At 37.9% G+C, this 144,179-nt stretch overlaps 6 protein-coding genes and 1 pseudogene across 12 annotated transcripts; 5 read left to right on the top strand and 2 right to left on the bottom strand.

The window, feature by feature from the left end:
* Positions 1 to 5,030: 5,030 nt before the first annotated feature.
* On the top strand, positions 5,031 to 32,845 carry AAE13 (AMP-dependent synthetase and ligase family protein). Of its 2 annotated transcripts, XM_077354805.1 has the most exons (17): positions 5,032 to 5,398; positions 7,473 to 7,642; positions 8,733 to 8,945; positions 9,513 to 9,693; positions 9,777 to 9,865; positions 10,604 to 10,675; positions 10,831 to 10,881; positions 11,043 to 11,150; positions 19,165 to 19,263; positions 20,783 to 20,875; positions 20,993 to 21,070; positions 22,893 to 22,997; positions 28,143 to 28,233; positions 29,963 to 30,036; positions 31,071 to 31,250; positions 32,441 to 32,494; positions 32,576 to 32,845. In XM_077354805.1, exons 1-17 carry the CDS (start codon positions 5,233 to 5,235, stop codon positions 32,609 to 32,611), a joined length of 1,860 nt encoding a protein of 619 aa, XP_077210920.1. In that variant the 5' UTR covers positions 5,032 to 5,232; the 3' UTR covers positions 32,612 to 32,845. The 2 variants fall into 2 exon arrangements, with proteins under 2 accessions (XP_077210921.1, XP_077210920.1); XM_077354806.1 differs by lacking the exons at positions 10,604 to 10,675; positions 10,831 to 10,881 and having other exon boundaries at positions 5,031 to 5,398.
* Positions 32,846 to 36,474: 3,629 nt separating this feature from the next.
* On the top strand, positions 36,475 to 37,503 carry LOC143891929 (uncharacterized). The gene has a single exon (XM_077396424.1). The coding sequence runs from the start codon at positions 36,475 to 36,477 to the stop codon at positions 37,501 to 37,503; it is 1,029 nt and encodes a 342-aa protein (XP_077252539.1).
* Positions 37,504 to 41,646: 4,143 nt separating this feature from the next.
* LOC143846370 (putative E3 ubiquitin-protein ligase LIN-1) lies at positions 41,647 to 55,883 on the top strand. 2 transcript variants are annotated; one of them, XM_077354800.1, is made up of 15 exons: positions 41,647 to 42,026; positions 44,014 to 44,247; positions 44,351 to 44,436; positions 45,596 to 46,750; positions 47,712 to 47,856; positions 48,721 to 48,978; positions 49,420 to 49,726; positions 50,143 to 50,267; positions 50,381 to 50,497; positions 51,562 to 51,693; positions 51,770 to 51,892; positions 52,675 to 52,785; positions 53,157 to 53,303; positions 54,629 to 54,874; positions 55,546 to 55,883. In XM_077354800.1, the coding sequence occupies exons 1-15, from the start codon at positions 41,781 to 41,783 to the stop codon at positions 55,561 to 55,563; spliced, it is 3,450 nt and encodes a 1,149-aa protein (XP_077210915.1). In that variant the 5' UTR covers positions 41,647 to 41,780; the 3' UTR covers positions 55,564 to 55,883. The 2 variants fall into 2 exon arrangements, with proteins under 2 accessions (XP_077210915.1, XP_077210916.1); XM_077354801.1 differs by lacking the exons at positions 41,647 to 42,026; positions 44,014 to 44,247; positions 44,351 to 44,436 and adding an exon at positions 44,486 to 44,604.
* A 4,460-nt stretch (positions 55,884 to 60,343) lies between these two features.
* LOC143846367 (bark storage protein A-like) lies at positions 60,344 to 67,113 on the top strand (annotated as a pseudogene). Its single transcript, XR_013234752.1, has 5 exons — positions 60,344 to 60,658; positions 61,715 to 61,782; positions 61,890 to 62,045; positions 64,933 to 65,184; positions 66,626 to 67,113. The product of XR_013234752.1 is annotated as a bark storage protein A-like (transcript).
* A 6,065-nt stretch (positions 67,114 to 73,178) lies between these two features.
* On the top strand, positions 73,179 to 78,747 carry LOC143846365 (bark storage protein A-like). Of its 3 annotated transcripts, none has more exons than XM_077354796.1 (5): positions 73,179 to 73,871; positions 74,924 to 74,991; positions 75,141 to 75,296; positions 76,646 to 76,897; positions 78,331 to 78,747. In XM_077354796.1, the coding sequence occupies exons 1-5, from the start codon at positions 73,649 to 73,651 to the stop codon at positions 78,670 to 78,672; spliced, it is 1,041 nt and encodes a 346-aa protein (XP_077210911.1). In that variant the 5' UTR covers positions 73,179 to 73,648; the 3' UTR covers positions 78,673 to 78,747. The 3 variants fall into 3 exon arrangements, with proteins under 3 accessions (XP_077210911.1, XP_077210913.1, XP_077210912.1); XM_077354798.1 differs by having other exon boundaries at positions 73,180 to 73,468; XM_077354797.1 differs by having other exon boundaries at positions 73,180 to 73,520.
* VTE1 (tocopherol cyclase, chloroplast / vitamin E deficient 1 (VTE1) / sucrose export defective 1 (SXD1)) lies at positions 78,290 to 115,607 on the bottom strand. Of its 2 annotated transcripts, XM_077354795.1 has the most exons (11): positions 115,241 to 115,607; positions 114,121 to 114,365; positions 106,951 to 107,030; positions 105,128 to 105,204; positions 96,734 to 96,903; positions 93,343 to 93,440; positions 91,081 to 91,188; positions 90,021 to 90,137; positions 85,114 to 85,263; positions 82,075 to 82,258; positions 78,290 to 78,760 (listed from the first exon to the last, which is right to left on the bottom strand). In XM_077354795.1, exons 1-10 carry the CDS (start codon positions 115,477 to 115,479, stop codon positions 82,082 to 82,084), a joined length of 1,461 nt encoding a protein of 486 aa, XP_077210910.1. In that variant the 5' UTR covers positions 115,480 to 115,607; the 3' UTR covers positions 78,290 to 78,760; positions 82,075 to 82,081. The 2 variants fall into 2 exon arrangements, with proteins under 2 accessions (XP_077210910.1, XP_077210909.1); XM_077354794.1 differs by lacking the exon at positions 78,290 to 78,760 and having other exon boundaries at positions 81,897 to 82,258.
* Positions 115,608 to 122,737: 7,130 nt separating this feature from the next.
* LOC143846355 (transcription factor bHLH68-like) lies at positions 122,738 to 127,425 on the bottom strand. Its single transcript, XM_077354786.1, has 9 exons — positions 127,017 to 127,425; positions 126,135 to 126,438; positions 125,681 to 125,755; positions 125,427 to 125,492; positions 125,185 to 125,250; positions 124,982 to 125,035; positions 123,676 to 123,720; positions 123,390 to 123,434; positions 122,738 to 123,279 (listed from the first exon to the last, which is right to left on the bottom strand). The coding sequence occupies exons 1-9, from the start codon at positions 127,226 to 127,228 to the stop codon at positions 123,148 to 123,150; spliced, it is 999 nt and encodes a 332-aa protein (XP_077210901.1). The 5' UTR covers positions 127,229 to 127,425; the 3' UTR covers positions 122,738 to 123,147.
* Between the last annotated feature and the right edge of the window lie 16,754 nt (positions 127,426 to 144,179).

Below are 144,179 nucleotides of genomic sequence, written 5' to 3'. Positions count from 1 at the left end.
AGTGAAGAAAAAGGAGAAAAGATTAGAAAAAACCTAATCTTGTTTCCAATTTCACAAGAAAGAAAACAAAGATAGATGAAAAGAGAGAACTCTCCCAAACCTCTCAAAAAAAAAAAAAAGAATCTCTACTCAATTTCAAACTCAACAACCATTTACAAATGAGAGGGAATGGCTATTTATAGCCAATTACAAAGTAAAATGACCATAATGCCCCTAACTAATATCAAATGACCAAAATACCATGAGTGATGCTAAAATAACCAAACTACCCCTACTTGAACCAAAAGACACAAAAGACATGTAAAATGATCAAATTCACCAACCTACCACTAGGCTAATGCATCAAATGCTAAAACTACTGTACTACGAGCATGGAAGGGCCAATGTAGAGATTCCAGGGGATGCTCCTGCATCAAAGAAGATCCAAGATAAGGCAACATAAATAAAGATACAATAACGACGGATTTGTGAATGATTTCCAACATAGCCGACGCCGTCAATGGTAGAATATGATTTACCTTTGAATTTTTAAATGATGTTGAGTTTGCGTATGTTGCTAGCATTTGGTAATAGATACTAATAAATGTGCTCTTCAAACGAATACACGAACGAACGTCGAAGGAAAAGTTAAAAAAAGGATAAAAACATGCAACAGCCCATAAGCGAAATGCCTTCTGCAATGGACCCTAGCAAATCCCTACATAAAACAAGGAGTTTAAAAACATGGAAAGAAATGTGTTGGAAAAAGTGGCAATATGGGTTTTGGTTTTGTTAATGACTTAGGCTGTCGCTACTTGAGAACATGTTACAACTGATCACTTCCAAACCCCGGAAAAGGCTATACAAGAAACGACGAACCTCTATGCCAGGCCAGCTAATCTACACTGTTTGGTTAGTGGCACACCGAGTTTTAAAAAATTTTGGAGTGATATATTCTCCCCCCGCCACCCCCCTTTTTTTTTTAATACTTTGGACAGCCCTTCTAGTGTATTTATGAATACTCTTTTACAGTAGAGGGAGCTGTTGCAAGTAAAAACAGAGGGGCGAATATATCATTTCTTACGAAAAGAAAAGCGATATGGGTTTGGCTTTTGTCGTGGACTGGGTTGTCGCCACTCCAAAACACGTTACAATTGGCTGCCAAAACGAGCTATAGGAAAAGGCCATATAAGAAATGACAAACCTCAATCCTAACATAGGCCACCAGCCACCGTTCGTACAATGGGGGTAAAACAAAATTGTACCCCTATACGTAGAAAGAGGCAGGGTCGAAGGGTATGTTCAAGTAGAGTAAAGTCTACCTATGATTTGGTTGAATTCTAGAGATAACTGTTGCCTAAATCCCTCGAGTTATGAGACTTTTACTATAGTAAAAGGCTTGTTAGAATCTGTGGGATCCATCGGTTAGATTGGGTTAAGATCTCACCGTTGAATCACCTTGGAGGTAGATTAGGTAAGTTAGATAAATGAGGCAACCAGATAAATTAGGCAAGTGGATTAGAAGAGGCAAACAGTAGAGATTAGGAAAGTAGATTTGATTAGGATTATCTCCTTCTAGAATTATCTTGATTCCATTCCATGTTTATCATGTAAGTGCTCTAATAAGCACACATTGATCCTCTTGTAAATGCATCCAAGTTTAGTTAAATCTTCTCTAAATTCTACAGAGGGTTTAGCTTGATGGTATTTGGTTGACTCACGTTTGACACTCACCTACGTTTGTGCACCTACATCATGGCAAAAAGATGGCATCATCCAACTTCCAACGCTCTTGCATTTGTTCAAAGTTGGCCCACCACCATAATGCTGTTGGACCCACGAAAACAGAAGTTATATCAATGGTCCGATCATCATACAATATATTAAGGGCAGTGATAAATCGACCCCCTTATATCTTAAATCAACCCCCATATGGGGCAGTGCTTAGAGAGAGAGAGAGAGATGGGGGTCGATTTAAGATATTAGGGGGTCGATTTATCACTACCCTATATTAATAAGAAAATTTTACAAGATGGACGGCTGTGCATGCACTTGCAGCCTAAATATACAATTGGACCCACATTGTTTGGGTGATCTTTAGCATTCATTTGCTGGACTAAGATAGGGCGTGCCTAGAAAATCTTCTCCATAGGAGATTTGTGGATGTTAAATCAGAGGGTTAGGATCATCCTATGGTGAAGATTTTCTAGGCACATGCTATTTAAGTCCAAAACAAATGAATGGTTTAGATCACCCAAACCATGTAGGCCCCATTGTATCTTGAGCTGCAAGCGCATACACGACCGTCAACAATATAAACTATCATATTACTAGTGCATGATGCTAGGGGGGCTTTTTAGTATTTTCATCATGAGAGATAGGTTACTTATGTTCGAACCACCAAGTTTTGATTATGGCACGAACTCAGCTTGTCTTTTATAATGTAATCCACTGTCAAAAGCTATTACAATATGGGATTAAGCCTCAAACTCAGCGGTCAAGGCTTTGTTCTTAATCTAGAGGTTGGAGGTTCAATCTCAACATACCAAAAAAAAAACTATTACAATTCCCAAAAATTCTCTGCTACCAATTAAAAAGGAAAAGACAACGTGAGTTTGTGTCATTATCAAAACATGGTGATACAAATATCAATAGCCAAGAGATATTAGGAAAACTTATGATTGGGTCCTCTAAGTACGTGTGCAATGTAAAGAAGGCAGAGTGTCAAGCTAAACCAACTTTTAATAAAATTGACTAGTTAGCTTAATTCAATCTTAAGGCGAAAAAATGAATCCTACCTTTGGGCATGATGAAGATGGAGCTGCTATGCGATGCATGTGCGATCTGACAGTTGAAACATTCTCGGTGTTCACCGTCTTTGGATTGCTATAGAGATCTTGCAATCTACCCAAGTCCAGATGCTCAAATCAATTAAATCTAGGGCTTGCCCTAGTAGATTAGGGACCACCCAGAGAAAACCCCAATATGCTCTCAAAGCCTGCTCCGTTTGGTTGCCAGTAAAAATATTGTCCTAGGAAGTTTTAGTAAAATTTTGGTCCCATCCCATGTTTGGTTGCCTTTTAGCACTAGAATTTTTTTAATCCCACTCTTTTAATGATTGCTTGTGTGATGAATTTTTTTAATCCCACTCTTGTAATGATTGCCTTTTCATCCCATCCCAAAATAATCCGCGGAACCAAAAATAAGCTTCAGAAGAATTTTCTTTCTTCCCAACAATTCAAGCAACCAAACAAAGTTATTTTTTTTCCCACCATAGTCTGGTCTACCAAACATGGGATTTTTATTTTACCAGGATACATCTAGGACTTTTTTTTCCCACCAATCTCCTTGGATTTTTTTTCTCCCACATAAATCCCGGCAACCACTCTTTATATAATAGGAGATTAGGATAGGTCTACCTATACACTACAACTTTTTATTGAAATTTACTTTAAAAAAAAAAAACTTTTTATTGAAACTTTTCTAACAAGTTTTGGGAAATGTGGGAGTTGAGCCTCTAGCTCAATTGGTTAAGGCTTTGTTCTTCAAACTTAAGGCCGGAGGTTCACTCCTAGCTTACCTACCAAAAAAGTTTTTTGGAAATGTTACATTCACCCCTTTTCTTCCTTGGGCCACCACTGAGTTATAAATACGCTAATGGAGGGTAGCCCACGGCAGAAAAGGGTGAATATATCACTTCACAAAGTTTTCATACTAATGGACAATGACTAAAATGCCCACTTACCCAGTTAGTCTCTCCAAACTGCTGGTGGCTTTTTTGTGGTGCAGCATGATAAAACATTCATCTAAAGTTAAACTTATTTCTAAGACTTAAGGTTATTATTGTGACTTAAAAGAGACCCCATTTGAATCAAAATAAAATGTCAAAGAGGGCTTCTAGCAAAACCGGATTTCGTTTAGAAATTAAAGAGGAAACCATATTTTGTGACACAGGAGAAGACCACTTTGTCTTTTATTTCCCAAACGAAATCCCATTTTGGAAGTACTTTCCAATTTCAAAGAAAGGGTGCTAGAAAAATTTGAATTTTCTTTGGAAAGTAGAGAGACACCAACATACCCAAGAAGATAAGGATGTGAGCTCGATTTCCCCAAAATGTGAGCTTTTTTCCTATCTAATTGCCCTCTATGGTGCAACTGATCATACTAGGCATCTATTGTTGAGATATTGTGAAGAATTTTACTTAACAATTGACGTTCCTTGGCAACTGTTTTCACCATGGTTGAAAGTTGATTACCTTGTCATAAGTCATAACCATGGTTTTAAATTTCGACCGAAACTGAAATTTCTCGAAATTTGATATTTCGCGAAATACCAAATTTCGGTCGAAATTCGGAATTTTGGAAATTTCGAGAAAATGGCATTTAAAAAAAAGAAAAAAAAATGTTACAAAATTTTGGAATTTTGGTCCCAAATTTTGAAACTTAGTACCGAATTTCGGATTTTGGTGGGGTCCGAAATAGGTACTGAGACCGAAATTTAAAACCTTGGTCATAACTCGTAAGGTTGTCCTTTTAAGTTATGTCACCACCTCATGCAACTTAGCCTACCGTCCACCATAAAAGGAGACAAGTATATCCTCCAACATTAGGCTCTGTTTGGTTGCAAAAAGCAAGGAAGACGGCTGAACATTTTTAGGAATATGAAATACCAAATGTTGTTTGGTTGTCAATTTTTAGCTCAAATTTCATTGGACTACTAGACATGGAAGAGACATAATTATTAGCTTTTTGCTTCGGTGACGCCTATGTGGTGGGATTGTCCCCTCTCTTACTTTTCCAATGCAAAACCTTGTTTTTGGTGGATTTTAGAGGGGAGAAGAGTAGAATATGTCTTGTCATGTGTAATCACTACTTTTTTCCCTCTTTCTCTCTCTTCTACTATTTATTCTGTTAATGACACCCCTTCATTCTCCACATCCTTTGACATCTAACCAAACACACTACCAAAATTCCCCTAATCTTCTCTAGACAAGTCTACACATATCCCACCCTTGTCACCTCCTTGTTGACTACAACAGCTAACCAAGCTAACCAAACAGAGCTACGGAGCTGCCCCTAACATATATTCCAAATAGCTCCTTTCTCCTAAACCAGAAAATCCACCCAGCTTCTTAACATACGGCAATTGCTGCCCAATTTCGCATTCCTCTGCGAAATCGAGAAATTTCAAATCTCAATGAAAGTCACATGGTAACTGGTAACGCCTTCCGCGGCAGCCATTAATAACATCTAATGATCTCATTAAAATCTTTCACCAACTCCCCACTCCTTTTCCGTTGTTTTCATCGATGCCGAGAAACTTATATCTCATCTCCAGGTTCAGAAAAATTAGGGTTTGAAACAATTCTCCATCAGAGAAACCCTAGGTTTTCCTTCTCTCAAGCTCGTTTCTTTTCTAGTACGTTCCCTCTATCTCCTCTTACTGCATTTTCTTCGATTTCGGATTCTATATATTTATTTGAACTGTCTTTTGATGATAATTCAGGGAGGAAATTGTTAGATTTGGTTCTATTTAGAGAATATTGTTTTGTCTTGAATTTTCATGCTCAAATATTTTTCCTTTTAAGCCCTCTTTTATATTGCTTGATTTCATATGAAAAATAATGAATTGAACCAGTCACAATTCAAGTATTATTTAGAGGAACCATAATTTACAAGAGAAAACGGTTCCTACACATATGTGTAGATAAGTTATCTACACACTAGCTTAAAATACAGTGGGGGCCAGATTATTTGGGTGATCTAAACCATTCATTTTTAAGGCCCTCACATAGATAGTGTGTCCACAAAAAATCAGATCCATAGGATCATCCTAACCATTCGAACTGTGGAGACAAAAAATGAACTAATTTGTGAAGGTTTAAAGACATCCATTTTACCTCCACAAATCGTAGGGTTGGGATGATCCTAAGGATCTGATTTTTTGTAGACACCCTATCTATGTGAGGGCCTTTAAAATAGATGGCTTGGATCAACCAAACAATGTGGGCCCCCACTATATTTTAAGCTAGTGTGTAGAGAACTCTCTACACATATGTGTAGGAACCGTTTTCTCAATTTACAATCATATCACTAAAATTCATCATTTGCCACTAAATTGTGGAAATAAAAAAAATCCTAAGAAAAACTTTTTCTCAAGAAATGATTTTCCTGCAATCCAAACAGGGCCCTTGATGTAGTTATTTTATGGTTTTAAAGGTATTTAGTGTTAATTCATTTGTTTTCCCAATTTCTTGTCGAATTATAGATGGCAATTTTCCTTTGAATTTGTTATTTCTATATAATTTTTGGCAATTTTTTTTTATGAGAATCGCTTTCTCTGTATTGAAATTCTCTATTGAACTAATGTTTTCCTATTATTATTATTTTTGGTTGAGAACAGACAGTTTTTAGATAATAATTTGCAAGCAAGGAATCATTAGAAAGCCAGCAGTTAATACAGAAACTTTTAATTCTTTATTGTTCTTTTCTGGGTGAATTATGTTGCTGCATGACAAATGCTTGGTGTTTTTATTGATAACAGTTTTTAAATAATAATTTGTTAGCAAGGAATCATTAGGAATGCCAGCAGTAATTGGAGAAACTTTTCTATTCTATATTGTTTTTTTTTATTGTGGAGGGAGTATAAAATCTTCATGAGTCCTAGCGAATTTTGTACAGGGCCCATCAAATGAATGCTTTGGATCCCATAAAAAATGTGGCCCCACCCTATTTCTTTAATGGAGTTGGTTGAATTTGGTGATTTGAAAAATGGTATTTTGTCATTTGTGGTGGGAATTCATTTGTTTTTTGTGCTTAATCGACATAGCGAATTGCTATTAACCGCAATGGGTGGAGACATTTCATTTTCTATTTGATGTTTTCTGTTAGACTCAAACAGAAAATTTTGAATTTTTTCTATCTTCAATTTTCATCAAAGGTGAATAAATGGGATTACAGCCGAGGCTGATAAGATGGATGTACAATTATATGACAGTAGTGATGTAACCTGTACCCAGCCAACAACGAAGGGCTTGAGGATTAACAGACACCACATTGTACTTTATCAGATAAATCTTTGAGGGTTTGATAAATGGATTGTTTCATTTCATTGGTCTCTCTAATGAAAACATAAGCTTCACTTTTCTTAGTTGCTTTGATTACCAAAGAAACCTTTTTTCCTTTGTAATTGTACTGGGATTGCGGTATTGAAGAGCTGTTGTTTGTATAATTTACTCTTTAAGGAGGTGCCACGGATACCGAACTCCCGAAATTTCGGCCGAGATTCGGGAAAAAGAATTGAATTACAATTTTAATCTGAAATCTCGGCCAAAATTTGGACAAAATCCTAAATTTCAGGTTTTATGGATTTCGGTTTCGGTCCCAACCGAAATCCGAAATTTTGCTATTTTGGCCGAAATTCAAAACATTGCATACATCAATTGCATTTTCTGTATAATTATGCATTTTCTTCTTTATATCAACTTCTACAGGGTCATCATCTCTTACATTCATGGAGGAAGTCAAAGCAGCCTTTCGGTGCAGTTCTGCAGCACATGAAAGTATTGCCATAAGGGTCGAGCAGCAGAGTTACAGCTATATTCAACTCATTTCATCTGCTTTGAATATATCCAACTTATTATGCAATAGCAACTTAAAAAACGTAAGTTGAATACTGCTATTTATTGTTTTTGCAAATGAACTGAACAACGCATTCCATTTTTATATTATGTAACTATAGATTCTCTTCTGTCTAAGCAATATCTCACACATTGTTTCTGTAGTGTAGCCCATAGTAGCAGGAAACTTCTTGGGCGGGTGGGAAACTCGTTTCCCCTAAACGTGTTTCGGACACGTTTTCGAAATATGATAGAAAAAATTGGGGAAACATTTCTGAAATGTTTTCAAAACGCATGGGAAACGCATGAGAAACATATCTGAAACTTTGAGAAACGTATGGAAAACTCGTAGAAAACGTATGTGAAACGTGTTTTAACTATGTGTGAAACTTACGAAAATCGTTTTGTAAAAAACATAATTTTTTTGTAATCAATATTAAAAATGAAAACAGTAGCATATATTGTAATTAAAAAATAGGAAATATTCAAATAGAAATTTGAAATTAACAAATTTGAAATTTACAAAATCATGAATTTCGTGTTTTCTTTGTATTTCACGTGTTTTCATTTTCAGTTCTATATTTTTTCTGAAATGTTTCTAATGCGTTTCCTAAGACATTTTTCAATGCGTTTCTTATGCAATTTTCTATCGTTTTCTTGTTTCTCATTTCCCCTCTATTTTTTCTCTTCATTTCCCGTTTCCGTTTCACGTTTTGCTTTCCGAATTCGTTTCCCACCCTAGTAACTATGGTGCAGCCAATATGTTTTAAAAAATGTAAGTTGAATACTTCTATTATTATTTTTGCTAATGAACAAAACAATGTATCCCATTAATATATTATGTAACTATAATTTCTCCTTTTCTGTCTAAGCAATTTCTTACACATTGTTTCTGCAGTGCATCCAATATGTTTCTATAAATATATGTTAATGATACACCACAGTGATTACTGCACCTCCTAGTTTATTTATTAAGTCTTTACTGGCTATATTGTTTCATCTATATGCATCCCATGATACATGGTACATGTGATGTGGATTTTCTAACTACTTCTCATATTAATTCTCTCTAATATTTGCACTAATCTTCCAACTAAGAAGTTTATTTTATTATTATTATTATTTTTTCTTCAGAAGCATGAACTGAACCAAAATGAAAGTTCTTCTCCCTTAGTGAAAGGCGTCAGAGGAGCAGGACACCTTGATGGGGCCCGGATTGGGATTGTAGCTAAACCTTCCGCAGAATTTGTTGCCGGGATATTGGGTACTTGGCTTGGTGGAGGAGTTGCAGTTCCACTCGCCCTCAGCTACCCTGAAGCTGAGCTCTTCCATGTGATGAATGATTCGGTTTGTCCTGCATCATTTTTTTTCTTTCTTTCTTATTTTTGACTGCTTGGAAAACCATGCACGGTGGAAATCACGGACATAATGGAACATATTTAGGTTTTAATTGCCCTAGTACTGTATTATTGATCTATTTTTATCATTTTATTTTGGGTTGCAATTATTTGATTAAAGCTTCATTTTTATGGGATCTGGAACTATCAATATTCTGAGTTGTAGTCTTGGGACTCTTAATGGCCATGATATATATCCAATGGTCCTCTTTTCTGAAACACTGAGTCACAATGGTACTTTCTTTAAATGATTAATAATCTTTTGTGCTCATTCCCTTAAACCTTCCTCTCCGTATCATGATAATAGCTGTTAATATGTTTTCATGAAGCCTAACATTATTAGTCTTTATTTGTCTTAATAAATTGAATTTATCCAATCAAAGGAGTTGATCTGAAAAATGCATGCACATGAAATAATTCCACGGCTTCTTATAATATCTCTCTTCTGTAATTGGTCTAAATTTTGCTATGACCATGAAATAATGTAAATGAAGTTCTGCAACTATTTGATTTCTAGGATGTTTCCATGCTTCTAAGCACCGAAGAACATCAAGAGCTCATGGAGAATGTTGCTGCAAAATGTGCTGCTGAATTTTCTCTTATCCCCCCTGTTCCCAATACTACATCAAAGGATGGTATTGGTAAACAATTTGACTCGAAGACTAATTTGTTCGAGGAAATTGGAAACTCAGTAGAAGGTAATATGCATTTTGATGTACTATGCTTTATTTGGTAGAAGCCATAAATGAAACTATGATGAAAAAGATTTTTTGCTCTCTAGGAGATGACCCTGCATTGATAGTGTACACAAGTGGTACGACAGGGAAACCCAAAGGAGTTGTCCATACGCACAAAAGCATCACAGCACAGGTATTTGGATCTATGCCAATTACAGTTCTCAGCTTTGACTTCAGAGTTTTGAGGCTTTATCTTTCCATTACCATTTCATTATTGTGTCCACCATCACTAGGCACGTGTGTCGGATATCACCATTGTGTTGTCTCTTAGTGTCTTTTTATTATAGGTAAGGATGAAGTTTTAATCCCTAACCTCAGTGCTACATACTAGAGGACGTCACCCTCAGGGCCAAAGGCTCAACTTCATAAAGTGATTTTTACTTCATGACAATTCGAATCAGGGAAAGCCCCAATTTTTTTGACTTCCAGTATGTTTTGGGTTACATTTTGTATTCCTATGCATTTTAACTTGTTTGAAAAAAAGAAAAATAAATAAACAAGGTATTCATTTCTATAGTTTCCTGAAAAAAATTCGATTGGAAAGACTAAATTCCAGAAGCATCACTGTTTTTTGACACAAAAGTATATTATATCTTTTACAGGAATAAACAAGATGCTGGTTAATTTTACAGGAATAAACAAGATGCTAGATAATCTGTATCTTATATCATCTAAATTGAGAACTGGTTTTGTTATTAGAAAATAGTTCGGTGTTGTCAATTATTCATTTTTCTCCCGCTACATATTAATTAGTGCTTAAATAATGTGCCAACATTTTATAAAATATGGATTTACCACTCAAGTGTGTCTTAGTTTCTTATTTGGCTTTTCTTTTAGCTGTAAATTTACTGCTATGATGGTTCAATTGCAGGTTCAAATTCTAACAGAGGCTTGGGAATATACACCTGCTGACCAGTTTCTGCATTGTCTACCCTTACACCATATCCACCAAACAATACATTTTTTTTTAGTAAACTGAGTTCTTCATCATAGATTTTGTAGGTTGAGAAGTACATCTCTCATGTTGGTTTCTTACTTTCTTGAGGATTTAATTAGAAGATTTGGTGTCTTATGGGATCCTTAACTTTTACTTTACATGTGCATGGTCTTTTTAATGCTTTACTCGCACCACTTTTTGCGGGTTCTGTGGTAAGGTTTTCTTACTTTTGAAGTTTTCAACTATTTATTTCACTAAAATTTACTTGGTTAAATTTAGAATCATGTTTTGTGCGGCAATGTTCTTCATTACAACATCAGTTTGGCTGCTCCATATCCTTTTGGCTATAATATAGTGATTGGTGACTTTGAAGGTTGAGTTCATGCCAAAATTCAGTGTGAGGGGAATCTGGCAGAGATGGCGTGAATCATATCCAAAAGACGGAAATAAGGTTGATGACGCGATTACTGTCTTCACAGGGGTGAGTGGAATGTCTTATGCTACAACTTATATATTTTGATTCTCACCTTTAGAATGTGAACAATGATCCTTTTGGCATCCTAATGGATGTGTTTATCTTATTGATTCGAACTTGAGTCCTCGTTTAATTTTCTGTTTATAGTTTTGTGCATGATAAATTTCTCAAGATGTTTTTACTCAACTTATGGTTCTTTTTAAGTAGTCTAGGTATATATTGTATTCGATTGTACCCTAATCTTGTGCAAATCTACGGTTTGCGGTTTAGTTTATGGGAATTTAACTGCATATAATGGGGTTTAAATCATTAACAACAACAACATACGTTCTCAAAACAGGTTAAACAAAACTAGGGTATTCATAGAAATTCTGAACTTTAGAGTTCATTCATCAAATAGAAATTAATTTAGCCCAATGTAAGTTTCAATGTTTCATACATCAAGTCCATAAACAAAACAGCCCGCTAATGGAAAAATAAGTAAGTCTCAAATAAGGTATTACAGAGTCATATCTATGATATAAACCGAACTATGACCCAATTAACATTAAATAGAGGGAAGGGAATGATGGTGGATGATGCGATCATGGTAGGGTGATAAGGATATCAAAGTTTACAGGGGAAGGTATCAAGGGGAAAGGTTTATGGAGGAGGCTGCAAAAAATAGAGATGGTAGGATCCATATCAGGCAGCGTCGTGCCGGGCTTCGTGCTTAAGTCACCTTGATGTAATAGGCCTCCTAGAGATGGAAGATTGAGAGCTAAAGAGTTGAAAAGAGGGGGTAGCTCTTAGCAAGCGGAGAGAGAAAGAAATATGGAAATATGAGGTGGAGAGAAAGTGTAGAAACCTGAGAAATACCTTCTCAACAAGGATCAACCATGATGTGTAGCAAAATGTCAAGAAACAATGCAATGAATCACAACCACACAAGAAGACACAAGATTTATGTGGTTCGGCAACGTGCCTACGTCCACGGGAGAAGAGTTTTCATCATTTCGAACTTAGGATTACAAACTCTTCTTTACCGAGAAAACACAAAGGAAATCTCTCAATCCCGTAACCCGTGGCTTATTCATCAATGCCACTACATGAGGAAATTTATCGAAATACCCCTTTAGCTCAACCCGCATGTGCGTCACACACATTAGTCCGTCAGGTGCTGAATGATTCTAGAATACAAGACATCTGCACAGCAGATTGTAATATGGAAAGAGAGAGAAGGGAGAAAGAAGTGAAAGATGAGGAAAATAACAGTGAGGAAATAGAGGGGCTGCGATCTACTGTAGCTAAGGAGAAAAGGAAATGAAGTGCTGCTGTAACACAGCTATAATAAAGGAAAAGAAGAAGAATGGAGGTGCAAAGCATTCAGAAGAAGAAGAAGAAGAATGAAAGTGCTCTCCAGCTGTTGAAATCAGTGGGAAAAGGTGGAGAAAATACGGTGGAAAACAGGAAAAGGTGCCTGGGGTGGTGGCTATTATGCACCAGCCTTGGAGGAAAACATGGTGATTGAAGGAGGGATGCAAGAGAGGGAGAAAGAGAGGATAAAGAAAGGGACTGCAGTTCTCTCGGGTTCAGGGTGGCCTAGAGGGGGAGATAGGGAGAAAGAGAAGAAATAGAGAGAAAAAAAATAAAGAAAAAAAAGGCAAAGGAGGAGGAAATAGGAAAAGAAGAGAATAAATGAGTGGGAGAGAAGGGCGTACCTTGGACATGAGGGGGACGGAGGCTTTTCTTGTCGATTACTTCACAATTAGGGTTGTTAAGAGTGTTTGATTGGTTGTATAAGATGAGGAGTATAGTTAAGTGGTGGACCATTTAGGCTCACCAATGGGATAAGAGACATATGGCAGCCAATAGGAAAATAAGAACATGGTTAGGGGTTACGTAGTGGGCTATGGGTTCTGACCAATAGGATATAAGGTACTTTAGTGATGGGTTTGGGCTCGGTTACGGGCCATGGGTGATGGATAGTGGTGGGCCATAGCCTAATGTGGACATCCCCCGCATCTAGGCTAAATAAATGTTACTAAATCCAAAGAAAATCCTGTATAAATGAAAAAATAATACATGTTTAATATAAAGCAATTATATCTTATGACTGGGACTAGTGAATCACATCTGTTCACCCATGTGGGAAGAACTCGACTCCGTATAGTACCGAAACAGGTCCTCGTGAAGTCATCGTAATTGTACCTCATCCAATTGCGAACACTCGATTAGAGAACGTCCTTGCCAACGGACTAGATACGTCCAACGAAACTTAGGCAGATCCCCTTCATTTGAACATCTATATTGTAAACACCAGAAGTTAATGAAGCGATGATGATATGTTCTGGCACGTCCCAAAGGTGTGGATGATGATAGACTCCAATCACGAACTGATCCCCAATGATGTAGAAGCAACTTCTCTAGTGCTAGTTAACGGCTACTTCGTTCCTCTTAATACTCGGTCACAGTCTCTCTAATGCCTTTAGGTGTACCACCTCGATTTAGTGGATGAGAGCGTCGGCCACGGCACTTGGCTTCCCACGACAGAGCATAAGGGTAGGGTCTCAGAGGTGTGGAAGGTGATGGCCACAAATGGTCTCAAAGGAGTGTGTAATGAAACTATAGTATGCAAACATTGTTATGAGCATAATTAAGTTCCTCACTCGCTAAGTATTTCAACAAATGCTCCAAGTTGTGTCTGATCTCTTCTGTCTGTTCATCTACTCAGGGGTAGTAGTATGTGTGGTCAAATTGAAATATAAATCATATTTTTCTCCATAAAATTCTCTAGAAATATGACACATCGGAGAACCTAGCTATATAAATCGACATGAACACATTGGAGAACTTATCAATAACCACGATGGACTCAAATCTCATAGTAATCCTGGCTATAGGGGAATATATGGCAGCTTGAGAGTTTAACTTTTATTGAACGGACTTACCTTGCATTGGGCACACAAAATGTCCTCACATGATCCCCATCAAGCATATTATTATTTTCATCATGCTCATCCTCACGAGATTGCTCTTTCATCCCCCTCATATTTTCGTCATGCTCTCCTCTATTACAGTCATTTCTATCCTTATCGTCAGGATTCTGCTAAATTGGTCTGAGGATTGAATGCCTGACGTGGGCAAGCTGATCATTTGTGACCCAGTCCATCCAATGTAAAATATTTGATGCTGGTATCTTGCGGTTTAGTTACTATAAGCCCATGCCCCACCCTCGGCTCACCTACAAGTGGTCTCTTTGTAGTACTTTTAGGAGGAAGAGTGAGATTTGAGTGACTAGCCACGGGGCCTCTGTTTGTTGTGGTAGAATGGTCTTTGTCAGGGTTCTTTCGCCTCTCCTTTTCTTGCACAGGTGGGAAGTCTGGGCGTGTATTCATTTGAGTCATGCATCCATGGGAGCCTTAAGCGTAAGATTTTTTTTTAATGTAATTCGGGGTAACTTTAATCTCATGTAACATATCTGAGTGTTGGTGTGAGTGTCGGTCTAATGTAGCATGAGTGCTTCATTGCTATGCCTCTCGATGCTGGACTCGACCATGGTCCTGATGTGGAGCATTGGTCCTGTTAGCTATAGTTGAAAGTGGATAATTCGACACGCTGGAGAATTCTATGGACTCTGGAAAGATACTAAGACACCTAAACACAAATATACTGACAAGATATTAAGTAACTGACATTTAAATAACCCGAGGTAGATTCTAAGACCTAGGACATTGCTGAGAAACTCAACTATCTAAAGATCCCCTAAACAACAAAAATCACTAACCTAGACCATATCATAAAGTTTACTAATGACGTAGATGACGCTTGATGAACTTACCTAAAGCATATAATTAAGGAAGACTCTAACTGGACTTTTACTGAAATCTTGGGGGCTGAAAATCATGGAACTCTATAAGGGATCTGAGCTTTGAGCTCTGATAGCAACTTGGTGCAAACCGAGGTTTTGAAGTTTACTTTCTGGGAATTCTGGAGCATAAAAGGGAGTTTAGATCAATAATAACAGCAACACACATTCCCAAAACAGGTTAAACGGAGCTAGGGTATTCATAGAAATTTTGAGCTTAATAGTTCATTCATTAAATAGAAATTAATTTAGCCCAATTGTAAGTTCCATACATCAAGTTCATAAACAAAACAGTCAGGCGTCAGCTACTGAAAAAATAAACAAGTCTCAGATAAGGGATTACAAAATCAGATCTATGATATAAACCTAACTATGGACAAATCAACATCTAATGGAGGTAAGGGAATGATGGTGGATGATGTGGTCATGGTAAGGTGATAAGGGTATCAAAGTTTAAAGGGAAAGGATTCAAGGGGAAATGTATATGTAGTAGTAGGCTGCAGAAAATAGATATGGTAGGAATTAGGATCCATACCTGGGAGCGGCGTGCCGGGCTTTGTGCCTTAATCGTCCTGATGTAGAAGGCCTCCAAGATATGGAAGCTATGATTTTGCGCTACTTTGAATTTATAGTTGACACACATGTCATGTCGTGTCGTGTCGACACTGGTCAACACTTATTTCGACACTTGTAAATGTGCTGCTAGAAGTGACTTAATGTGGGCGCATTGACACGTTTTTGTACCGTTTCAAACGTTGCGTTTTGTTTTATTATTGAATGTTGTGTTTACCTCTTTTATTATTGACTCTTATTTTATTATAAGTTGTTCTTTTAGCCATTCTTTAACTATTATTTGTTGTCACCTACCTCTCCTAAACAAACTCTTATTCTAATATAATAATCATTGTATCCTTTTGGTCTCTCATTCTTGCTGCGAGATTGAAGAGAATTAGATTAGATTGATAAATGGGTTGTTATTTGATTATCTCATAATTGTTTTAGATTATGGTTTCTTAATCCTAAGATTTATTAGTTTGTTAAATGAATATCTTATTTATATTGTTGCAAATTATAATAGTAATCTACCATTATATATATATATATATATATATATATATATATATATATATATATATATATAGAGAGAGAGAGAGAGAGAGAGAGAGAGAGAGAGAGAGAGAGAGAGAGGAAAAGGATTGTGCGCTCGAGTGCCAAATCACATGGGTCCCACATTTTTTGTGCTGATCCAAACCATTCATTTGCAAAGCCCCATCATAGATAGGGTGTGTACCAAAAATCAGGTCCATTGAATCATCCTAACCCCTCCAAAAGTGGAGGGCAAAAATGGGGAGATTTGTGGACAAACAGAGTCTGTCCATTTTGACCTCCACAAATGGATGGGTTAGGATGATCCTATGGAGCTAATTTATGGCACATACCCCATCTATGTAAGGGCCTTTCAAATGAATGCTTTGGATCATCCTAACAAAGTGGGCCCACATGAGTCTGGGGCACTCGAGCGCACCTAAGCTTGGTGCGCTCGAGCGCACAATCCCTTTCCTCATATATATATAGTAATCAATAATTTTATATGTATGTACGTGTATGGTCATGTCTTCGTTTCTATGTTTTTGGGGGTTGGCATGTCAGACACCTCGTATCCATGTTACCACTCGACACATGAATCTGTGTCCAATAATCATAGGGTGGAAGAGGGAGGGAGGGAGGGAGAAAGATGGAAATATGAGGTGAGGAGAAAGTAAAATGGAAAGAGAGAAAGAATGGAGAACGAAGAGAAAGGTGAGCAAAATAAAGGAGAGAAAATAGAGGGGCTGCGATTTGCTGAAGATAGGGAGAAAAGGAGATGAATTGCTACTGTAACAACAGCTAGGAAAGGGAAAAGAAGAATGAAGATGCTGTCCTGTCACAGAAATCAATAGGAAAGGGTAGTAAAAATAGTGTGGTAAACGTGGCTGGGGTGGCAGCTGTTGTGCACCAGCCTTGGAGGAAAATATAGGGATTGAAGGAGGGAGAAAGAGAGAGGAGAAGATAAAGAAAAGGACTGCAGTCCTTTCGGCTGCAGGCTGGCAAAGAGGTGGAGATAGGGAGAAGGAGAAGAAATAGGGAAAGAAAAAAAGTATGGAAGGAGGAAGGAGGAAGCGGGAAAAGAAAGGACAGGGGGAGAGAAGAGCCTACCTTAGACTAGACGTAAGGGGGAGGGATGCTTCTCCTGTTGATTACTTCAAAATTAGGGTTGTGAGGGTGTTTGAGAGGTTATATGGTGGGCCATTTAGGCTGACAAATGGGATAAGAGCCATAAGGCAGCCAATGGGGAATTAAGCAAAGGGTTAGGGTTCATGTGCTTGGCCATGGGTTGTGACTGATAGTATATAAGGTACTTTAGTGATTGTTTTGGTCTCGGGTAATGGGTAGTGGTGGACAGTAGGCTGATGTGGACATCCCCCACATCAAGGCTAAATAAATGTCACTAAATCCGAAGAAATTCCTACATAATAAAAGAAGAATATAACACATATCCAATATAAAGCAACTGAATCTAATTACTAAGACTGGTAAATCACATCATAATCACACTTGTAATAGTGTACCTTTTCTTTTATGTGTTCTAGACCTTATAATCGTCATATTTTTTCTTCTTGTTCATAGATTAGGATGTTCTCAATTCATATGAAGGTACAACTGATGGAATTTTTTTGTCATGTTTTAAATAAACCCCTTAAGGATAAGCCATTTTGCACTCTATTCTTCTTCACAATATAATTCTCTTTTCTTTTTCAATACATTTCATAACCAACAAGACAAAGTGATTTTCTCTTTTTCAATACATTTCATAACCAATAAAACAAACTGATCTTCATGATTAATTCCTCACGTTAACTAGAGCATCTTACACTGATCTTCTTCTTATCCTGCTCGATTTGCATAAATGAAGGCATTATTGTACATGTTAGAAAGGAAGTTGACAGATCTTTCTGTAGACTAGTCAAGTTCTGATCTCAGAACTTGCCTAAAACCATGGGGCGGGCTATTATAACTCTGGAGTTGCATGTAGGGTACTGGTGACATGAGGTTATTTGTTGTTTGCGCTTTTTTGTTTTTGGCGTTTTATACATTTTTATTTTTATTACGACTGATATTGTTACTGGTAGAAGCACCAAGAGAGAACAAAGAAAAGAAAGCAATGAAGATGAAATTTTGTTTATGCATTTGGACCTAACTGAAAATAAATTAAAGATGTTAATCCATTACTAAGAGAGTGGGGTTTACACATCTCCTGAACACAATTGGGTATACCATGGTGTGTTCTCTTAGTTTGTAAAGGTGTGTTTTCTTATTTTGTACAGGTGCAACATTTTCTCCCAAGAAGCATAACTAAACGTCGATAGTGTGCTCTCTTAAATAAAGGATCTTGTTGAAAAAAGTATTCCAACAGATAGGTGTGTTTTCTTAATTTGTAAAGGTGTGTTTTCTTATTTTGTACAGGTGCAACATTTTCTCCCAAGAAGCATAACTAAACGTCAATAGTGTGCTCTCTTAAATAAAGGATCTTGTTGAAAAAAGTATTCCAACAGATACAAGTATAAATTAGGCTCTTCAAGGAACAACTATTGGTTGGAAAAATCTTCCATCTTGGGCTCCCTCCTGATTCAGAATTTTCACATCAAATAGATTTTTCAGTGACTACAATGATATTTTTAGTATTCTATGACTGCATCGTCTCCCAATTTTGGTTACTGATTACAAGTATAGATACCATAAGGCAAGATGAATTTGGAAGTGGGCTTCTGTTCCTATTAGTTATATGTTTGACCCCAGTATACAAAAAGAAAATGTAGGATTTGACATTCTAATTCCCTAACTTGAAGTGATTTTGGCTGTCATTGCTTAGTCCTAATTAATCTGTTTCCTGCATGTATGATGATAGATCCATGATGCACGCAGTATGATGAGTAAAGATGTGGAGTATTTGTAATGTTATTTTATTTCTTATAGATGCACGCAGTAAGATGAAAAAATGTGTATTTGCAATGTTATTTTATTTCATATAGTTTTCCTCTTATTGGTGTAAATTTATTTAATTAATTTATCAGTCAATTTTGTATGCTTGTCCTGTAAACATTTTAAGCTGTTGAATGCTTGTGGGATGTCTAGGTGCCGACAATGTATACTAGATTGTTACAAGGTTATGAAGCAATGGATCCAGAATTACAAGCTACTTCTGCAGCAGCTGCTTCTCATTTGCGCCTTATGGTAATTAGCATGGGCTTCTTTCTTTCATTGCTATATTTGATTTTGACAAGGATATCAAGTCAAACTTTGTTTGATTTTATTTATTTATTATTTCTTTTTTTGCCGATACTATATGAAGAATATTGCCTAGAAAATTCAGTTTACAATTCCTTGCCCAGATGTCATTATTTTCAATGTGAATGATGAAAATGTTTCATGTTCTTTACTTGACAGTAATCACACTAAAGTAAGAACAACCTTTAAAAAGTAATTGAGGTCATTAAAAAAGAGTAATTGAGGGGACACTTGGGGTTATGATCAAGAATTTATCTGTTTGATCACTTGGAGTTTCATAGGGTTGCCAGTTATGTTGCATGAGCACTTCAAGCAAACTATGCATGTGCTTAGGGGTGTTCATTATTCGGTTATAACCGAATAACCGAACTGAACCGAGTTGGTTTGGTTGGTTCGGTTCCGTTTTTTTCCTTTTCGGTTTGGTTTCGGTTATTTTTTTTTGGAAATTCGGTTATTCGGTTTCGGTTATCTAAAAAAAAAAAAATCAGTTAACCGAATAACCGAAATTATGATAAAAACCATTATTTTTTCAAAAAAAAGTGCTATATGGGCACTCCGTAGGATAATCAAAACCATCCATTTGATTGATCACAACTTAATTAGGTTGTGCTCAAAAAATCATTTCGATAGGATGATCCTAGCCCTCCGATCCAAACCGAGATTTTGCTTTTTCACTCTTTTTCTCCCACTATTCGGTTATTCGGTTATAACCGAATTTTTACTCGGTTCGGTTCGGTTATCGAAATTTGATAACCGAAATTATTTCGGTTATCAAATTTCGGTCTATTCGGTTCGGTTATAACCGAACGAACACCCCTACATGTGCTCTCTCTCTCAGAAAATGAACTTAATTCTGAGATTTCTGTAGTTTAAGGTATCTAATCTGAAACTACAGTTAGTTTTGGTGAATTGGCCACCCATGTAGAAAACCATCTTTATTTTTGTACCCTGAAATACATGCTTATGCTGTATCTTATATTTATCTTCTAAGTTTTCCAGGTCCAATGCCATACATGCATTAGCCACCCATGTAGATAACCCTTTTTATTTTTGTACCCTGAAATATATGCTGATGCTGTATCTTTGATATATATATATATATATATATATATATATATATATAATTTTCTTTTTTAAGTTTGCCAGGTCCTGTCTATCAAAGTCCTGTGGTACTGGTACCTTATTTTAAGGGCAATTCAAGTTGAGATAACATCATTATGTTTTTCAAAAGACATTATGTTTTTCAAAAGATAAAAGAACTTTACTGCAACATTCAGCCTTTACTTTATACTTATACCTCTATTACTTAGACATTGCAACTCCCATTGACTGTCGAGAATTTTCCTCAATCAAGTATCATTCCTACTGCCTTTGTTAGAGGAACCTCATGAAACTTCGGGCTAAACTTTCCAGACACCCAAGTCGATAGATGCATAGTTAAGCATTGTTCCCAATTCTTTTTCAGATGTGTGGCTCCTCGGCACTTCCTTACCCTGTTATGGAGCAATGGGAAAGCATTACAGGTCATCGCCTTTTGGAGCGCTATGGTATGACTGAGGTGTGGTAAAATATAGTTGAAATCACAATCTATTTACAAATCCATACATATAATTATTTTATCTATGAATTTAAAAAGTATTCTTATATTTGTTACCATTGGAATGATGGACCACAGTTTGTCATGGCACTATCAAATCCTTTAAAAGGTGTCCGAAAGGGAGGCACAGTCGGCAAACCACTTCCCGGTGTGCAGGTTAGCCCAAATTCTAATTGTATTCATTATCAATTCAAAATTCAATTACTTTAGGATTGAATGGATATTAACAAGATGTTTTCATATCATCAAAAATTATTTTCAGTGTCTGCCTTTTTAGCTTTCAATTCTGGGGACAGATTCTGCGTTATTTGTATATAGTTTTTGTGAGTGATTGTGTCATCGTGAATTCGTGATATTAATTTCCCCACAATGTATCAATTCGTTCAGAATTTCTAATGTTAGTAATCACGCTCAAACAATGTGAAGTCGGCAATATCAAAATTATCTCCGCTCATTAACGATGAGCTTGAGCTTTTACTTAGAGAAACTCCTTTTATGTGCTAACCTGTGGCTACAAATGAGCACATTATGGCATGCATATGAATATTACCACCATACTTCCAATGGCGATGTAAAGATCAGACAGATTTACCATTCCATAGATATGCTCATCTGGTGAGTACATACTTTATCTGTTCTTTTTAGGGTTTAAGCATTTATTAATTTGAAAAGTGAAACGCCGTGAAATAAGGAAGATAACTCTTATTATAGGAATTATAAACTGAAGGGCGCCCTCGCAAAATCCATCCACAAGGGCACCCCCCTTGGTCCTCTATAACAGAGTTCATTTATTGTACCTGTAAAGTATAAAAGAAAAATAACGCCTTTCTCCAACAGCTTAAGCTTTTGGAGAAGTTGGTAAGTTAACAGTACCTTTAATGCTATCTATTTCATTTTAATAGCGTTCTGTGCTGCTATAAATGCACTTTGTTGGGATGGACCAATGGGAGCGCCCTCGTAGCTGGTTTTTGCAAGGGTGCCCTTCGCTTTATCATTCATCCTCTTACTATAGTGAAAAGCAGCCAAAACTGATGAGTGCCTTGGATAGAGAGAACACAAGCTTCTCTAATAAATCATATGATTTGAAGTCATGGACTTGTTGGCCTTGCGTTTCAAGCACTTTTGCCATCATTATTTAGTATTTCCCACCTTGTTTACCAAATATCAACAGGCAATCTTCCCTTCTAGTATTCTAGTGATTCTTTCAGAAATGCATTTCATAACCTAAGTGCATGTCTCTGCACTGTACCGTTAGTTGGCAAAAATAATGGTAACTCAATCATTATATCATAATAAGGCTTAATTTTTTGCCACTTCTAGAAACTACTACCACAAGAGCTTAACTAAATGGAATTTATTTAATATAGTGTTCCAATTGACACATTCTATTTCTCCTTACACTTATTCATGGGTATAATTTTTCTTAACTGATTTTACATTTATATTTTGATAGATACGCCTCTTTTTATTTTAAATTTCATTGATTGAATGTGGTAGTTTTTTTGGAAATTTTGTAACAGCCAATGAAATTTTTTAAAAAATAATAAAGGCTTGGAACAATCAAACAAGGAACATGGAATCTCTAGTATCAGCTCTAATTTTCATAATCCAACAATTATCAGATCTTACTAGTATTCCATTGAATCTCTGAATCTGCGACATGCAAGCTGTATACACACACCTTTGTTTTCAGAGCAATTTGAATTGAGCTTGTAAAAGGAAGGTTTTATGATGGATGCAAATATTTTTCCTTGAAAAAATATGACTGGGTAGAAGTACAGGTGGGGCCCACTTGTTCTATGATCCAAAACATTAATCTGTTAGGCCTTGCTATGGATGGGCAACCTCCCTCAAAACTATTTGATTGTTAAACCAATGCAATCAATTTTGCAATTTGTTCTATGCAATCTAGTGAAGAATATGAATATTTTTTCTAGGGAACATTGCTCAGAATCTTGTCTTGTGGAACTATGACTAGGTCAAAATTCTTGCTGAAGATGAGAGTGGAACTGATACAATGGGGGTGGGAGAGCTTTGTGTTAGAAGTCCTTCATTGTTCAAGGAATACTGGAAACAACCTGAGGTACTTTCTAGTGACTTCACAGATTTTTTTAATCTTCTTTTTCTATGTTCAACTTCAAACAACCTGAGGTACTCTCTAGTCGCTTCACAGTTTTTTAGTTTTCCTCTTCTATTTTCACTTCTATCTATTGGAGATATCTGTTTCGAATCGTTATACAAATTGAATTGCGGATAAAATTCGTATACTCCAGATAAGAGTCAGAACATGGTTCTTATGGGTGGTTTAAGAAAATATGTACCAATTACCAAAATGACTTTTTTATTAGGTACACTTTCTCTTTGTGGTATTCTACCTCTTGCTTGTTTTTGGTCCAACGATGAAATTCTTAATGATGGTTGTGTTCACCGATTTTCACGATAATAGCTTGTGCTACAGCGGGATTAACTGCATTTTATATGTTTCGGACATATTTACTTACTTTTGAGGGGTATTTATATGCGCATTCTCAAAATTACAGTGGCATTCAAAATAGGGGAAAATGGACAGACATTGTGGCAGGGTTAGGATGATCCTATAAGGCTGATTTTTGGTAAACACCCTATCCATGGAAGGGCCTTCCAAGTGAATGCTTTGGATCCCCCAAAAAATGTGGCCCCCCTATGGTTTGTGAGCTCTGCTCAGATAAGCTTATCTGAGCAGCTGCTGACAAACCATTTCCTCATATATATATATATATATATATATATATATATATATATATATATATATATATATACACTAGTAAAAAACCCCGTGCGATGCACGGGCCGACAAAGAACTGTACGGACCACATCACGGGTTGATCCAAACCGTCCATGTGATGGAACACAGCATAAATAGGTTGTGCCCCAAAAATCATTTCCATAGGCTGATCCTAGCCCTCCAATCTATAGAGGTTTCCATAATATGTTGTTCCTCTTAAATCGGATGGTTAAGATCACCCTATAGATTTTTTATTAAAAAAGCATAAAGGAGGGGCGTAGGATTGAAATTATTTGGCTTTAATGGGTGCCTTTCTTAAAAAGCATAAAGGAGGGGGTAGGATTGAAAATATGTGTGTTGAATGGGTGCCTTTGTTAAAAAAAGTCAAAAAGAGTGATGTGTAATTCTACAAAAAATTCTCTTATTTTCTCTTCTACTATATATATATATATATATATATATATATATATATATATATATATATATATATATATGAGAAAACGGTTCCTACGCATATGTGTAGAGAGTTCTCTACACAGTAGCTTAAAATACAGTGGGGGCCCACATTGTTTGGGGGATCCAAGCCATCCATTTTAAAGGCCCTCACATAGATAGGGTGTCTACAAAAAATCAGATCCATAGGATCATCCCAACCCTACGATTTGTAGAGGTAAAATTGATGTCTTTAAACCTTCACAAATTAGTCCATTTTTTGCCTCCACAGTTCGAATGGTTAGGATGATCCTATGGATCTGATTTTTTGTGGACACCCTATCTATGTGAGGGCCTTAAAAATGAATGGTTTGGATCATCCAAATAATGTGGCCCCCAACTGTATTTTAAGCTAGAGTGTAGATAACTTATCTACACATATGTGTAGGAACCGTTTTCTCTCTCTCTATATATATATACTCATATGAGAAAACGGTTTCTACACACAAGTGTAGATAAGTTATCTACACACTAGCTTAAAATACAGTGTAAGGCATATTGTTTGGGTGATCCAAACCATTCATTTGATTGGCCCTCACATAGATAGGGTGTCCACAAAAAATCAGCTCCATAGGATCATCCCAACCCTATGATTTGTGGAGGTAAAATGGACGTGTATAAACCTTCACAAATCTGTCCATTTTTTGCCTCCATGGTTCGAAGGGTTAGGATGATCCTATGAAGCTGATTTTTTGGGCACATCCTATCTATGTGAGGGCCCATCAAATGAATGCTTTGGATCACCCAAACAATGTGGGCCCCCACTGTATTTTAAGCTAGTGTGTAGATAACTTATCTACACTAGTGTGTAGAAACCATTTTCTCTCTCTCTCTCTCTCTCTCTCTCTCTCTCTCTCTCTCACACACACACACACACACAGACACACACACACACACACATATATATATAGGGGGCAAGGTTTCTGAGCTATAGTTCAGATATCTTATCTGAGCAAGCCACTATAAATACACCATCTCCCATGTTGTTTGACTCATCCAACCCATTCATTCCATAGAACCTTACATAGATAGGGTGTTCCTAACAAACCATCTCCATACAATCATCCTAACCATTTGATCTGTACAAGCACAAAATGATCCTATGGAGATGATTTCTTAGGGACACCCTATCTATGTTAGGTCCTATAGAATCAATATGTAACATAACCCAAACAACATAGCTACCTATGTTATTTATATGAGCTTGCTTAGATAAGCTATCTGTGGTATCGCTCAGAACCTCTATCTGATATATATATATATATATATATAGAGGAAAGTGAAGCTACACCGCCCGTGTAGCTAACTTAGCTACACCACCGGCTTAAAATACAATGGGCCCACATTGTTTTGGTGATCTAAACCATTCATTTGATTGGCCCTCACATAGATAGGGTGTCCACCAAAAATCAGCTCCATAGGATCATCCCAACCCTTCAAATTGTGGAGGCAAAAATGGACAAATTTGTGAAGGTTTTTACACGTTCATTTTTGCCTCCACAAATCGTAGGGTTGGGATGATCCTATGGAGGTGATTTTTGGTGGACACCCTATCTATGTGAGGGCCAATCAAATGAATTCTTTGGATCACCAAAACAATGTGGGCCCATTGTATTTTAAGCCGGCGGTGTAGCTTCACTTTCCTCTATATATATATATATATATATATATATATAGAGGAGAGAGAGAGAGAGAGAGAGAGAGAGAGAGAGAGAACTTATATGGTGCCCGACCGTCAAAATATAAAGGGCGGAGAGAGAGAACCATCTCTCCCTTGATTTTAATCCAAGAGAAACCCCCTTTTTTGACTTTTCCTTGGTTCAGGCAGCAGGTTTTGTCTATATATGCGCCCTTTATGTTTTGACGGTCGGGCATCATATAAATTCTCATATATATATATATTCCTTGGTTCAGATCTCAAGGCATTCCTGCAGCTGCGCAGGGAGCTCCCTGCGCTTAAGTGGCTTATAAAGCCTCCCATTGGTCACTTTTTGTGGACCCGCAAAGGTGGACCCACTATACGAACCAATGGGAGGCTTTTTAAGCCACTTAAGCGCAGGGAAGCTCCCTGCGCAGCTGCAGGAATGCTTCTCTCTCTCTCTCTCTCTATATATATATATATATATATATATATATATATATATATATATATGGTGAGCTTAAGCGCCCCAATCACATGGGTCCCACATTTTCTGTGGTGATCCAAACCATTCATTTGCAAGGCCCTATCAAAGATAGGGTGTGTACCAAAAATCAGCTCCATAGGATCATCCTAACCCCTCCATTTGTGGAGGACAAAATGGGCAGATTTGTGGACAAATAATGTCTGTCCATTTTGACCTCCACAAATGGATGGGTTAGGATGATCCTATGGAGCTGATTTTTGGTACACACCCCATCTATGTAAGGGCCTTTCAAATGAATGCTTTGGATCATCCTAACAAAGTAGGCCCCAATGTGATTGGGCGCTTAAGCTCACCAACACTTTCCTCATATATATATATATATATATATATATATATATATATATATATATATATATATATATGAGAGAACATTTCCTACACACTTGTGTAGATAAGTTACCTACACACTAGCTTAAAATACAGTGGAGGCCCACATTGTTTGGGTGATCCAAACCATTCATTTGAATGGTCCTCACAGAGATAGGGTGTCCACAAAAAATCAGATCCATAGGATCATCCGAACCCTACGATTTGTGGAGGTAAAATGGACGTGTATAAACCTTCACAAATTAGTCCATTTTTTGCCTCCATAGTTTGAATGGTTGGGATGATCCTATGGATCTGATTTTTTGTGGACACCCTATCTATGTGAGGACCATTCAAATGAATGGTTTGGATCACCCAAACAATGTGGGCCCCCATTGTATTTTAAGCTAGTGTGTAGGTAACTTACCTACACAAGTGTGTAGGAATTGTTTTCTCTCTCTCTCTCTCTCTCTCTCTCTCTCTCTCTTTATATATATATATATATATATATGAGGAAAAGGATTGTACACTCGACCGTACCTAAAGTTAGGTACGGTAGAGTGCCAAATCACATGGGTCCCCCATTTTTGGTGGGCATCTAAACCATTCATTTGCAAGGCCCCATCATAGATAGGGTGCATACCAAAAACCAGCACCATTGAATCATCCTAACCCCTCCAAAACTGGAGGCCAAAATGGGCAGATTTGTGGACAAACACTGTCTGTCCATTTTGGCCTCCACAAATGGATGGGTTAGGATGATCCTATGGAGCTGATTTTTGGTATGCACCCTATCTATGATGGGGCCTTGCAAATGAATGGTTTAGATGCTCACCAAAAATGTGGGACCCATGTGATTTGGCACTCTACCGTACCTAACTTTAGGTACGGTCGAGCGTACAATCTTATTCCTCATATGAGGAAAAGGATTGTACACTCGACCGTACCTAAAGTTAGGTACGGTAGAGTGCCAAATCACATGGGTCCCCCATTTTTGGTGGGCATCTAAACCATTCATTTGCAAGGCCCCATCATAGATAGGGTGCATACCAAAAACCAGCACCATTGAATCATCCTAACCCCTCCAAAACTGGAGGCCAAAATGGGCAGATTTGTGGACAAACACTGTCTGTCCATTTTGGCCTCCACAAATGGATGGGTTAGGATGATCCTATGGAGCTGATTTTTGGTATGCACCCTATCTATGATGGGGCCTTGCAAATGAATGGTTTAGATGCTCACCAAAAATGTGGGACCCATGTGATTTGGCACTCTACCGTACCTAACTTTAGGTACGGTCGAGCGTACAATCTTATTCCTCTAGTATATATATATATATATATATATATATATATATATATATATATATATATAATGCAGTGGCACATTAGTTTCTGAACGGAATATCTAACTGTTGAAGTCCTATGTTCTTTATCATTTACTTCCCCATTTTGATTTTGATTGAAGATAATTTCCTTAGGTAACAAAGGATTCATTCATTGATGGAAGTTTCTTCAAGACTGGAGATACAGTTAAAGTGGATGATGACGGGTACTACATTATATTAGGACGTAAGAAAACATTCATTTTTATGCAGTTAAAATTGTTATGCAATGGGGTTGTTCAGCTTGTTTCATGATACAATTTTGAAATGTTCGCATATCCATCAATGTTTTCTCAATGATTTTATACCAAACCTGTGCCTGCGCAATCTGATTGTATATTGACTTTGTGAAGCTAGTGCTATTTGGTTAAGGAGATTAGAAATTACAAATTGTGGCCAACATTTGAAATTTTACCATCACATGATAGTGTTTTAAAACCTGTTCTTCAACCTTGAGATCGGAGGTTAAATCCCAGCTTACTTACGAGAAAAAGTGTTTTAAAAGCTTGATTTTAAGCTTAGGAAAGGTGTCAAAAGCTTTAGATGTAATTTGAGATGATGAAAGGTTGAAATGATTTGCAGGGCTACTTATGATTTAATGACAGACCATGGTTGGGAAGGTGCTCATAATTACAGAGATTTTTCTAAAATTGCCCCATCTTGTATCAAACTTCTCAGGATGGTCAAATCAACATAAACATCCTGTTCTCAGAGAAGTTGTGGCTTTTTAAAAATTGTTTTCTTCACTCCCTCAATACGCCTTATTTACTGGAGCTAAAAAACTCTTGGATGTAAATCCCTCTTAATGTATAATGAACTATGATTTAGCCAACACTTTGAATTTATTACCAAACACACGTGTCCTGGCATGTCCGACTAGACACACGTGTCGACACTCCTTTGGTCACTTTTAAAGGTACTGCTAGAAGACTTAATGGTTGCGTGTGGACACGGTTTTGTACCATGTCAAGTGTGACATTCTGTTTTATTATTCAATATTGTGTTCACCTTTTATTATTAAGTCTTCTTTTATTATAAACTCTTCTTTTAGCTCTTCTTTAACTAATATTTGTTGTTATATCTCCTCCCATAAACCTAAAACCCTAAAGAAACTCTTATTCCAATAGTATACTCATTGTATCATATTTGTTTGTTAAATGAATATCATATTTATATTATTACAAATTATGATAGTAAGCAAGGTTTTAAATTTCGGCGGAACGAAATTTTGGATTTCGGTGAGGACCGAAACCGAAACGTTCCGAAACCGAAATTGCAGAAATTTACCAAATTTATTAATTTTTAATTCCTTTGCATAATTTCAGCCGAAATTAGCAAAATTTCGGCCCAAAAAACGGCATTTCGAGTGCCTTTACCCAATGTCGGCCAAAGTTTTAGGATTTCGGCTAAAATTTTGGTTTTGGTGAGGACCGGAATTACCCCCGAAACCGAAATTTAAAACCTTGGCAATAAGTAATTTTATATGTATGTACGTGTCACTATTTCTAGATTTTTAGATGTTGCCAAGTCAGACAACTCGTATCCATGTCGAAACTCGTCACTCGAATCCGTATCTACAAATCATGATTGTTTATACTTTGTATTTTAGCCGTGCCCCAGTTTCTAAATTTTGGTGGGTTGCCATTTCCGACACCCCGTGTCCGTGTCGACACGTGGCACTTCTGTCCGTGTCCACAAATCATAGATAATGAATTTGTAAGCTGGAAGCTATTGCTTTAGGCATGAAAACTTGCTGCTTTGCTTGTAAACTATTGTCCTAGATTTGCTTCGTTTAATGATTGCATGCATTGTTGCTCGATGATTAATAATTTCAGAGTATTGTTAATTGAAGTAGTATTATTTTGTAAGTTACTGTGAATCCTCAAGAGCTGCTTCTGTGTAACTATTATTGTCAGGTACGAGTGCTGATATCATGAAAGTTGGTGGATATAAGCTTTCGGCATTAGATATTGAAGCTGTACTTCTAGAGGCAAGTACTTCGTCTACTTGCTTTTCATGCATGGCTTTTTCTTTTTTTTTTTCAAAGTAATTCATGCATGGATTTCTTAGAATAGAAAATGTGTCAATCAATCACTTTTTGCATCAGTTTCACTTTGAATCTTCTGACAGCTGTAACTTTTTCTTTACTACTTTATTTAAGAAAGTCTATTATGCCACGTTTGGATACCTCATGTTTTTGTATTTTGATTTGGATTTGAGTTTTGGATACAAAATACATCAATCATCCTCATGCTCATGTTGTACGAGGGAGGGAGGGAGGGAGGGAGGGAGGGAAGTCTGGCTGCTGCTGCTGCAGCAAGGTCGAGGAGCAGCGAGGGTGAAAGTAATTACCACAAATATTTATTTCCAAATAATGTCTTTCAGAACAGATTTGAAAATCAGATTTTTTTCACTGTTGCAGCTGATTTGGAAATCTATGGATCTGATCCAGTTCCAAATCTTGTGGGCATCCAAACGTGACCTTATGGGTGTTTTATAAGACTTTAATTTTGGATCATTAGGTCCATTGTATTAGTTAATTAAAAAAAAAAGCAAAAAGGGAAAAGATTATTTAACAGATAGTACACCGGCTGTTATTTCCTTTTTATAGGTAAGAAGTTATCTGACTTGTGACCTCAAGGTTGTGACACAGCAGTAAACTTCATTCCTAAAAAAGAATTAGAAGTGTTAAATGTTAAATAACAAGCAGTTCTAATGAAATATTGTTCTTGTTTGTTTCTTCTCTGTTTCCTTCTTTTTTGCTTTTGTATATTTTTTGGGGTTGACCATCTCGGTCCTCCCCTCTATTTGGAATGAAATATTGCTACCGTTTAAAAAAAGAGGCAATTCTAATGAGAAATAACTTGTTTTCCATTGAATAATGCTGTTATTTTAACGCCATTTGTGAGTTCTAACAGTAAGATCAGAACTATTACAATGGCTGCAGTTTAACTTCAAAATGATATTTCAAAATTACGATTCTCAATCATAGTAAGCTGACATGGGTGAACTTTTCCATATCAGCACCCGGCTGTGTCAGAGTGTTGTGTGCTAGGATTACCAGACAAAGACTATGGAGAGGCTGTTTGTGCGATAATTGTTCCAGCCGCAGATGCAAAGCAGCGAGGAGTAGAAGACTTCAAACCGGCTATCAGCTTGGAAGAACTTCGGACTTGGGCAAAGGAAAAACTTGCTCCATACAAGGTTTCTACTAAACTCTTGTTGTTCACATTTAAATTATTTTTTCAGTGGTGACTGTTGAGGGAAGAAAATGTTCAGTCCTCCCAGATGGATACAGATTTGGACTGCCTGTTGTGACAAAGATAATCACTTTAGTAGTCTGTGCACACCATGGAAGTTGTGGGCTTCCCATTTCCATTGTTGACGCAATGGGATCAATACTAGTTCATCGAAGGCTATTATTTCCACCATTGGGGTAGGAAAGGATAAGCCAACCTTCTTCTCTGCACTGAATATTGTCGACCAGTAATCACTAGTGCTCAAGAAAGGAATTTATCAGTACACCCCTCTGTGCTCTCTCTCTCTCTCTCAAACAAACAAACCCACACACGCACACATATTTTCTGTCTGCTCATACTTCTTTTCCATCTTTAATTCATATTCACTTTCTTACATACTTCCTCATGGGCCGCATATTTTCTCTCAATTATTAGTTTGTTGGTCACCGGAAAGTGGCAAGAGCAATGCTACTGCTCCAGCTTGAAGCCCTTTGCCCCTTCTTTTTTATTACTTTGTTTTTTAGTGCATGTAATTATACCAGTCCTTTCCTTTCAGATTTTTTAAATTTTCCTTTGAATATATGTTCAGTGATTCTTGGGACCTTGCCACCTTGGACATCTTATCTGCCCTTTCTGTTGTTGTAATCGAGAGGACCTCTACGACTACATGGGGGTGTGGTTCCATATCATGTAATGGAGTTGTCTGTTAGGTACCTAACTAATATGCCAAAATTCCCAAACTGATGGAACATATTAGGCTTGGCCCTCATCCACTTAGGATCATAACATTCCACCATGTTCCGCAGCTGACGTCCCCAGCGAACCAATCTGTTACGACTTTACTCTTTTTTTCCCCTTTAGGTAGCCCTTTTCACAGTTCGCTTCTTCCATGACTCGAACATGAGACATGGTGTTTGCTCTGATACCAAATGTTAGGTACTTAACCAATACGCCAAAAGCCTCCAGACTAATGGAGCGTGTTAGGACCTTAACATTGTCTGAGTTGGTGAATGTTTTCTGACTTTTCTTAACTACAATGCATATTTTTTAATCAATCTCCAATTCAGCACTAAAGGGTATCCTCAAAATGTTTAGAATACCATTTCGTTTTTATTCGTATCAAATATCAGATATTGAACCTTTCAACATTTTCAGATACCAACAAGATTGTTCTTGTGGGAGTCTCTTCCTCGCAATGCCATGGGAAAGGTGAAATATCTACTTTTTTAGCAAGTATTTTTCTTTCAAGTGAAGAGATGAACAAATTGTCATGATTATTTTTCATTCCAGGTGAATAAGAAAGAGCTGAAGAAGAGGCTCCAGTGATACATATTGAGACCTCCTTTGCACATGTTTAGAGGATAAAAAATTCAAAATAAAGAGGGAGTTAAAATGTAATCTAGATAGGTAGAGGCATTACCTTCTTCCTTATTTCTTATTATTACTGTTGTAATTCATAGCAGCGACTGCGACATTATGTTATGAAAATCTGGTTTTGTAGAGAATCAGTGTGATTTCTTATGATATTTTCAAACTTATATATAGATCGTCTTTGGGGAAGTGTTGACATTAAAAAAAGCTGAAGAAGCTATCCTTGAGTCTTGAAAGCTCAACTTTCAAATAAAAAGTCTTGAAAGCTCACTCTCTGGGTATGTATATATCTGTGAACGTGTAAAAGCCAACATTTTAAAAGGCTACTGATATGCCCACGGTAACGTTCAGATAATGAGACAACCGAACGAGACATAACCAGGAGCAAATAAATTCTCAGTAAGAAAGCTTACCAGAGGAAAGTGATTGGATAGATCAATTCGAAGGACTTGAATGCGACGACAGAAATAGTGGCACAGCTTCTCGAAGAATAGCCAAAGTAACGTCCCAGTTCACCGCCACTACCCACAATGGCCTGATATACATCAACTGTACTTCCCTATCTTTACATATCTCTGCACAAGCACAAACTTAACCGCCATAACAATTTCAAAATTTTAGCTAGCCACTCGTCATGAACAATAGATCGACTCGTGATGACTCAGTCCGTGTCGGCCCAAGAAAGTGGGGGACTATATGTTGGGGTAAATTTGGGCCCCAACCGTATAACAACACGTTGTCGAAGGCCCCCATACATCCTCCTTCGAGCATCGACATGATGTGACTAGCCCTCCGCAAGGTGAACGCAATACACCAAGCCCACATAACACAAGCAATACACCATCATTGCAAATCATAGTATTGCCTTCCCCCGTCACACCATCATCACATGGCACCTTATCTATCCTGTCACACCAATCCCCAATACCGGCAATTGCCCCAGCAGCACACTACCGTCATCCCACCGATTATGGAACCTCCGCCTATAAAGGGTAAGCCTCCACCCTGATTTCAAGGTAACACGAATGCCGCACCCCAATTATTCCCTTTCCTTTTGTGCTTAGCTCCATTTGTTGCCTCGAACTAGCTTGAGTGTTGAAGGGTTCCTCCGGAGTTCCAGACCAGGATCCTTAACCTATGTCTATGAGTGCAGGCTGCCACCCATGATCGTTCCTTCTGCTGCATTCCGGATGGACCAGGCGAAGGAGGGACCCATTTGTGCACTCTGCTGGTGTAAGAACCGGTAAAATATATATGTATAAATAAATAAAAATAGCCTCATAGGTGGGTAATCATCGGCCATTACTCATTTTCCCCAAGTAATCGGGCATGAGGACATCTGGCATAATGGGGCATACGCGATTCGAACCCAACTCAAAGCTAGGATTGAACGACTTCCTACCACTAAGCCACCGCCCCAGATGTCAACAAAAACGGAATAGATATATACATATATTAAAATTTTCCAATAGTCACTATTCATAATTACTATGCACAATAGTCACTATGCAAGATTTACTATGCAGAAATACTATGTAAGATTACTATGCAGAAATACTATGCAAGTTCACTAAAAGTACTATTCACAGTAGGACCCACCGAGTACTATTCACAAGCGGGTCCCACACAAGCGGGTCCCACATCAGCGGGTCCCACACAAGCGGGTCCCACATCAGCGGGTCCTACACAAGCGGGTCCCACCAACAGCGGGACCCATCACTAGTCAGCACAACTATTACAGTCACGCACACCGTCTACTATTACACCTAACATTTACTGTTCAAACAACGAAAATAATAATTTAATAATATAATTATCGACGAAAAATAATTAAATAATATTAATCACTGTTACTTCGTTGACGAATATAATAATTAAATATCTAAATAGTATTTACTATTCAAAAGTACTGTTCACAAAAAAAAATCTATAAATAGCGGATCTCAGAAGAAGAAAAAACTCACGAGAGAAACAGAGAAGAGAAAATAGTAGGGGAAAGAGGGAAAGAGGAAGAGAGGGAGAGAAGAAGAGGAAAAGGAAATCCGCTTCAAGGTAAGTCTTTTAAAATATTTATGATTGGTTAATCTTAGTAATTTAGGATAAAACGTGCATATGAGGCGATAACTCGCTATAGATTATGCAAGTTTTATCATCTTATTTGAACGGTGAAATGCTGGCATAGTAACCGTAAAGTAAATGGTTGGTTCTACCACCTATGTATAAAGCATGCATATGAGGCGATAACTCGCTACAGATTATGCACGTTTTATAATCTTATCTGAACGGTGAAATGCTCGCATAGTAACCGTAAAAGTAAATTTTATCAAAGAAAGGCAAAACGGCCAGAGGATGGTAAACTGTTGAACATAGTCACACGTGGGGCCCACATGAATAGTAACATACGGGGCCCACATGAATAGTAACATGCGGGGTCCATATGAATAGTGCATACTGGGCCCCATGATCTTAAAATTTGATAGAACGAACACTGAACACAGGGAACATTATTTTAGGACATAGACGGACATTACCTGGACAGGTTATCCATTCAAAGGTGTAAGCTCAAACACACCTGTGACCGGAAAACTGAAGTAAGGGTCCTCTATCTTTGATTCTCTTTTGATGTAAGGATTTTCTGTCTTTTGATTCTCTTTTGCTATGTAAGGGTTCCCTATCTTTGATGAGTTTTCTTCCATTGATTGTCTTTTGATATACTGGATGTACTGATTTCATATTCTTTGATTTTCTTTATACACAATTGCTATAAGAATTTCTATCCTTCTAATATCCACCACTAATGAGAATCCAAGGGGGATCTTTTCTTTCAGGCCCCATTCCTTTCAGATAAATGATTTGTTTCCGTGAGATATGTTTATGTTTAGGGTTTATCTTGTGATACCCTAATTCTGAATATGGACTAAGTTATGTTTCCGTGAGTTATGTTTATGTTTAGGGTTTATCTTGTGATACCCTAATTCTCAATATGGACTGAATTATGGCTATGATGACGGGTGGACGCGTTATAGTCCTCCATGTGCACGTGGGTAATGACGACTCTAGAGAGTGTAAATCTAGAGGATTATGAGCCGAGGTATGGCTATGAATGAGCCGAGATATGGCTATGAATGAAAGCATCTATGCTTAATGAAGTCTATATATCTTGATATCAAGTTCTAAAAGTTTTCTCTATACGTTTGGAAAGCTTGTTGTGCTTATTCTTTCTTTCCATATGAGATGTCATATCTGCAAAATATCATGTTCTTATGAGCTTGACAATTCTACATCACTTGTTGTTTATACCCTACTGGGCTATTTGAGCTCACCCCCTTCTTTTCCTTGTTTTATGGTTCCAAAACCCAGGTGAAGTATAGATGGAAGATGAGGAATGCTAGAGTTGAATGCAGAACTGTTCTAAAGAACAATTATGTTTTAAGTGTGTATCAACTATGTCTTGAATTACGATGTAATAAGTTAGACCTAATTTCTGTAAATCCTCTAAACGTATTTGAGATCTTGGGAATAATGAAAGTGTTTGAGAATAATGAAAGTTGTTGAGAAAGATGATGTCATATTTTTATACGCACCGAGTTTGTATTTTCAAGAAAAACCGGGGCGTTACATTTGGTATCAAAGCGAAGTTTAGTCGATTTTGGAAATTAGGATTCAAAAAGATAGGATTTGATTTTACCCTAACTAAATGTTATGTTAAAAGATGTTAAGTATATCAATAGTCGTTGGTTAATATAGAACTTGTGCTAGTTATGATTTCTGTGATCTAAATGCTTTTTAGATTACTAATGTGATCCTATGATATGAAGATGGCGGAAAATCAGGAACAGAATTTTGCAATTGAGGCTGAGGCAAGGAGGGGACGTGGCAGGCCACGCAGAGAAAGGCAAGCAAGAAACGAACAACCTACAGCCAACGCTAGAAATAACAACGCAGGAAATGATGCCATTGCCACTGCATTGGCACAGCTAGCCCAAGCAATGACAAACATGAACCAACAACGAGCCCCACCTGCTCCACTTCAAAACGAAGGAGCTATACTGGAACAGTTTATCAGGCAACATCCTGCTGCCTTCTTGGGAACTACAGATCCCTTAGAAGCTGAAAGATGGATTCACTCCATCGAAAAGATCTTTTCAGTAATTGACTGCACCAGCCAACAACGTGTAAGATTGGCGACGTATAGATTGGCCGGTGATGCGGATCAGTGGTGGGATTTAGTCCGAAATACAAAAACCGAAGAAGAAATGAACGCAATATGTTGGAATGAATTCAAAAGAATCTTCCTCGAAAAATACTTCCCACAACCACTAAGAGCTCAGCTAGTGAGAGAATTTATTTCATTAAAGCAAGAAGAGGGAGAGACAGTCTCTCAATATGAAGCAAAATTCACAAGACTGGCTCGATATGCAACCCATCTAGTGATTGACGTTCAAAGTAAGGTGGACAAATTTCAATACGGATTAAAGCCTAGTGTCAGGCGAGCATTAGCAGCTTTAGATTTTCAAAGCTACGAAGCCATGGTGAGATGTGCTTTGAAAGTGGAAATTGAACATTTGGACTTTCAGCAGTCCAAAAACAAGTTGACCGGCGTCAAGAGAACGAATGAAAGCCATCCAGGAGAATCTGGAACAAAGAGACCTAATACCAAGGAAGCAGGAGACCAGCAACATTGCTCCAAATGTGGAAAGAGACATAGAGGTGTCTGTTACGCGGGGACACGAAAATGCTTCCAATGCGGAATGGAAGGACATGTGGCAAAGGACTGCAAGACGGTCCCAAAACGGGAACCGGAAGAGGAGATGAAACAAAAGTATCCTCATCTATTTACTTCTTAAGGTACGTAAAATTTCGATGACGAAATTATTTTTTTTAAAGAATTTCGAGGACGAAATTTTTTTTAAGGGGGGTAGGATGTAAGAACCGGTAAAATATATATGTATAAATAAATAAAAATAGCCTCATAGGTGGGTAATCATCGGCCATTACTCATTTTCCCCAAGTAATCGGGCATGAGGACATCTGGCATAATGGGGCATACGCGATTCGAACCCAACTCAAAGCTAGGATTGAACGACTTCCTACCACTAAGCCACCGCCCCAGATGTCAACAAAAACGGAATAGATATATACATATATTAAAATTTTCCAATAGTCACTATTCATAATTACTATGCACAATAGTCACTATGCAAGATTTACTATGCAGAAATACTATGTAAGATTACTATGCAGAAATACTATGCAAGTTCACTAAAAGTACTATTCACAGTAGGACCCACCGAGTACTATTCACAAGCGGGTCCCACACAAGCGGGTCCCACATCAGCGGGTCCCACACAAGCGGGTCCCACATCAGCGGGTCCTACACAAGCGGGTCCCACCAACAGCGGGACCCATCACTAGTCAGCACAACTATTACAGTCACGCACACCGTCTACTATTACACCTAACATTTACTGTTCAAACAACGAAAATAATAATTTAATAATATAATTATCGACGAAAAATAATTAAATAATATTAATCACTGTTACTTCGTTGACGAATATAATAATTAAATATCTAAATAGTATTTACTATTCAAAAGTACTGTTCACAAAAAAAAATCTATAAATAGCGGATCTCAGAAGAAGAAAAAACTCACGAGAGAAACAGAGAAGAGAAAATAGTAGGGGAAAGAGGGAAAGAGGAAGAGAGGGAGAGAAGAAGAGGAAAAGGAAATCCGCTTCAAGGTAAGTCTTTTAAAATATTTATGATTGGTTAATCTTAGTAATTTAGGATAAAACGTGCATATGAGGCGATAACTCGCTATAGATTATGCAAGTTTTATCATCTTATTTGAACGGTGAAATGCTGGCATAGTAACCGTAAAGTAAATGGTTGGTTCTACCACCTATGTATAAAGCATGCATATGAGGCGATAACTCGCTACAGATTATGCACGTTTTATAATCTTATCTGAACGGTGAAATGCTCGCATAGTAACCGTAAAAGTAAATTTTATCAAAGAAAGGCAAAACGGCCAGAGGATGGTAAACTGTTGAACATAGTCACACGTGGGGCCCACATGAATAGTAACATACGGGGCCCACATGAATAGTAACATGCGGGGTCCATATGAATAGTGCATACTGGGCCCCATGATCTTAAAATTTGATAGAACGAACACTGAACACAGGGAACATTATTTTAGGACATAGACGGACATTACCTGGACAGGTTATCCATTCAAAGGTGTAAGCTCAAACACACCTGTGACCGGAAAACTGAAGTAAGGGTCCTCTATCTTTGATTCTCTTTTGATGTAAGGATTTTCTGTCTTTTGATTCTCTTTTGCTATGTAAGGGTTCCCTATCTTTGATGAGTTTTCTTCCATTGATTGTCTTTTGATATACTGGATGTACTGATTTCATATTCTTTGATTTTCTTTATACACAATTGCTATAAGAATTTCTATCCTTCTAATATCCACCACTAATGAGAATCCAAGGGGGATCTTTTCTTTCAGGCCCCATTCCTTTCAGATAAATGATTTGTTTCCGTGAGATATGTTTATGTTTAGGGTTTATCTTGTGATACCCTAATTCTGAATATGGACTAAGTTATGTTTCCGTGAGTTATGTTTATGTTTAGGGTTTATCTTGTGATACCCTAATTCTCAATATGGACTGAATTATGGCTATGATGACGGGTGGACGCGTTATAGTCCTCCATGTGCACGTGGGTAATGACGACTCTAGAGAGTGTAAATCTAGAGGATTATGAGCCGAGGTATGGCTATGAATGAGCCGAGATATGGCTATGAATGAAAGCATCTATGCTTAATGAAGTCTATATATCTTGATATCAAGTTCTAAAAGTTTTCTCTATACGTTTGGAAAGCTTGTTGTGCTTATTCTTTCTTTCCATATGAGATGTCATATCTGCAAAATATCATGTTCTTATGAGCTTGACAATTCTACATCACTTGTTGTTTATACCCTACTGGGCTATTTGAGCTCACCCCCTTCTTTTCCTTGTTTTATGGTTCCAAAACCCAGGTGAAGTATAGATGGAAGATGAGGAATGCTAGAGTTGAATGCAGAACTGTTCTAAAGAACAATTATGTTTTAAGTGTGTATCAACTATGTCTTGAATTACGATGTAATAAGTTAGACCTAATTTCTGTAAATCCTCTAAACGTATTTGAGATCTTGGGAATAATGAAAGTGTTTGAGAATAATGAAAGTTGTTGAGAAAGATGATGTCATATTTTTATACGCACCGAGTTTGTATTTTCAAGAAAAACCGGGGCGTTACAGCTGGATTTGAGCCGCAAGGCCCACAACAACAGTTACATGCGTGCATTAACTGTGTTGATCAAATTAGGTGGAGTAAGAACATGGATGATTCGATGGTGTCTAGCTGTTACTTCGGAAGGCCAATGGTAGTCAGTGGCAACATTGGATCAGTGGCAACATAAATGGAAAATCTTCAGGTGATCTAGGAAACAATCCAAGGTGGAGAATATTAAGAAAGTTGCCTTGTTTCCCATGACTAGGGTTACCTAGTTGTGGTGGGAAACCTAAAACAGGAAAGATGATCTTTTATAGTTTTTTTTTTTTTTTTTTGAAAACGTATGTATAGAAGGACCTTGGCTTTGCAACAACCAAAGTGGGGCTCACAGGAGATTTTTCTCTCTTGTACGCGAGAGAGAAAGAGGGATAGAGTTCTCTTGGGTTTTCTCTGGTGTTTTTCTCGAGTTATCCTTGTGTACAGTCTTGGTTTAGAGGGCAAGGGAAAGGGTTGGAAGCTTGCGGGTTTGCGAATTTGCATGTTTTCTCATAGTGGAAGATTGTGTTCTCTGCAGAAGACGTATGAATATTGGCCAAACCACATAAAATCCTCGGTGTTCATCTTATGATTTGATTTGATTTATACGTTTCCTCTTATTTGTGCTTGAACGAATCAGATTTTGCCACCGTTCTAGTATAAAAAGTGGTCATAAATACGCTACTAGGGTGCCCCGGGGAAGAAAAGGGGCTTATATACCACTTCCCAATGAAAATCATGTCTTATTGATTGGGGATAATATGAAAAACTTATTAAAAATTTGATTTAATCAAACGCTAGAATCGGAATCAATGGCCAATTCCTTTGATGAATGGAAATTCCAAAAGAACTAACAGTTTAAAATGATTTTCCCGTGATTAAAAGGGAAATGATATTTTCAACCCCCCCTCTCTCTCTCTCTACATTCCCCACTTTCTTCTTTGTCTCTCTCTAAAAACAGCCTACCCTTTTCCGAAAATAAAGTCATTTTCAAGGAAAGAGACCAACAATGGGCGCTTGTCTTTGGTCTTCGTAAGAAAAATGCCACGTGTCATCAAATTATTTGCATATAATCATAGACAATATACACCCTCGTATAAGATACTTTTTGGCCTCACCACCAACCATAGAAGCCGGCCAGACGGCTTCCCTCTTTCCACGAAATTCCAAAAACACCCCTATTCCCTTGACCCTACCGATCATAAAATAACAATCCTCTTAAACCCTCAAAACAATCCCATGCACTTAGTTTTTATTTTCTTCTTTTTTTTCCCATGCCACCATGGCCTCACCTCCACACATTCTCCTTCACACCACCTCCTTCCTCAACGAAGCTCTCTCTCAAACTGAATTCCGCCACCGCCTCTACGCCTCCGCCCGCCAAAAAATCTCCCCCTCTCACCAAAATACCCTCAACCTCACTGCCCAAACTCTCGAAAACGTCATCACCACCTCCACCCCTTCCTCCTCCCTCCGCATCGCCGAAAAAATCCTCCTCTCCTCCCCAAAAACCTCATTCTCCGCCCTCCTACTTTCCTTAATTTACTCTCTATGCCACCGCCCCACCCATGCCGCTCTCCGACTGCTGGACGTGTTCATCTCGGATCCGTCCACCGCTCGTTCGGAGATTGCACCCGTGATCTTTGAAGAGCTATTTCTTTTACATTTGCTTCCTGTTATACAATGGTTTGGAGAGCAGAGATCTAGGGTTTTGTCGGTGAGATCGTCGGATGTGGTTGAGGAGGAGGATGAACGCTCGAGATCATGGGAGGGAGTTGAGTGTAAAGGGTCTTTGTCTAGGATGAGTGGGGAGCAAGCTGGGGAGTTGAAGGAGTTGGAGAGGGATTATGAGGAGGTTGTTGATCAGAATTGTAGAGCTTTTGCTGGGTATTTGAAGGAGGTTTTGGAGGATAGAGATGGGATTAGATCGGTTAATCCTCCACCGTTGGTTTTGGTTAGGATTGGTGAGGGAGGGAATGGTGATGATGGAGTTCAAGACAAGACGAGCAGAATTGAAGAGCCAGGATTGAAAAATGGACGCTATAATGTAATGTTCTCTCTCAGATTTTTTATTTATTTATTTTTTTTTGGAATTTTCGATTATTTTCGTTGCTGCCTCTGCATTTTTTTTTCAAGAGTTTCTAAAAAGAGTGGATCCTATTTTTAGTAGAGTATTTTGTTTCCTGATAGCGACTTCTCCTTACCTGGAGACACTAGTTTTCTGGTTTTTGTTTCTTGATTTTTTGCCCTTAAATCTTATTATGAAAAAAATTCACGGCAGACATACTTGCCCTTAAATCTTTATTTTCTCATGAAATGAGCTCCCTCTCTTTCTTTCTCTTCCTCTCTGATTCATCTATTTGGGATTCGAGTCCAAACAGGAACTGATAAATTTTTCCTTGGAAAATCTTTTCTGCCGGAAGTTGTTTTCCTGCAATCCAAACATGGCCTCAGTTCCTGCTTAGAATCTTGAGAGGGGTACCAGGTGTGGCTTAGAGTCTGCATTTGGTTCTTTGAAGAGGAATTTTTTCAAGTTTCGGATTATTTTCCTAGAATTTTTTTTTCCGCTGTTTGGTTCACCCGCGGTCAACTGCCAGAGAGAGAGAGAGAGAGAGAGAGAGAGAGAGTCTGATTGTTGGGAACGTTAATAGTGTGGACCACCATTAGACCGCACCGAAGTTATGATTTCAACGCATAAAACACTGTAGTGGGGCCCACCTAAATTGGGTGATCTAAACCGTTTATTCGTTGGGCCTGAAATTTGATAGGTCGTGCCCCGAAAATCTTGCCCTTAGGATGATCTTAGCACTCCGATCTTTGGAGGTGTTTTTTTTTATAGAATACCGTCCATTTTAAAACTCAAAAAATTAGAGGGTTAGGATCATCCTACGGAGCAGATTTTTTTCGGACATAGTCTTATTTCCTACATGGGGGTTCGGTTCAACGAATGAATGGTTTAGATCTCCCAATATACTTTTAGCGGTACTCTAAGATCATCTGATTGAAGTTGATCTCATTTTTTTTTAGCATGAAAAATGCGAACCAAAGGCTAGAAAACTCATTTTCATGGAAATGTTCTCTCTCTCTAGCGTTTTCTCTCTCTACAAAACGTAATGTTATCAGCACAACCATATTTTGATATTTGCACAAACCCGGCTGTCTTTTCTTCTTTAATTGGCTTGTGATAGCTTATTGGGAAACTAGTAACCTTTTAACAGCTCCTTAAATACTAAAAGACAAGATGGTTTGTGAAAAAATATCAAAATAGGGTTGTGCTCATATCATTTTCCCACATGTCTGTTGTAAAAACATAATTTTTGTACGCATCTTGTTCTCAACGAGCTAGATATAGTTTAATATTTGTAAGGAATTGATATCCAACTTTCCTCTTGGCTGCTAGCAAAACGGGATCCCGTCTTTGGAAATAAAGACAATTCCCCCGATGCGACACATGCGCAAGAGGACAAAGATATGAGCCCAATCCCCATGAGAAATCGTTGGCCAATCATCGTTGTCTTTATTTTCAAAACGATTTCCCGTTTTAGAAAAAAAGTGTTTTTTTTTCTTCTAATGAGAACTGATTAATTAAGATAAGTAGTGGCATTATCGGCAACTTTTTCAAATGACGTTTGAAATTGTCTTATGCTCTGGCAAGGCTCTGTTCTTTCATTAATAAAATAAAAACTTGACGCGTTTTCTTAGACAGGACTCTGTTTTTTGTACCATTGAAAATTAATTTGTCTTCATAAATACAAGCATCTTTTCTGAATTTATCATATATTTTGCTCAATATTCCCATTTTTTTATAAGGATACTGATATTGACACTACCATGTTTTGATAATTGCACAATCTCACTTTGTCTTTTCATTTTTTTAACTGGCTTCTGTCTGTTTTTATAAATTGTCATAACCTTTGACAGCTGGTTAAACAATAAAAGACAGCTTGAGTTAGTGCAAGTATCAAAACAACATACCAGTACCCTTTTCATATTTCATGTTTTAAATATAACACTCTCTCTTTTATTAATGGCAGCCCATTTGGGTGGAAGGAGCAGAATCGATAGAACTCGAGAACAACGACAGAATTACGAAATTGCCACCAATATATCCTCAAAGAGTTTCTCCACGTCAACTCTCAAAACAAAGATCCGAGACAGTAAAAATATCATCAAAACCAAGTCCTGTTTCTGAACCCTCTTCTTCTTCTGATGATGATGATGATGTTGAGGCTTCGAATTCTTCTTCAGAATCAGAGGTTGAGATAAAGGTAATAAAAAATTCGATACTAACAAAGAACAAACAAATTTTATTTTTTTTAGCTGACCTAACAATGCTATAATTTTAATATGGTTCTGTTTTTTGTCTTGTAGGAAAATAACAGAAAACTGTCTTTGTTTCCTCCCATCCAAACAGAATTCCACAAGCAGAAACAACCCATATCTGCCGAATCCAGTTGGTATGGATTAAATCTTTGTTTCAGTACAAATTAAAGTATCATTTTTATATCAGATTCCTATGTTTTCTGCTACTATCTTCTCTATTAGACCCTCCTTTTTGTTTTAGTTGGTTTTTATTACTCATCTTTCACACCCCAAAATCCCAACATATCCATCTTCTCTTCCAGGTTCAGGTTCCAGTTGGTTCCTTTTTTTTTTTCTTTTTTTTTTTGGGAAATGTTATCTGCACAACCTTATTTTGATAATTGCACAAACCCAGTTTTCTTTTCTTCTTTAATTGGCATTGTGAGAGCTTTTTGGGAAATGTAATAACCTTTTAACAGCTGTTTAAATACTACAAGGCAAGATGGGTTGGCGAAAATATCAAAATATGGTTGTGCTGATTTCATTTCCCTCTATTTTTTTGTCAATTCTATAATGGGAAATGCTATCATCAATCATAACCTTGTTGTAATAATTGCACAAACCATATTTTGATATTTTCGCTAACCTCTGTTTTCTTACACTATCTTATCTATTGGGTCCCTTTTTTTTCTTTTAACTGGTTTTTATTAGTGTTCTTTCACACCACAAATCCCATGATATTCATCATCACTTCCAGGTTCTGATTCCTCTTTGTTACTTTTTTTTTCTTTTCTTTTCTGTCAATTCTATAATGGGAAATGATATCAGCACAGCCATGTTTTAATAATTCCACTAATATAGCTTGTCTTTTCTTTTTTAATTGGATTGTGAAAGCTATTTGGCAACTGTAATAACCTTTGACAGCTCTTTAAATAATAAAAGACAAGATGGATTAGTGAAAATATCAAAACATTGTTATGCTGATATCATTTCCCTTCTATAAATTACATACCATCACCTTTATATTTGATTGGTTCCTTTTTTCTTTTCTTTTTTGTCAATTCTATAATGGGAGATGATATCAGCACAACCATGTTTTAATAATTGCACTAATCTAGCTTGTCTTTTCCTTTTAATTGGATTGTGAAAGCTTTTTGGGAACTGTAATGACCTTTGAGAGCTCTTTAAATAATAAAAGACAAGTGGGGTTAGTGCATATATCAAACATGGTTATGCTGATATCATTTCCCCGCCATAAATAAGTTACCGTAACCTTTATATTTGATTCCTCTCTTCTGTTTGTTTTAATTTCAGCCCTCCAGATCGTCTAATGGCGGATTCTGATAGTGCTTCTATAAATGAAAAACAAACTCCTCCAAAGGACTTTGTCTGCCCCATAACAAGCAATCTATTTGTTGATCCAGTGACCCTTGAAACTGGCCAAACATACGAGCGCAGAGCTATCCAAGAATGGATCAGTAGAGGGAACTCAACATGCCCGATCACACGTCAAAAGTTACAGAGTACCCAAATGCCCAGGACAAACTACGTCCTCAAACGGCTCATTGCTAGTTGGCAAGAGAACAATCCCAACTTAATACAAGTTCAATCAGAAAACCCAACTCCCAAAAGTGACCAATTTTTCAGTCCAACCAAGCTTTCAACTTCTCCAATCAGTGTCATAAGCCAGGCCACCATTGATGGCACTATAGGTGACCTTCGCCTCGCTATCTCACGCTTATGTACGTCAGAGATATTGAATGAGTCAGAAATGGCAGTCCTACAAATCGAACGATTCTGGCAGGAAGCCAATGTAGTACCGGAAATTCAAACAACACTGTCAAAACCAGCAGTTCTTAATGGATTTGTTGAGATACTATTCAACTCTGCTGATCCCCAAGTGCTGAAGGCAACAGTATTTCTCCTTTCTGAGCTAGCATCGAGGGACAAAGTCGTAATTCAGACGCTAACAAGGGTCGACACAGATGTGGAATGCGTGGTTGCTTTGTTCAAAAAGGGGCTGGTGGAGGCTGTCGTATTGATTTGTCTTTTGAGGCCTTCATGGACTAGTCTCATTGAGATGGACTTGGTCCAAGCCCTTCTTATGATTCTTAAGGAAAAAGAGGAGAATTTTTCGGAGATGTGCTTAAAGCCAAAGACGGCTTCGGTGCTCCTGTTAGGGAAAATTCTCAGAGGGAGTGACGATAGTAATGTATCTATAGCTGCTCGTGCTTTGGTTTCTGATGATGCCATTGAAATTATTGTGAAGAGTTTGGAGGCTGAGTCGGTAGAGGAGAGGATTGCGGCGGTTACAATCTTGTTGAGATGCATAGAAGAGGATGGGAATTGCAGAAACACTATAGCTGATAAGGCTGAACTGGCACCTGTTTTGGAGAGCTTTCTGGACGTGGATGATGGAGATCGATTCAAGATAGTTAAATTTCTCTCTGAGTTAGTTAAATTAAACAGGTATTTTTCCTTCCTCATTATCACTATCAGCATCATCATCATCACAGTATAGTCATGGCAAATATTTCTGTTGATTTTCTCAGGATCAAAATGACCATTTATATACAGTTTCAGTTTTGTTACTCGACAAAAATGCTTCTATTTCTTTACATCACACTGCGTACAAAAATGTACAAAAAGGACATGATTCGCCTTCATTAGGATAATATTAGAAAAAAAACATGCTTTTTAATCAGTCCTTAGAGACTTGATTATTCAAAAAACTTGTTAATGATGACCTAATCAACACTTGAGTTAGAGGCATAACTCTGTTTTTTTTTCTTTCAGATTTGAAAAAGCTCGATGTAATATGTAATGCTCGAATATTTTGATGAAACTCTTGAAAAGTTGAAAATCCAGACTTCTCATAAGCTTTTAGGACTCAAAAACCTCAATTGTGTATTCAACCTACTTTGTACTCGGTTCAGTCTTGGGCGAGCATCGACTTGTTATAGACATTTTAAAAGAATTGAGAGTTTAAGGAACTTTAAATTGAACTACATGTTCAGTTTTTTGCATATTCAGTCAATTTTTACACCTTCAAATCAATTTTCTAGATTTATATGCCATTCAGATTCTCTTACTATTCTTTCATTCATTATCAAATTACTTTATATTTATATCTTTAAAGCAATTCAATTAACGAGATCTTTATGATCTTATAATTTTCTAACTGTTATTCCATTATTTGAATTGATAATGGAATAACAGTTAGACTTAGTCGGTGTCAGGATTAGACTTAGTAAATTTGAGCCGGGTAAATCCTTTCACCTTCTTCATGAAAATTTTCTAAAGGATTCATTAGCTGACCCCAACTACTTTGGGACAAAGGCTTAGTTGAGTTGAGTTGAGTTGAGTTGTTATTCCATTATCAGAATTGCATATCTGGATTTTCCAACCTGTTTGAGCTATTTTTCTGTAGGAGGGCATTTAATGAGCAGCTTCTTCATATCATAAAGGATGAAGGATCCTTCAGCACAATGCATACTCTCCTCATTTATTTACAAGCAGCCCTCCAGGATCAATGCCCTGTCATTGCCGGTCTCCTCCTCCAACTTGACCTTCTGGTTCGAATATCTCCAAATCCTCTCAGTAGTTACAATTCATTTTTATTTGATTTATGCAATTTATACATGGATACACTAGACAGATACATCCTTATATGAGACAGAAAGGTTTAGTGACACATAAATATTAGTTCCTATTAATATACAAAAATCAAAAACTGTTTTCAGATTTGTAAGGACATTGGGTCTATAATGCAAAAGGACATGTCCAGAAAAGGAAATGATAAACTATGTTCTTATCGGTGAGCCAATGTCCTGCCCCTCATGAACTACTATTCTTTCCTTTCTGTTTGCGGGTTCTCCTCCCCCAACTCAAATTCTGGTTCATGTGTCTCCAAATTCCCCTATCAGTAGCTATAATTAAAGGATATAGTAATGGATAAATATTTGTTCCTATTAGTGTGCAGTATAGAAAAATGTTTTCAGTTTATTTCTAGTATATTGTGACTATATAAATAATCTGAGAAAACAAAACCCAGAAATGGAAAATGATAAGCTAAATATTTTTCTAAATCTTGTGTCAGTGTGTGCTCGATGCGACCACTTTTTAGGATATGGAGTGCTTTGTTATTAGTGGATATATTGGTTGTGTTAATGATCCCCTTAGAGGGGTATTTACGGATTACGAGGTAAATTCAAGTCAACCTGGCGCCTTTGTATGGGACTAATATTAGATCATTCAATAGTCCTTTTTTTTTTTGGAAAATTTAGATCATTCAATAGTCTTAACCTTGAACAAGAAGGTTTATTCACTGTCAATAGGGAAAATCGCAACAATGGCTATTGTAACTAACAACTGCCGCTATGTTTAAAATTACGACAATAGCCCTGTAACTAATAGCTAACAAATGTCTTGGTCTGCAGGTAGAGCCAAGAAAGATGAGCATGTACCGTGAGGAGGCCATAGATTCCCTTATTTCGTGCCTCAGAAATTCAGAATTTCCTGCAACTCAGATAGCAGCTGCTGAGACGATTTTGTCCCTGCAAGGAAGGTTCTCTTCCTCCGGAAAGCCTCTTGCTCGTGCTTTTCTTCTAAAACGTGCAGGATTCGACAAGAGCTTCAGAGCCCTGATGCGAGCAGAGCAGCAAAGACATGTTGGTGGCGAATCGGAGGAAAATTTGGTAGGTTCTTTTATTAAATTCTTCAATCTGTCTCTTTTTTTCGGGAAATTTCGATCCTACCCATTGTATGCTTTTGATTATTTGTTGATTTATCAGTCCCAATTAATGTCTACTGTTTTCATTTTTACGATTGTTTTCATTAGAATTTTATTTTTTTCCTTTTTATTTTTTCTTCCGGGGTTCAGTTTATAATAGTAAAAGAGCACATTATTTAAAAAAAAAAGGTTTGAGTACCGTTGTGCTTAGTGCATCAAGATCTTTGGTTTCCATGACTATGATTTACCTATCAAAAGAAAACTACAGTTTCAACTTTCAAGTTTCTTTTATGTTCTTTCATTGGTTCGAAATGCCGCATTTCTTTTGTTACAGAATTTTTATTCTTTCATCATTTTTCATTCCTTTTTTCATCTTTATGTATTTGAGTTTCACTGACTGCAATAGGAAGAGGAGAAGGCCGCAAATGAATGGGAAAGGAAAATGGCATTTGTCCTAGTCAGCCATGAATTTGGATTACTATTTGAGGCTTTAGCAGAAGGACTAAAGAGCAGATATGGAGAGTTATCCTCAGCATGTTTTGTGTCTGCCACCTGGCTCACACACATGCTCACCGTTCTTCCCGACACAGGGATACAAGGAGCTGCTAGGGTTTGCTTGCTGAAAAGGTTTATTTCTATCCTAAAGTCTGCCAGAGACACAGAAGACAAAGCTCTTGCCATGCTTGCTCTAAGTGCCTTTATGAATGACTCTGGTTGGTAAATATATATGTCATATGGATAGTCCAATTAAAATTTCTTTATGCAAAAAACAATTCGATTATGTTGGACATGTCCCCAAGGGTTTAAGGTGGAAATGTTAATTTATTTGTTCTTTTTTTGGTATTATTTATATCCTATTCATTTAGTTCCAATGAATTTCTATTTACTTAGTTATCTTTTTTCTATTTCATATGATTTTCTGAACTGATAAATGATAATATACTTTTCAATATATATATGTGTCAGTATGTCTGCCTTCCAAAGTTTCTGTTTTTGGTACCCTTGTGTCGGTGTCTCTCATTGATAAATATCTGTGTCTAAACCATTTATGTTGCAAGCCATTTATTGTAATCTAATTATGGAAGTATTGGTCTCAGTTCTGATTCTTTGTTTTATCATGAAATTTCAGAAGGATTACGGGATCTAACGTTCCATGTGAAGGATATATTGAAAAATCTAAGAGAGCTAAAGAAATTGTCTGCCTTAGCATCTGAGTTGCTGAAAATGTTCACAGAAGGACAAGATTCTAGTGCTGTAAGTCTATTGCATTCCATACACACACACACTGTGTGTGTGTGTGTGTGTCCTCTACTGTTATGCTTTTAAGAGGGAAAGTCCAGAAATGAAACTTCCTTGTTTGGCAACAGGACCTGTGGAATCATAAAGAACTGTTTCAAGTGGATTGCAGCACAAAAGGGGAACTGCTGTCGATAGTATGCTTTAAGGATCGGATATTTTCCGGCCACTCTGATGGAACTCTAAATGTAAATAATCTTCTAATCCTTGATTACTCACATATAGATTCCATTAATTTTCCTTCTCCCATGTCAATAGAAGTAACTGTTCACTTGCTAAGTATCTCAATCTATCAAATTTCTGTAGTTTGCAGGAAGATGATAGAATATTGATTATATGAATGTGGTACACAGCAAAAGAAATCTACGAATGTGTGTATGTATTTATACACACACACATATACATATATCTATCGACCTATATATATATATATATAATATGTGTATATGTCTTTGTGTGTGTATGTGTGCGTACAGTGGTCTTCGTTTTCTTTTATGAGGTTATATACATTTTGGACCATATATGTCAGGAACAAATATGATGTTACAAAAGATTGCCAAACATTTAATACCTGCTTTCTAAGAGAAGTTATAAATCTCCAGAATTTGAATTGCATGTTTTCTAGAATGGAATATGATTTTTATGGCTCACATGTATTCCGAATTTCATAAAAAGCAAACAAGTTTTTTACATTTTGTATCTATATTTTTTTGATAAATCGGAAATTCATGAAAAAAACTGGTGGCCCCAACTCCTTAGGTGAGGCCTTCTCTCACTTAGGACTCCCCTTCTGTCATAACAATCAGCAAATCATTGTACTTGTGGAGTATATGCAAATTTTTAACTGCCTCAAATCCTTACGAGGTTAAGAACCTCAACAACATGGTTGGTTATCCTCCGAAAATGATAGTTTCTTTTCTGCTCAAAGTATGAAGAGCACTCTGGATGCATCTCAGTCCTAACTTGAGTCCCTCATTCTCAGAACCTTAATAAGTCTACCTCACCCACTGGGCTTGAGTGGGAAGATAGAACTCTCCAACTAAATTATGAAAATTCCTCCACATCCCCTTCCCTGGATTACCTTCACTCACGCCATCAAAACTAGCTTGCTCTGACAATATATGGAAGCTACTCAGGTGTACTAATTCTGACTTCATCCTAGTTTACTAGTGAAAATACTGTTCCTTAGGCCATTTACAGTTCATTGTGCAAACCCTTGGATCCTGATACCATTCATAATCTAAAATTTTAGGTCTGGAGTGGTAGAGGGAGCCTTCTTCAACTGATTCAAGAAACTCAAGAGCATTCAAAGGCAATCACTAGCTTGGCAATTTTACAGTCCGGAGACAAATTATACAGTGGTTCCCTCGACAGATCTGTAAGGGTAAGCTCCTGTCATTTTCCCGCTAATGTATATACACATACTCCCCTTATTCTAAAAAATTGCTTCTGATCAACAGGCCTGGTCAGTTGGAGATGAAGAAATCCAGTGCATTCAAGTTTATGATATGAAAGATCAAGTTCATAATCTTAATGTTGCTAATGCCATTTCGTGCTTCATTCCACAGGGAGCTGGAATCAAGGTATCTTATTAACCTTTCTACCAATTTTTATCCAATCTTAGCATCTTGATTGTTATGTAGAGGTTTTCTTCTGATCATATTTAAAACAAGAAAGCTTTTTGAATACTCGCCAAGCAACTTGACTTTATAAAGACTAATATCATGGAAGTGATTTGATTTTTCTCTTGAACCCGATATTAAATTGATGGAGTGCTTCAAAACTCGTTGATTTTTCTTTCCACTCAATCAAGTGTTTGTGCTTCAATCATGGTTTGAAATTTCAGCTGAAATCCAAAATTTCAGATTTCTGCCGGGGCCGACACCGAAAGTACCTGAACCCGAAATCCAAGACTTCCACTGAAATTTTAAGATTTCCGCCGAAATTACCGAAATTTCCACCGAAATCATGTAAAATACCGAAATTGTTTGCTGAAACTTTACATGATTTCGGCCGAAACCGAAAAATTTCGGTTTCTTTTGTGGCCGAAACAGACATTTAAAACTTTGGCTTCAATTCTATCAAGTCCTGAGAACCCAACCTACCCCTTGACAACTCGTTGACTTTTTCTAGACTCGACCTTATTGACTCGGTTGAGTACTGAACCGATTTTGAAATTGACTCTGACTAAGGCATCATTTAATAAAAGTAAAGTTTTGAATTTTAATCATGCTTTTAACAATTACATTATTCCTTAACATAGATTTAACTATTTAAGACCCCATTTTTTAAATTCACCCTTTGCATGTATTAAGAAAAAGGGTGCAACAAAGTGTAACTGATGATATGAGCTATTGTCTTTTAGGTTCATTCTTGGACTGGAGGCTCCAAGTTGATCAACCCTAACAAGCAAGTTAGGTGTTTGACACTTGTACAGGGAAAACTCTACTGCGGATGCAATGATAGTAGTATCCAGGTATCCAGTTGATGGGTGTTGTGATGTTCTTAAATTTACTATCAATGGTTGTTCTCATTTATCTGTCATAAATCAGATCTTTATGGTATCAGAAGATTTTTTTCTTATTTTTTTCTGCATCAGTTTGCCGAAATCTTTTGGCTATTATTTTAAGATTACTTCAAGTTTCATAGGCTCTGATATATTCTTCTTAAGGCTTGAAATAACATTAAGCTTTGATATATTTTACTTTAAGACTCAGTAAGTTTATTCCTGTTTTGTTTCGACGTTGGACCTTGTCTTATTTTGGTTAAAATTCATGTGACTTGACTGAATTTTTTTCCCTTAACTGTTCCTAACTTGTAATGCTGCCTATGTAATTGGGCTTTCAGGAAATTGATTTGGCAACTGGAACGTTGAGTACGATTCAAACGGGTTCCAGAAGATTAATATCGAAAGCAAATCCAATCTATGCACTGCAAGTTGACAATGGGCTACTCTATTCGGCCAGCACTTCTTTAGATGGTTCAGCAGTGAAGGTACTTTCCAAAATATAAACAACTACAGACAATTGTGGTATCATGTCTCTAGGTAAATGATTTCAGCACAACCTTGTTTTGCTATCTGCACTAACCCTTCTTGTCTTTTATTGTTTAAAGGGCTGTCAAAAGTAAACAGTTCCCAAAAAGCTCTCACAAGCCAATTAAAATAGAAAACACAAGCTGAGTTTGTGCAATTATTAAAAGATGGTTGTGCTGAGATCGTTTCCCTTTCTCTATTCTTGTATACAGTTTCAAGTAGTGATTCCTTAAGAGGACACATTAGCTAGTTGACACTGTAAGCTTGGTTTATAGTTGAGTGTTTATGAACTTGATAAAATTACTTCACCATATCAAGTCAACTTGATATGATAATGGCTCGGGTTCACTAACTCATTTCTGAGAGCCAGAGGAAACTCAATTGATACTCCGAAAATTATGATCTCAAAATCTAAATCGGGATCTCTAAGAACTCAATTGAGTCTCAGAAAAATCAAGCCGATGCTTGAAGACTTGAAAATTCTGATTATATCCTGAGGTTCTACGAACTCAATAAAGTCAATCAAGTACCAGGCTTCAAGTGAACTCCAATTCAGGTTCTATAGTCCAGGTTGAGGTTTGGGTTTTAAACATTGTTCCAGTCCATGTTACATGGATTCTTTTGAATGGACGAAGTACTTGTATCGGACATTGTCAGATTCCAATACCTAAGATTGTCCGCGGCACTTCTTGATCTCTTTGATATTTTTTTAATTAAATACTACTACAACCAAGGAAGCAGGATTCTTCCCTGGGAGCCTTCGATTCCCGCTTTCAATTCCCGTTTCGATTCCCGCTCTGGCAACCTTGACTACAACTCTACAATTAGCACATGTTTTAATGTTTATCCGTCCTAATAATAAGTTTTTTTTTTGTCGACATAAAACATTATATTTACTTAACCAATTAAATTTTTTTACATATTACTTGTTAGTTGTTACTGATGTAAAAGAATTAAATTTGAGGATTGATTAAATTATTTTGACGAATCTACGAATCTTTGTTTTTGAGATTCTCCAAATCCGACGCTCAATACCCATATCTGATTCCAGCACTCGTACCCGTACTGATGCAACATACGTTCCAGTCATCCTGTTCAAATGTTATATTCTTTTTCTATTTGTTGTGAATACAATCTCAAGTGTCACCTTAAGTTTTGTTATTTTTCACTCTATATTACACTTTCCTTAGTACTGCATCTGGTGGTATCGTCAGGTGAGGTTTTATCCTATCTTGTTGGATTGATTTGTTTCGTTACTGAGTTTGTCGTCTTTATTTTTTCCAAGATATGGAACACTTCAACTTACAACATGATTGGATCTCTGCCAACTACCGTGGAGGTGCGGTCGATGGCTGTAACCACAGAGCTGATTTATTTGGGGTGTAAGCAAGGGACCATCGAAATTTGGTCGAAAGAAAAGCTCAATAGAATCGGAACACTTCAGGCAGGAACCAATAGTAAGATTCTTTGCATGGCTTTTGACGAGGACGAACAAGTTCTTGTTACAGGATCCTCTGACGGCCATATTCAGGTAACTGGTTCTCCCACTTGATAGAAAAAGAAGAAGAAATTGCGGTTATTTATTTATTTTTATTTTTCATTTCCCTTTTTACAATATAAACTAGTGAACTGTTGCAGAGTAATTGAAGAACAACCTGATATACATTTCTCCTTCACTCCTAATCTTCTTAACCATGATACATTTTGAGAGTATGCTAATCTTCTGTCTTTGAAAATTTTATGTATTCATGTACTTGCATTATATTTTAAATGACCACATGGATTGTCTATTTTGTGCTAATTATATTATATGATATTCATGGCAAGCAAACCCATGGTTCGGCTTGACCCACCAAACCATAATGGGACCCATGATCTATTGATCTAGATTATTTACTTGAAGGGCCCCACCATAGAAATAGTACCCACAAATCTCCCCTCGCCGATTATCGTAAAACTATGATTACAATGTTAAATGATAATGTAGCTAATGATCTGCATTCAACGGGAAAAACGTCCACCAATCAGATGGTTAGCATCATCTAATCAGAGGCAACATGAAATGGTCTGGATCAATAGACCTCATGTATATGATTTGATTTTTTATATAAAATCATGGTTTCTTCTTTCTTCGATCCGGGCATTATAAAAATAAATCCACTATAATAACTTATCTGATTTTTTTTTGTGGTCTGTTTGCAGGCTTGGGGACTGAGTTGAAGGAGGGAGTGGATGTACATTCCATTTGTTCTCTTCGGGAGGAAGAGAGGAAAGGAAAACCATTTTTTTAATAAAATTTTGAATTCATTGGCATTTCCTAAAATGAGGCCCTTGACTTCTGAGACTAGTCTTGGAAATTGTACAGATGAAATTATAAATTAAATGTGGTATTACCATTGTTTTGTTCTCCTTGGTACTTGGCATACCATTGATATGTAATATTTTATATGTACATAAATCGATTACTGAATCTGGATACTCAGAAATAAATGTGACAGTTTATTTTAGGGAAATCATATCCACACTTCTTGTTCAAATAATAGCGCTTCTCCAATTAGTTGTTAATATCTATCTATCAACATCCAATCTCTGATAAGTGTTTAATGAAGTAAGGAATTCTCCATAAAAACGAGTGGGTGAGTTTCCTTTTATTTATCATGTGTAATAAAAATAGATTCTTATAAATTCAATTAAGTGTTGTATGCAAGCTCAATTATAATGAAATCCCAGTAGAGGTGGCAACCCCAGAGTGGGGGGGAAGGATATTGAATTGGGTTTTAAAACTTTTGCCCTTATTAAATGAAAATTAAACCAAATGGCAAATTTAAGCAATAAACCACAAAGAAAATAAAAGCCAAATGCACAAGTAAAGAGATATAGAAGAGAGAGAAAGAGTGCACCGCGATTTTTATAGTGGTTTAGTCCAAGGATCCACACCAAGGCCTACTCTACTTTACCAACATACTTGATGGCTTCACTAAACCCAATCCTCTTAATGGTGAGGACTAAACCAATTACAATCCAAGATAGCTCCACGTCAACCCAATCCTCTTAACGTTGATTACTAAACCAATTACAATCGGAGATAGCTTGGCGTCTCACACTCACTCTGGAGATGGCTCTGCATCTCCTGCACTCGCCCTGGAGACGGTTCTACGTCTCCCACACTCGCCCTTTATACATTCTTTGAATGGAAAGAAGAAAAAATCCCTTCAAAGAGGGTTACACTAGCTCTAGGTCTTTTGTTTGCCACTTGGGACTTTGGCCTAGGTCTTCTGCCCAATGGGTGTTTAGCCTAGGGACGTGCCTAGGTCTTTTGTTTCCCAATCGGGACTTTGTCCTAGGGACTTGCCAAGGTCTTTTGCCCAGTGCGTATTTAGCCTGGGGACATGACCAGATCATTTTGGTGCCTCATGGGACTTTGGCTTAAGGACTTGCCTGGGTCTTTTGCTCAGTGTCTTTAGCCAGGGGACATGCGCCAGGTCTTTTTGGTGCCTCGTAGGACTTTAGCCTAGGGACTTGCCTAGGTCTTTTTGGTGGATGCGGCGAGCCTTCCCGGGGTGTCCCCCAGGGCTCGTGCATGCATTGTTGGGAAGATTGGATTGATCAGCCACAGAGTAGAAAACACACAAAAACACTCAAGTTTCATTAACTAAAAAAGGAAACAAGAAAGGGGTACATTATTTTATTGCTATCATTGGATGATTTGGGCTGCTGCTGGTTGATCGTGATCATTCCTTCAGCATGGAGTTTGTCCTCGGTGCTCGGGTGACCTTGATGTCTATCTCCGAGGCAGCTCCTCGAATCGAGGGCGATCATCCACGTGCCGACGTAAATGGCCTTGGCGGATCAATGACTGGATCTCGCCCTTCAAATTTCGGCATTCTTCGGTGTCGTGCTCGTGATCTCGATGGAACCGACAGTATTTGTTCATACCTCGTCGAGTCCTTACGGTCGTCATTTTTCTTGTCCATTGGAAGTATGGTTCGTTAGTAATCTCTATTAGGATGCCGGTCATAGGGGCATTTAAAGGGGTGTACTTCTCGATTCTGTAAGGCGGGCTGGGAAGGCGACCCTTCGATGGATCCTCATGCTGGTGTTTCTTGTTTGGCCTAGATTTGGGCTCGAGGTCCTCTCTCTCTTGACGTTTGTCCGCGTATCGGCCCGCTTCTACCCCTCTCTCAGTGTCACGATTTCTTTGACATTAATGTACTTCTCCGCGCGAGCCATCAAGTCTTGGAAAGTTTTGGCAGGCGTTTTGGCAAGAGAGATCTTTAGCCCGGTGTTCGTGATGCCTATCCTCATGGCCGTAAGGGGGACTGACACATCGAGTTCTTGAGCTTCTTCAACGCGGGGTCTCAGGTACTTCCGTCTCTGGTCGGGCGAACTGCCCGTTTTCTTACTGTGCTGAGGTGCAGCCCTAGCCCCTTGCTCTACGTATCTTCGGAGTAGGCTGTCCAGGTTATCCACTTGGCTGACAAAATGGATGTACTCGCTTGTAGGAACGGTGGGTGATGGTTGTGGCACGGAGTGCACATCCATTGGTGGTGGATGAGCAGGTGAGGGAGGTTCGCATGCGTGGTCCACCATGATTGTGTTTTGTGCAGTTGTTTAACTTCGGGTACTTCTCCTTGTGGCCATGATGCCTAGGCTCTTGTCGTTGGCTCAGCTTCTTTAGGTGACATCACAAGGGGATGCCATGATTGGCACCGGTGCTGCTTCTCTTCCCTAAGTTTTCCAGTAGCTCTTGATTTGCCGGTAGTGCTGTGCTGGAGGGAATTGTCATGTGTCTCACCATGTGGCTTCAAGTTTCTCGTGGGCCCAGGGCCACGTGGTGTTGGGTAGTTGATGCTCGATTTAAACCTAACAACTCCACAATTTAGATGAAGCTATGAAGGGTGAGAAGGATTCAATGACCACAAATCAAATATTAATCTTGTTAAATTACTAGAGAGAATCAAACCCATTGATTGTAAATGTGTTTATATAGTTAAAAAAACACTTCTGGTAATGTCGACCGATAATATAAAAACTCCTTACATCAGAGTTGACATTCAAGGCATTGAAAGTTCAAAGTGGGGCATAACAAGTAGGGCTGCAACTCGAGCCGGGTTTTACCCGACCCGCATCGACCCCACCCGAAAATAGCCTGGGTTGGGTTCAGGTTTCATGGGTTTCGGGTCGAGCCGGGTTGAGCATTCAAAAGCCCGCATGAATCTCGGGTCGAGCCGGGTTTGAAGGGGCCCGACCCGACCCGACCTGAGTTACATGAGTTATAGTATGTACATTTTTTTCTATTGTTAGTTAAAAGTTAAAAGTGAAAACCCACGCGTCCACTGTTATTGTATGTGAGTGTAATTTCTGCTTCTATGAGTTGAGTTGATTCAAGTGTTTGATTCAGCACTGTTTGATTGTAATTACAACATTGTTTGATTACAGCATTGTTTGATTCAAGTGTAATGTGAGTGTAATTACATCATTGTTTGATTCAAGTGTAATGTGAGTGTAATTTCTGCTTCTATGAGTTGAGTTGCCTTGCCAAACAAGAATTTTTCTTAAAAAATTGCGTCAACGTGAAAAAACCCGACCCGACCCGACCCGACCCGACCCGAGATATTTCTCGGGTAGGGTTGGGTTCTCCAAAACCCGACCCGCCCGACCCGAGTTGCAGCCCTAGTCCCGGATTTTTATGAATCTTCCCATATCTATCCATTCAAATATACTACTGGTGTGTGAACTTCCCCCAATTGCATCACGACTCCTCTATTTTCCACTCCATTGACTTTTCTAAACCCCAATTCCTCTAATCCCTAAGCCCACTTCCGTCAGCATTGAGATTTTTATTCAGCTTCTCAGCCAATTATTCAACTAGCACGTTTTTGAGGTGATCTGGCATGTTTCCAACAAATCTTGACTACTGAGAATAATTACATACGCGTGCCATTCGTGGACTGGGACTAGGCCGAGTCGACCGGAATGGTGGTAGCCGCGTTATAGAGTCACGACTCGGCCGAGTCCGAGTCATGTTGAACCAAAAAAAAAGAAAAAAAGAATGACTCGGTAAAAATAAAAAACAAGATTTGTTTTTTCAATGTAGTAGACCACTGAAAGCTATAGGGCTGAATGTCTTGTCACTTGTCACCTGCCAACCACAGTAAAAATAAAAACTTTTTTCCAATCACAAGATTCGTTTTCAGTAAAAAATAAAAAAAACAAGATGGCTGAATGTGTTGTCACTTGTCACCTGCCACCAGTACAGCCCTTCTATCATGCCTTTTCAACTCATAAATATTTGGGAAGTGCCATTAGTGTTCCTTTGTTTATTTGTGGCAACCCCTTCGAGTGTATTTATAACTACTTTTTTTTGGACTACAGGGGCTGTCCCAGGTAAATAGGAGGGAGAATATAACAATTTTTTAAGGGATCTACTAGGCAATCTTGCAAAAAGCCATCTAGTGGCATATTTTGTCTTATTCATTATGGGCCCTTAATGAATCTGAGGTGGTTCTCTGTTGTAAAAGTGGGCTGTGAGCAGTTGAATGGCTTTTTACAAAATTGCCTAGCAAATTCCATTTTAAAAAGGGAAATGTTATCAGCACTAATGTATTTTGATGAGGGCACTTCTCACTTTATTAAAAGTACGGTATGGCCCGCATCATAAGATGATCCAAACCGTCCATTAGATGGGCCACAGCCTAAATAGGTTGTGCCCCAAAAATTATTTCCATAGGTTGATCCTAACCCAACCTATGGAAATGATTTTTTAGGCACAAGCTATTTATGCTGTGGCCCATCTATTGAACGGTTTGGATCAACCTATGGTGCGAACGGTTTGGATCGTCCGCGTTTTTAAACACTGCTTTAAACAAGCAAGGAAATCTGAAATCTTTGATCGCTGAGAGTGGGCGAAGCATACTGTCATTCTACTCAAACTTCAACAATTGCTGCACGTTTCCTGTTTTGAATTTAGTGGGTTTTCTTTCTTTTGGTACCCATCTCTTTCCTTGTATTATTGAACGTTTTACTTTAATGTGCAAGCTGTCTCTTCCTATATATAACATTGAAGGGTTTGAGAGGTTCTTGAGATTAAAGAAAACATGGAAGCAATGAGGGTTATTTTGATGGGTTTTCTTGCTTTGATGGTTACAAGTACTATACAAGGTGGGGCAGTTTCTACTGAGACAATGAAAAATATCAGTAGAATTAACAAGAAATTTCTTGGGTATTGTGGTGCCAAATGCTTTTGAGATGAGCCCTCTTTTACAATCACCTAGCTTTGTTCCTGATAAGAAATTTCCGCACTTGGATATTTCAGGTAAGATGAAAAGGGTCATCTCTCTCTCAAGGTGGCAATTGGCCCGTGCCGGCCCGTGGTCCGGCCAGCACGGCACGACATGAGCCATGCCGGCACGGCACGAATTGCTACAGTGATGTGGGCCCTGCCGGCACGGCACGACAAGCAGCCCGGCCTGGCAAAATCAGTTAAAAAGTGAGCATATGTGATTGTTGTCCCGGCCCGGCACGACACGGGCTGTGGGCCGTGCCGTGCTTAACTTCAACCTTATTCGTGCAGAAACGGCACGACCCATGGCTAAATTGTGCCGTAGCGTGCCTGGCACGCGGGCTACGTTGGCTGAGAAGTATCATGCCGTGCCAGCACAGCACGGCCCATTTGCCAGCTAGCTCTCTCTCTCTCTCTCTCTCTCTCTCTCTCTCTCTCTCTCTCCCCGGCCCCTTATTTTAATTAAGTTTTTTGGTTAAATAAAACTTCCCATGAAGCTGTTCTTTTGTTTTTTCTTACTATCATTTTTCTTAGGGACAAAATATTGAAACCAACTCTAAAAATCTTTCACCTTTCTGAATCCAGATGGGAGGACCTTATGTTAGCCTTAATAGTAGTCTTCTAGTGAATACAAATATTTTCTTTGGTTATCTTTTGTTAATTTTTCCCAGAAAATATGATTGCAATTTTTTAAAATTAGGGTTCTTAATTTGACTAATAATTGCATAATTGTAACGTAATTTTAAGTTATTTTTTTCAGAATTTTATTGGCTCATGGGACTCCCCTTTTCTTTTTCATTTTTTTCATTTTTTTCCTTTTGACAAAAAATAATGTTTTTTCTTCTCATTTTTCTAAAGAAATGTAAACAGAAAAAATGTAAACATTGACATGATATTTTGCATTTCTTGAGCTAAAGTGTCTCTCATGATTTTACGTCAGGAATTTGCAGTTTGATGATAACAGTAGCTTTGTTATTTTTTATCTCTCTATATTCTAGAGCAATTCTTATTCACCTTTTCCTGGACTTGTATCAGATGCAACTTCTTTTATCTCTTTGTTTAAGTTGTTAATTCTTTTTATTTTCATAGGAAGAAGATTTCGCATTGGAAGATTGGAAAATGAGAAAATTATTCTTGTCATGACGGGATTAGGCATGGTGAGTAAAAAAGAAAGCAACTTACCCTCATTTTCTTATCCTCCTTTTTCTCACATATATATATATATATATATATATGATTAGTTAACATTCCTTCTTTTGTGCAGCTTAATTCAGGCATAACTACACAACTGCTACTAACTCTATTTAAGGTGAAAGGAGTTTTGCATTTTGGAATTGTAGGAAATGCAAACCCACAACTCCAAATAGGAGATGTGACAATTCCTCACTACTGGGCTCATACAAGCCTTTGGAATTGGCAGGTATGAAAATGATGCTTCCTTTTCTTCTTATTGTTTGATGATTTTAACAAAAGGGAGATAGAGACATAGATTAAGGCCTATTGTTTTGGATTTTGAGAATTGATTCTGAGCCCTCAATTGTCGTGATATGTGTCCTAGAATAGAAGAGAGCTCGAATCCCCACCTTATGCCTAAAACACCATGAAAGTGATTAAATCATTAGTCATTTTTAGGGATGCAACTTTGGTTTTTTTTTTTTTGGAATTTGGGTTGAGATTTTTTTAAGCCTTAAAATTGGGTAGGATTTACCTTGATTCTTATTCATTTTTTAGCAAAAGCTCGACCTGACCGAAGTTGCACACTTACTTCCCTGGTCATTTTCACTTTTGTCTTTATTTTCAAAACCAAGTTTCATTTTGGAAGTGTTTTCCTTATATAGTTGAAGATAATATAATACATAAAGCCCCATCAAAAAAATATAATACAAAACAGTTATATATATATACACACACACACGGAAAAGTGTTGCTACTCGGTCTTGTAGCTAAGCTTATCTACTCTGTCGGGTTAAATACAGTGGGGCCCATATTGTTTCGGTGATCCAAACCATTCATTTGAAAGCCTCTTACCTAGATGGGGTGTCCACAAAAAATCAGATCCATAGGATCATCCTAACCCATCCAACAATGGAGGGAAAATGGGGAAAAATGAACAGACATAGTTTGTCCACAAATCTGCCCATTTTTGTGGACACCCTATCTAGGCAAGGGGCTTTTAAATGAATGGTTTGGATCACCCAAACAATCTGGCCTCACTGTATTTAACTCGACCGAGTAGATAAGCTTAGCTACAAGACCGAGTAGCAACACTTTTCCGATATATATATATATATATATATATATATATATATATATATATATGATTTATGCGCTCCAACTTTTGACGTGTAGTATTTAAAGAGCAGTCAGAGGAATATTATGGTTCTCAAAAAGCTCTTAAAGCCCTTAAATACTTCACAACAAACATATGGAGCAAAACGTTGGAGCGCTAAAATCATATATATATATATATATATATATATATATATATATATATATATATATATGAGGAAAGTGTTTCTACTCGGCCGATGGGAGGCGTTATATATATATATATGGATCCCTGGGTCCCGCTAAAGCGCACCAATGGGAGGCGTTATAACAATCCCCTTATATAATAAAATTAAAATGCATATTTAATTAGTTTTATTAAAAAATATTATTTTTCTAAAATTTTAAATATAAATCTATAAAAATTAAAAATCCATAAGCCAATCTAACTGCAAATGCATGAAATCAGTATTTTGTAGATGTATTATTATGTAACTGAAGGAATAATTAAAAATGAATGCTAAAAGTAAAAAAATATAAAAACCCAAACTTCTCTGTACACTTTGCTTGAAATATCAACATTTCAGCTAAAATTCTGTGATTTAAAGGATTTCCCAAGGGCCACGTTAAGTTGACATCTCTCTCTCTTCTCTTTTCTCTCTCTCTCCATACCAGTCAACATTTCTTTTCCTTTTAACCGAATGACTGTTTTTTATCTTTGATTTTTGTCTTTTTCTTCTCATCAGGTCAGAGGTAGGGTTTTCCAAAACTCTAGGAATGCAATTAAACGCAGCCTAGACATCTCTATTCTGGTTTAATGACCATTTTTATATGACAAAAGCACCTTCTTTTATTTTTATAAATGACCAACCTATCCCTATTATTTTTAGGAAAACACTTCCATAAAGGGGTTTTTCATTTGGAAAAATAAAGACGAAAGTGAAAATGACCCACAATTTGGTCATTTTCACTGTTATTTGGTGTTTCATGGGGATTTGAGCTCTATTCTTGCCTTCTTGTGCACGTGTCACAAGACTGATTCCTATCAACCTTCTCATTTTTATATGTGAAGAAACTAGCATGTTTTCATATAGTTTCCCTGTATGATGTATTCTCCAATGCGACATCGAATATAAAATTATAAAATGAACAGAGCTACTTTCCGGTTAATGAAAATATAGTTCACAGATTCCCCCGCCTCAAGACAAAGTGTGCAGCGATCAATAATTAAAATCTTCCTCTTGCGCAAGAAATCCACCGTCTAAATCCTTTCATGGAGTGTCACCTAGCCAAAGGTACATACCCGGCGCTTGGATTGACCAAACTCTAGCAATCTTAGAAGACCCAAGATTAGAAACAAGGTGGTGATAAAAAGACTTGACAGTGAATTCCCGAATTCCATTTCATACCCTTTCGTTCTCCCCATCGCTCTTAATATAATCCGCTTCAAGCATTTGTAGAAGTCTAGCAACATGAGCGAGTTTTCTATCGAAAAAATTCCTTCAAAAAATAGGTTTTCGTACAACACCATGATCTTTCCTTTCCAAGTAATGAATGACAAAAGCCTCCTTTGATGCTGTCATGACAAACAAATCATGAAAGATATTTAGCACGACTTATCCAGCCAGAAGCGAATCCTTTCCTTTGAATAAACTCTAAAACCGATGCCTTCAATAAAAAAAAAAATGCCGAAACAGCAAGACATTCCTCCAAACCATTACCCCGGGGATCCTGAATGTGTCCTCTGACTCCCAATAGTGAAATGATATGCCATATTTTGATAGTCGCACAAATCATCTTGTCTTTTAGTATTTAAAGAGAGGTGACAAAATGTTATTACATTTCCCAAAAAGCTGTCACAAGCCAATTAAAGAAGAAAAGACATGGGTTTGTGCACATATCAAAATATGGTTGTGCTGATACCATTTCCCTTCTTTAAACCTGCCAAGAGAGCAACTCCTTTTTCTTTTTCTTTTTTTGTAATTGAAGTTAAAAATAGTAACTTCTTGCTAATTTAATTTTCCCCTTGCAATGATCAGAGATACGGAGATGGTCCTGATGATGAACTAGCTTTGGAGTCTAATGGAGATTACACAAGGAGAATTGGGTACCTTCATTTTTCAGACTACAATAATGTTACAGAAAATGGAAAACCATTGGAAAATCTCTTGAATAATGTGTGGTATCAGCCAGAAGAGATCTTTCCTGTAAATGGAATCCCGGAAGTTAGACAACACGCCTTTTGGGTTCCCGTCGACAAACACTATCTTGCAGTTGCAGAGAAACTTGAGGTGATATGTTGTGTTCCTCTCATTTCTTCTTTAGGCCAAATTTGGATTGCAATAATTTTCAAGAAAAGTTTGAAAATAGAAGCAACAAGACAGCTTTGATTACAATGTTTTCTCAAGATTATCAAACATTTGCCACTGGAAATTTATCTACTCTCTATATATGAGGTCTTTTAAATTATAACTTATAATATAAATATATAGTTTTTCAGCAACTATTCAATACCTTATAAATGATAATTATTTTTATGGCTATTAATTATCTTATTTATGTAAGTTTATCTATTGCTATTTAGGCTCTGTTTCTTTCCACGTAAAACAAATTTCATTTCATTTTAAGTGGAAAAATGGCTGTAAATTTTGTTTCATGCCCATTTTCAGAGAATAAGTAGAAATTATTAGCACAAATTTCTTTATGACCATCAAATACCTTAATACTTTTAAGCTCTGGTTCTATTTTCACATCGGCAAACTTCTCATAAGGGCACGTTTGGCTACCATGAATTTATTTTCATGATAAATGAGCTTCTTCAAGTGGTGAGGGAGGCTGAGAGAGGGATTTGTTGACTCGGTGAGGAAAGGGCAAGGGAAGCCTGAAAATTCACGAAACAATGAACTCCACTGCAAATGTGATTGACTTTTTCCTGATTTTTTTGCCACTTTTCACTCTCAACTCATTCCTGTCCTCTCAAATCTCTCCTTCTCTCCCACATGCCCTACCCATCTCACACCACTTGAGGACACTTATTTTTCATGAAAAAAAGGGGAGTGATAAATCGGACCCATATATCTTAAATCGGAGAAATTATATGGTGGCTGACCTTGAAATCACAAGGGCAGAGAGAGAAAACCTGGCACCTTGATTTTAGATCCAAAGAAAAGTAAAAAAGGGGGACTTTTGATGGATTTAAAATCAAGGGAGGGGGTGTTTTCTCTCTCCGACCATTACATGTAAAGGTCGGCCACCATATAAAAACTCATTAAATCTCTCTCTCTCTCTCTCTCTCTCTCTCTCTCTCTCTCTCTCTCTCTCGCGCGCGCGCCCAGAGGTGAGAGAAAGAGACATAAGGGGTCGATTTAAGATATTTGGAGGTCAATTTATCACTGCCCAAAAAAAATCCTAGCTGCCAGACACGGGCTAAGTGCACATATTTTTCTCATTAATAATCTTAGCTCGTTCTATTTTCTTGGCCTGCTTTACATTTCGATATAATGTACTATTACATGACTTGTGATTATTGAAAAGGAAAAATGACGTATTCATCCCTTTTTCTTACTTGGGACACCCCCTATAGTGTAAAAGAGTAGTCATAAATACACTAGACGGGGCTGTCCCAAGTAAGAAAAGGGGGCGAATATACCACATCCCTATTGCAAAATGGGTAATAAATGGTTAGCTTAGGTGCCATACTAAAGGTATTGGGTTTGGTTCTATACATTCTAGGGCATGAAACTACAGTGGTGCATCAATTCCACAACATGTTTACCAAGGCAAGCAATGGTGGTAAGGGTGGAAGGGGAAGCAGTGCCAATATATTTGTCGACAATTGAGCCTATGGACACTTTCTAAATACTAAGTTTAACGTGACCCCAATTGACATGGAAAGTGGTGCAGTGGTTCTTGTTTGCCATCAACAACAGACTCCTTTCATTGCCTTCAGGGCTCTATCTGATCTTGCTGGTGGGGGATCTTCTCTTTCAAATGAAGCTTCCATCTTTTCTTCTCTTGCAGCTCAAAATGCTGTTGATGTTGTTGTTAAATTCATCTCTTTGATATTTGCATGAGCTCATGTACTACTCATATTGTATATGTATAATCGATCTCCAAACTCATTTTCTTCCACTGAAATCAAAATCTTGTAAATAACCTGAAAATTCGGCAAAATTTTGCTGAAATCCTGATAAATAAATAAATAAAACTGATTCAATGTATTTTTGGTGTCGGTTTGGACCCAAACGGAAATATTTCGGTCGAAATTCAAAACAATGGCTAGGACCACACATGTTGAGATATACTGCCATTTCATCCGTGAAAAATTCAAGAATGTAGAAATCTCTCAATACTATGTACAAGTCGAGAGCTTGTTGCAGATGTCTTCACCAGAGTACTCACGGCAAGCCACCATCATTACTTGGTGGACAAACTAGAAAGTTGGCTTGAGGGAGTGATAAAAGTGGTAGAAGTTTGTCTGGATATTGTGCTCATTTTGACCTCTCTCACATATGACCTGTAACTCACTATTATGAAGTGGAAGAGGTTTGAGTATAGACTCCTATACAAAGTTTCTCCTCCCCTCTCTAGCTAGATTTAACAATTGGGACACATTTGGAAATGCATAATGCCAAAGAAATGTTTTTGGAATAAATAAAGAAAGCCATACATAGCAGCATTAATGGAGTAAGTCTAAATAGTTGAAGCATCGTCTTGTAACCTGCACAGTAGAATTTTCTAGATTTATTGTTGCATTATTTTTTACAACTCACAAGTGCTCTTGAAAAATCCTATCTTTCTTCTTGATAGGAGCTTGAATGTCCTGAATTTTTTTTTGAAAATTGACATATTTTAATTAATACTATGAAAATTACATTGGGGACCACGAGTCCCTCTTGGCATTACATAGCATCAAATAAAGCTGGCCAAGGCATACCTGAGCTAGAAAGACCGAACAAAAAAAACAAAAATCTGGGCCCTTTCTTCCCGAACCATGCCATTGGCAAGTCTTACACTACAATCAATTAAAAAAAAGCTTTCTCCGACCATGCCCAGCCAACTGCCCTGCACTACAATCATTCCAACCTACATCCATCATCTTCCTCAAACAGCCTCCAAAAAACCCCCAACACTTCTTTAGCAGCAACACCACCACATTCCTTTACTAACAGCAACGTAGAAAAACTTCCAGGCAGCAATGTCTCGACAAGCGAAAGACCATGGTCTCTCAAGTAAGGAATTTGAACCATCATAGTATCTGCCAGGGGCTCGATAGCCAAAACTCTAACTTGCTTATGGGTGAAAGCCAACTGACTTGATAATCTTAACGGGTGCACCCAGGCAGGCAACTTTCCGACTAGAGGCAAGGAATTTTGGCTTAGATGTCTCGGGCCTTGCAAACGATAATCCTGATTGATCGCTTTTAGGACCCACCACACCTTCATCGAGGCGAGCCATCAGCACTTCCTTGGGCGGTAAAACCAGAAGATTCGATTGGTTAGATTTGAAATTTGAAATCCAAACGGGATCCAGAGGCTCACCAGGAGAGCACCTCCGACTTGTCGGCGGCTGATACGCCGGCGATCGAAAACCAGATCCTGGAAGGACCAGGAGGATGTGGGAATAGGAGACCTTCTTCCCCCGGGAGCTCAACCCCAATAGTATAGGTCTGGTCAAGAACTTTGATTTTAAAACAGGATCTAGGGAGGTGCCAACGTGGGGCTAGAATTTTGGCCGAGACATAACTCATACAGTTCTGGTGATTGCCTTCCATCTTGGTTTCTATAACCTTACCAAAGAGACCCCCTATAGCCTCCACCGTTGAAACAGCCCAAGCGTGTAAAGGGATGCCATAAAAGTGAACCCAGTGAGCTTCCTCACCTTGAATAAAGTCCCTTTTCCATGGTGAGAGGGAGAGCAAATGATTACCCAAAGCCACAGGTCCCTTAGCAGGGATTTGTGATGCCTGTGATTCTGTTTCAAACATAAAGAGAATTTCATTCTTCGCCAATATAGAAGGACAATGTAAAGATGTGATATCCCAAGACTTTTGTGCCAATTTTCAGAGCTCCTGCAAGGTCTCATTGTGATTTTTCTTTTTCCCTATTAGGCAAGCTCTTAGTAAACCCATTCGTGTGTCCACCTCCTTGCCTGAGACAGATAAAAATGGACTCCCTGAACTTCTGTGGTGATAAATTTTGCCCGAATCGGGCCAACAATCATCCTCACCATCATTGGATTCTACCCTAGAAGGTGAACTAGCACGAGGAACCCACTTCGAGGGGATTCTGGCCCGATGACACTAGCGATATTCATTTCGCCATCTGAAATTAAGATATTGACAGGAAGAGCAGAACCATACACCAGATCTGTTACCTTGATTTGGCTTAGAACTCCCTGTAGGCCTTCTCCCACAGTCCAGAGGCGAACAAGGTGAAGGGTTCAATTTCGCTCTAGCTTCCGAGCACCTTCTACATCTATCACGCCAGCCGAAGTTGTGGTAGAGACAATAGGGACAATAGGGGCTTGAATGTCCTGAATGTTTCCCAAGTATCTATATATTCTATACATACACTGACTCTGTTTGCTTGAGCAAGAGAAAATTGAGCTTCCTGATCAGTTTAAAGAGTGTTCTCCTTGGAATATTGTAGCAGCAAGTCCCACGTTTCTCAAGTGTCTGCCCCTTCCATCCCATTTATTTTCAGCTGTAGTTAAGTTCTTTAAGAGTATCAGTGTTTAAAATGTTTTGGAGGCTATGCCCACATTGAATTTAAATCCATTAAATCTATCATGGACACAATTTTCTAGTGTAACCAACGTTTCATTAGATGGATTGTGGTTATCTCACAACTTTTTCTACGAAAGATATTATTTCTATGGAACCATGAGTGTGGGTGGTAATAAGCTGAATATGACAGAGATTACAGATAAATTCTTAACTAAATTGACTCCATCATGTATGAGTAGTGAAATTTACCCGATCGCTAGAGGCCAGGAGGTTTAAAAATCGGAAGGAGATTGGAAATCCCCTCCATGTCAATAGGAACTCTGAGAAGTTGTCCCAGGGGTGGTTCTGGGGTAGAGGATGTGCCCTTCCATGTGTTGTACCACGGCCCTCCACCAATTTCTAATGCTGCCATATTGCTAGTAACATCAAGAATAATCTGCAAAGTGAATCGGAAGGCATTACATAAACACGAAAATAACCAACACAATGGATAGGGTATTGTTTGGGGACACTCTGGTAGTTCTCAAGTAAATGGAAAATGATATTTATGCACCTTTTTCCAGCATTTCAACACTCGTTTGTTTAGTATTTCTTAAAAGGTTAAACAAAATTGGGGTGAAAATGCAATCATTTTCTGGAAAAGAACAAGCAATAGGGGGTAGAAATGCAGGAACAGGGTTTTATCATTTCCATGTGTGTGTGTGTGGAGAGAGAGAGAGAGAGAGAGAGAGAGTAAAATTACAATCATAAACTTAAAAACTAAGAAATTAAAATAGTGTCAAGAATTATCTCCAAACCAACTCTTAATTGCCTAGCCTCCGCTGAAAAATGAGGTTCAGATACACATTAAAAATGGAAAGAATAGTTTTTATTGCAAAAGCACATATAAAAATAGAAAGTGGTTCTTTTCTATATAATCAAGATTCTCTTCATTTTCTAGTCCCACGTAAAAAATTATGAAGTGCAGAGAAGTGATAGAATATCATAAAGGAATGGTAGAAGATCCACTTCGAGTGTCGATATCATCTTCATTTGCGTACGTTGCTTCTTTGTCTTTGCTCTCCTAAACCGTCCATAAAAAACTACACGATATGCAATGAAAACTAAGCATACGGGCCCCATGGACATTGACGTTATATGCTTCAAATGTCCTTCTCCTACCCCACCTTTGAAATCCTTCATTGCATTTCTCCTCTTTCTTTCTTTCTTTTTCTTTTTTTTTTTCTCTCCTTTTCTCACCACATGTTAGTACTTGAGGCCGTTGATATGATGGGTCATTACTAGGTGACCTAGTGGGTCCAGATTCCACGTCAAAAAAATCCATCGGCCAGATCTAGACGCTCAATTAATTAAGGGAAATGATATCAGCACAGTCATTCTTTAATAACTTCACAAACACAACTTGTTTTTTCCTTTTTCTAGACTGTGTAAATGCTTTTTTGGGGAGAAATTATATCATGCCCCCACCGTCAAGTCCCATGAAAGTGGTACCTCAAAAGTACCACCCTTGATATTTGAGGTTATCCTAAGCCGTTAATTTTGTGGGCCACTACTAGACCATACAAAAAAAAACCTTCACCTCCTGCCGTTGATCTAAAAATGTACATTTTTGGCATTTTTCCAACAAATCTTGACTATTGAAAATAATCACATACGTGTGCCATTCGTGGACTAGGCATTAAACAAGCAAGGAAATCTGAAATCTTTGATCATTGAGAGTGGGCGAAGCATACTGTAATTCTACTCAAACTTCAATTGAGAAGGCTCGGACGATTACAAAGTTCATCTGCAACCATGGAAGCCTCTTGAATTTGATGAGGAAGAAGTTCACAGGTGGGAAGGAGTTGTGCCGCCCTGCTACAACCAGATTTGCTACAAATTTCATTAGCATACAAAGTCTGGTGTTGAATCGGAAAGCACTTCAGCAGATGTTTGTGTCTGATGAGTATAGTACTAGTAGGTTTGTCCAACACCCACTGAGTGAAGGGGTAGTTAGTACTGTGTTGGATAAATCTTTTTGGGACCAATGCAAGTACATTCTAAACATCAGCTAGCATTTAGTGAGAGTGCTGCGTTTGGTAGATTGGCAGTATAAACCGGCGATGGGTTACCTATACGAGGCCATGGATAAGGCCAAAGAGAACATCAAGGAGAGGTTGAAGAGAAAATCAGATTACAATTCCATCTGGAGGATCATCGACCAAAGATGGGATAGGCAACTCCACAGTCCCCTCCATGCAGCAGGATATTTTCTTAACCCTACTCTCTTTTTCACTCCTACCTTCTCTAGGTACAGTGAAGTAACCAGAGGCTTGTTGGCATGCATCACTCGACTGGTACCCAATGAAGGTACACAAGACCTCATCACCAATCAGATTGAGGATTGTCGAGAGGCTAAGGGTATATTTGGAAAGAAGCTTGCAATCCGCAACCGAACGAAGTTGGGACCAGGTATATTTGAGTTGTTTGTTTAATTAAGTATAATTCATTTTAACTTTCAATTTCTCAACAAATAATGCTTTACTATTTGTTACTTTACAGTTGCATGGTGGAATCAATTCGGAGGTGACGTGGAAGAATTACAGACCTTTGCGATCAGAATCTTCAGTCAGACCTGCAGTGCAACTGGGTGTGAAAGGAATTGGAGCACCTTCGAACACATTTATTCTGCAAAGAGAAATAGGTTGGAGCACCAGAGATTAGATGACTTGGTGTTTGTCCATTACAATCTTAAGTTTCGAGAAAGGTATACAACGTAATATAATGTTTTCAACTCTCACCTCATCACTTTAAGCTTTTAAGTTTAACCTTTGACATTAAACTTAATGTTTTCTTTTTGAGGGACTTGTTGAGGAAATCATCTACCACTAGTGACCCTTTGAGCATAGACCATCTGGATGTCATGATGGATTGGGTTGCAGAAGTAGAAGAAGTCATATTCACGCCGGAAGACATTGGGTGGGAAAATCTTGAAGCACCTACTGCTGTGGTTGGGGCCGGGGACGACGACGACGACGAAGAAGACATTGAGTATGATTATCCAGGTTATGATGACTGAGAGTTGTTGCTACTAGCTATTATCTATGTTTCACTTTCATGTATCGTTTTTTTTTTACGTTTTTCTATGTATCAGACTATCAGTTGGACTTGTGCAAGACTTTATGTGTTTAACTAATGAATATGCCCTTTTGGACACATATTTTGGACTATTTATTAGTTTTTCATCTTTTTTATTGATTTTTTATTTTTTTGGATTTTTTTCATATTTTTTAATATATTTTTTGTGTGAACGAAAAGTTTCGACCGAAATGACTGAAATCCCACCGAAATTTCGTTTCGGTGGCCAAAACGAAATGACGACCGAAACAGAATTTACAACTATGATTTATACAGTAAATGTCGACCGATAATATAAAAACTCCTCACAAAAATATTTGGTTTCAAGTCTCTCAAAATTCAGAGTTGACATTCAAGGCATTGAAAGTTCAAAGTGGGGCTGGGGCATAACAAGTCCCGGATTTTTATGAATCTTCCCACATCTATCCATTCAAAGATACTACTGGTGTGTGAGCTTCCCCCAATTGCATCACGACTCCTCTATTTTCCACTCCATTGACTTTTCTAAACCCCAATTCCTCTAATCCCTAAGCCCGCTTCCCTCAGCATTGAGATTTTTATTCAGCTTCTCAGCCAATTATTCAACTAGCACGTTTTTGAGGTGATCTGGCATTTTTCCAACAAATCTTGACTACTGAAAATAATCACATACGCGTGCCATTCGTGTTCTGGGCTTTAAACAAGCAAGGAAATCTGAAATCTTTGATCGCTGAGAGTGGGCGAAGCATACTGTAATTCTACTCAAACTTCAACAATTACTGCACGTTTCCTGTTTTGAATTTAGTGGGTTTTCTTTCTTTTGGTACCCATCTCTTTCCTTGTATTATTGAACGTTTTACTTTAATTTGCAAGCTGTCTCTTCCTATATATAAGATTGAAGGGTTTGAGAGGTTCTTGAGATTAAAGAAAACATGGAAGCAATGAGGGTTATTTTGATGGGTTTTCTTGCTTTGATGGTTACAAGTACTATACAAGGTGGGGCAGTTTCTACTGAGACAATGAAAAGTATCAGTAGAATTAACAAGAAAGGCCCTTTCTTGGGTATTGTGGTGCCAAATGCTTTTGAGATGAGCCCTCTTTTGCAATCACCTAGCTTTGTTCCTGATAAGAAATTTCCGCACTTAGATATTTCAGGTAAGATGAAAAGATTCATCTCTCTCTCAAGGTGGCAATTGGCCCGTGGTCTGGCCAGCACGGCACGACATGAGCCATGCCGGCACGGCACGAATTGCTACAGTGATGTGGGCCCTGCCAGCACAGCACAACAAGCGGCCCGGCCCGGCAAAATCAGTTGAAAAGTGAGCATATGTGATTGTTGTCCCGGCCCGGCACGACACGGGCTGTGGGCCGTGCCGTGCTTAACTTCAACCTTATTTGTGCAGAAACGGCATGACCTGTGGCCAAATTGTGCCGTAGCGTGCCTGGCCCGCGTGCTACGTTGGCAGAGAAGTATCATGCCGTGCCGGCACAGCATGGCCCATTTGCCAGCTCTCTCTCTCTCTCTCTCTCTCTCTCTCTCTCTCTCTCTCTCTCTCTCTCTCTCTCTCCTTATTTTAATTAAGTTTTTTGGTTAAATAAAACTTCCCATGAAGCTGTTCTTTTGTTTTTTCTTACTATCATTTTTCTTAGGGACAAAATATTGAAACCAAGTCTAAAAATCTTTAACCTTTCTGAATCCAGATGGGAGGACCTTATGTTAGCCTTAATAGTAGTCTTCTAGTGAATACAAATATTTTATTTGGTTATCTTTTGTTAATTTTTCCCAGAAAATATGATTGCAATTTTTTAAAATTAGGGTTCTTAATTTGACTAATAATTGCATAATTGTAATGTAATTTTAAGTTATTTTTTTCAGAATTTTATTAGATCATGGGCCTCCCCCTTTTCTTTTTCTTTTTCTTCATTTTTTTCCTTTTGACAAAAAATAATGTTTTTTCTTCTTCTCATTTTTCTAAAGATATGTAAACAGAAAAAATGTAAACATTGACATGATATTTTGCATTTCTTGAGCTAAAGTGTCTCATGATTTTACGTCCGGAATTTGCAGTTTGATGATAACAGTAGCTTTGTTATTTTTTATCTCTCTATATTCTAGAGCAATTCTTATTCACCTTTTCCTGGAATTGTATCAGATGCAACTTCTTTTATCTCTTTGTTTAAGTTGTTATTTCTTTTTATTTTCATAGGAAGAAGATTTCGCACTGGAAGATTGGAAAATGAGACAATTATTCTTGTCATGACGGGATTAGGCATGGTGAGTAAAAAAGAAAGCAACTTACCCTCATTTTCTTATCCTCCTTTTTCTCATATATATATATATATATATATATATATATATATATATATATATATATATATATATATATATATATATGATTAGTTAACATTCCTTCTTTTGTGCAGCTTAATTCAGGCATAACTACACAACTGCTACTAACTCTATTTAAGGTGAAAGGAGTTTTGCATTTTGGAATTGCAGGAAATGCAAACCCACAACTCCAAATAGGAGATGTGACAATTCCTCACTACTGGGCTCATACAAGCCTTTGGAATTGGCAGGTATGAAAATGATGCTTCCATTTCTTCTGATTGTTTGATGATTTTATCAAAAGGGAGATAGATAGAGACATAGATTAAGGCCTATCGTTTTGGATTTTGAGAATTGATTCTGAGCCCTCAATTGTCGTGATATGTGCCTAGAATAGAAGAGAGCTCGAATCCCCACCTTATGCCTAAAACACCATGAAAATGATTAAATCATTAGTCATTTTTAGTGATGCAACTTTGGTTTTTTTTTTTTGGGAATTTGGGTTGAGATTTTTTTAAGCCTTAAAATTGGGTAGGATTCACCTTGATTCTTATTCATTTTTTAGCAAAAGCTCAACCCGACCGAAGTTGCACACTTACATCCCTGGTCATTTTCACTTTTGTCTTTATTTTCAAAACCAAGTTTCATTTTGGAAGTGTTTTCCTTATATAGTTGAAGATAATATAATACATAAAGCCCCATCAAAAAAATATAATACAAAACAGTTATATATATATATATATATATATATATATATATATATATATATATATATATATATATATATATATATATATATATATATATACGGAAAAGTGTTGCTACTCGGTCTTGTAGCTAAGCTTATCTACTGTCGGGTTAAATACAGTGGGGCCCATATTGTTTCGGTGATCCAAACCATTCATTTGAAAGCCTCTTACCTAGATTGACAGTGAATTCCCGAATTCCATATTCATACCCTTTCGTCCTCAACATCGCTCTTAATATAATCCGCTTCAAGCATTTGTAGAAGTCTAGCAACATGAGCGAGTTCTCTATCGAAAAAATTTCTTCAAAAAACAGGTTTTCGTATGACACCATGATCTTTCCTTTCCAAGTAATCAATGACAAAAGCCTCCTTTGATGCTGTCATGACAAACAAATCATGAAAGATAGTTTTTAGGGGACGACGGGAGCACCACTTATCCAGCCAGAACCGAATCCTTTCCTCTGAATAAACTCTAAAACCAATGCCTTCAATAAATAAAAAATGCCGAAACAGCAAGACATTCCTCCAAACCATTACCCGGGGGATCCTGAATGTGTCCTCTGACTCCCAATAGTGAGATGATATGCCATATTTTGATAGTCTCACAAATCATCTTGTCTTTTAGTATTTAAAGAGAGGTGACAAAATGTTATTACATTTCCCAAAAAGCTGTCACAAGCCAATTAAAGAAGAAAAGACATGGGTTTGTGCACGTATCAAAATATGGTTGTGCTGATAGCATTTCCCTTTTTTAAACCTGCCAAGAAAGCAATTCCTTTTTCTTTTTTTTTTGTAATTGATGTTAAAAATAGTAACTTCTTGCTAATTTAATTTTCCCCTTGCAATGATCAGAGATACGGAGATGATCCTGATGATGAACTAACTTTCGAGTCTAATGGAGATTACACAAGGAGAATTGGGTACCTTCATTTTTCAGACTACAATAATGTTACAGAAAATGGAAAACCATTGGAAAATCTCTTGAATAATGTGTGGTATCAGCCAGAAGAGATCTTTCCTGTAAATGGAATCCCGGAAGTTAGACAACACGCCTTTTGGGTTCCCGTCGACAAACACTATCTTGCAGTTGCAGAAAAACTTGAGGTGATATGTTGTGTTCCTTTCATTTCTTCTTTAGGCCAAATTTGGATTGCAATAATTTTCAAGAAAAGTTTGAAAATAGAAGCAACAAGACAGCTTTGATTACAATGTTTTCTCAAGATTATCAAACATTTGCCACTGGAAATTTATCTACTCTCTATATATGAGGTCTTTTAAATTATAACTTATAATATAAATATATAGTTTTTCAGCAACTATTCAATACCTTATAAATGATAATTATTTTTATGGCTATTAATTATCTTATTTATGTAAGTTTATCTATTGCTATTTAGGCTCTGTTTCTTTCCATGTAAAACAAATTTCATTTCATTTTAAGTGGGAAAATGGCTGTAAATTTTGTTTCAAGCCCATTTTCAGAGAATAAGTAGAAATTATTAGCACAAATTTCTTTATGACCATCAAATACCTTAATACTTTTAAGCTCTGGTTCTATTTTCACATCGGCAAACTTCTCATAAGGGCACTTTTGGCTACCATGAATTTATTTTCATGATAAATGAGCTTCTTCAAGTGGTGAGGGAGGCTGAGAGAGGGATTTGTTGACTCGGTGAGGAAAGGGCAAGGGAAGCCTGAAAATTCACGAAACAATGAACTCCACTCCAAATGTGATCGACTTTTTCCTGATTTTTTTGCCACTTTTCACTCTCAACTCATTCCTGTCCTCTCAAATCTCTCCTTCTCTCCCACATGCCCTACCCATCTCACACCACTTGGGGACACTTATTTTTCATGAAAAAAAAGGGAGTGATAAATCGACCCCCATATATCTTAAATCGGAGAAATTATATGGTGGCCGACCTTGAAATCACAAAGGCAGAGGGAGAAAACCTGGCACCTTGATTTTAGATCCAAAGAAAAGTAAAAAAGGGGGACTTTTGATGGATTTAAAATCAAGGGAGGGGGTGTTTTCTCTCTCCGACCATTAGATGTAAAGGTCGGCCACCATATAAAAACTCATTAAATCGACTCTCTCTCTCTCTCTCTCTCTCTCTCTCTCTCTCTCTCTCTCGCCCAGAGGTGAGAGAAAGAGACATAAGGGGTCGATTTAAGATATTTGGAGGTCAATTTATCACTGCCCAAAAAAAATCCTAGCTGCCAGACACGGCCTAAGTGCACATATTTTTCTCATTAATAATCTTAGCTCGTTCTATTTTCTTGGCCTGCTTTACATTTCGATATAATGCACTATTACATGACTTGTGATTATTGAAAAGGAAAAATGACGTATTCATCCCTTTTTCTTACTTGGGACACCCCCTATAGTGTAAAAGAGTAGTCATAAATACACAAGATGGGGCTGTCCCAAGTAAGAAAAGGGGGCGAATATACCACATCCCTATTGCAAAATGGGTAATAAATGGTTAGCTTAGGTGCCATACTAAAGGTATTGGGTTTGGTTCTATACATTCTAGGGCATGAAACTACAGTGGTGCATCAATTCCACAACATGTTTACCAAGGCAAGCAATGGTGGTAAGGGTGGCAAGGGGAAGCAGTGCCAATATATTTGTCGACAATGCAGCCTATGGACACTTTTTAAATACTAAGTTTAACGTGACCCCAATTGACATGGAAAGTGGTGCAGTGGCTCTTGTTTGCCATCAACAACAGACTCCTTTCATTGCCTTCAGGGCTCTATCTGATCTTGCTGGTGGGGGATCTTCTCTTTCAAATGAAGCTTCCATCTTTTCTTCTCTTGCAGCTCAAAATGCTGTTGATGTTGTTGTTAAATTCATCTCCTTGATATTTGCATGAGCTCATGTACTACTCATATTGTAGTTTATATGTGTAATTGATATCCAAACTCATTTTCTTCCACTGAAATCAAAATCTTGCAAATAACCTGAAAATTCGGCAAAGTTTTGCTGAAATCCTGATATAAAAAAATAAAAATAAAATAAAAAAAATAAAAAAAAAAACTGATTCAATGTATTTTTGGTGTCGGTTTGGACCCAAACGGAAATATTTCGGTCGAAATTCAAAACAATGGCTAGGACCACACATGTTGAGATATACTGCCATTTCATCCGTGAAAAATTCGAGAATGTAGAAATCTCTCAATACTATGTACAAGTCGAGAGCTTGTTGCAGATGTCTTCACCAGAGTACTCACGGCAAGCCACCATCATTACTTGGTGGACAAACTAGAAAGTTGGCTTGAGGGAGTGATAAAAGTGGTAGAAATTTGTCTTGATATTGTGCTCATTTTGACCTCTCTCACATATGACCTGTAACTCACTATTATGAAGTGGAAGAGGTGTGAGTATAGACTCCTATACAAAGTTTCTCCTCCCCTCTCTAGCTAGATTTAACAATTGGGACACATTTGGAAATGCATAAGGCCAAAGAAATGTTTTTTGGAATAAATAAAGAAAGCCATACATAGAAGCATTAATGGAGGAAGTTTAAATAGTTGAAGCATCGTCTTGTAACCTGCACAGTAGAATTTTCTAGATTTATTGTTGCATTATTTTTTACAACTCACAAGTGCTGTTGAAAAATCCTAACTTTCTTCTTGATAGGAGCTTGAATGTCCTGAATTTTTTTTTGAAAATTGACATATTTTTATTGATACTATGAAAATTACATTGGGGACCACGAGTCCCACTTGGCATTACATAGCATCAAATAAAACTGGCCAAGGCATACCTGAGACAGAAAGACTGAACAAAAACAACAAAAATCTGGGCCCTTTCTTCCTGAACTATGCCATGGGCAAGTCTTACACTACAATCAATTCAAAAAAAGCTTTCCCGACTATGCCCAGCCAACTGCCATGCACTACAATCATTCCAACCTACATCCATCATCTTCCTCAAACAGCCTCCAAAAAACCCCCAACAATTATTTAGCAGCAACACCACCACATTAGTAAAGCAACGTAGAAGAACTTCCAGGCAGCAATGCCTCGACAAGCGAAAGACCATGGTCTCTCAAGCTATAGAGGATCTAATACTCTCCTCGGTGCACGTGGAATCTGGAATTATTTAGGACAATTACTCCTACTATCTCTTCAATCCACCATTCTAAAGTACCACCTTAACACCAAGCAACAGAACTAAAACCAACTTCATGGATCCCACAAACTAAATAACAAAACACCCAACTTCCCCTTCCTTCCTCACTCTACTAGTAATTAAGAACAACAAACAGAACCATATCTATACTCAGCACTTCATTGGAAACAAGTATTTGAAACCCTCAGTACCCCACCTACTCTCAACCAAAAAGCCAAAAATTACAATCGTCTGGGGGTCAACTACTGAATTAACCATAAATAGGGCCTATCCTACTAGATTTGGAGTAGAATTTTAGGAGGTTCACCAATCTGCTGTTTATCTTCTTTGACCCTAATTTTGTAACTAAAATATTCTCCAATATATTCATAAGGGCATTTTCTTGAGATCTTGGCCCCCTAGCCAAGGGATTTGAACCATCATAATATCTGCCAGGGGCTCGATAGCCAAAACTCTTCCTTGCTTATGGGTGAAAGCCAACTGACTTGATAATCTTAATGGCTGCACCCAGGCAGGCAACTTTCCGACTAGGGGCAAGGAATTTTGGCTTAGATGTCTCGGGCCTTGCAAACGATAAGCCTGATTGATCGCTTTCAGGACCCACCACACCTTCATCGAGGCGAGCCATCGGCACTTCCTTGGGCGGCAAACCCAGAAGATTCGATTGGTTAGATTTGAAATTTAAAATCCAAACGGGATCCAGAGGCTCACCAAGAGACCACCTCTGACTTGTCGGCGGCTGATACGCCGGCGATCGAAAACCCGATCCTGGAAGGACCAGGAGGATGTGGGAATAAGAGACCTTTCTTCCCCCGGGAGCTCAACCCCAACAGTATAGGTCTGGTTAAGAACTTTGATTTTAAAACAGGATCTAGGGAGGTGCCAACGTGGGGCTAGAATTTTGGTCGAGACATAACTCATACAGTTCTGGTGATTTCCTTCCATCTTGGTTTCTATAACCTTACCAAAGAGACCCCCTATAGCCTCCACCGTTGAAACAACCCAAGCGTGTAAAGGGATGCCATAAAAGTGAACCCCGTGAGCTTCCTCACCTTGAATAAACTCCATTTTCCATGGTGAGAGGGAGAGCAAATGATTGCCCAAAGCCTCATGTCCCTTAGCAAGGATCTGTAATGCCTGTGATTCTGTTTCAAACATAAAGAGAATTTCATTCTTCGCCAATATAGAAGGACAATGTAAAGATGTGATATCCCAAGACTTTTGTGCCCATTTTCAGAGCTCCTGCAAGGTCTCATTGTGATTTTTCTTTTTCCCTATTAGGCAAGCTCTTAGTAAACCCATTCGTGTGTCCACCTCCTTGCCTGAGACAGATAAAAATGGACTCCCTGAACTTCTGTGGTGATAAATTTTGCCCCAATCGGGCCAACAATCATCCTCACCACCATTGGATTCTACCCTAGAAGGTGAGCTAGCACGAGGAACCCACTTCGAGGGGATTCTGGCCCGATGACACTAGCAATATTCATTCCGCCATCTGAAATTAAGATATTGATAGGAAGAGCAGAACCATACACCAAATCTGTTACCTTGATTTGGCTTAGAACTCCCTGTAGGCCTTCTCCCACTGTCCAGAGGCGAACAAGGTGAAGGGATCAATTTCGCTCTAGCTTTCGAGCACCTTCTACATCTATCACGTCAGCCGAAGTTGTGGTAGAGACAATAGGGGCTTGAATGTCCTGAATGTTTCCCAAGTATCTATATATTCTATACATACACTGACTCTGTTTGCTTGAGCAAGAGAAAATTGAGCTTCCTGATCAGTTTAAAGAGTGTTCTCCTTGGAATATTGTAGCAGCAATTCCCACGTTTCTCAAGTGTCTGCCCCTTCCATCCCATTTATTTTCAGCTGTAGTTCAGTTCTTTAAGAGTATCAGTGTTTAAAATGTTTTGGAGGCTATGCCCACATTGAATTTAAATCCATTAAATCTATCATGGACACAATTTTCAAGTGTAACCAACGTTTCATTAAGATGGATTGTGGTTATCTCACAACTTTTTCTATGAAAGATATTATTTCTATGGAACCATGAGTGTGGGTGGTAATAAGCTGAATATCACAGAGATTACAGATAAATTCTTGACTAAATTGACTTCATCATGTATGAGTAGTGAAATTTACCCGATTGCTAGAGGCCAGGAGGTTTGAAAATCGGAAGGAGATTGGAAATCCCCTCCATGTCAATAGGAACTCTGAGAAGTTGTCCCAGGGGTTCTGGGGTGGAGGATGTGCCCTTCCATGTGTTGTACCACGGCCCTCCACCAATTTCTAATGCTGCCATATTGCTAGTAACATCAAGAATAATCTGCAAAGTGAATCGGAAGGCATTACATAAACACAAAAATAACCAACACAATGGATAGGGTATTGTTTGGGGACACTCTGGTAGTTCTCAAGTAAATGGAAAATGATATTTATGCCCCTTTTCCAGCATTTCAACACTCGTTTGTTTAGTATTTCTTAAGAGGTTAAACAAAATTGGGGTGAAAATGCAATCATTTTCTGGAAAAGAACAAGCAATAGGGGGTAGAAATGCAGGAACAGGGTTTTATCATTTCCATGTGTGTGTGTGTGTGTGGAGAGAGAGAGAGAGAGAGAGAGAGAGAGAGAAAATGCAATCATTTTCTGGAAAAGAACAAGCAATAGGGGGTAGAAATGCAGGAACAGGGTTTTATCATTTCCATGTGTGTGTGTGTGTGTGTGTGTGTGTGTGTGGAGAGAGAGAGAGAGAGAGAGAGAGAGAGAGAGAGAGAGTAAAATTACAATCAAAAACTTAAAAACTAAGAAATTAAAATAGTGTCAAGAATTATCTCCAAAGCAACTCAAACAAAAGCATTATATAAGCAGAAAACAACGAGAATAGATAGGACTTTTTTAAGGACATTCTAGCCATATTCAACCCAATGCTTTAGAAACCAAACCGGCCTCCAAAACAGCATCATATATAATTAGATGTGTGTGTGTGTGTGTGTGTGTGTGTGTGTGTGTGTGTGTGTCTAATTACATTACATGTACTTCAAGAAAGAATTGAGTAAAAAAATAAACATAAACTTTAAAACCTTGAAAAAAATAAAAAAGATCAATATTTCATAAGAAATGCCTCAAACAATAAATTAATAAATTAGAACCCCAGAATCTGTTGCTGCCTTATAAGAGTGCCAAATCGGCAGTCAATACTTGAAATGAGCATATGGAAAAATTATCTAGGCTATTTTTTGGTAGAAAAAAGGTCAAAAAATTGGACAAACTGGTTGTTTCTTCCCCTTCTGTAATATGTTTTAATTCTTTTAATAAATTTTATCATTGATTCAAAAATTGACCAGACATTTCCATGTTTTTCCCTCCTCAGTGGCTTTGAATCATTTATACTAGAGATCTTAATTGCCTAGCCTCCGCTGAAAAATGAGGTTCAGATACACATTAAAAACTAAATATAAATGGAAAGAATAGTTTTTATTGCACAAGCACATATAAAAATAGAAAGAGGATGTGAATATGCAAAGTGAGTACAGACATCAGTTTCCTTCGTTTCTTTATTTTCTATTTTTTTGGGGTTGCTTTTAATGATTGATCAATTCCCAACCCACCATAAAGCAAGTTTGATAGGGTCATATGAAAAAGAAAATATAGAAAGACAAAATAAAAAAAGAAAAAAGAAATAGTTTTCTATTTTGTTAAATATAAAATTGAAATTATCAGTAAATGTAGGGAAACATGTGCCAGGTAAACTAGCTGGTACAGCACCCAAACGCTAATAGGACGACCATACCTACCAGTGAGATCTAATATCTAGGCTAACAGAATCCTTAAAAGAAAAGAAAATGCATATACATGGAGCCAGAATGTGTATTAGTAAAAGAAAAGGTCATGATTACGATTGACTTGGTTTTAAAAAACAATGGAACTGGAGGAGCAAACAAAATGCCAGGCTTGCTTTTGATTTGATTCTGAAAATCATTTAAACTGATGCAACAAAAAATAATAATGCACCAGCTATAACTCAAAAGAATCTTGTGGAATAGTTCGCTGAAAGTATATTGTCTCCATGGAGTTTTAGGCAAAACCAAAATAAGCAAAAAAACAGCTGATACAGACACCGATATGTGGACAGAAATCACAGAAGCACATATTGGGAAATGTACCAATTTCGAATGTTATTTCAAATGCATGTAGATGATGATTTAATTACTCAATCATTTATGCATAAAATCCTATTGAAAGATGGAATGAGGGTATATAGTAGTTTCAAGAAGGCTTTAGAACTCCGGTTGGTAGCTAAAAACTAGCCAACTCGATAGAGCACAAGATCAAGTTTGGGGTAAACTTGGTTTTCCTAACGCATAAAATAATTCAATCACGTATCCGAAAATCTACTTGTATGTTGTACTCGAAAACTCAAAAAGGTCATACCAATACTTAATGCAAAAGACTGATCTATTAACTTAATTGAGTACTCAAGCAAGTTTGGGTCTCGTCAAGTCCGCATCAACTACTTGTATGTTGTAGTCGAAAACTCAAGAAGATCGTATAAAAAATGCAAAAGATTGATCTACCAACGTGAATTTACAACAACATTGGAACTCATAAATTCTGCGTCAACTCATCAAGTCCACATTAAGTTTCATGTTTTACAACAACATTGGACTCAACTCTCAAGTAACAATTGGTGGTGGCCAGTGGGGATAGTTGCCGGAGAAGACTACCGTCTCTCTCTCTCTCTCTCTCTCTCTCTCTCTCTCTCTCTCTCTCTCTCTCTCTCTCTCTCTGAAAATGCAGCCGAAGAAGATGGCCTGGCGTACGTTAGAAGAAATGGCTACCGTGCACGGTTAGGGGCGCACAATAGCTCTAGGTCTTCGAGCGGGATTTTTGAAAATCGAGAAGTTTGTGGAATGGGGATACATATTATGACTTGGTGGGGCCCACAAATATGACACTTTTGCTGGATCTAATACAAGTTAGGCTAATGGGTAATGTAATGAGGAATGGGGATGGATAGCATATAACGGATATGTAAGCTAATCCTACTATATTTAGGGAGCGGTACTGTTGTAGCCTGTTAGGGGACAACTTGTCCCTTATTTGGCACTTTTTGGAATAAAAAGTGTCAATTTTCAAAACAAAAAAAAAACACTCTAAATGGACATTAATATAAAAACCTACCTTGCCTTTACTTCCGTCGTATTTCCTTTCCCATATCTGTAACCTGAGATCACCAAAACATGTATCTTTGCATGCTGGAACAAGCCCAGCTTCCATTGTTGGGGCCCGCAATGAAGTACCCTGTGCCTTCGTGGTCGCCTCTAGTTCCACCTGGTCAATAAAATCAAGTCCCTAGATTAATAGCCAATTAAAGTTCGAAAATCTAAATGGAATTTCATCACTAAAACAAAAGGGAAAATATTTTTTTGAAAACTCATTATAGCACAAACAGATCATGGTGCATAATATTTAAAAAAAAAAAACAGATCATGGTGTTATGGCATGACATGGGGTATGGATTTGCATATGGAAATGAAGCATTATGGAAGGAACGGGTTTTTACTTTTTCATGTACTAGTGTCATAAGGCATTTTTATAATTGTAGCTAACCAAGAGTCCGATGCAAATGCTTAGATGGATGTGCGGCCACACAAGGTTAGATATAATTAAAAATGAAGACATTCGTAAAAAGGTGGGGGTGGCAACCCAATTTTTGATTGAGGGTTCTAAGAATGCATACTTTCTTGGAGAATTCCCCAAACATCCAAATAAGTCTTGAGATCATAGTCAAAATGTTCTTTCTCATAAACATGTATGAAATAATATAGCAATAACCACCTATAGCAATAGTCAGAGAAGGACCACACACATCAATATGCACAAGAAGAAAAGAGAAAGGACTTTTATTAGTTTTTTTTTAATAGCTTCTATTAAAGTATAAAAGATTAAATAATTGCTTCTCCAATTGCTTAAGCTTTTGGAGTAACTGGTTGTTTCACATGGTATCAGAGCAAAAGGTCCTTGGTTCAAACCTTGATATCAAAAAATCCACGTGCAATGCCAACCCAAAAGAGGGGCCACATGTGCCATGTGTAGGCCAACCCTATAAAGAGGGGCCACACGTCAGGGGGAGTGTTACAGTATAAAAGATTAAATAACACCTCTCCAACAGCTTAAGCTTTTGGAGTAACTGGTTGTTTCACAGCTTAAAAAAATGTAATAATTGAAAAGATAGATGGCCCAAACAGGTACACCAAATCCTTATTCGGTGCGTATGAACGCTAAGACAATGACTACTGGACTAAAGAGCTAAAGAACACCGTTGTGGAGAATCCATAACGTAAAGTTCTTCGACTTCACAGCCACTGTCAATCATACTCCGATGTTGCCAAGCCCTAAAACATACCACGATCACGAAAGAATGTCACATAACAATTTAGATCCTTTGTTATGCTTACTAATTGACAATAAATTTGTAGCCAAGTAGGGATCATGCAAGATAGACGAGATAGATAAATGATTACTGGTATTAACATCACACATTCCCCTGGTCAAATGGGAAGTGGTTTGTACTCCCATCAAATCTGGAGGCCTTGGTATTAGAAGAATTAAGAAAATGAATATGGCATTGTTAGGTAAGTGGCTTTGGAGGTTCGGTGAAGAAAGGTCACATCTTTGGGTGAAGGTTATAGAGAGTAAATATGGGTTATCACCGGGTCATTGGTGCTCAGTGAGTAATTTCAAATCTCCAGGGTTAACTTTATGGAAAGATATCATGAGCCTTAACCATCAGTTTGTTGAGGAAACCAGATTCAGAGTCTATGAAGGAGATCATATTTGCTTTTGGTTGGACAAATGGTGTTCGGACAGACCTCTGAAAGTTTTGTTTCCGGATTGGTTTGCTATTGCTATAAGAAAGGAGTGCTTTGTGAAGGATGTCACGGAGAAAAGAGTAGATGAGTTTTGTGGAAACCCAAATTCAAGAGGAATTTCCTTGATAGGGGGTTGAACTCCATTGCCAGAATGTTGGAACTGTTAGAAGATGGTTGGCGGGTCATATAAAAGGGTGTGGATCTGGAATTCATCTGGGGATTTCTCAGTTAAGTCTTTCTACTCTCACCTAATGGTTTACTCTGCATCCTCCAACATTGCTAGAGTTTGGTTAATACAGGCTCCCCCTCATGTATGCACTTTTGGGTGGGTGGCTCTAAGGGAAAGGATCCAAATAGCTAACTTTCTCCGGAAAAGGAAGATGCTCATTGTTGACCATTGAGCCTTATGTATCGAGGTGGGTGAAATAGCGGATCACCTCCTTATCCATGAGTAGCTAGAGTCGCGAGGGAACTGCTTCATAGATTTGGAATTTCCTGGGTATTCCCTGAAAAGCTTGTTGATCTTTTTCTAAGTTGGCCATTTGTCCCTTGAAAGAAAAAAGGCGAAATCCGCTGGAATGTGTCTTTCTTAGCCACCATATGGGTGCTATGGAAATAAAGGAATGCGAGAATCTTCAAAGGGACTTCTCGATCGCCTGATTTCCTATTCATTAGAGTTATTGCTCTCACGATCTCTTGAGTGAAGATCTTACGCTCCTTTAGATTTGTTTCAGCTTATGACCTTTGGGAAGCGTGGAGTGTAGTTTGTGGTTCGGCGGACCACAAGCTCAAAATATCCCAAGAGTGGTCCTCCCCGGCTCCTGACTTTGTGAAACATAACTTTGATGGCTCAAGCTTTGGTAATCCGGGTTCGGCAGGCATTGGAGGTGTTTTAAGAAATAGCAATGGTGAGGTGGTGTGGCCTTTTGCTGGCCCTATAGGGATTGCCGATGCATCAGAGGCCGAAGTGAAAGCGGCTCATCAAGGATTGAAATTGCTAGCACAAGACAAGGTGGTAAACGCAATGATTGAAAGAGACTCTATGAATGTCATAAGGTGGCTTAAGAAATCCCAAAAACCACCTTAGCGGTTCGATCCTCTCTTTGATGAAATGTTCGATTGGATGGCACGATTCTCTTGGTCTCTCTCTCATATTCGTCGCTCTGCTAATCAGGTGGCCGATCGTCTTGAAAGCATTGGTGTTTCTAAGGATGTGTTAGCTCTTTATGATTCCCCCTCTCCTTAATTATGTATCTTTGCTTATGTGTCTTTTTTCTTCTTTGGTTTGATCCTATGTATATTGACCATCTTGGTCGCCTATCAAAAAATTGGCTATCATTTACAAAAAAAAAAAACATCACACATTCCAGCAATGGAAGAGGGTGACCCATCTTCAATTTTCACTTTATCTCTCAAATAGCCCAAAGAATTTGCAAAGAAATGAGTAGACATACTCGTTATATAATTAGAGGCAGAGTCAACAACCAAGGATGGACAGGAGGGGGAAGAAAGACATACTTAATGGAATGAAGCTTGTTGATACAGATTAAGTACTCGAAGACTATATAGACATGCAGGATGATGCCGAGAAGAAATCTATCAAAGGCTTGACAAGAAGCCCACATTTTACCGCAGGTGGAATTAAAGCTTCTCAACCAATGATCCAATCCATTGATCAAGGGACCTAGTCATCAATCAAAAGATCTGCCCACTGATAAAGGGTTTGAAGGCAGTCACATGAAGATGATCGTTCTTTTCTATGAAGAAATCATGTTGGTTTAGGGTTTTGGCTACAAGCAGAGGTGGAGGCAAGTAGAGTATGAGAGGGGCCATGTCCTCCGCCCCCCTCTCACACCCCCCCCCCCCCCCCCCCCCCCAATGACTTTAATGGCCATGGCCCCCCCAATGACCAATGCAAGCTAGTGTAAATTAGTTCCCCCCCACAAGTGTAAATTCCGGGCTCCGCCCTTGGCTACAAGTATGTTCTTCTAGTATATAAGTGAACACATATTACGGTTTTGGACTAGTTTTTGATGAACCATTGAGTTTTTACACTCCTCTTTTGAATAATAGTAGAGAAGATCATCTTCTTGTCCTCTTGAGTTCTTATGTTGTACTTTGATTATGTAATTTGCAAGCCGGATTCCTAGATCCATATCCGTGCTTCTCTATCTACACTAGATTAGATTGACATCAGAGCTAGGTTTCACGGGATCAAAGATTGATATACCTGAATTTTCTAGAGGATTATCACTTATCAGCAAAAAAGTTCTCGATTGGTTGATTGATGTAGAAAAAGCGTCGGACTTCAAAGAAGTTCCTGAATATATTATTTCCTCTCAGCGCAATGTGATTGAGAGATAGAGTATTGGCATGATGGCATCAACGGAAGTTGACATGTGATCGAAAATAGAAAGCAAAAATAATTTCTTGAAATTCCATGAAGAATGAGAGAGTTTTAGATGAACACGTACTTGCATATAATGTATCAATGGTTTCAAAAATTTGTCTGAAGGATCTATAACTATTGACTCACATATGGAAGATTTTTACCATTTGCCTCCCATAGCGAGTTAGTGGAATAGAATGAACAATTCATTGCCATGTATGACCTCTATGCATCAAATTGACAGGAAAGTGTTGAAGCAATGGAGCCCTCTCACTTGTATGAATTGTTTCTTAGATCATTTGAAGCGACTTGTGCACTTTTTGATAGGGCCATCAGTAGATGGCCCTAATGGCATCTTTGTAATTTTTTTCAAAGCATATTATAAGTATGACAATTCATGGGGTTGGGAGTTAACCAACATGATTTTTTTATTTTCCCTTTTCTCCATCCCTTCCTACCTCTCCTCCCTTTATTGTCTACTTCTTTTCTTTTTAAGCTTACATAGATGAAGGATCATAGTGTCGACAAGGTCATTTAGTTGATTGGTAGACCAGCTTGGGATAAAATTTGATCAAGCAACCTACTTGAAAAATGTTACAAGTTGAACAGGGACACCTTCCCAAATGATCACTAGAACTGATAATCCACTATGAATTTCTTTATATCAAGCTAATTAAGCATGATTACCATATATGAAGGCATATCCAATTAATATGTCTGTGCATCTATATTCAGTGCGTTAAGAACTTCGAAATGCATCAACCAAATCTGAGGATCATTGGCTACTAACACAGGGAACAACAAAAAATTAAGAGAAGTATAATCACCTTGTATGTGTCGTTGTCGGCAGACAAATACCAGTAACCCCACTGAGCAATTTCCCAATTAACAACGCTAGTCCAAGGCACAAATTCATAGAGAGTTCCATTGTAGTGAACACCAATCTACATCAAGGCATGTCAGTATAATTCATGAGAACATCAGAAGAAAAAAAAAGCATAAATACAACCCAAATTAATGCCTGGTGATGAAAGTGTAGAACTGAGGGACTGGTTCTACAAAAGATCACGAACATTGATGTCATTTAAGATTTATTGTATGATAATTTGAACTCTAATTGGAGTAAAAAAACATATTGCAGGCAGTTTAATGGGTTTTCCTGACAGGCATGGACCTAATTCAACAGTCAATTCTCATTTCGACTTTTTTAAATCAAAGAAGGATAAAGTGTCCAATTGATTTATCTTTTTCACAAATAGTAACCATACGCTTCATTAATGTTATGGAACTTATGGTTTAGATGGACGGATTAAATTAACCTGACTACCAAGCACTAGTGCAGAGTCCAAATAGGCTCAGAAACCAAGGTAAAGAAGCTCTTCATAAACTTGCCATATGAAATTGAACAGCTATATGATATGTACGCATATCTTTTCCTTGGAAAATATTAGCTGGTAAAAGTATAGTGATGCCAACTGTTCGATAATCCAAATTCCAAACCATTCATCTGCAGGACCCCGTTATGTGTCGGCAATGCGCCAAATAATCTCCCTGTGGGACTATCCTAACCCTAACTAATGGATACATTTGCCGTTGAAAATGGAGCATTGCCCTTTTATGTTCTACACTTCTACCCATCCATTTGTGGCCGCAAATTGGACGGATAGGATTGTTGGATGGAGGGTATTTGGGGGCATGATCTATCGATACAAGGGCCATCAAATGAGTAGTTTCAATCATGAAGGGGTGGTCCTTTTATACATTTACAAATAGTATTCCAAGGAAAAAATGTGACCTGTCATATAATAGCCCTACAAAATAGTGAAGGACAAAGTGAACATATCAGATCTAAGATCTATAGGGAAGAAAACAAAACAGGCAACTTACCATTGCAGCATTTTCATAGTTTTCAGACAATCCAGATAGTTGCCTCAATCCACCAGCTGCAGTCAAAGCAACTTCACCTGTTGTACCTTGAAAAACATTACACTGAATCTGCAATAAGACGCAACATTGTTTATCTTATTCATGGATTTAAGGATAATACCATGCCTACCTATACTAATAAATTAAAAAAAAAAAGTTACTGATCTGATCAGTAGATCTAACAATAAGAAAAGCACAACACAATAAACTAAGAATGAGTACTACACATTTTATGTTATGAACAATATTAGAAAATAAAAAATAAGAAATAAGATGAGCACAAAAAATTGCCTCTTTGGAGTTCAACTGTAGACAGCAAGGTCTAAAAACTCTTAACAAATATCAAATAAGATGGAAGACAAGTATTCAGAATTTAATTGTATTCTAAGGAGTTGACAAATTAACACGGAACTCAGCTGAGTCAACTTGAACAGTCGCAACCCAAGTGATGCAGTATCTTCCAAAAGCAGGAAATGAATCAACAAAAAATTTGTCACAACTTGATCATTTTTTGAATTCTAGTGATATACTTGACTAGATCCCAAAAACATTATTTGGTTACTAGAGTTATTGGAGGATTCTGAGGATTATAGTGCTTTATTTATATTCTAACACCATGTCTGACCCTTCTACACCCTTTCCCATATCCAAACCAGAGATCTACATCCGTCTCAATCTTGCAAGGTTTGACCCAAAAATCATCCCAACATTATAAGGCACCAAACGTCATTTATTTATCCAACTCGTTCAAATTTTAGGAGAGCATTCTCAAGTGATTTCACAAGTATGTAAAGTCACAGAAAGTCCACAGCTACTGATCTATGAAGCCCATCTACTAGGCGAACAAATCAACCGATCCAAAAACATCCCTATTCATTCCTTTTAAACTTTCCTGTTTATGAAACTGAAAGTTAAGATAAAAATAAATGTATGAACAAAGACATCATGCATGTGATAATGTATCTAAACAAACTAAAGTAGGAAACAAACAGATTGTGGGTACCAAGTGAGGAAAACAAATATCAGGCAGCAGAAGTCATATAAAGCGTCACTTACCTAACACTAAAAAGATGGAAGTCTTCAGCATGGTTTTAAATTTCGTCCGAAATCCAAATTTTGAACCGAAATTACGGATTTCGGTTGGGACCGAAATTTCGAGAAATCCCAAATTTTGGCTGAAATTTAGAGAAATTCATTTTTTTTTAAAATTAATATTGTTACCAAAGTTTCACCGAAATGAATAATTAAGTTTTTTTTACCTGATTTTGGCCAAAGTTTCAGGATTTCGTCCGAAATTTTTAGTACCGAAACCGAAATTTAAAACCATGTTCTCAAGGCATTTCCATTTCCAACAGTTGCAAGGCATATAAAGTGTCACTTACCTAACATTAAGGAGAATCCATGTATTCATTATGTCTCAAGGCATTTCCATTTCCAACAGTTGCATCAAGTGAAACAAAACCTTTTCTAAATTTTCTGTCTTACCTACAATAGAAAATTATATTCTTCACAAGCATGTATCCATTTTCTATCGTTAATTTTGGAAGTACTCACCATAAAATCCAATAAATATAGCATCTAGACATCCCATACAACCATCACCTTAAGGACAAGGCCTTGTATCATCAGGCTGTACACGTGATGCAGTCTTCTATCGGACCTTTTAGATCATGGCCAGTTCATCATAACCAATCTATCAGTGTACCAACTTGTATTTCCTCTATTTATGAGGATTGTGAAACTCAAGGATCTCAGAATAGAATAAGTTTGGAGGAGAGAAGTAAATAAGTAAATTGCAGAAATAATTTGTTCAAGATCAAACATATGTTAAATTATGACCACCTTATGTTTATTAGGATGTTTCTTGGGCCATATATTAGTAAAGCAATAAATTCAACACATGCATACCACAAAGAACCCCGATGCTATATCAGTTATTGTGTCTTAAATGAATTTGTAACACCTGTAAGTGATTATAGTGTTTTTTATGAGAAATTGTAGAACATGTAAGCGAATAAAGCATCTCATTTGTTGTAAGCAAATGTTCACACAGAAATAGAAAGGATGTAATGTTCTGGGAGTGTTCTCAACTATTGAGCTTAAGGTACGAAAATATGAATTATTTCTTAGTGAAAAAGTTTTAAATGACATAAAGATTAGGTGATGTTTTGATGCCCCAAACCCATATCCAATGAATGCCAAAGGAAATCAATAGAAACTTACCCAAAACCATTTTCTTGGGAAGCCTCCACCCCAATTTTTTTCAGAGTAAGATGGTGCATTTTCAAACTCGAATCGTTCCCCATCCCATTCTATCCAACCTGTAATATACGCTCAGAATATGAAGCAATGTTTTATTATATACGCTCAGAATATGAAGCAATGTTTTATTCCAACTCAAGGAATTCACATAAAATTTGAATGGCTTTAATGTCAAAATATAAGAGTTGGTTTTACAGATCCAATTCCAAAGAACTGATATTCCTAAATGGTATCCACACAACCTATTTTTCCTGAAGTAGCCAGTCAGTCAATAAAAGTATCCCCCTCACAACAAAGCGCAATTTCTCCCTTGCAAGACAAGAGGGTCCTCTTCTTCGGAAAAGAAATTACTTTCAATAAAGGTCTGATATTCGCAAATGGATGTTTTATTGTTTTTTTTTAAAATAGCCATTTAGTCATTAACTGTATCCTCTTCACAACAAAGCATAATTTCTCCCTTACAAGACAAGAGGGTCTTCTTCAGGAAAGAAATTACTTTCAATAAAGGTTCAATACTAAGAACAGAAATTACAACCGAAATACGTAGTGTTGGAAAACAAAATGAAGAAACAATATGATTTTTTCCCCTTTTTGTTAATGAAGAAAAAATATGATTTGTAATAATATTTTGCCCTTTGAGTTTGCTAATCAGTAAAATGAATTTGTCCGGGCACAAAGTTTCAGTAAATTCATATACACAATTGCTACTTGGTATCAGGTGTTCCAATCAAATCCCCGGTGATCTTTTCCCTAATAAAGTGACAATCATTCACAAGTTTCCATTTTCCCCTCGACCTTTGAATGGGTTAGGATGATCCTATAGGGCTGATTTTTGGTACACACCCTATCCATGGAAGGGCCTTCCAAATGAATGCTTTGGATCCCCTAAAAAATGTGGGGCCACATGTGTTTTTGAGCTATAGCTTAGATAAGCTTATCCGAGCTATAGCTTAGGAACCTTTCCTCGTATGTGTGTGTGTGTGTGTATAAAATTGTCAAACTCTTACGAGTCGTACGAGTCAACTCTCGAGTCGAGTCGAGTCGAGTCGCATTGTCAAGCTCTTACGAGTCGTACGAGTCAACTCTCAAGTCGAGTCGAGTCGCCGGACTTTCGAGTCGAGTCGCCCATGCGAGTCGCCTCTATCGAAAACTCTTATGAGTCATCTGGTGACTCTTACGAGTCGCTCCGAGTCGAGTAAAAAAACTATGACTCTTACGAGTCGTTGGGCCTGGGCTTTCTTGGTTTGATGGTTGAAAACTTGGAAGTAGGAACTTAAAACTAATTATTTTTGTAAGTTACAAGCATGTAGTTATTTACTAGTAAAATGGTGGGCCCCACGCCATCAAAACATGAGATGTAAAATGGCGGGCTCCAGTCTATTGCATAGGTTTGGGTAGGGACACCTTGGCAAAAACATTAGGGGTAAAATGGTGGGCCCCACGAATCCTAGGCATGGTCATTAAATATTGGACCCCACTCCATCATAGCATGAGGAGTAAAATAATTAGTCCAAACCATTCAAAAAAAAAAAAGCAGAAAGTTGGTCCTATGGTGTATGCATGGGTTAGGATAGAGTTGATGGGCTCATCGGATCAAGGGTAAAATAGTGGACCCTACCCATGCTATTCTTAGGTATAGAATATGGGCTCCACCCCACCCCATCAAAAGATCAAAACATGATGTAGGGGAAAATACTTTCCAGGAAAAAAAAAATTCTGGAAAAGGTGAACGACATTTGGAAAGTTACGTGCTTAGTATATATTATGGATGGATGGATGGATGGATAGATAGATATTTTTGGCTTAGTGCTTTATCTATGTGCAATTGGGTTATATTTTTTTTACATGTTTCATCTTTTGAGATAATGATATTTTTTTCAACTACATTTCTACTCTTTTCAAAAACTCTTACGAGTCAAGTCACAGGTTGACAACTATATATATATATATATATATATATATATATATAGAGAGAGAGAGAGAGAGAGAGAGAGAACATTTCCTACACACTTGTGTAGGTAAGTTACCTACACACTACCTTAAAATACAGTGGGGGCCCACATTGTTTGGGTGATCCAAACAATTCATTTGAATGGTCCTCACATAGATAGGGTGTCCACAAAAAATCAGATCCATAGGATCATCCCAACCCTACGATTTGTGGAGGTGTAAAATGGACGTGTATAAACCTTCACAAATTAGTCCATTTTTTGCCTCCATAGTTTGAATGGTTAGGATGATCCTATGGATCTAATTTTTTGTGGACACCCTATCTATGTGAGGACCATTCAAATGAATGGTTTGGATCACCCAAACAATGTGGGCCCCCACTATATTTTAAGGTAGTGTGTAGGTAACTTACCTACACAAGTGTGTAGGAAATGTTCTCTCATATATATATATATATATATATATATATATATATATAATATGGGAAATGATATTACCAAGATTGCCTCGTATTTGGACAGATGTTTTGTAGTGGCGATGTGACAATTTCAAGTCCTCAAAAGACCCAGGAAGTAGTCAGATGACCTCCCTGGAGTTGAGATTACAATCGTGAAACCAGAGTGATCTAATTATCTTGAGTGACTCTCTCCAAGAACATTCATTGGTGGAAGATCAAAGTTCAGATACCTCAATTGAACAATTTAGGAATCAAAGGAAGAGGATCCTATTATGACAATAGGGCATCTGAAAATCTCACTCTTTTATCATGGTTAGTACATCCAAAGCAACCTAGTAATAACAAAGGTAGTTTCTTTAAGGTAGTTACTGTTGTGTACAATAAAAGATGGTTGGGATAAGTTGAAAAAAAAAAAAACTCTCATTGGGACGATCCTGCTAGGGTCTATTAGCTATCAGGACAATGAATCTTTAGCGAAGGGGCGATGTCCGTGGAAGAAAATTATGGAACCCTATGCAGTAAATTGGAAGAGTTGGATCACTATTAAGACAATGTGCCTAATGTCGAGGATAAGACTGGACAAACAATAATTAGTGAGTTCTTAATGAGTTTGGATTCAAATCTTGAGTTAGAGAGTACAATTTTTGAAAAGAATATCTTCCCTTGATTTGGTTTTCATAGGATTTGTGGTGAGGCCGTACAGAACCAAATCAACGGCACCACGAACTTGCAGCATTATCCTTGAATGCTCAGGTTAGCTCTTGATTCAAGGTCCAGAGGAAATGCTAATAGTGGATGTCAGATGTATGTATACGTACATACAACATACATACATATATATATATATATATATATATACACACACACGCATGTTTATCAATACATATTAGACCAATCAATTAGTATCTACATTATTGCATGTGGGTAACGAAATAAAGCTCATACCTGTTGAGAGTCCTCCTGCCATGCATATTTGCCAATGAGGTTCAAATACAGGAAAAGCTGCAAGCCAGCCTGCTGTCGATTTCTGTTTTGAGTCAACATTACCCCACCCATATACAGGACGAGTACTATACTCCCAGTGAGCTGTCTTTACAGTTTTCACATATGATGACCTGCCATTTAAAGCTAATGGTCAAATTACAAGTCATACGGTCAAGTTTGAGAAAAGTACACCTTGAAATTGATGATTTAAACAACGAGAGTACACGGTATAAATAAGGATAACCAAAAATCAAATGATTGGGAAAGCCAGAATATTTTGCGCAATAATGCACCAAACTTATCATAGATTTTAAATCTTGTTCAATCTTGCTAGTAGAGTCCCATATAGGTGACACTTTAGCTATAATTGTAAGTAACATCATTGCATAGACTAAGTAGCCTTCCAAATTCATCTAAAACCTATTGTCCCTCATTATAAAAAGTGGTAACATGCAAGAAAATTTTAAATTACCTACAATAAGTTAAATATTTTTGTCTTATATAAACAAAGCTACTATTTTTAAAAAGAAACACATTAGTGAAATAGGGGAATGATTGAAAAAAGAAACCTCCTTGAGAAGCTGTACAGTGGCTGGACTCCCACATCATTGAAAAGAGAAGGCTCGATTGATGGGAAAGTATAATGTAAATCATGAAGGAATCAAAGTGTCCTCTGATTAGAAAGATAATCTCCATCTGTTATCCTTTGCGGAAGCCGTTGGTCCTTTAGCAATTAATGTGAAGTAGAAATTGCATAGCATGATGTTTGCATTCAACCATGGGAAGCTTTTTCCCCTAGACCTCTTGTCAGGAGCAACCACAACAATTGTTCCCAATTCTCTTTTATACCCATGTGGCATAGAGTATTGAGCTTTCCGTAACAGGCTACTAATAATATAAGCCCTTTCATTCGAAAGATGATCTCCATCTGTTATCTTTTGTTTTGTTGAAGATGTTGGTCCTTTTGTCAAGTAATGTGAAGGAGAAATTATGTACCGTACATTAGTTCGTTGACTAAAGTAATGAAGGAGTTGAGAAATTTTAGGAGCAAAAATTTTAGAAGCAAACTCCTTACAAAAAGCGATCAACTAATTGGCGACCTTCCCCAGAGGATCATCTCAAGCTTAATTTTGATGGTTCTTCTTTAGGTAATCGTGGACCATTTGGCATTGATGATATGATTAGATTCAATCAGATTGGCTTCTTCTAGTCTGCTAAGAGAGTGACAGATGGAGAGGATTTATTTAACAAGGAGAGCATACTTATGTCACCAGTAATATGATATGATGCTCCTATGTCAATGACCAAAGGAGCTTATAAGTGATAACAACTAAGAAAATAGTGCAATACCTGTATTCGTAAAAGTGGCTATGGAAGTTTAAGGCACTTGAGACATCTCTTGGATTCTCACTAACTGCTCATATACTTCTCATATGTGTGAAATGCGTGAAATGTTCCGATCAGAAGAATACATTTCATGCATAGACTTGCAAATCTCTTAAGCGATATCAAGAAACAAAACAAAGGGATCTATACCAAGGAAGCAAGAATCTTCCCTTGCATCGGGGGAATCGACGCTTCCCCAAAAAGTGGGAATCACGTTTCCCCAACAACGGGAAGCGCGCTTCCCCAAAAAGGCAATGCGCTTCCCCGTCGTTTCCTACCGTTTTAATTTTATGGGAATCACAAAAATAGGAAACATGCTTCCCCGCCGCTTCCCTTCGAGCTTCCTCAGCGCTTCCCCCGACCCTTCACGCTTCCCACTTCCCACCATCCCGGGAGCCTTCGCTTCCCGCTTCCCACTTCCCACTTCGATTCCCACTCTAGCAACCTCTTGATCTATACTACTCGAGACATTTCATAATTTGAGTATTTTCTTGTATCTACACGTTATATGAAGGTGTAGATACAACTAGTATCAGGATTAGACTTGATGGCTAGGAACATAACAGAGAACATGACCTTGGATAGGAGAGGATGGAAGAAAATGATCCATGTAGACGAACCCAACTAGTGTCAGGATTAGACTTAGTCAATTTGAGCCGGGTAGATCCTTTTACCTTCTTCATGAAAATTTTCTGAAGGATACATTAGCCGAGCCCAACTAGTTTGGGACAAAGGCTTAGTTGAGTTGAGTTGAGTTGAGTTGTACACGTTAAATGAAGGTGTACCAAGGAAAGGTACTTTTTTGAGTGGTGAAAGATATTCATTTTGGGAAAAAAACAAAAAGAGCTACAACCAACTAACAGGGTAAAACTAGACACTAAAACAACATAAATACAGCAAAATAAGCCCATGGCGAGTCTTCAAGTGAGTAATGAACCCAAATAATAAGGTCCCCTCTAAACACAAGCATGGGCAAAGTAATAAGCCTTCCCATTAGCCAACTGATAGGTGTGGAAACTGCAAACTAGGACCTTTGTATATCACTTATATCCACCAATTAGTGGTGTACAAAAGCTGTGTAGGACTTATGTTGTAATCATTTTATACACAAGTGTATGTGGGAGATAGATTTTCCTGTTATGCCCTTCAGCTTATGTGACTTACATAAGCAGTTCCATGTAATTTGCTCAATTATTAATTTTGCCCTGGTGGGTATTTCATTTTGTTCATGGGAATGGAGCTTCCATATGCATGAAATTTAACAAAAAAACATATTTTATTACTTAAAAAATCTACCATATGCATGAAATTGGCTCTTGATAAGCCTAATTAATATTAAATTTAGTGCAAAACATCAATAACACTCACAATTCATCATATCAAATGCCAAGTATAAATGAGGGATAAGATTTTTAGGAATAAATGAGTTTTACAAGAATGTAAGAAATGAAGATTTTTTTTATGTGGTTTTAGCCCCTCCCATTTCTTCGTGAGGATTAAAAGATATCAAATGCTCTTCAAACAAACACAAAACATTCACTAAATGAGGGGGAAAAGAAAAAAACAAAAAAATTGCAACAAAAAATCAAATTTGAAAACTGCCCAAAGATTCCACAATTTCGTCCAGAATAGATTGATTCGCTGTCCTTTATTCTGGACGAAAAATACTGGATTGGAATGGAACAAAACGAAACTCATTGGATTTTTGGGTAGAAAGTTTCGTTGTGCTATGTTCTGTTTTCTGAAACAAACTGGAATGTTTCGTCCATTCTAAATGAAACATAACATAATATTTCGCTCATTCCAAATGAAACGGAACAGAATCAATAAATAAGAATGTATGACATATAGGAGAGTAGATAAGCCTTCAGGTGACTAGAACTCCATCTTTCACGTAGTTTGTGAGATTGGATTAGGTTTTTATGGCTTTCTTTCTATATCTTTCAATCAGTAAAAGATCAAGCGAGAAGTAATCTTATAGAAATTTTCGAGGAGAAGGAAGCCCCAGGTCACCTATGAGTGGAGTTTTAACTCACCTTTCTTTCTCTATTTTTCCTTTTGAAATAGAGAAAGTACACCATTCTTTCTCCTTTCAGATTTATTATAGTTTAAATCTATGATTTGGCCGACACTTCGAATTTACTGCCGACTCACGTGTCCAGCCGTGTCCGACACGACACCCATGTCCACACACGTCGACACTCCTTTGGACACTTTTGCTTGTATTGCTGGAAGTGTTAGACTTAATGTGGGTGTGTGGACATGTTTTTGTACCGTGTCAAGTGTGACATTTTATGTTTTATTGAATATTGTGTTTAACTCATTTAGACAACTCGTATCCATGTCGAAACTGGACACACCAATCCATATCCACAAATCATGATTACATATACTTTCTATTTTTGCCGTGTCCCCGTTTCTAAAGTTTGAGGGTTTGCTGTGTCCGACACTCCGTGTCCGTGTTGACACGCGACACTCGTGTCCGTGTCCACAAATCATAGGTTTAAATTAGGTCTTAATTTATTAACATGCCAGTTTCTCTCTTTTTTCTGAGATCATGTTAAGGAAACCCTAATTCTATTAAAGAAAACCTGATTTTTGTCATTGTTTTCTTCAATCCCTTGTGACCAGGCGGTAGCAGTGTTTCTACATCTCTACAGGATATTGCTTGAGAACACCCTTGGTTCTTTCCATTCCCGAGATTGGCTAGTGTTAACTAACCAACTTCTCCAAAAGCTTAAGCTGTTGGAGAAAGGCGTTATTTATCTTTTATACTTTAACACTCCCCCGCACGTGTGGCTCACTTGGCAAACACGTGGCACATGTGGTCCCACTTTGGGCCGACCATCGCATGTGGATTTTTGCTATCCGGGAGGTTTGAACTCGAGACCTTTGGCTCTGATACCATGTTAACTTAGGCGTTATTTATCTTTTATACTTTAACAGCTAGAAACCATAAATTAATTTCATAAACCTTAAATGGCCCTCCCACAAATTTTTACGTGCCCTGCTTTAGATTCAATCAATTTGTGGGGCTGGTTTTGGTTATGTTGTGATTCAAACATTTGGGTTCTTTATAACCTAGAATTTATCTAGGAACCCGGTTCGACACCTTAAAATTTATTAATATGATAAAGGAGTACAAAGAGGGGTACATACGAGTATACGACCTTCTCGCAGCACCCCTAGCCAGCTTTGGAAGATCCCTCCACTGCCAGAACACCGTATTATTCTTCCTCTCACATGCAAAATTAGCAAGATGATCCGCCACCTGGTTTACTACTCTAAATTGATGCGACAAATTAGGCTTGAAGTGATGGAGAAGGGGAATAAGCTCCTTCTTTCGTTCTTTTTGAAATGATAATATATTAAAAAGGGGATCCAAGGTGGACCACCAGAGATACATAGAGAAAAACAAGAATATTAATACAAGAAAAACAGAAAAGAAACATCACAGAACATCCCCCTCTTCTCACGGAGGAAGGAAGTCGAACCACTCCAGCCCCTCTCTTGCAATACCAGATTTAGCGAGGGAATCCGCTTCTCCATTTGCTTCGCGCCTAACATGCTTACAAACCAGAACTGACTCTGAAATAAGGTCATGAATTTCCTCAAAATAACTTAAAAAGCGCCACGGAGGAACCACTCTGCCCGATAACCAGCCGATTACATTTGAAGAATCCCCTTCCACAATTGTCCTATCATAGGAATCAACACTTAGACGTTTAATCCCCTGATATGCCGCTCTTACTTCCGCTTCAGACGAATCAGTTATTCCAATTGGACCTGCGAAAGCCCAGAAAAATCTCCCTCGGGAGTCCCTAGAAAGGCCCCCAATCCCAGCTGAACCCGGATTCCCAAGACATGACCCATCAAAATTTAATTTGATAAAACCTTCAGGGGGAGCTTCCCATTTCAGACTTCTCTTTTGACGACTCATACCTTCAGAGCACACCGAGCGCCATCCCTCCCAAAGATCGAAAGCTGAGACGAACTTAAACAAAGGAATGTTTTTTACTCAAAAAATGACCAGCGCTATGATTTTATTATATAACCAATATGCTGACTTTGCCGATCCTTCGAAAACTCTCGAGTTTCGTTCCTTCCAAATGACCCACCATAGTGCAACCAAACATAACCTCCAAAGCATCTTACCTTTTTTCTTCCAAGGGACAAAATCCCAACTCGAGAATAGATCTGCTAAGGTCTTGGGAAAGATCCAACAAATCCCAAACCTGCCCAGAATTAAAGCCCAGATCAACCTTGAAATCTTGCAATGGATAAACAGGTGGTCGATCGATTCCCCATCCTCCAGACAAAGCGAGCAATGATCCACCAAGCACAAACCCCGTTTTCTTAAAAAATCGATGGTCTGGATCCTCCCATTACACACTGCCCAACTAAAGAAAGATACCGAAGGGGGCTCATAAACTTCCAGACAGCAGCAAAACTAGGGGATCCAGAAACAGGCAACAGCTGATAGTAAAAGGATTTCACGGAAAAAATGCTAGAAGGATTCCAAATCCAAATCCGTTTGTCCACCCCACTTTTTTTTATATAGCCCCCCTCAATGAGATGAAGCAACTGAGAGATATCCGCCAATTCTCGCTCAAAAAAATTTCTTCTGAAACAAGGGGAATAAGCTCCTTCTAGTAGTACTTTATAGACCGAGAGGGTCTTTGTTAGTGGAAACAATATCAATAAAGACCTTACTATCAGAGTCCACCCAAACATTCGAGAAACCAAAGGTTTTACAACATCTAAGCTATCCAGAATGCTTCTTACTTATAGTTGGATATTGGACCTAACTCTATAGTCGTGAGAGAGAAAGAGAGAGAAGGAAGTCTTACCTTCAAATTTTCTAATGATTCCACCACCCCATATAAACCCAGATTGCCTTTAAACACCCAATCAGTACACACGTGGACAAATCTAAGCACTTTTAATGGTCTAGGAATAATTTCTATGATGCCTAGAGCTATCTCCTCCTCTTAAAGAGCTCAAATCATTAAACCGGCCTAGCATTGATAGATTGATGCTCAATCATAGGCACACCAAGATAGTTTGCAAAGTGGTTCCATATCAACTGAGCCACATCACTATCAATGAAGCCATGATTTAGGTCATCTTTGGCCTGTGGCAACACATACTTGGAAGGGATAGGTATGAGGATATCATTTGATCTACTATCAACAGGAACAACATGCATAAAAATTTTCCATATGAAGCATCCAATTTTAGCGGGGAGGTCCTTCCAAATAAAAGAAGTCTATCTCTTCTTAGGGAAACTTTTCACACCAAATTCCATGCTGACGTGTGGTGAAATGACTAAAGTTGTTAAGAGTCCAAACAAATTCATCTCCCTTGGCAATTATTTTGGCTATAGTGGATTTAAAGGTATAGAGGTGTTTTGTGAAATATTGTCCTCTACAAGAGATTAATTCCATTCTCCATCTAACACATCATTAACAAGTAACTTCAAGTTTACCTGCTCTCAGTTGATTTAAAAATCCCTTTGATCCATCACTGAGTTGAGACATATTGAAAACCAGCAGTTTGTTATAGTATTCTTGATCAATTGGATGAAATAATTACCAAAGCCAATTTTTTGCTAAAACCGCCTTGAGAAAGTCCCATCTCATTCGATCATAAGCTTTTCCTGCATCGAGTTTGAATATGTTGGATCATTTCTTATGTTGGATCATTTCTTACACAATGGAGATGTTATCAACCATATCCCTTCCTTTAACAAAAGCACTTTTTTCGCAAGATATAATGGTATGAAGAATGGTGGCTAACCGGTTAGTAATCACCAAAAAAATAATTTTGTAACTGAAATTACAAAGGCTAATAGGCCGGTAATCAGTATACATCTGGGTTGCTCCTTATGAACCAAATTCTTGGGATTTATGAGATATTATGTTTTGCATGGATTGATTTAGTAGTGACCATTTGTGCCTGTTGTTTACTCCATGTGACTAGAATAATTTGAGAATTATGATCTATTAGACATTTGTGAACTGTTTCAAGATTTCAAAAACCATATTACGCCTTAATATCTTTCAACATCTTTGCTTTTAATTTTTTTAAAACAATTTTTTTGGACTGGGGTGCAACTTTTTAGTGATGTTTTATAGCTGCCATGACTGATAAGTCAGATCGTATTTCAATAAAGTTCGATGATTCCAACTACTCCGCATTGGAATACATATTTTTTGAAGGAAACAAAATGATATGGATGATCAATGGATCCATTTTTAGAAATTTCTTCAAAATCATTTTTAGGTGTTGGTTGAGATCCTGCAAATTTCTACAATATCCCATACGTAATTTGGTATCAGAGTTACAAGAAATGCTTTTATCCAATACCACTCCTACATCATTTTGATCTCAGAGTGAGGTTTGAGTGGCATCATGAGGCAACAGAATCTCCATAGGAAGGTTAGTGATGGCTCAACGGGGTGAACTAACCAAAACTCTCAAAACACAATGAAAATGAGCCAGATTCCTCAATAGACGGAGTCAGGTCTTTCAAGTGGGGGAGAATGATGGGGACTAGCCCGCAAAAAATAAGCGAAGGGAGTAATTATTATCTGGGGAACAGCCATCACGAAAAACATAAAGGGACTAAATATGGTAGTGGGGCTCCATAGAAGTGTCGCGGGGTTTTCTTATTTTCATACGAGTATAATTGACATATTGGGGTTTCTTATTTTCATACATGCAACGACTAAATTTGGTATCAGAGTTAATGTAATTGTGTTTCAGCTCGTATGGCAGTTGCATTGTCTCATTTGTACGACAAGCACAAGAAATGGGGTTCGAATCATACTTAGAATGATTTTCAGCAGATAATTCAAACAAAAGTAAAGCATCAAAACAAAATGCCACTCTATATCCGCATTCTACACTAGCTCACATATTGATACAAAAAACCTTATACAAGTCTAATGAAATAAAATGGCATGCCTTCCATCATCACAAATGAATCCCTGATGCCAAATTGGGCTGACCTGGAACCCTTCTTCCACACGGTTAACAAATTCCTACATAAAACAATCCCAAATCAATAGTCACTAGTACAGCTTAGAAACATCAGTGGACATAGATGTAATGAAATACATGGTTGCACAGTGAAATTCAAATAGTATCCACATCAAAAGTCAAAATAATTAAGATCAACTGTGTCTATAGATAGTGCAAGACATGTTATATTGTACTTAAATTACACCAAGTAGGTGATTCTAGATTAAAAACAGATTATAAAAGACCAGATATAGATTCAAGGAGATCACAAAATAGACATCAATAAACAAAGGAAATATAAGGGTGCAACCAAATGAAACTCGATAGGGCACCATGTTACAAAACGGTCATAGCGAATTGATTTGCAGTCTGCCAGGAAATATCAAGGGCATGAATTAGCAACAGTCACCCGCTAAACTAAAGGACTGGAATTACAGGATAAACAGGAATCAACTCCTAATAGACTCCACTAATAGAACTCAAAAGGAAAAGGTTTAGATTGTTGGGAGTTAATATAGATGGTAAATTCTTAATATTGACAATTGGATATTCTCTATCTCATAGCTTGCAATTTTTAGAAGTCCCTCCAATCGCAATCTCTCCTTTGTTACTGAATGAGGCGAGAGAGGTCTATCAAAAAAAAAAAAAAAAAGGCGAAAGAGATACAGACAGAGACAAATGGAGTCTTGAGACCAACTCTTTGATGGCATGCGTTATAGCTGCCAGATAGTGGTAAGTATAAAAGTGATGTTTGTGTTGCAACTTGCAAACCCACATGCATGTCTATCCAAGAGAACTCCAACTTCATTTCACATGATGTAACTATATTGGCATGCCTCTTTAGTGGATGTTAAAATCTCAATGATACCTCAACCACCATTTAGTGGAGATGGAGTCGCAACCAAGATTTTTTTCTTGAAGCAAGCAATGATGGAAAACATACTGAGAAGTTTAAAAGTTAATTCGTCCAGTGATCCTCGAGATCAAGTCATTGATGATCTATGTAGGCTCCTTGCTAGTCTAGAGATGCCATCAGGCTTCATATCCACTGCAAAGACATCGTCGAGAATAAACCATGCTTATACTCATCATGCTACGATGTCATCTCCTACATCTTGGAAGTTGGAACATCAATTCAAGAGCTTCAGAGTTCAGAGTTCAGACCACATGAATGGTAAGAATAATAGCTTTCTCTCATTATTTCAAGGCATAGTATGCCTCCTTGGGCCACATGACTTAAATGAGTTCAAAATAAAAGACTTGGCTACTCCTTACAATCAAAAGAAAAATACAAATGCTTCCCTATAGTGAGGGAATCTTCCATGTGAGCCCACTTGAGAACTAGTTGCTTTGGCTTCTCTCCTCTTGTCGTGGACGGTCCCCCATCATCAATTGTCTATCTCGCATTCCCATGAATCTTCAAGACTTTGATCCTTCAGTATCTTAAATTAGCAAAAACTATAGTGTTTTCAGCATCATATGACCAGACTGATCCCTCCCTCCCTCCCTCAAGCATGTGAAAAGATTAGATAACAATTAACACATGCAGCATCCTCACAATGTTGATCATAGAAAATAACATGAGGATGAAGAAGAAATTCATTCTGCAATTAAAAGAAAATAGTATTACAACTGACGTGAACATATTTCACATCCAGGAATCAGAGTTCATGTGCAAACATTTATAGCAAAGAACGAAAAATTAATACGAGTTCCAATATTTTAAAAGGCTAAATGAATTAGGTTCTATAGTGAAGAGTATAAACCTGGAGAGGAACCTCCCCTTTCGGAGGGGACAAACCTTTCCCAGCTACGAAGGTGTTGCCCAGTATTAGCTCATGCCTACCTAAGCACTAAAATTATTAGTTAAGAACTTAACAAACATGAAATCAATTAAAGTTTAAAGCTTATGAAATCTAAATATCGTATAAACCAAACAAATTTAGTCAGTGAACATTTCAGATAATAAATATGTATTAAACAAAACCAAAAATTCAAGCAATAATGTTGATACTAAGGAAGAAAAATATGCAACAAACTCTAGGAAGAAAATTGCTCATGCCAATGAAAAAGCATTATGCAAATGACAAACTATTGCTTGATTAAATCATTTAACCAAACAAGTATTGCATAGAAATGACATATAGGTGGAACAATAATGCATCATCTACGTCAATTGTGAAAATATGAGATCCTAAGAGCATACTTGGAGTCGTGTCACACTCCAAATGGTTGTTACTGTAGATCATAGATACCACCAGTTCAAGTTTGCTTATGCATGTCACTACTTGTGCAATGACCTTTGTAGTTGAGTTAGTATTTGTCGATTTGTTTTCAAATACTTTTTCTTTTCAATATTATATTTCCATCCATTCTTGTTCATTCCAGTTTGGTATTGGCATGATACAACTTGTTAATGGAGACATGGGCCAGATAAAAAACAGCTAAAACCGAGTAAAAGATATAATTTCAAAGTTGGAAGGCAACAGAAGAGTTTGAATAGGAGAAAGCTAAGGACAATTTTCAGCATATGATTCTTCCAAAGTTCCAAGCATTTTCATTACAAGGTAGTGTTACACAAGAACTTAAAAGGTAATGACTTTCATTATTGAGGGATTCAATTCGAAGAAACTGTTGTTGAGTGGTTGACGTCCCCCTCCACTGATTAGCACTGAGGGAATTGAATCCCTCATCAAGTCGGCATAGCTTCTTAGCTTTGTCCTGTGTGGAGTTGGCCATTGATAAAATATAAAAGATTAAATAATGCCTTCTCCAAAGGCTTAAGCTTTTGGAGTAATTGGTTATTTCACATGGTATCAGAGCAAAGGTCCTGAGTTTAAAGAAACCTCCTGATGTTAAAAATTTCACATGTAATAGCCAACCCAAAAGTGGGGCCACATGTGCCACGTGTAAGCCAACCCTAAAAAGAGGGGCCACACATGAGGGGGAGTGATAAAGTATAAAAGATTAAATAACGCCTTCTCCAAAGGCTTAAGCTTTTGGAGTTGTTAGAAGTGTGTGTTATGTGTCTATTGTGTATGTGCCTAAGGGCATCTTAGTCATTGTACTATTTTCCCTTATATAAATACATAAGTGAGGGGGAGCTATCCCTAACTCACTCTTTTTCTCCGTTCTCCTCTCTTCTCAACATGGTATTAGAGCCCTAGGGTTCTTGGTGCCCTAGGGACCACCATTGGAGGCTCTCTTGCTTCCTTCATCTTCCTCCTCCTCCACTCTCTTCCTCCTCCTCCACCCACCACTCGTGACCTTCCTCCCTCCAAGGACAAGATGGTTTGTGCAGATCTCAAAATACTGGGGACAGCCCCATCTAGTGTAAAAGGTGAGTCATAAATACACTAAAGGGGCTGTTCCAAGTAAGAAAATGGGTTGAATATATTACTTCCTACATAAAGTATTCACCCCTTTTGTTTACTGGGGACAACCCCATCCAGTGTAAATGAGGAGCCGTAAATACTCTAAAGAGGGCTGTTCCAAGTAAAAAATGGGTCAATATATTACTTACCTACACTAGATGGGGCTGTACCCAGTAAACAAAGGGGCGAATTATTTCCCTTTATATATCACATGATTTTGATAAAAAGAGGGAAAAAGTTTTCACTCTCCTTTAATTTTTTTCAAGCGTTTCACGTTTCCGTTTCACGCTTCCGTTTCCCGACCTGGCAACTATGAGCACGACAACACATGTCGCTAGGTATGTGCTGATTTTAAGTGTATTTGTGTTTATTCTACTGTTTTCTGAAGTTTCATCTTAAAACTCTATCATTTGCATTTGCTTCCATATGTTTCAGTGATTTTATAGGATTTCCATCGAAATTTCTAACTGAAACTGAAATATTTCTGTTTTGTGGAGATCAAAGACGAAACTGAAATTAAAATCTTGCAGTGGCTAAGTTGTCTTTGCCAAGAGATGCTCATAGTGTATTTAGTTTATAGACCTTTAACAGTTTTACTACCAGCACTTTTGTCCTAATCTTCTTGTGTAGCTTGAAAGTGAAATTCATTGAAAAAGTTGGTGTCCATAGGAGGGACAATTTTGTACATACTTTGTGAAAAATAGATATACACTGAAGACTGACTTGTTCTTCACTATTTACTAATGGATTTGCTAAAACTGATGCTTAATTAATTTAAATGCTTCAAACATGGATAATTTACTTCATTTTTATCATGCGGTAGCATTCTCAAATATTATGTTGTATTTAATAATGCTTTTGTCTGAGCTAATATTCGAATTCCTATCCTCTCTCTCGCTCCTCTCCCTCCATGCCTCCAAACCCCACGACCTTCCCGCAACCTCTCCTCCACCACAAACCCTATTCCCCTGCTCCTCCCGCCACCCCGCCTTCCTTCTCCACCATAAACCCTATTTCCCCTCTTCTCCTCCACTCGCCGTCCATTTTCCTCCCTTTCCATCCCTCCCAATAGTGTTACGAATCATTTCTTACACCCCTCATTTTTCTATCCATTTTTTAAACCTTAAAAGTCATATCCTACTTCATACCACTTGTTTTCATGACCTAAATCATATTTATGACTCTTTTATTCCTCCCGCGGCTCCGATCTTCACGATTATTCAATCTAGGTAGCCCTAGCCGTATCATGTCTCTATCATGTCTCTTCTTCCAATGGGTTTTCTTCGGGGCCGCAGTATGGCCATTGGACTCATCTAGTTGTTCTTCGCTCTTCGCTTTTTTCTTTTTGCCATTGTTGTGGTTGAGAGTATTCTTCTCTCTCTTTGTCTTTGTCATCATGGACCCTCCCGTCATTGAGGATCCCTCTATCGGCACGACCCATGGGGTCAGTGCACCTCCTCCATCTTCGGCATCTTCTTCTACTTATTCTCCGTCTGTGGATGGTTCATTCCCACAGTTAAATGATTCATTCCCACAGATAAATACTGTCAAACTAGATGGCTCCAATTATCTGACTTGGAAGATGGCTGTTGAGACCTACCACCTTGCTCGGGGTAAGGTTAACTTCATTCAGGCCGATCCCTCTTCCACGGATCCTTCCTTTGCTCGGTGGGGGCAGGATGATGCTCTGATTCGCACACTCCTCTGGCAGAGCATGGACCCTCATATCACCGTCACTATAATGTGCCTTCCGACTTTCAAGTAAATTTGGGAGCATACTGTTATACTTTACTTCGCAGTTGACAACATCACTCGCATTTGTGTCACCAACTCGGAGTGGCTCCACCTCCGACGTGGTGAAATGTCTCTCGCTACCCATTATAGTCACTTTGTTTCTCTTTGTCAGTAGCTCGATATGTTTATGCCCCTCACCTCTGATTTCACAGTTCTCACCAGACAGTGAAATCAACTCTGCGTTGTTCACTACCTTCATAGCTTGGGACATGACTTTGTACATCTTAGACAGCAGATTATTGGCTCGGGACCATTCCCTCTCTCACGGGAGTGTACTCTTGTGCCCAGCAGTGCCTCTTGGATACTTCCTCTCATGTTGTTCATGTTGATGGATTTGTGATGGCGGCATATGATACCAGTGACCGTTCTGGCCACGGTGGCGTACCTTTGGCCGTGGTAGGGGCCGTAGAGGGCGTGGCTGTGGCAGAGATGGTGGGGGCCATGGTGCTGGCAGGCATGCCCACCCTTATTGCTCTCACTGCCAGAGAGAGGGACATCACCTTGATACTTGATATGCTCTACATCTCGAGATCCATCCCCCTCCTGAGCCCCGTCGATCGCGCTCGGTGCACCTTACTACTTCTGACCACCCTGATGCATCGACATCTTCCACGCCCAGCCCAGCGACGCATGCTGATGGTTTCTTTCTTTCTTGATCTGACTATGAGGAGTTCCAGGGACTTCGCTTGAGCAGTCGCCCTCCTACTGCAGGGTTTGCACAGTCAGGTAGTTCACATGCCTCCCTTCTTACTAACTCCAACTCCTAGATCATTGATTATGGGGCCTCGAACCAACTGATTGGTAATTCTACTTCCCTTGCTTCTTTTCGACCATTTCATTCTGCTTCTCATTCAGTTACTCTAGCTGATGGGACCACTAGTTCCATCTCTGGTATTGGTACTCTTTCACCCCATTCTGGCTTTACTTTATCTTCAGTACTCTGTGTCCCTAAATCTCCTTTCAATTTGAATTCTATAAGTCAAATTACTAAACATCTTAATTGCTCTGTCTCATTCTTTCCTTCTTACTGTGTATTTCAGGATCTCTCGACTGGGAAGACGATTTATTCGGGTCGTGAGATGAATAGACTCTATCGCCTCGACTGTGATCCGCCTCGCCCTATTTTGTATAGCTCCGTCGATCCATATCTATGGCACTGTCATCTTAGCCACCCATCTATCCAGAAGCTTCGCCAGTCATCCACCCATCTATCCAGAAGCTTTGCCAGTCATCTGCTATTTCTTCTTCAATTCAGTCTTTTCACTGTGAGTCCTATGAACTTAGGAATACCGCCGTGTGTCTTTTCCCTCTAGAGTTGTAAATCGAGTCTCGCATCCTTTTGATTTAGTGCATTCCGATGTATGAGGTCCCTCGCGGGCCATATCTCTTTCTAGATATAGATATTTTGTCATTTTTGTTGATGATTTCTCTCACATGACTTGGTTATTTTTACTTAAAAACCGCTCTGAGGTCTTTCATGCTTTTCGCACATTTCAGGCTGAGATCACTACCCAATATGAGTGTACTATTAAATATCTGCGCACTGATAATGCTAGGGAGTACATCAATATCAGATCTTTTTAGATCTTTTTACAGCAACAAGACAAAATTTTGACAGTCATAAAAGAAAAATTAAAAGCTTGTTCGCTTTGGGTCTCAATCAAATGATTTTTCTATGCATTAGATTCGATAAGTTGATGAGAGATTTGAGTTGGAAAGAGGATTCTGAATTCTAGTATCGAAAGAAGAAAGCATCCTCCACTTGATATTTCAAATTGATCGTCGCTCACCAGGAATTCAGATCAGGTGGGTATTTATGCAGTTAGAGAGAGATAACAATATAACATGATGGAGCCGAATATGGCACAAACTGTACCAAGACATCCATTCCTATCCCATAATATAGGCCTTGGATTAAACAGCATAAGGGACATAAAATACCTATTTGAAGAAACAGACCTCGAGCATTTTTGTCCAGCATAACTTAGGAATGAAAATTTGTTGGTTGTTTGCTCGATGTAAGTCACATGTGGTATCATTTCAAAAAAAAAAACACGTGGCATCAAGATTCTACAGTTACCTAGCCATTCAAAACAATGAAGGGCCCACACCAATATTTTGTGGCATGTGAACCCAATGTGGCATCACATGTTGTGAAGGCAAGCATAACTTTCACACAATTGTTACTACAAAAGAAGCCAAACATGACCAGATGATGACGCAGACAAGACAAAAACTGTGTTAGAAACAATAACACCAGACCAATTTGTTAGTTTGTTAGTTAGTATGGACTATGGACTGTCTCAAAAGAAGACAGGACAGTACCACATTTATATATAAAATAAATCATAGTAAACCCTACTTCCAAAGAAATAAGATAGCCCTGCACCAAACCACCCACAAACTTTTGGCAGACTTGAAGGAGCTTATCCATGATTTAGTGATGTGCACTGCTTGTCATATTACAATGAAAATGCATTTCCTATATGTTTTCGAAATCAGACTTGTTTTGAAAGAGACAAACATAAAATGCTTAAATTACCAAGCAGGTGTACATTGGTGATTACATAAGCACAGAAAGAAAACAGCCTCGAATACACAGACATCATTATTCAATCAAAGAAAACAGAATACTTAATTAAGAAATGCAAAACAGTTTTCATGTGTTTACGAAAACAAGCACCAATCCCACAACTAATAGCACCTTTAAATTTCCAAAAGTTGATTTGTCATTTTAAATATCCATAGATGTGCAAAACCAACCGTTGAGGAGGATATGTGCAGTCTCATGCCTCCCAGAGGTGGTTGACTAATCATTACATCCAAGGACAGATCGTTGCTTGAATAAAATCACAAATATAGGTTTATTTCGTGAGCCGGAATTTCTGAAACTTAACTTCGATGGGTCTAGGCTTGGGGAACCCTGGTCTGGCGGGCATTGGGGGTGTTTTGAGAAATGACCGTGGTGAGGTCATTTGGGCCTTTGTGAGGCCAATTGGGGTGACAGACTCTTCAGAGGCTAAAGTGAGAGCTGCTCATCAAGGTATCAAGCTACTAGTTAATGATCGTTTGTCTAATGTGGTGATTGAAGGACATTCTCTCAATGTTATTCGGTGGCTCAATGGGTCAGTTTCTCACCCTTAGAGATTTGACGATCTTTTCGAGGAAATGCTAGATTGGATGGGTTCTTCATCTTTCCTGTTTAAGCACATTCATAGATCTGCTAATTCGATAGCAAACACCCTGGCTAGAGATGGGTGACTTTGGAGGATTTAGCCCTTTACAATTCCCTTCGTCCTTAAAGCTCTATTTCTTGTTGTCTCTTGTATTTCTCATCATCTCTTGTTCTTTCTTTGTGCTTGCTTTCTGTTTTTTGACCATCCCAGTCTTTTCTTAATGAAATTGGCTATCATTAAAAAAAAGGTTTATTTCGTTAAATATATTAAAGCAAAGATTGCTTCAGCTTGCTTTTCCCATTTACCTAAAAATCATTGCTTTGAATGTAACACTATGTTTCAGCAAACCAACATAACTCTCACGGTAAAGTCATTTGAAAAATATATCTGCAACTCACATCCTATGGATTTGCTCAATAATTAAGAATAAAAATTTATATCAGCTTGACTTAGTGAACCAACAAAGCATTCTAGGAGATTTATATTAAAGTGCTAATTATATGAACAGCAAAATTTGCATCGATATGAGCAAGCATGATCAATTAGCTGAAAGAAAAGCCAATAAGCTAGTATGATACGATGGAAGACTTACTTCCCCAAAAGTTTTTAGATTCTTCAGAGTATTGACAGATATACTTATCATCTGGACCGAGAATTTGGGCCCCAACTCCAGTAAATCGAGGCCCATGTATTGCCTCTTCCAACGTCCCTAGTCTATTACGAAACGCAGGATTCTCCACTGAATACATAAAGCAAAAGCTTTCCCTTAGTTTTGGAATCGAGACCTTGAAGTACCAACCCTCAAAGAATTTTCGTGTACTTCCATCAAAGTGATACCTGATTCAGGAACAATGTCCAAGATTATTCAAATTCCTTAGGCTATTGAAGGATCAAGTAACACAGTTTGGCACAGGCATAATTGCACAATTGTCAAAAACACACAAATAGCATTGCCATTTATTGGGTAAGAAACTTAATTAAAAACTAGAATTGGCAAGAATCAAAGATAACATGGCCCAAATTTTTATGAAGCCTGGTGTTCAAGTGTGTATTTATTCATGATACAGTTTCACACCATCCCTTGTTCTATTTATGTCTCAAATTTATCTGATGTATATTGCTATGGCCCCATAAGATTACAATATGGGCCTGACGGTCCTTGGCAGGGATCGGGGCAATGCCATCGAAGCACAAAATAGGAGTATTTTTGTAATATAAAAACAAAGTTTCTGTATTTGGGTGAAACTCTTGTATTGGGATCATAGTTTTAAATTTCAACCAAAACTGACACGAAACAACCGAAATGTTTCCATTTCCATCACTACCGAAACTGAAATAACCAAAATGCATAATCCAAAATCGCAATTATAATATTAATATGTACTATAGAATAATATTTATATGAATTGCATGCAAAATGTGGTGCATGTATTAAACATTGGAAATTAGGTATGTACTAAATTATCAGTCATGGACTAAAGTGCATGTCACTAGGTGTTCGATGTTTTTAAACCATTACAGATGATCGTCTTGCTTATGTGATGGTTTTCTAAGCGTGCATTTGTGTTTATTCTAGCATTTGCTGAAGTTCCATCTTTAAATTCTATCATTTGCATATGTTTCCAAACATAATTCAATGAAAAATTAATAATGAAATGCTTCCAGAAAAAGAAACATTGAAGAACACAAATAACAAATGGAATTTTGTTTACCCGCTGTGAGGAGTTCTCAGGTCTCTGTTACGAGGCGTCGGCTTATAAATTGGTTTTACAGATATGTCACCGTCGTCAGATCGGAGTTTTCTTTCCACCGTTGAAGAACTGAAATCTTCCCTGACTGTGATGGAATCCGCCATGAAAATACGAGATCTGTTTTGAAACCCTAGCTTCGAAGGAGGAAAACGAATTCCATATAGAGAGTTCTTGTAGAAAGAAGAGATACTGATTTCCATCGGAAAGCACTCGGATTCGGTGAAACAGAGAGATAGTTTTGAAGGTGGTCTGTTTTATTGAGAAAGAAGTGAGATGGTGGGTCCTTGGGCATGAGTAACATGTGGAGTGGCTGTATGGTTGATGCTTAAACACGAGGGATTTGTTTTTGTTTGGCGGAGAAAGGTCTGTAGATACGATATTTTCCTTTTCAAAATTTCAAGTACGCAAACCATGCTAAGCAATTTAATTTTTTCCCCTGTAGGGAAAATGTCTTATACTGGGTGATCCCTAGCAAATCCCTCAAATTAGTTTGGTTTGGGGTAATATTTTCACCCCGCTGCAGTATGCATTCACCCCCCTTTTAACGTGATTTAATATCATCTCCCTTATAGGGCTTCTTCATCCAATGTGTTTTTCGTTATTTTCTTGCCTTTTTTTAGTTCAAATTGGTTTTGAGTGTGGTTTTATATGTTAGGCAACAACACAACTAGTTAGAAGGGTGATGCCTTTTGATGCATAAGCCGATAAGCGTATTTTATCTTTTGTTTTATTTTACTGGTTAAGTGAGCATGTGACTTCACACTAAGGGTACTCAGAACCATACCTTTTGCTTTTTAAGTTAAAATTGTAAGGGGAGGGCTAAGAAATGTTTTATTGTGTCTGTAGCGGTATAGTCACCCCATTTTTCTTTACTTAGCTGATAGGAGCCCACAGCGTTGAATCTGCCATCCCTGCACCACTACTATTATCCGCTTCATTCATCGCTCTGGGGTACTGTGTAATGGAGATCCCATCGGAATGGTTCTCCTTTAGCGGTCGATTAAGTTAGCAGTGGGCTGATTTTCTTGAGATTGTCGGCAGACTCGCCATTCCTCCGATGATGAATCCCCTTATGAGTAATGCCTTCTATATGCTTGTGGAACATTACCAAATTTCAGACCAAAGCTTTATGTCAAATTTCATAGTCTAAGGATCCGGTCGATGAGTCAACCACACCTATATTATGGCCTAAAACCGGGCCTTAGTTTGCCATCTCAGCCTCGAGGTCCATCAAGGAGGATGGCTTGAAGGCATCATTTTTGATTTCTTGCCATAGCCTCCAAAGCCACACAACAAAGTGCAATCTGTGTTGAGTTGGTTGTCCTGAATTCAAACCCGTTTAGGGTCCGAAATATTGTGTGCGACCGGATTAGGCTCGTTTTATGTGTTTTTTGGCCCGATAAGACTAACTTATGGCCCGCTTTTATAAAGGGGCTTTTAGGGCTTATTTGGTGAGCAAGTCTTGTAAAGATCTTTGTGTGAGAGCTCAAAAGAAAGCGAAAAGGGTGTGCTAGGGTTTCTAGTGGGCTTGGTGTGTGTGTGTGTGTGTGTGTGTGTGTGTGTGTGTGAGAGAGAGAGAGAGAGAGAGAGGTCTTCTCTTGTAATCTCTAAATCATATAGTCGATTTGAGATCTTCTCTTGTAATCTCTAAATCATATAGTGGATTTTCTCGTCGCTTCTACCGTGGAGTAGGCTTTTGCCGAACCACGTAATATTTGTGTCTTTGTGTGATTGCTTGTGTTTATTCTTTCGTTTTACTTTGCCATTGAAATCTCAGATCGCGTAAGAAGAGGGGGGTTTTTCATAAAAATCTATCTTTTGGGATTATTACATCCTTTTTGGTTTCTTTCTATAACCAATGAATTATTGAATGGTGGGCATTCATCTAACATCAGCTCTACTTAGTCTACTAGACAAATCTATCTTATGGGCATTTCATCGTTCGGGTGGTAGCTTTCAACAAAACTAGATGAAATGAGTGAGCAAATAGCATATACTCTTCCCATTGAGTTATGCAGGTGCTCTTTTATATGTCGCAGAGTGACCAGAACATCATGGATGTTACCGTTTCTCCATAGTCCATGGGTTCCTTTTCTATACATATAATACATATAATCTATATATTATTCAATGTAAATCCATTGAATTGTAGAAAAATTGAGGCTTCCTTTAAATTCTACACTTTTGTTCTAGCAGGAGGCAATGGTTGAACTAGTTTAACCCATTTCTGCAACCCAATTAGATTCTAGGTGTAATGTAATTTGTGTATAAACTTCCAAATTATCGTAGAAATTTTCTAGACGTTGGGCTTGTACTTGGCAAATTTCGGAAATTTCAACAAAATTTAAAAAGATATATTAATTTTTTATTCCTTTCCCAAATTTCAGCCGAAATTACTGAAATTTCAGCCCAAAAAATCAACATTTTGAGTGTCTTTACCGAATTTCGGCCGAAATTTCAGGATTTCGGCTGAAATTTCAGTTTCGGCTAGGTCCGAAATTTATGCCGAAACCGAAATTTCAAACCATGCTTGCAAGGGAGCCTTTAGTTAACATTCCTCTATAATAAGAAAAGATGAAATAAAAAAATGAGAAATGGTACAATAACAAGCGCATGATAAGCCTGAATTAAGATAAAGACTCTTCATCCGAAATGACATAACATAGCATAATTAATCACTCTGATAGAACAATGCAATTCAATGTAAACTTTTAGTCATTTTAGGCCTTGTTCGTTTAAGATTATGACAACTGATTGTCATCTGTCCAAAACCAAAACCAATTATTGGACTCAAAATTAAAGAAATTATACGGTGGACGGCCATGCATGCACATGCGGCCCAAAAATGCAGTGGGATCCACATTGTTTGGGTGATCCGATCCATTCATTTGTTCGGATCTGACGTAGATAGGTCCAGTTCATTTTAGATTGTGACGACAGATTGTGAACCCCAAACCTTGAACTCAAAATCAATCGGTTTGGGGCTGATGACTTCATTAAGGGTACTCAGTACCATACCTTTTGCTTTTTAAGTTAAAATTGTAAGGGAAGGGCTAAGAAATGTTTTATTGTGTCTGTAGCGGTTTAGTCACCCCATTTTTCTTTACTTAGCTGATAGGAGCCCACAGTGAGCCCACAGTGTTGAGTCCGCCATCCCTGCACCACTACTATTATCCGGTTCATTCATCTCTATGGGGTACGTATGTAATGGAGTTCCCATCGGAATGGTTCTCCTTTAGCGGTCGATTACATTAGCAGTGGGCCGATTTTCTTGAGATTGTCGGCAGACTCGTCATTCCTCCGATGATGAATCCCTTTATGAGTAATGCCTTCTATATGCTTGTGGAACATTACCAAATTTCAGACCAAAGCTTTATGTCAAATTTCATAGTCTACGGATCCGGTCAATGAGTCAACCACACCTATATTATGGCCTAAAACCAGGCCTTAGTTTGCCATCTCAGCCCCGAGGTCCATCAAGGAGGATGGCTTGAAGGCATCATGTTGATTTCTTGCCACCTCCAAAGCCACACAACAAAGTGCAATCTATGTTGAGTTGGCTGTCTTGAATTCAAACCCGTTTATGGTCCGAAATATTGTGTGCGACCAGGATTAAGCTCGTTTTATGTGTTTTCGGCTCGATAAGACTAACTTATGGCCTGCTTTGTATAAAGGGGCTTTTATGGCTTATTTGGTGAGTAAGTCTTGTAAAGAGTGTTGAGAGCTGAAAAGAAAGCGAAGGGTTTCTAGTGGGTTTGGGGTGGGTGTGTGTGTGTGTGTGTGTGTGTGTGTGAGAGAGAGAGAGAGAGAGAGAGAGAGAGATCTTCTATTGTAATCTTTAAATCTTATAGTGGATTTTCTCGTCGCTTCTGCCATGGAGTAGGCTTTTGCCGAACCAAGTAATATTTGTGTCTTTGTGTGATTGCTTGTGTTTATTCTTTCGTTTTACTTTGCCATTGAAATCTCTGATCGGGTAAGAAGAGGGGGTTTTTTCACAAAAATCTATTTTTGGGATTTATTACATCCTTTTTGGTTTCTTTCTATAACCAATGAATTATTGAATGGGTGGGCATTTCATCTAACAACAGCTCTACTTAGTCTACTAGACAAATCTATCTTATGGGCATTTCATCGTTCGGGTGGTAGCTTTCAACAAAACTAGATGAAATGAGTGAGCAAATAGCATATACTCTTCCCATTGAGCTTTTATATGTCGCAGAGTGACCAGAACATCATGGATGTTACTGTTTCTCCATAGTCCATGGGTTCCTTTTCTATAGATATAATACATATCATCTATATAATATTCAATGTAAATCCATTGAATTGTAGAAAAATTGAAGCTTCCTTTAAATTCTACACTTTTGTTCTAGCAGGAGGCAATGGTTGAACTAGTTAACCCATTTCTGCAACCCAATTAGATTCTAGGTGTAATTTGTGTATAAACTTCCAAATTATCGTAGAAATTTTCTAGACTTTGGGCTTGTATTTGGCACTGTATTAGAGAGATGGTATTGCTGTTGGGATGAATCTTCAGCTTGGAGAAGCAACTGCTGGGATCCATCTTTACTTATTCGAGAAGAAAAGCAAATAGCCGAAGCCAAGCAAAAAAGGAAACCCCCTCCCCCCGACAAATGGTAATTAAAGTTTCTTGGGAAAGTAAAAAAATTGGTCTACCCTGGTTTTCTAAATTCCTTAATTTGTGCGGAAAGATCTATCTAGGAATTCCAAAATTCTCTTTAAAGTGATTCGCCAAAACTTAAAATTTTCATTTTCTACATAATGTTTTTTCAAGAAAAAAGAATCCCTAGATCCAAACATGACCTAAGGCTACAGCCCAACGTCGCAGCCTCCAAAGATAATCTTGAAAATCAAAATTCCAAAAAAGCCAACCAATCAAGAGGGAGTCCCAGAGAGGCAACTTCGTAATTGCCTGGAGACTCTAACTCTATATAAAGGCTCAAAGGTACGGATTCTAAATCCATTTTATTGCTTTAACTAAGCTTTAAGAGAGCTCAGTCTTTATATGTTGCCCTTGCTGACTCAGGCATCAGAGAGCCTCCCTGTAGTCCAAAGTCTGCTTATTGACGTTCTCTTGTGTTCACAGATTGCAAATCTTCACCTGAGAGCCATCTCAACAAGTTTTTCCGCCCGAGAGCTTCGTTCCAGATTTTTAGCGGCAACACCTAACATGCCCTAATTACGGTGATATGGATCTTCTCTTTCATATCTATCTTATAACCACATATCTATAAATACAACCAATTCGTCATGCCTAAAGTAATGTGGCCTTCCATATTTTTTCAAATAAGTACGTATTTATAAACAAGGGAATTGCTAGCGTCCATCGCAAAATGCATTTCCTGGCTGCTTTGTTGCACGTCAGACCAGCCACCTCGTGAATGGAGACAAAAGCTGTTGTCCCCATTCACGAGGTGGCTGGTCTGAAATGCGACAAACCTGCAGCCACAAAATGCCTTTTGCGATTGCCCTAGCAAACCCCTTATAACAAATTAACAATAGATTATAACAAAACAATGAGTTCAATGATTTGAGTATTCTGATGCTCGGATTTAAAAATCTTTCACCTTTTAGAGGCGTGAAATGCTCTTCACGATCATCTTCACTTTGCCATGTTGCTCTCATCTAGGAGGATCTGTTCTAGCCACTGATGCAGCACCAAAGTAAAGACAATGGACATGGTTTCAAGGGTTCAACTTCAACTGTAAATATTTTGAAGTATTTTCAAGGGATTTTTGGTGAATTATGGGAAATTTCTTAATAAAGCCCAACAGGGTGCTGGAAATGAGGAGGGTGTTGTTCTACCCGCAGATGTTTACATGCATTTCGATAGAAACTCTAACAAAATGTGGTGTCTACATCTCATTGGTTGATATTCAGGGCAATTTGGTCATTTTACATAGATGAAGCAAAACTATTAGATCAAAATTGATCAATTGATTAGATTCATCACAACAAACAAGGGATAATTGAACAAACAACAGAGAAATTCAGCTTTAATTAATCAGAAATTCATCATTTTCCATTTCAATAAAATTATTTTAGTATATATATTTAATTATCAAAACCATTTTAAATTTATTAAAACTCTAGGCAACACTGGTTGTCCATTGCTTCTTGGGAAGGTTATCAATGCACTTGAGACAAAGCTGAACTTTTCCAACAGGTGGGCATATTTTTAGAAAAAAAGGGTGATTTTATGGCTAAACTTGGAATTACCAATGGGGCAATTTGGCTTATTATGGAAATTTTGTCTTTAAAAAAGAGGTTCTCTTCTTAACTTGTCTGAGATGGGATCAATTATGTCTGTTTATTATACGCTTCGCTTGATTGGATGATGGAGAATCAGAATTTAGTGCCAGGATGCAATTCATACCGCTAGATTGACCTTTCTTTGAATGGATTGTTGAGATAGTGATGGGGTGTAATTCTCAATTTCTCTCATAAATCTAAAACAATCCATACAGTTTGATTGAACTTTTTTTTTAAAAGGGCAACAGAATATATATATATATATATATATATATATATATATATATATATATATATATATATATATATATATATATATGTAAAAACAGAACCGAGGTGGTCCTGAAGGAACAGTTTGATTGAACTTTCATTGCATCGATCCTCGATAATTTTGCACGTCGGATGTGAATGCCTTCACTCTGATTTATCTCGTATGCTCGTTCTTCGAATTTCTAATCATGTTGCTCTGAACCTTCTTTAAGATGATTACAATGAATTGGATTCATACATATTGTGGGATTGAGTTGATTTTACAGGGATGATAAGAGAATTTTGTTATTTAATTTGTTATCTGTGAGTAATCCAGGTCATTCCTCATCCTGATCTCCAATCAGATGGCTTCACTGCTGACTAGGGCCATTGGGGCCCATTCTATGGAGAAAATAATGAGAAAAACTCATATGTATGATCAAATTGGATTGATTTTGATTGATTTGATAAAAATTAAGTCGTTGTTCTCTCCAAATCGTATGTGTGGGCCTACACAAGCATCCAAATTTTTATCATTCTAAGCTGGTCTTCAGCCTATTAGGTGTTTCTATAATACCCTCTTTTCATCATGAATTTCCATGTTTCTGGGCCCACCACCTTGACATGTTGAATTAGCCCCTTTATCTTCGAAAAAGCTGATCAACCACTGCAGAGGCACAATGTGGGGTGTCTAAATTTCTTAGGGAAAGTAAACTGTAGTTTTTAAGTTAAAGATGGGAATTTTGCTAAGTTTAAAAGATTCAATTAACCATTGTAATTACTATTTAACTAGCATGAAAAGAAAGAAAAAAAAAAGATAAGAAAGGAAAGATTTTTATGAGAATAGTATAAGAAAGACAAGAAAGTAAAGAGTTTTATGTGAATAGTATAGATGAAATCACCTTTGTAAGAATATATTATAAGAACAATAGGTAGTGGTGGTATTGGTGTCTTAGACTCTGGCCCATGATCTTCTCATTGAAATTCAATTGCCCATCTTACATGCACTAAAACAAAGAAAGATCAAATCCCATTTCTTGATTAAGAAAGAGAAGCTAAAGGCCAAACCCTACTCTTTAGGTAACATTTTAACATGATTATCTATGCTAATAGCATTGCATATACAATAAACCATTATGTAAAATCAAGGATATAGAACAACAAGTTTATGTCTGATCAGGATTACTTATAAAAGGGTTGATATCCTAGTTTTGGAAGTGACACTTATTTTCAAACCCAAGTGCATAGCATCATGAGCAATCAGCCTTAAATTTTCACAGAGTGACTGCTCATGATGTTATATCACTACATGAAGCTCAGGCATGCCACCACAGACTATCCGCTACCTATCCAAACCCCCCACCGAGTGTTGGTGCCCAATAATCAGCTCCATTGTCGTTCCCGACTTGCAGAGTGCAAGCCACTGGGACAAGGCACAACCCTCTACTCCTCAAGTCCTTGGGTAATTCATCAACATCCTGAAATTTTAAATTCAAAATTCAAAATCATCGATCTGACTTAATTCAATAGAAAAATAAACCAATTAATACATATTAGCCATTCAAGTAGCTGTTAGGCAATAATGTACCTTCTCTGGGACTCCTCTTCTTTTGATGCAGTTATCGTTCAACAGCTAATCAAGCAAAAATCATGGTAAAGAATCAGCATTTATATAAGTTTTTATTGGTACTCAACCAATAGTCCAATCATGTTTTTAATATTGTTTACTTAGATTAGATTAAAGCCTGTGGAGATTTGAATAAAAAACTTTTTTCCTTTAATACTTTTTTGTCATGCTGAAAATTAAAATAGTGTCTTTTCATTTTGGAATCAGGAAATGCTTTTTATGCAGTACTGGATCCAATAAAGCATACCTGACCAGGGTCTTCTGGGAATATGCAATTCATTTCCCCTTGAACCTGAAAAATCTCAGTGGCATTACTTAATTAATCACAATAACACACACACACACACAGAGAGAGAGAGAGAGGGGACTACATCCATCTGCTCATTTGACCATACACATTCAATGCCCTTTCATGAGCTTATGGACGCTTAAAAGGGAATATATTAGGGGTGGAATTCGGGTTGGGTTCGATCGGGTTATGGCCAACCCTAGCCCAACCTGAGATAACATCCCCTCAACCCTAACCCGACCCAACCTGAGCCCCGGGTTGAGGATGGTCAACCCTAACCCAACCCGCCTCTAAATCTCTCAACCCTAACCCAACCCATCTAACCTGAAATCGAGTCGGGTTGAGTTGTGTTGGGTTCGGGCTCACCTAGGGCCATACAAAAAAATACAAAGAAAAAACATCCCAGAGAAAATCAAGATAAAATTAGAGGACGGAGGTCAGCTGGTTCGGGTCAGGTTGCCAATAGCTCAGCCCTAATCCAACTCGAAATTAAATGGACTTAGCTTTTCCCAACCCTAACCCAACCCGAGGAAATGTCAACTCAACCCAAGCCAAAATTGGGTTGAACCCGTAGGGTTCATGTTGAGCCTGACCCAAGTTGCACCCCTAAATATAATATAACTAGAGAAACTCTAAGAAATTTTGAATTTTCAACGTTCCTCCACCTCCTTTACATGAGGAAAAAAGCTACACAACACATAAAATAATCGCAAGAAAACAATTCCTTAACATGCGTTGCTTTCTATGTGCAGAAGTAGGGCGCAAAGGCAGAAAATACACAAGTGCTTAAGCTAACAATAGACAACAACAAGCTTCTAAACTCTTGCTTGATATAGGATACTAGGAGGTAGCATGCAGAACAAAGGTGGACCTCTAGCTATCAAGAGTTTCATGCCTTAGAACAAGGGCTTGTCTTGGTCATACAATACCCAATATTCAACTATAGCATGAGCGAACATGAATGCACATTTTTAAAATATGTAACATGCCGCAGTAGAGATTAGGCTACTATGGTAGACTAGGTAGTTAGGTTGGATTAGGATTATCTCCCTGAATTTCATCTTTATGTCTTACCATGTTTACCTCTTAAGTGCTTTCCATAAACACTACGGATTATTGTTAATGTACAGTGATCGAGATTGGTGAATTCTTTATTCCCTTTCACACATGTAAACACCAGGAGAGAGATAGAGAAGAGAGAGAGAGAGAGAGAGAGAGAGAGCATTGGGAAATGGGAAGATGGGTGTTTGTTACAGTTACTTACAGGGTTCCTCATGTTGTTTCCTGATACATTACCCAAGTACGGTGAGCTCAGGGCCTGCATCAAAGGGGGGGAATATTTTAAACCTTAACTGTGCAAACTCCCATAAGTAAAGATGTCAAAAGAGATGGAAAAAAAATGAAACTTTAACTGAGTGCAACAGTATTAATTCCTTGGTTATTTGCAAAAATGAAAGGAAACATCACCTCAACTTGACCCTGAAGGAATCTTATGTATCCAATAGCTTCTAACAAGACAGAGGCCGTGTCAGTCTGTAAAAGAACACCCACATTCAGAACCCCTCTATTTAATAATAAGGCACCCAAACAAAGAAAATCAGAATAAATTTCACATGTTGAGAAAAAAAATCTTTTGCTAGGAATTATTTCTCTTTTTTGGCTTCTCTCAATCTAAGATGGTGTGTAATGTAGTGTGCAGCGAAACATACCTTCCCAAATGGGGAAACTAGCTGGTGAAGGGCTGTTATTCTCCCTCCTAGTTTCTCCTTCCTCACCTGAAAAAAAAAAGAAGATCCTGAAACTCTTAATAGCATGTTTTCAAGATGTTTAAAGTTTGTATTGAATTGTTTCTCTTAGCTAAACACACAATCATGTTGGCTTGAAAAGGACAGATTAAGAAAGACCCATCATTGGCCAGGTGAGAGAAAGCAGAAAGAGAAGGCACTGTGTTATAGAGAATAACCTTGACAGTAGATTGGGCTGAGGATGATTGAACCCTAGCCTTCTTCAACGCTGAACCATTTGATGTGCTGTTACACTTAAAAAAATAAACAAAAAAGGAAAAAAGAAAGATAAGAATCCTTTGGTAGAACTGTAAAAACCCTAGTTAATACTTAATACAACCCAACTCCAAATAGATTTAATCTGCTTTGGAGAATGATAGTTTTTTTTTTTCTTTATAAGATATGAAGGCGAAAGAGAATGGCTACTTAAACAGAAATATATCAGTTCATGTTCACATATGTTAGTACTAAGACTTTTATCTTTTCGGTGCTAAGAGTGATAAAAATTGGATTGATACACATAAACCCTAGAAAATTAAATATGAAAATAATCACTAAAACTCTCTCTCTCTCTCTCTCTCTCTCTCTCTCTCTCTCTCTCTCTCTCTCTCTCTCTCTCTCTCTCTCTCTCACCTCAGTTGAATGATCATGTTGTTGATGCCTCCCTTCTGCCATGGATTTAGTAAAATCCAACATATTGCTACTGAAACTTGTAACACATGACATAGGAGAAGAAGCTGGTAGAAATTGACCCATAGTTAACTGGAATTCTTCATTTCCATGCCCATAGCTATAACCACTTTCGGAGCTTTCTTGCTTCACACCAACCATATGAGCACTTGATGATGGGAATAACACCTGATCATCCCAATTCTCCATTTTCTTAGCCTGAAATTGATTATAACTGCACCGATCGTCTTCACCCACCAATCCAGCCCTGAAAAATCAACCAGCACAACACAAAAGACTTTAGCTTTCAAAAGCACTGCCCAAACGAGCTTAAGAACTAGGAAAGCTGAGAGAGAGAGAGAGAGAGAGAGAGGTTGCTTCCTCCATGACTACTTGACTAGATAAAAACGCATGAAAAAGATACATTTTCTAGAAAAAATCCCAAATATCCATTTGAAAAGGCTAAAAAATGATTTGCTATACGGGATCCGCCATCTCGTTTTAGCATGTAATTAAGTGTGCGGCCGATAGACTAGCTAGGGAGGGTGCCTCCAGAGTGGAGTAGAGGAGTTGGAAGTCTTTAACTTGATCATCTCGATCGCTGGGTTCTTCCCCATGTATCTTTTCTCCATTAATATTGTTGCCGCTGAAATCTGGGTCGGAGAGCCTCCCTAGAGTCCAAACTCCTGGTGGTTTTCTGACGGCTTGCTCATGCGTGAAGGTTGCAGTTCTTCGTCCCGGGCAGTCTCAGCCTCAACCCAGATTTCAGTGGCAACAAATATTAATCTTTGCCATTCAAACAAAAAATAATATGCTAGAGAGCGAGAGATAGAGAGAGATCATTACAGAAGTAGTTGGCTCCATGATTCTGGTAGGTCTTGATTCTCAAGCCAAGAGGATAAAGGAAGAGGTGGGTATTGAAGGAAGATGTTAGAAGGTAAGAAAGGAGAAGGTTGTTGAGGAGGTAGGCCCATGTTATTAATGTTCCACCGGTTTGGGTTTCCTGCCATCATCTGTTGTTGCACCACCGGCGAGCTCTGCAAAGCGCCTTGATTCATGACTCAAATTCTCCTCTCCTCCCTCTTTTTTTCTTCTTTCTTTTTAGGCACTCAAATTGGTTTTTGTAAGCCCAAAGGTTTTAGGTTTTCTCCTTTTGATGAGGTTGAAGAAGCCTAGCAACTGTTTCAAGAAATATGATACACGGAAGGGAGGGCTTTCTTTTGTTCTCTCTCTCTCTCTCTCTCTCTCTCTCTCTCTCTCTCTCTCTATACTATATTTTCCCCTTTCTTTACTTGCTTTCTTTTTGCTTTTACTTTATCACAAAGTCGGTGCAGAAAAGGTGGTGCCAGTTTTTTTAGAACAAAAGGAGTGGTTTAGGACTTGGTTCTTTCTTTTGGATAATCTTAGAGTTTGAGATAAGTTTAGGATTAGAGTTTAGAGTTGTATTTCAGTTTCTTTCTCTTCTAAAACATATTATTGATAGAAGAATTTGATTAGTGGGTTTCTTAAGGGTTACTGAAATAATTTCAATGAAACTTTTGTATGACTTTCACAAATAAACTAAGCGAAATTAAACCCGTTTTCCTTTTTTAGTGAAACCATAAGAGTCACTCATATTTATGCACATTTCTGACAATAGTAATCCTCTTTTTTTTCAAGCCATTGCCTTCCTACCTAGAACCTACTAAATCTTCCAAGAATTCATTTCTCTTTAGTGCTGCTCTAAGCTCACATTTTCTTTATAGTGCATGAAGATCAGAAGTTCTGATCTTCTTCCATGTTCGTTCTTTCTAATCTTTATGTTGTTTAGTTATAGATTCATGCATTTAACACAAGGTTCATGTATTAAATTAGGAGACTGATATTGGTATCACGGGACGAATTGACCTTGTTTTGCCTGTTTTAACCAGCAGTAAAAGGCTATTACAATTCCCAAAAAGCTTAAATTAAGGTATCACCTTTCCATAACTTAAATTTCATCTTACGGGAAAAAAAAGCTTCATTCATGCATGCCTAATGACAAGATGTGTATAAGCACATATACAATCATATGCTACTATATTTTTTTTAATATTCTCATAATTTTGGAGACAATTTAGTGGTATACAGGTGGTATTTCTTGTTTGAATTAAATCAACTAGGATGGAGGGATAAGATAGGATTCAAGAGAAGAAAATTGTTCTCTTATACCAAACACACAAAGAAAGAAGCCCAAGTTGTTATACTATTAAAGAGACTTCAAATTTCACTAAAATGACTTACAAATGAAGGAAATATAAGGCCTAATATTTAGGCTACACTACAAATCTGAGATTAACAATTATTAACTATAATTAGCTTCCTTAAGCTGCCACTAACACAATAACAAATGCAAAGTAAATGACTTACACAATTCCAAAACAAGAAACAAAGTCCCTAGAACAATAACTCCCAAAAACTAAATTTCCAATGTAGTCAAGTCAATGTTGCAAGCTCTCAATGTAATAGTCAAAATAGCAAAGTTCCGGGCTAGAAAAATTCAGTGAGTGCATGACAAGCTTCGTGCATATAATGAGTTCCAAGGAAGTCATATGGTCAAGCTTATATTTCCAACATTTATTGGGAAGTTATATATTCCCCCGTTTTTTTTCGTTGGACCACCCCTTTAGTGTATTTATGATTATGCTTTTACACTACAAGTGGGTGGCCCAGGGAAGAAAAGGTGCCGAATCTATCATTTCCCTAGTTCATGTTATGTTAAGAAAAAAAACCTCTTGAGGCCCATTCAGTTTTAATATGCTTCTTCTGACAAGAGCTTTCTTCGATTCGTTTGTCATTGTTTCGTATCCAAAACCATTAAGGATCCGTTCCGGTGGGCGGTAAATAGTTTTGTCCCTCCCCTAATAAGATCGGGTCTGATTAGGCAAATGTGGAACCTGGTGAGCTTTACAAGTACTTGAAGGTTGTTGAATAAGAGTTATACTTTTCAATGGTATTGTTAATTACAGAGCTATTTAACTTCAAGTGCCTTGTAAAATGGACTGGAGATTCTTTAATTTATTTTGTAAACTGTTGATGAAATCATTTTCTACATGGGTTCAGATGTTGAAAGACTACTATTAAACTAAGAAAATGAATGGAGATTTAGGGTTAAGTTATAATAAGATTTATGCATGCCTCAATGATTGTCATCTTTATTGGAAAGACAAGAGCCAAGATTATGTATGTGCTAGTGCGGAGCTTTGAAATGAAAAAATGGTTGTAATTTTGATGGCGAAGTGTCGAGTTCCTCTAGCAAAAATAAGAGGATTCCTGTTAAATTCCCGCATCAATCTCGGTTAAAGTAAGAGTAAAGAGGTTGTTTATGTAAACCGAAAAAGGCAACATCCATGATTTAACATGACAAATTACTTGCTAGAGGTAGTAAGTTGCAGCATCCGACCAGCTCTGAAGCATGGAAAAGATTAGATAAGGTGGACTCAGATTTTTCTTGGGACCCTTCTAATGTGTGACTTTGGCTGTTTAGTGATGGGTTTCAACCGTTCAATAATGCTATTCATAGCATATGGCCCGTGTTTCTTATTTTTTTATAACTTGCCGACATGGATGTGTATGAAGCAACCTTATTTCATCATATTCTCACTTATAGAATGTCGGAAAGGCTCCTAGAACCGATATTAACATCCAGTTGCGACCATTGATTGACGAGTTAAAATAATTATAGGACGAAGAAGTGTGCTCTTATGATGCATTGATGAAACGGATTTCGGAGTGAGAGCGGGATTACTGTAGACAATTAGTGATTTTCTTGCAAATGGCAATTTGTCTAGCTGGAGCACTAAGGGAAGTTGGTATGCCCCTGTTGTAATGAGAGACTTGTTCCATTTGGATACCGAATGGGACATTGTTTTTGGCTAGCTAGAATCAGAAAATGATCGGATAAAAACAAAATATCTCTTGATGGAAAAACTGAGAATCAACCTGTGCCTATTGTCCCATCTAGACATTGTAAGTTATTAAAATACTTATGTGGCATTGCTTTTGTCTTTGGAAAAAAAATTAGGCAATCAAGATTTAGGAAGCGGAACCAATTGCAAGAAGAAGAGTATGTTCTTTGAATTACTGCACTGAAAGGATATTTTATTGTGTCACAACCTCAACGTGATGTACATTGTAACGAACGCATGCAAAACTAATGAACATTCCAAATAAGCCAAAGTTTAAGAGAATAGGATGGCAAAGAAGTTATAAATCCTACTAACGTACTCTTGGAAGGAGGCAACGGAAAAAGACACTTCATGTAGCTAGGGTGCTTAAATGAATCAAGGTTACCGATGGGTTATTCATCAAATATTTGATAATGAGAACCTAAAAGAGTGCAAGATCTCACAAATGAAGAGTCATGACTGTCATTTATTGATTCAGCCATTGCTTCCTATATCAATTAGACGGGCCAACGGGCCAATGGATTACCGATTGTGTGTAAGGCTATGATCAAATTATACGTGGATTCTTCATGGAATTTTGTTCCAAGGATTACCAAGCCGATGAATTTAAATCGCAAGAGTGCAAATGGTATTAATTCAAAAGTGTCGCCCAAAAATCAGCCTGTCACTTTTTCTTTTTCTTTTTCTTTTTTTGGTGAAGGGCTGTTTTTAATCCAAGACCTTCACAAAAAAGTGAAAGATTGACAATTAATCGAGGCCAATGTCCAACAATCACTTATTTCAATACCTCTAATCCAATATTATTCACAAATAGGATATTATGGCCTCTTTGGAAGCTATTAATTAAGGAAAATGATAAATTCGCCCCCTTTCTTTACATAGCCAACTCCCGTGGCAGTGTACGTGGCAATCAAGCTCGTTGAATCCTTCCCACGTGAAGTAAATCAGCCCCTCCGCAGTCATAGTGACACCACCAGAGGTGGCTGTCCCAAGTAAAAAAAGGAGCGGATATATCACTTCCCATTAATTTAATATGTCATTTCTAGTATGAATTCAATCTGGTGATGGCCGACCTGATCAACATACAGGTGTGCCAAGTGTATCTATTGTGTGGGATTGACAATGGACCGATCACCATACAGGTGGCCAAGTGCATCTATTGTGTGGGATTGACAATGGACCATACAAGACGCAAGTGTCCTTAGCATTGTGGAAATTCCATGAGTCCTCATGCCCGTGAGAGTAGACATGATGACCAAAACGACCCACCTTTCAATAAGTCAAAACCCTAGGTTTAAGAATCTAACCCTTTGGGTTGGGGCGAGAATGATTGCTGAATCTAACCCTAGGGTAGGGTTGGAGGGAGAATGATTGCTATTTCTGTGAATATTATAATGTTATATTCCCACCCACTTGTTTTAATTAATCTCTCCTTACATTCCATTGAGTGCACAAACAAAACACGGACCGTACTCTGAGCTAAAAATCTTTGTCTGAGGGTCCATGTCTTTTTCTACGGATTCCTCTTTTCTTTCTTTTCTTTTTTTCCGCCCCCACCTTTTTTTTCCTTTGTCTTTTCCTTTCCAACTTTCATTTCCTATGTGAGATGTATGGCTCTCACTTTCATTCAATCCTTTTCATTTGTTAGGCACAATAAGAAAAAAAAAATTCTCTTCTAAAATATACTACACTAATAAGTAGTAGAGGTGTCAAATAATATTAGGGGTGCAACTTGGGTTGATTTTTGGGAATTTGGGTTGAGCTGATCCCATATTTTACCTTAAATTGGGTTGGGTTCAGGTTGATTCCAATTCATTTTTTAGCAAAAGCTCAACCTGACCGGACTCAAGTTGCACCCCTAGTGTTGTTCAACTTAGAAAGTCGGGTTCGAACATTAATGGACAGGATTTGGGCAAACATGCCCATTGGGTCCATATCTTAAGGTCCAATATTATTATGAATTCGACTAAGATGTAGCCACAAAATCCGATGGGATGTCACAACATTTCATTTTCCTACTTTTTGTTTAGATGACATTCTCCTCTTCCGGGCCCTAAGTACAACCTAAGGACACTCTCGAGATGAACGATTTGATTCAAAATAGGACACGACCTAGACATAAACTAAGATAAAAAAATGATCCAACCAATAAGAGATCTAATCAGACCATGAACAAGACACAAGTGGATCTGATCCGAAGTGGATCCATTGAACCCCCTGGTAAGGAGAAGGTTATAGGCAATTTATGGAAGAGAACAACTAGGCAAACTGTTCCGTCGGATGAAATGTGATGATCAATTCTAAGGTCCCATATAGGGACATTGTAAAATAATGATTGCTACAAATATCAATGATTTAAGCTTACACTGGAGCAATTCAAAAAGAGGCTAGATTAGATGGCTAAAGGCCGGACTAGGATCATCTGATCAAGATGTTCTCAACGGAATTTGATCGAACTTGTGGTTGCAGGTTTGATTAACAGATGCGCCATCACATAGATTAGGCACATGAAGGGCCAAGAGAATAATATCTTCTACTTCTAGGAACGAGGCCAACAAAACCCATCTTTTTAGCATTTTCCTTCCTCAAAGTCCAGAGAAGTGATATATCTGCCCCTTTTGATTACTAAGGACATCCAGAGCCGGTGTACATGGCAATCAGGCCCATTGATTTTATCTAATTAAAGATAAATTGGATTTTGGCTATGTATATATCTTCAAAAACTATAAACAACCCATATGGTTTCTCAACTAAATTGATTTTAAGTTGTTCGGACCCAGGTAGAACTCATTTTAAAAAGCTAACCGTTAAGCCAAGGGTGCCCTAGGCCTTATAAGCCCATCCACATCCATTCATTACTTTTCCGATGCGGGATCTTTGCTTTTGCGTGGAACCCCCAACAATCTCCCCCTCCACAAGGAAGCAACGTGGACAATCTCGCCCCTCCACACATAAGCAACTGGGAACTACGAGATCTTCCCGGGGGATTTTCTCTGTCCTCAAGGGCACAGTTAGATATTCCCCGAGAGATTTTTTCCACCGTCAAGGGCATGCATTATTTTCCACTTTCAAGGGCACAGAGGAGTTACCAAGCCCCGGCTCTGATACCACATGTTGGGACCTGGGCAGAACTCACCCTTAAAAGCTAGCCGTTAAGGGGAGTGTGCCAAGTCCTTATAAGCCCATCCACATCCATTCACTTTTAATTTTTGATGTCAGATCTTTACTTTCTCTTCCCAATCCAATTCATAAGATTGGGAAGAGAAAGTGTTAATTATATGGTAAAATATCTGTGTAATTAAGCAGATCCATTATTATTATAATACATTTGCATAAATGGCCAAACTGTTTTTTCAATAGTTCCTCTAGTGAATGAGTGATAGCCCCAAAACAACTTCATTTCCCTTCCTATTGTTTTTATTGCTTTTAGATTTACAGTAGGTTGATATTAAGAGCCTCTCAGTCCATTTATCTTTTATTTTCCTCTCCCCCTTTTGCTTGTTTCCTTCCTAGTGCTTTTACTTTTAGGTGAGTGGTAGGGTATGTGATTTTCCTTCTCTAGAAAGTGGCTTCTGCTCTTTGTATATGAATCTAGAACTAACACATTAATAAGGAAGTGTGAGGCAATTGATCGATAAAAAAGACTGCAAAACACTAGTCAAGTAGACATGCTAAAACTAGCATTCCTCATAAAATAGAAAACAAGGTATGTCATTTATGAAAAACAGATAAAAGGGGAATTTGTCCATGCATTTTTTAAGACCTTTTAAATTTTATCCCTAGAATTCTTCTGATAAAAATTCAAGAAATTTCCAAAAGAAAATAAATTCTACAGCAAATTTTAGCAATAAATTTCTCAAAAAAGGAGATTAAAGCCATCCACGCATGTGATTATTATTATCTTATTAAGTTTCTAGATTTATTACTTCAAGAGATTTAAATTATGTCCCTGTTCGTTTAAGATTATTACAATCGATTGTGAGTGGCAAACCAACTATTGGACTCAAAATTACGTTTAATTGTGAGTCCGATAATTGGTTCGGTACTCACAACCGGTTGGCATAATCTTAAACAAACAGGGCCTAATTATATTTAATGAAATGTGATTCTCGACCGTCATACGCTCCTTTTCTATTAGAAATTTTCAATTGTACAACTTGATCATGGGATTCCAAAGACACTTATAATTCTTTGAGGACTGCTAGCGAAACGAAATCTGCTTTGTAAAAAAAATGGATCCTATATCATAACACGGGCAAAAAAAATAAGGATGAGAGCTTGAACTCCCACTAAAAACCAAACACAATATGAAAATGACTAAATCGTCTGTCATTTTCGCTTTTGTCATTATTTTCAGAACGGAGTTCTGTTTTGGAAGTGGAAGTCTTTTCCTAATTCTTTAGACATTTTCTATTCATCTTAATGGTCCCTAGATTGCCAAGTACAAATTTATATGCATTTGTACACCTCTAGCCCTAGTTTGGGACAAAGGCTTAGTTGAGTTGAGTTGAGTTGAGAGTGTACACCTCTAGCCCTAAAGGTTTGAACCTTAATATAGCCACAAACTATGCTATAAGTAGTCACTTTTCCTATTCATATCTTGGATAAGGGTGGTTATATTAAAATAAAATGATATGCTTACTCTCTTTTTTAATAATGGAAGCCTTCTCTTCATTCTACACCTACGTTTTAATTTTTGTTTAAGGCTATTACAATTCCCAAATGTACCTATTTCGGCACCCAATCGAAAAGTGTTCTACAAAATGTCAATTACCAAAACAAAATGGAGGATATCATTTCCATACATTGAAAGATCACTAAAATATAGCCCTTGAACTTCATGACCCCTATCATTTCACCTTAAATTCCTTTGTTTTTGACATAAATAATAAGAAAGATGAAGATATCGAGCAGACTACTTACTACTCATGGTTAAGGAATTTTTTTTTTTTTTTTTTGATGAGTAAGCTAGCGTTAGTCCAGACCCCCACCAGAATTCATTGAAAAAGATAAACAATACAAGGGATTAGGGAGGCTGAAAAGCCAACAATAAGGGAACATGCTCCCAACAAAACAACAGCCAAAACAATGGCACAAGAGATAGAAAACTACAGCCCGCTTGCTCAAAACATTGAGCAGAGCAACAAAAAAAATGTTCTTTGACCCAGAGGTAGGGGGGTTCAATCCCAGCTTGCTACAGAAAAAAAAAAGAACACGTGCAACTAGGAATATTGCCACTATGGTTGACAACAAGCTGAGGACATGTTAAACCATGGCCCACAATACCATAACCTCAATCTATATCACCTTTCCAAAGAGAAACATTTCCTAATATGTCATGAGTCGATAAGTGAGTTCATAAACACTAGGGGCCTTTTTTAATGCACGTTAATTAGAAGTAGTAGAAGTAAAATGATTCCGTTTATCAAGTAAAAATCTCGCTGACTTCTCTTTTCCTCTTGATTTGTGAGGAAACTCGAAAGGTCATTTATTTGGAAAATTCCTTGCAGACAAGAAAAGTATAAGAACCAATGCATGACAATGAAATGTCCTTGAGAAAAAGGAATATGATGGCATTTTCCATCAGTTCCTAAGGCAAACACTTTTTTGGCGGCAACCAAACAGAGAAGGAAAAATTGAAGTAGAAAGCAAGTAAAATGACATCATGTTCAAGTGAAATAAAATTGAAGTAAAAGAAGTCCTCTTTGCTTTTTCCTTTCCTCTCAAAATCTATTATTTGAAAAATTCTTTATAGAGAAGGAGAGTCGAATGAAACAGTGTATGGCAACCAAATGTCCTTGGGAAAGAAGTAATGGAGTCCAAGGAAACACTATTTGGATGGGAACCAAATGGACCCTAAGGGTAGGATGAATTACCCAGTTAATAATTGATTAAACATTTAATTGAGCAAATCATTTATCACTAATCAAATTTGCATTGAGTTACAACATAAGCATCTAAACCCACTTCTATTATAGTGTCATGATGATGAAGTTGATCCTCTTATGATAGACACTATTTGAGCAATATGCAAGAAGGTTATGCATTAAACTAGCCATCTCAATGTGACAAATAGTCACTAAAGGCTCAAAAGCAGTTTTCATCAATAGTGAAGGCCAATGTGGATTTCTCACCTTGGTGAAAATTCCATCCAATTGCAAATATAATATCAAAGAGTAACCCTTGCTAAAAGCTAGAGGAGAAAAGGAAGTGTCCTTTTCAAGGGGTGATAAGTGGCTTGTTAAATGGCTTTGCGTTCACGCTTGTTTAAGAATCTATGTTGACATAGTCTTATCATGGATCTTTCTGGTTTAAATCAATACTGAAACCGTTTTACATAACATCTTACTTAAACCCCTCTCCCTCCACATTTCTTAATGATCTTCATAGAGAAATCTCTTCTACTTTGGGAACTCCTATCCGTTTTCAATTACTTAATTATGACTTTTTTCTGTTTTCTATCGTAAATCTATCATCATTTCTCTGCAAGTTCTTTTGAGAAACTAATGTCTCCAGCTTGCATTCATATTAAATTTTTGCCAAAAGTCAAGAGAATTGCACTATATAACATAAAAAAAAAAGCATGATAGAGCTAACTTTGATGTTTCTTGATAGAATAACAAAGACCCTTATGATAAATTCTTGCAAATAAATAGCTAAAACACTCAATCGATGTATAAAGAAATGTGTTGGCAAGCAAGCAAATGACACGATCTTGTAGATTGTTGCCACTTCAAAAGTCTATCAATCATTTTCAATTTAAAATAAATAAAATACTTTATAAAAGCATATTAAATAACTGATCCCAATGACCCACATCATCATGCTTTTTCAATTTAAATTCTCTTATCCCTTTGTCTTTTTATATATGAAAAGTACTTTGAGTTTCCACCACAAGAACAATAAAAATCATTTCTTCTTACGCTCATTTCAAACCAATAATATTTTATAGCTAGACCGTTGCTTTCTCTTCACTTAGAACAATTATGTACTAGCTATTACATTATGTTAGTGTTTATTTACAAAAGCATGGGCTTGTAGGAGAGTTTTTGGAAGGATTTCTGCTGGAACCCTAGTTTTTCATGACCCAAATGTTCTTTTTGCTTTAGAAAACCAGTAAAGACACACTTAATTAATGCACGTGAGACGACTGATAGAACCTTGTTAAGGAAGAATATTTCATTATTTTTCATGAGATAAGGGTATTTTGGTTATTTTTTATGACGTAATGGTAATTTATAATTTATTGGTTTCTATGATTTTTGTTCTATTTTTTCTCATTTTTCTATGAGATAAGCATATCTTGATCATTTTTATGAGACAAGGGAATTTTTTTATTTCTCATGACATGATTTTTTCATCATTAGTATTTTTTTACAGGCCACACCATGGGACGTCCGTGTGATGGAACACAACATAAATAGGTTGTGCCCCAAAAATCATTTCCACAGTATGATCCTAGCCCTCTGATTTATAGAGGTTTCCATAATATGCGGTTCCTCTATAGATCGGAGGGTTGGGATCATCCTATAGAAATGATGTTTTTGGCACAGCCTATTTATGTTATGCCCCATTACATGGACGGTTTGGATCATCCTGTAGTGTGGTTTGTACAGTACTTTTTGAAAAATACGGGGCTGGGATCGATGACCTAGTTGATAAAAACAAATGCATTTAAGCACCATGCCATCCCTTTCATTGTATGCTAATTAAAAGAAAATAAAAGTATTTGTAATGCAAATACATAATGAAAAATGGAAATTGCATGCATCATTTACAATATTTTCCCAGAAATCCTTTCGAAAAATTTGCATGTCTAAATCATTTGGAAACCTAATTTTTAATGGTTGGTTGTGGCCCCCGGCCGCCCCGCGTGCACTCTCTGCATCCGCTCAGCTTGGCCTGGCAATTCGCCCAGATGGTTGGTGGTTGGTGATCGCTAGTTACTCTAGTCACTTTTGGCAACAATCGGGTGCCAACGTGGCATTAAGATGGATTTTCTCACGTGATCGGGCGAACCGGATCCCCTATGCCTCAATCTATCGTGGACCTTGGTTCTTGCCCCAATGTACCACGTTTGACGTGGTAATTGGGCTCGGCGACATTCCCTCAAGTGGTGCCCTCCATATATAGCAAGTTATTGGTGCATACCCGAGCTACCCCAGTGTGGAACCGCCAGAGGGAGATTGGCTTAAATTGTGCCTTGATCTCTTACCTTGATAGGGCCACAAGGGATTTTTGCTCAAGGAAAGCTCCTCTTAGGAGATCTCCTTGATGAAAGTTCCTCTTGCGTGACCTTCTTAATGAAGGCTCTTCCTTCAAGAAAAGTTCCCCCTAAGGATTAAAGTAGCTTATGCATTTATGAGTTTTGCCCTGTTTGGTTGCTCATAGCAAGGAGATCATCGGCATTTGAAACGCCGATGATCTTCCACAAATCTGCCCAACACATGTTTGGTTGCCATTTTGCATTGAAACTCCCTTTTGACCCAGACATCTTTCAGACATCATAATTGTGTTTTCTCGTACATGGCGCTTAAGTGGCGGCAATGTTCTCTCCTCTATTCTTCTCCCCATCTTTCAACATTTTGGTTTAATTTGGGTGGAAGAAGAGAATAAAATTCTTGTCTTGTTCTCTTTTCTCTCTCTTTCACTCTCTATTTTAGTAATAACACCCCTACATCTTCCACTAATCTTCTTGAGATTGCCGCATAACCAAACACTACTTACCACCCTTCCACTATTGTTCTCCCCATCTTCCATGCCTGTCTATTTTCCTTTGACTCTTTCTTCTATTAATCTCTCACCCACCTTTGAGCAACCAAACAGAAAAAAGGGTTGTTGCATTTATGATATTGGACAGCTGCTAGGAAGCCAGCCTCATGTCATAGTCCATAGAGCTGCCTAACAGCCCACGCTGTTATATACCACTTATCCCACACTACATTAGCAATCGTTTAAATAACAAAAATATCCTACTATCTTTACTAGGGCTGTTTTGGACAAATCTTCACATAAATTTTATTTCTAGTTATATTTAGCTAGGGAAGTGGTCGCATTATGGTCGTGGACGAGTCCAAGGCGCTAGAGGACGAAGGTGAACAGAAGCAACTCAGGACGCACATGTTTCCACACGTGTAAAGAAAAGCTATGGAAAGTAAAACAAAAAGGAAAGGAAAAAGAAAATATTGAGGCAGGTAGGGAATTTGCCTTTTTATAAAGGACAGGAAGGTGGGCCATGATGTTTTTCGACTTTTGCGGATGTGGGCCCCATGAATACCGACCAACCCACATTCTTCCGCTGACAGAAAAGACACAACTAGCTTCAGTGTTTTTGTTTTTCTCAGAAATTTGAAAGAGAAGGGCCCACCAGAATAAAAGACTTCATTCTCTTTTCTTCTTCTTCTATTTTCAATTTTTCGTCATTTTTAAGCCCATGATTTCATCATCGTGACTCACCCATGTTACTACTATTTTGCACTATCACTTATAAGTGGTTCAGGAGCTGATATCTACACGTACCACTTATAATAATACAAAAAAACTCCTAATGAGATATCAAATTGAATACCAACGTTTGGAGCAACGTTGTATGATTTGTTAAAACTATCATGGATAAATCTTCTCAAGCAGATCGATATAAATTTTGCCCCAATCTGATTGTTAGATCAAAAGTTATGGCCAAAATAGTTTTGTCTAGTATTAATATCTCAAAAAGATCTCTGTGGCCTCTTGCTCCTTCGAGATTCTTTCTGAAGATCTTGTTCTCCCATATAAGCATTAGATTAAGCATGTACTACATCCTCCTCCCGTCCTCCCCATGTTGGGAAGTATTTTTCGTCGCATTAGAATGTGAGACTCTTGGGATCCAAGAAGTTTAAACCAGAAAGGACTCTTAAGGAGGCAAGGCTATTGTCGACTTTATCCTATATTTCTTCTTATAGAAATTTGCTGGTATCATTTTAAATTTGTTTGGATTAGCGGCATAGAATCGGGTAGTGGTGGAATAAGAAGTCAACAAGGAGGAGACAAGCATTGGATTTGTCATGAATTACCTCGGAAAATAGTGGTAGCTAATGTTTGGTTGCGCAACATAGACTCGGAGAGTAGGAGAATAAGTAGGGGGTGTCTTTACCAATATATATATATATATAGAGAGAGAGAGAGAGCACCATTCCCAAGATTCTTGAAGCAAAATTCCACCAAAATCTATCCAAACAAAATCCTGACGGCCACCGGGATTTTACGAAGCCAAACACAGCCTTTGGTATGAGAGCCACACAATTCTACTCTAGGCCCAATTGATGACATAGCCCTACAAGTTGAGGAAATTCCTCAAATCCGGATGAATGCTCCAACGGCTTTGGTGTGGTGGGCCCACCTCTTGCCTGGCTCTGGTGGAAGAGTGATGATCTCGTCTTATGACCTGCGGTCATAGACAAAAGGTTAGGGACACCTAGAGTGGGAAATCTGAGGGAACCCTTCGACGCTTAAGTCAGACGAAATTAACACAATGAAAATTGGACATAAAGAGACGGGAAAGAGATGGCTCGGACGTCAGAACAAGATACACGCACGTGGGGGTAGTGAATGGGCAATTGTGCATTACCTGGGTTGTAAGGAGCCAACCCTTCGAATCTTGGATATGGAGTGGAGGATTTCCTTTTATCGGCGGAGGTTCCCTGTCTCGTGGGTGCAATGTGACAGCAACGTGACGCTATGTCACCGTTGGTACCGAGCGTCGACACTGGCGAGTACAGTTGTTTGGGATCACAAGATCTTGACATGATGGATCATAAGACAATCTGTTATTGATAGTGACTGCTCAAGAGATGGTGGTGATAATCACGTACGGTCTCTAACAGTGATGGTACTTGTGAATGATCGGGCCTTGTACGGCTCTACCAAGATCAGCTGACAGTTGAGGTGTTGCACAGTCCTCAGAAGTAACGACCTAGCGAGTCGGCAGGCTTCGTGGCGCAATGTGGACCTTTAGTGCTCTCGTCAAGCCAGGGGCCACGAGGGCCTTAGCAGGCTCTCAAGCCTTTGGTCTCGCCGTGCAGCGGCAGTCGGCTATGGGTAGATGGTCGTCGGCCGACCAAGGCTGTCCTCTCGGCTGAGGCGGAGAAGCCGCGTGGCACCACTCAGTGGTGGATCTCAGCCTCGAGGGCCCTCTCGGCCGTGCTCTTGAGGTTTTGTACTCCGCAAGGTGGAGTGGCTGGTGGTACTCGAGCATGGGCTACAAAACGGTCCAACTTGTTCGGGCGTCTGCGGCCTTCCTGCCATGTGGTGACATGCTATCGACGGACCTGACTTTACCCCCAATAACAAGCAACAAGAAGAAAGCTAATATAACATATCTAATATGCGGCAATATTTCAATTATCTTCAAGAGATATTAACTATGTTGCTTGATTCTAGGCCGATCCTTCAACAAGACATCAGCACTTCCTTCAACAAGACATCAACACTGAAAATTGCAGCCGATCGAGGTGTCAATGGACCAAGACAGTCCGATGGACTATCCGAATCCAAAGTTAAATGGCCATGACCTAGACACACTACTATGATCCATGGATATATGTTGGATACCAATCATAGGATCCGAAAAAATTACCGATAGGATCCAAACAACTAATAAAAGCCCCGAGGACATTCCTAAATCCAATATTATTTTTTTATTTTACAGAAATAACCCCAAATTTTATGACATTAAGTATTATTTCAGAGGTATTTCAGTAAGAATATGCCATATACATTTTTGGAGTGATTTCCATTTTCAGTATTTTGTCATTCATCTGTCTCATTTGTAGAGTCACCATCCTCTCTTCATTCTCTAACCATTGACTTTAAGTCCTTAATCCGCAGCATTGTCAACACTGCAACTCGATCACCCTCTTTTGAGAATTTTAACTGTGTACAACGTCGGTAGTACCTACTAAGACACTCAGATGGAGAGTCAAATTTGAAATAAATCGTGACTGAGACATGGCAAGTGGGATCCGAAGAACACTCCAAATCCGATCCGACCAATAAGGGGTTTATCTGGATCGTGCCTGAGACAGGTGGATCCGTTGACACCCTTAATAAGCGGCTGAGGACCATCCAGTCCGCGTTCAACACAAGCTAACAAATTGAGTAGTCTTCACGCATGGACTTTCCTAAATTTGATATAACATATTCGGTCTAGTTTGATCTATTTCTAAGATCAATTATTCGCCTACCACACCGATACATCAAATTGTCGTGGTTTGATGGGATATCCCATCACCGTCTTTAAATGATGAAAGTTTTAGGTCCTATAAGAAAACAAAACAGAAGTACCATATCTCCTATCAAAGATCGAGTTTTTACATGATGCCCGACCATCAAAATCTCATGTCGGTCGGGCATCATATAAATTCTCACTTAATAATATCACCTAAGTAACCTTATGTCAACATTAAATTTTACCTGCTCGTAAATAATCATCACAGTAAAAAATAAGTATTTTCTCAAATAAAAAACACCTATTCAATTAGCTTATGAACCGAACTGTATTAACTCTATGCATCAAAATTCCCTCCTATCAGACAATTCTAATCCTTCAAAAGGAAAAAACCTTCATAAATCAAAGGTTTAGGATAGCTTGGTGGAGGAGAATATTGGTGCACGGCCCGTCCATATCAATGCTTAACAGGTAAATGCTTTGGATCATCAAGAGGGTGGCCTCCTTTCATAGTTTGAAATTCGAATTTGAGAATAAATTGCTGAGGCAAATGTTCAGAAAATACTAAGAAAGAACCACAAGTATTTTTCTATTTACAACAAATAAATATCCTATATTTATAGTTATTTTTCTAAATAAGATGGAGCAAAAGGTTTGGAGAAGGATGGTTAAGTGCATTTGTGTTTGTTAGATCATGATATGATTTCAATTTTCAGTGCAACTTCTTTACTATAGTGTTGAAACCCTAGTGTAAACGGCGAATTTAAGGGAAGTGATATATTCGCCCCTTCTAGTGTAACTCGGGGCTGTCCAAAGTTTGAAAAAAGGGCGAATATATCATTTCCTCTAATTTAATCAAGTATCAATTAGAGAGTCTAATCAAAGATTTTTCCAACTAACCTAGTTGATTTTATATCTATATTTTATATTTAATTACCTCTAAAAGACACAAACATGATCTTCATTGTAAGTTGATAGATGGTATGATGCGATATCTTGACAAAAGGTTTGGTTTTCTTTCACTTGAAGACTATCTTGACCTAACTCCCTTATTTATCTAACCCAATCAACTTTTTTTAGGAACATGACACAGGAAATATACTCATGCATTGTATGAGAAACAACTTTCTACACCTTTGAATCCAAAGTCCTATGAGTGAGTTGACTCCCATAGAACCTATCTATACTAATTTTGAGTGGTGATGATGCCTCAATAAAATAAAATAAAACAATTTGAAAACAGGGGCTCCATTGTGGAAATTAAAAGAAAAAAAAAAACTATTGGAAAAGACTAAAATACCCATATTTATGTGTTAAATTTTTCAATAAATGGTCATCGGATGTAGGAAAGGTGGTCTGCTGGCTGCCAAAAAAATGTATCAAAATCCACATTAAAGCTGTTTTTTGGGGGGCCGGTGGGCCACCAAAAGCCTGCTGGATCTTCCTCCGATGTTGTATTGGCAGGACATCCTGATCGGTGTAGCGTACAATCGCTAGGTTTTACTTGAAAAGTTATCCATAAATTAGGGTATTGTATTGACCACTGTGTGTTACATATGGAGGGGGATGAGTAAGTGGACCATATATTCATTCATTGTAAGACCGACATCCTTCTATGGAGTCGCATCCTTTGTAGAATCGGAATATCCTGAGTTTCTCTTGCCAAGCTTTCAGAACTATTGGAAAGTTGGTCCTGCGTGCCTTGGTGATGGAGGGGTAAAATACTTTGGAAGGTGATATTATTATTACCATATGGGTGTTGTGGAAGGAAAGGAATGCCAGGGTATTCATAGGCATAGTTAAGTCCCCTTAGTTCCTCTTCACTAAAGTATTGGCACTGACTATTTCCTAAGTCAAGGTCTTGTATTAGCGTATAAT

The sequence above is a fragment of the Tasmannia lanceolata genome, unplaced genomic scaffold (genome assembly GCF_043159265.1).
Source record: "Tasmannia lanceolata isolate RefF3 unplaced genomic scaffold, GAP_Taslan_0.1 ptg000015l, whole genome shotgun sequence".
Taxonomy (NCBI): domain Eukaryota; kingdom Viridiplantae; phylum Streptophyta; class Magnoliopsida; order Canellales; family Winteraceae; genus Tasmannia; species Tasmannia lanceolata.
This window is presented reverse-complemented; position numbering and strand designations above follow the sequence as displayed.

Coding starts and splice junctions, on each gene's coding strand:
- AAE13 (XM_077354805.1), top strand. CDS start 5,233: ATGATCTCATTAAAATCTTTCACCAACTCCCCACTCCTTTTCCGTTGT. Junction 9,866..10,603: donor ACAAAAGCATCACAGCACAG/GTATTTGGATCT, acceptor GTTCAATTGCAG/GTTCAAATTCTAACAGAGGC. Junction 19,264..20,782: donor CTTCTCATTTGCGCCTTATG/GTAATTAGCATG, acceptor ATTCTTTTTCAG/ATGTGTGGCTCCTCGGCACT.
- LOC143891929 (XM_077396424.1), top strand. CDS start 36,475: ATGGCGGAAAATCAGGAACAGAATTTTGCAATTGAGGCTGAGGCAAGG.
- LOC143846370 (XM_077354800.1), top strand. CDS start 41,781: ATGAGTGGGGAGCAAGCTGGGGAGTTGAAGGAGTTGGAGAGGGATTAT. Junction 42,027..44,013: donor TGAAAAATGGACGCTATAAT/GTAATGTTCTCT, acceptor TATTAATGGCAG/CCCATTTGGGTGGAAGGAGC. Junction 44,248..44,350: donor AATCAGAGGTTGAGATAAAG/GTAATAAAAAAT, acceptor TTTGTCTTGTAG/GAAAATAACAGAAAACTGTC.
- LOC143846365 (XM_077354796.1), top strand. CDS start 73,649: ATGGAAGCAATGAGGGTTATTTTGATGGGTTTTCTTGCTTTGATGGTT. Junction 73,872..74,923: donor TCCGCACTTAGATATTTCAG/GTAAGATGAAAA, acceptor TTATTTTCATAG/GAAGAAGATTTCGCACTGGA. Junction 75,297..76,645: donor CAAGCCTTTGGAATTGGCAG/GTATGAAAATGA, acceptor TGCAATGATCAG/AGATACGGAGATGATCCTGA.
- VTE1 (XM_077354795.1), bottom strand. CDS start 115,479: ATGGAAATCAGTATCTCTTCTTTCTACAAGAACTCTCTATATGGAATT. Junction 93,441..96,733: donor GGCAGGAGGACTCTCAACAG/GTATGAGCTTTA, acceptor CGTATATTACAG/GTTGGATAGAATGGGATGGG. Junction 85,264..90,020: donor CCGACAACGACACATACAAG/GTGATTATACTT, acceptor TTTATTGACCAG/GTGGAACTAGAGGCGACCAC.
- LOC143846355 (XM_077354786.1), bottom strand. CDS start 127,228: ATGAATCAAGGCGCTTTGCAGAGCTCGCCGGTGGTGCAACAACAGATG. Junction 125,251..125,426: donor TAGTTTCCCCATTTGGGAAG/GTATGTTTCGCT, acceptor GTTCTTTTACAG/ACTGACACGGCCTCTGTCTT. Junction 123,280..123,389: donor GAAGAGGAGTCCCAGAGAAG/GTACATTATTGC, acceptor TTAAAATTTCAG/GATGTTGATGAATTACCCAA.